The sequence below is a fragment of the Nannobrachium achirus genome (assembly GCF_963921795.1).
Source record: "Nannobrachium achirus genome assembly, chromosome: 19".
NCBI classification, from domain to species: Eukaryota; Metazoa; Chordata; class Actinopteri; order Myctophiformes; family Myctophidae; genus Nannobrachium; species Nannobrachium achirus.
The window spans coordinates 44,961,277-45,083,680 of record NC_137826.1 but is presented as its reverse complement, the minus strand read 5'-3'; the positions used below and the strand labels follow the sequence as shown (position 1 = coordinate 45,083,680).

Here is a 122,404-nt window from a genome sequence, read left to right as displayed (position 1 = left end):
AAACTAATAGATAAGTAATTACCTGTAAATTAAAACTACATATAGGCCTAACAGATAAACAATGGCCCTACCATCCGTTTAAATAACATGCTTCACTGGAACTATGTTGGAACAAACTCCCAGAGAACTGCAGGTCTGCAGACTAATAAAGTATTCAATAAAACAATCAGACATACAGAGAATCATAGTTGACACATTGGTTTTATTTATAGGCTACATGTGCATGGGGGTTAAAAACAGTGCACCCATGTATAAGAAAAAACAAACATGATGTCAAAATACTGTAAATATTTAGTATGGGACAAAAAGAAAAAAAGGTAAAATAATAAACCAGACATAAAAAAAAAGTTCCACATTCTATCAACCAGTGTGATACTATGTAACATACAATAGTTCCTATGTTCAAAGACAGTCAGTTAAAAGGTAGGCAAAGTGATTATATATACTTATAGGAATTGTTGCTATAGTGTTTGTTCAGTAACAGAGGTCTTCCCAGCTTTAGTTCTTTAATAAACAGAACATTACAGTGGCCAGTGCGCTCAGTGCTGTATTTCAGAACGTGCCATTCATTTTCAGGTGGGTTGCCCATTTCAGCCAACCAGAATAGAGAACCCATTTTATCAGCTTAAAATGTATATAGTTCTCTAGTTCAAAAATGTTGTTAATTTCTTTTGTGTCATCACTTCCCCATTTCAATTAATCATCCAGTACAAGTTCTCTTTCCTGATTGGACGAGATCGGTATCCTCCACCTGAAAATGCAGTTTGTTTTACCAAAGATCTGGAGAGACAGAGGTAGACTCCCGTTACTGAACAAAATATATTGGCTATTTAACACTTAATAAAATACAAATAAAATCACTTTCCCTACCTTTAACATGGATTTAAAGTAATACATTTATGAACAGACACAAGTCCTCGTATCATAAATATAAATATTAAAACAACATCAAAGCCTCATCCATCATCCAACAAGGTTTGCTAATGTGGTGGTTTATGACGCAAGCAGTGGCGGAAAGTAACTGTTACTTACTGACAGTATACAAATGAAACCAAATGGACCCGTTTCATTTGTATACTGTCAGAGTTAAGGGGAGACTTTGACATTGTAAAGTTTGAGAACTACTGATTTAGACCAAAGTGCATGTTTAAATGCATTCTGCAATGAATCTCTGTATTAACAATTCAACAGGATTTTTTATAAGGGTCCCTCATTGTATCACGATATATACGATATATATATCTGAAAAGGCATATCGTGGCGACAATGTATCGTCTCAATGATATTTATCACCATATCGCCCATCCCTAACTGTGGTTTTTCAACTTTTACTTCACCACTGCTTGCAAGTGTGTCTCAAGAGCTCTGAAGTAGGCTAAAATCTGAAACATTCCACACTTAAAGGTGCGTAAATCAAGCCAGCCACTAGGTGCCACTAAAGTTACATTTTTAAAAGCCTAAAAACTAGGAACATTATGGGACTTTAAACCTGGCATCTTCCCTCCTCTGCTTGTACTGAAATCTAATTATATACCTTAACATTTTGGTTTAATGAAGTCAAATCCAACTAATGTTTGACATTTGTGAAATCTTTTAAGTTTTAAATAAATACGTATGACTGGATCAAGCCTCCAGGCATTAACGAAGGAACTTTGGTAAGATGAGGGAATGATATTGGCAGAAGGAGGGCAAAAATAAAAAGTGATGGTTAATTAGACCAGTATGGACTTTCCGCCGTATAAAAAGATGTGATCATCGATGACCTCATGTCTTATTATTAATGTTCTCTGAAACAAACCTGTTTATTGCTTTGCATTAAAAATAATGTCTTTAACCTTCAGGTAATTGAACCTTAAAGGTTTACATTTTTATAGAAATAATTTGTGTTTGTTTATATAAAAAAGAAACGAAACTATTTTGTTGACGTGTAAAACACAAGACTGTGTGCATTTCTACTTCATGGACAGAGTTCACCTTCAAAGAGGCAATAAAGAGATATTTTAAATCAAGTTTTCTCCTCTGTAGCAATAGGACAGAAGGTATCATACATGGGTCACGGATTTAATCAGGAGCTAAAATGAACAACAGGTTCTTTAGTCCCGATGTTTTAACTCCTAATAATAAAAACACACAAACAGTCTGTCTTTCTGTACTTTTAACCCCTGATGTTGTTTCAACTAAGCAGCACCCACGAACCCTACAGCGTACCTATTCTGGGGCGAACAGACGGAAACAGCAACATCTACAAGTTCACAACGTCGTGTCACAGCCAGAACACTTTGTGAGCTTGTAGATTGGCTTTCCGGCAAAGAGGTCTGGTATAGATGAGAAGAAAAAAGGCGCAGACCTAGTACAGAGGCCTGGGGGACCCCCCGAGGTCAACCAAAGTCTATATAGAGTTAAGACATGGTTCACATTTAACTCTGGCTTCCATCTCACGGGAGTGAAAAGTTGAAAGTATAAAAAGAAGAAAATTAGAAAGGAGTTGGCCTTTTCGGAACATACTGTAACGCCGAGAACAACCACTTGGCTCCATTTTCATCAGCATCTCCTTTTTTTTATGTTTTTCTTGTTGTTTTATGGGAGAGTGGCGGAGGAGCGCGGGGGGAATATTGTGTTAGGGGCTGCAAAAGGTTTACAAAGGTACCGCACATCCAAGCGATAAAACCCCCAGATGCTGGACGCAGAAGAAGAGAAACGTGAAGATTAGAGTCTTGCACACTGGGTCACGCTCACACGGATATGTATTGTATTACCAACCAAAGTGACGTTTTGAGCGCCTAGCTCAAAGAGCAAGGCGCTCAAAATGTCACTTTTGGTTGGTAATAAATATCCGCGGGGAGCCGCGATCCAACGTTTTTAAGGAATACCTCTGGTTAGTTTAGGGTAGAGACGGCAGGCACCCTCCGTCATGCCTATTGTTTAATAAAACGTTCTAACGGTGGGATTAAGATGAGAAATTTACCTCCCTCTGGACGTGATTTGTTCTTAGTGGAGTCGGGCGCTACAATACCATTTCTGTCATGCACAAGTATATCCTTACAAATCAATCACCCAAACGCGAGCGGAAAAAAATATATGTATATAAGATCTTAAATTCCCATATTCTCCCCTTGGATAAAAATACGTAGGGGAGAATACAAACAAAACGATAAAATACAGTCTAGGTCTGTGGAGGGTATAACTATACATACAAGATTCAACACCAGCCATATAAATTACACTTTTTCTTCTTTAAATGGACTTGTAATGTTACCTATAGGATCTTGCAGTACAGCCACTGTGGAGTAAAACTGTCCCTTGTGTACGGTTTGGTTACACACATCACACGACACGCAACAAACAGCAACGGAGACAGGGAGAGACAGGGAGACAGAAAGGGGGTGAGGAGAAATCAGGAGAAATCAGGAGCTGCTGGCGGCGCCCACTCCCGCGTCGTCGTCGAGTTTCTGCTTCTTCTTGGCCCTGATGGCGTTCATGGCTTCCTCTATGGAGCGCTTGTCTCTCTTGTTGGCCACGGGCACTGGGTTAAGGAAGAGGTTCAAGCAGGGGTCATCATCAATTAGGGATGGAACAATAAAGCGATATTCTTTAAGGTGTGCTAACTCACCCATGCCGTATGAAGTGTTGGCCTCTAAGGCAGTGTTTCTCAACCTTTTTTCTGCATGGGCAAACTTTTCATGTCCCAAGAATCCATGGGCACACCAACATAATACGGGTGTGTAAATATCGTCAATGTCGGGAAGAAACCTTGTATCTCCAAGTTTCAAATGTGTACGTTTCTTCGCAAAGTAAAGCCCTGCTTCATCATACAAGACTGTCGCACAACAGTAGTGAAAACAGCAGATCTACAAGCACACAACGCCTCGCGGTGCGAGGCGTTGTGTGTTTCATTTTTAAAATGAAAATACAATACTGGCTTTCAAGCAGTTTCAAGGGGCACATTTGACCCTTCTCAGGGGCACACCAAAGGTCCCCAGGCACAGTGGTTGAGAAACACTGCTCTAAGGTGTGCTAACTCACCCATGCCGTATGAAGTGTTGGCCTCTAAGGTGTGTTAACTCACCCATGCCGTATGAAGTGTTGGCCTCTAGGGCGTGCTAACTCACCCATGCCGTATGAAGTGTTGGCCTCTAGGGTGTGCTAACTCACCCATGCTGTATGAAGTGTTGGCCTCTAGGGTGTGCTAACTCACCCATGCCGTATGAAGTGTTGGCCTCTAGGGTGTGCGCTGCGTCCTTGGCAGCAGACGTGCCGATGAGGTGACTGTACTTGTCTCTGTAGTTGGAGTTGGGGCAGGCTTCCGTCTTCTCTGATTGGCTGTCTGCAGCCTCTTCTAACGCAGCCTGTTCCTGGAAGAGAGACACCGCATGAAAGAGAGGATGTTTAGGGAAGACGCGTTTTTCTCTTCGTTTGCATTTTTTATTTGTATTTTCTAGGGCTGGGATGCGATTAAAATTTTTAATCTAATTAATTACAGGCTCTGTGATTAATTAATCACATTTTAATCGCACATCGATATTTGACCTGAGAATAATCTTTTTTCAAGTAAAACACATTTTGTTGTACGAGTGAATCAACAAGTGAGTTTTTTTAATCTAAATTTCGCATCCACTGGGCCAAGCAAAGCGCTCTGATCGGCTACTTCTCCCTTTGCATTTGTTGTCTCTTCTTGGTTGGTGCATCGCTATGATCGGTATGCCCGAAACTGAAGTTTCTGTGGTGCAAAAACTAAGTGCGATTAAAGTGCGTTAACTTTCTGTAATTAATTAATCGCAATTAATCAGTTAAAGTCCCTGCCTTAGTATTTTCTACTAAGAATATACTTAACCACTTAAACCCTATGTACGGTACTTTGTAGACCGGGATCCCTCAGGGGTCTATACCTGGCCCCCTCCTTTTTTCCCCCTCTACACCAAACCTCTTTGCCAAAAATAGCAGATCCCTGTCGAAATCAAATACCTCCATGTCGATACTGTGACAATATTATATTTTGATAAAATACATTATAGAAGCACACAAAGCGTCACGATGTCACAGACACCCGGTGTGAGCTTGATGATGATGATGATGATAATATGGATGTATTGGCCAGGCCAGTACTTGTGTCCTCAGGTTGGAGGTTCTTACCTTCAGTCTTCTCTTCTGCTCCGCCACCTGAGGGTTCCAGTCCTCTCCTTTACGATAGGCTTCCAGCTCCTCGTCTGACGGCGCAAACTCCTGCCGAAAGACCACAACACAAGAGCCTTGTTACACACAAATAGTCGGATATTTTAGGAAGAGGGAAAACAACCCTGCACAGTCTTCACTTCACAGAAGAGTTCATCGAGGAGATAAGTTGAGAACACAACGTTTGGGTCAGACTGACCATCATCAGGTTATCTCTGAGACGCCTGATGATGAAGGTCAGTGTGACCCATGCGCTGGACGCTCACTCCTACACTGCTGTCCTACCGGGATCACAGTTTGAAATACTTCTGTTTAACAGTATTTATTACACGGCTTGGTTGAATGCTTGATTCTGATTGGTCAATCGCTGAAATCAGCAGTGTGTTATTTCCGGATAACAGACTGCTCCGCTCTATAACAGGCTCAGAACACCTGCTGCACGAAAAACTTTGTTTTGTTTTTAGTTTTTTGGTCAAATTATAAATGAATGTATTAAGTAGCCGCGTAATAAGTGGGATAACGTGTGGCTCAGCGGTCATTATCGAGTGATAAACTCCCGACATGCTGATATGGCACCGACGCAATAGCCTAAAAACTGGAAGCACTGAAGATGAGTAAAAAATAAAGCGTTAACACTCCTCCGGCCCACTTCCGTTTCCAAAATGTATTATATATATATATATCTTCGTGAATGGAATTGACAGCTTCCTGGAGCCATTTCTACAAGTCACACTTACTGGCTCTCTGTAGCATTCAAACATTGTGGAAAGGTTGTCTGACTTCAAAGGCTATACACATGGAATGAACAGTGACAGATGAAGTCCATCTCCGCAGGTGATATAACAGTGAGTCAAAACAAAGCCGTCAGTCTCACCTTCTTGAACAGCATAACGTATCTGCTCTCCTCGTCCTCCCCGAAGGAAAACGATGTCAGCCCAGCGACTTCTGCCACATCATGTCTTTGTGAGGAAGATAAGAAGCAAGGTGATACGTTAACCATTTATGCCTGGTGAAAATAGGAAACCAGTGATATACAATTATACATATGTGTGTGTGAAATGCATATTATTTTGCTACTGTGATTATTCAAAGCAATTATCTTGATATTCTTGATAATGTTGCTGTTTAAGACAATATTCTAAACTGCAAGCACAACATGATAATACAACCCTCACAGGATATTTCCACCGTTGAGCACACTGCATACTTACAATATACTCCTTTCAATTTTTCCCATAGGATTATATTTCTTCTTTTGCTGAGCACTGTCCTGGATGAATGCTGATATCTCTTTCTCCATCTGAGGGGGAGAGAGACAAAGGCAGGGAGAGTTGGTGTTTGTTTGCATGTGAGAGGATCACTTGTTGTTGTTATTACTACTACTACTACTACCGTTTAAGGCAACAAACCAATACTTCTTGGCACTCCTAAGAGAGAGCATTCAGGCAACTTTTCCAACAAAAGAACTTAGAACTGGTTCCATTCTAGATTCTTGGAACCTCGGGTGCTTTCAAGAACCGGTCGCGAACCTTTTCTAATCGTTTATATCACATCACCATCTTCCAACCTGTAGAATAGTGACACGTCCACTTTGGTTCTCAGTTCTGGGCAATAAAAAAATAAAAAAATAAAATAACAAGTATATTTTGGTTCCAGCTACGAACCAACTATTAGCGTTCTGAAGTTACCGATTCAATTTCAGTGGAAACACATTCCAAAACATTAGGCAGGAAAACAGAACGTAACCGGTTCAACCCTGGTGGAAAAGGGGCCTCAGTGAAACAAGAGAAAGCTGAGTGAGAGGCCCGTCTACATTTGATTAAGGCTAGGACAACTTCAGATATTTACATATTATCTAGTCTCTCAAAGACAAGAATGCCAGTTGGTTTCTAATAAAATTATATGTAAATGTCTTGAAATTAGAAACCTTCTCCATAACTGCCTGGGTGGGTATGAAGAATAATAAGATTGTGGAAGAAGCTGGTAGTTTGTACATAATGTATTGACAGTATTTGTTATCATTATTGGTCATTAAATATCCATGTAACCTCTCTATTGAAAAAAGAGTTCCGTGAAATAAAATGCATATAGATGATTTTCTTTGTTTGCATCATTGTAAATGAGGCTCACCCCTCGATTTCTCAAAGGTTCCATGAATGAATGATGTGTCCTCGTTTCTGATTCAAGATTCATGACATCATGTCATTTAAGCCCTACATATCGTTGCTGTCGGGCAGAAACCTCTTACTGTATCTCCATAGCGTCACACAAAATGATCAGATATACAAACTTCAAACGCGGCGCGAATCCTGAAAAGTAATAGTTTTGGACGTATGTGCTTTCCACCCAACATAGACGATACATAGTATAATGTACATAAAAAATAGCTTAAAATGTGTTGCATTGCATTGTGAGAATTTGTGACGCTATGTGTCCAAAACTCAAAACAGGGACATAGTGTTAATGTGGTTTAACTGTGTCAGTGTAAAAGATAACCCATGTTAAATTAACTGTCAGTATATATGCAGTAGGTATTAGGCACATTATAGGTGTTTATTATCAATATCTCACCTTTTTCCTGAACTCTGCTTTCTTTCTCTTTTCATCCTCCTGCATCTTCTTGAACTTTGCTGCTTGCTCTGAAAGAACACAAAGACAATGTAGACATTTAGCAGACGTTCTTTATCCACAGCAACTTACAATAGTCGGAGGCGTTAGGGATATTTCGCGCTAATCTGTCTAAAAGTGCAACATTTTGCACAGATGTAGCTCAGGGCATGCTCTAATGATTTAGCTAGGGCGCCCGAGTCGGCGACCTTCGGGGTCGCCACAGCGGCCAAATCAAGTTGGGCTCCCATTGACTTTCTATACAGGAGGAAAATACCCGGAAAACATTTTTTTTTCTGGGTATTTAAATAGGATCTGAGATGTCTGTCATGATGCTGAATCCATTGCAAGCATTCTTTTTGCACAAAAAACATTCCTTGGGCTAGAAACGGCCTCAGAAAACGATGCATGTATGGGTGAGCATTCATGTTAGTCGGAGGCCTTAGGGTTTTTTTTCTCGTGCTAATCAGTCTAAAAGTGCAAAATTTGGCGCTTTAGACTGATTAGCACGAAATTACCATGTCATCTCCCTACTACAACCCCCGACTACAATGAGCGAGGAAAACAACACATACATCAAATGCAGAGACAGTATAGCTCAGGGGTCGGCAACACTATATTTTATGTATATGTGAAAGAAATATTGTCTTTCACTTCAGTATGATCATTAGACTCAGAGCTATAACCCACCTATCTCCCAGACCCCCTCTCCAGTCAGAGTTTGAAGGAATGCAGAATTATGTGCAGGATGTAATTTGTATACAGATGTGAGGGGACTTGTAGACCTGGAACGCATCTGTCTCACGTTAGATTTGAACCGCTTTAACCTTTATTTTATACTTTAGCTATTCAAAAATAGCAGATATACAAGCTCATAGCACGGCATCGAGTGCTGTGGATATTTCCATATGTGGATATTTCCATATTTGTTATAATAAAAGAGGTAGTGTTATAATAAAAGAGGTAGACTACTAGCTGGTTGAATATGAGACATCATCCTGTTTGCCAAAACAACAGATACGTTTATAATTAGGTTACACACTACACAGCTGCTTTAAACTAAATAAGGTTTACTCTCCATGGTAATAATAATCAGTGGTGGTGTAAAGTAACTAAGTAGGCTACATTTACTTAAGTACTGTAGTTAAGTACACTTTTGAGTTAGTTTTACGTTACTTGAGTATTTCCAATTTTCAGTATTTTTACTTCTACACTATAGCTCGGATCTAAACATTGTACTTTTGCTCCACTACATTAATTTGACAACTTTAGTTACCAGTTACTTGTTTATTACTATTACAAAACATACATTAACCACTTCAACTCAGCCCTATATACATTTCGGCCATTTTAAAATAGCTGATTTACAAGCTCCCAATGTAGACCTGCTATTTTCAAATGATTGTTAAGGATACTTTTGAAAACTTTAGCATAATGAGTATTTTTACTTGTGGTACTTTAACCATATTTTGATGCCAATACTTTTGTACTTTTACTTATTGACTTTTGTAGTTTAGTTTAAGTCAATTTTGAATTCCATACTTTTACTTGTTGTAACAGTTTAACACTGTATTTCTAGATTGCAGTATTGATATTCTTACTTAAAAAAGGAGCTATAGTCAACTTTTTCTTGAAAAACGGATGCTAAAATAAAAATAATGTTTCGAAAATATTTTATAAAAAAATAAGCTTCATATATGTGTTTCTATTCAAAAATTACCACAAAAAGCGCAAAATAATGATAAAATAATCATTTTGGCCATTGTCAGACCGACACTTTGTTTACATTCTAGTCTATAGACTAGGATGTAAACAAAGTGTCGGCCCTACAATGAAAAAGTTGACTATAGCTCTTAAGTAAAACGTTTGAGTACTAGTTTTTCCACCACTGAGTAGTAGTAGGTTTAAAATAAAGTTTCCACTCCATGGTAACAATAATAAATATTACATCTCTTAACATTCTCTGGCAGTGTTTACAGCCTGCTCAAGTTGCACTGTTCCTTTAAATAAAAGCAGGACTTATAACTCCACGGTAAGCCGGTGTCGCTCGCCCGGCCCCCATCAAAAAAGAACAGATCTTCAAGCTATCAACAAGTCGCAAGAGCGACGCGTTGATAGCTTGTAGATCTGTTCTTTTTTTAGGCACCAGGGGCACGGTTCACTTTGAATGACAGTAGAGATGGGATTTATGGCTCTTTGAAGTGAGCCGGATCTCTGGGATCCGTTCCTTTCAAAGAGCTGTTCAAAAGACTGTCTCATTCTAGTTAGGCCTACTAGTTACTTTGTAGATATTGATTGATTATGATTACAAATAACTCAGAGCAAGGACGCCAGCACTCACTTTAGATAGACTTCTTCTTGTTTATTAAATAGTTTCCCCCCAGCAGCCAGGACAAGTGGACGTTTCGGCCACACAGGCCTTCCTCAGCGTGTAAACTCACAAATAACTCTACAAATAACTCAACCCTATCCACAACTTTCCAACATCCCATCGTGACGTGCATTGCGCAGAAGTTGCATGGAGCTTCCGGCGCCGCAGCCGAGTGTGATCTACAAGCTCACAAAGGCTGCATCTGTGACGCGATGTGAGCTTGTATGTCTGCTGTTAACCAGAAGTGTGGTGCAAAAAATTCTCCAGTAAATTTCCGCCGAAAGAGGTGGATATATTTATTTCGGACATATATTAGGTACATACCTGCCGCATTGTGGGCTTGTAGATCGGCTGTTTTCAAATGATTTTTCTACATTTTATTCATTCGAAAACCTGTGAAACAGGACATTCTGCATAATGACTACTTTATACTATTTAAGTACATTTTGATACCAATACTTTTGTATTTTTACTCAAGTATTAAAGGAGCTATAGTCAACTTTTTCATTGTAGGGCCGACACTTTGTTTACATCCTAGTCTATAGACTAGGATGTAAACAAAGTGTCGGTCTGACAATGGCCAAAATTATTATTTTATCATTATTTTACACTTTTTGTGGTAATTTTTTAATAGAAACACATATATGAAGCTTAAAACATTATTTTTATTTTAGCGTCCGTTTTTCAAGAAAAAGTTGACTATAGCTCCTTTAACATTCCAAACTTCTACTTGCGGCAGAGTATTTCCACAATTCCACATTGATTGCAGTATTGATATTTTTAGAAATTGAGTACTTTTCCCACCACTGTTCATTAGAAAGGAACGGCTCCCTACTGCGAACTGGATCCCATCGTTCATTTCAAAGAGCCGTTCAAAAGACTCGATTCGTTCGCAAACGTCCCACCTCTAAATGACAGGTCGGCCGGCCAATGAGAACTGAGATACACACAAGAGGGGGGAAGAAAAGGACCCTCCTCGTTTTGCCCTTTTAAATATCGATATTTATGCTATCGTAAACACCGCGGTGGGTCTCGGGGTGACACGCGGGGACGTGTCGGGCTGCCACGCGGCGTGGAAAAGTTAACGTCTCGTTTACCTCGGGCCTTTCGTCGGCTCTGCGCGTCGCCAACGGTCGGAGGTTTCTCCATGGAGTTTAAGATTGAGCCCAAGAGGTCCGCCATCTTGGAAATAATGAGAGCAGCAGCAAGCAGCGCGCAAGAGCGGTTTGTTTGGCCGGAAGTAGTGCGTCCGTCGTCCTCTTCCTCGTCGCACGTAAACGTGCATAGTTGTTACCCCCTAACTACTGCCACCTACTGTCCAGGGAATGCGTTTGTCGTCGAATTCATCTTCTAAAGCAGTGGTTCTCAACCTTTTCAGGCTGCGAGTCTGCGACCCCCAAAATAATCATATTTTAACTGGGGACCCCCCCACCCTGACGAGCACTAAACTAAAGCCTCTATCTCCACTGCTCGTCATCAAATCATTGGCTTAGGAATGTGACAAAAACAAAAAATTCAAGTAATCATGTGAGCAATCGATAGAAAAAAGGTTATTTTGGGGGATACCTTTTCTAGTTTTGCTAGAAGTACAAGTTTTTTTTAAATGATCGCTCAATTCTGATAGTAGGCTAATCATTGCCACGGACAGATTTTGGGGCCAGGCCAATCAATGGGGACAGAGCTCAGGGGCCCTTATTGACTAACTGGGGCCCTGGGCCACAAGGATGATCAACAATTTACTGAAATCTATAGATAAAATGTATGAAATATGTGGGCCCATCCGACCTATCTTTATTATACAATTTAGCAAAAGCCGCATCCCACTTCCAAGCCCATTCACGCCCACTCTGCATCCACTCCAACTCAACTTCAACTCAACGGTAGGTAGAACGTACGGAAAAATACCGCCCACCTCTATGCCGATTCGCTAACCGGCCCATTCACTGCAGCCGAGAACACAGCCTGCCCTGCAACGCATCCTGCTCCCCCCTCCCCCTTCCCCCCTCCTCAGTCCTCACACACTCAGTCACTCTGAGCAGACAGCAGAGGGGGAGACCTCTCGAGGCTAAACTAAAGCTGCCTGAAAAAAAGTTGTTTAAACAGCTTGGAAACCATTCGCTGCCACTGGATTAATAACTGATCATCAATACATCTCAAATAGGGATCTACTACCTTTGGATGTTCAATTGGAGAGGACAGCAACACATTGAAATCCACGTTTTTAGGCTCCAACCGACCCTCATTTGACATAGGCAATCGGCACAGTCTGGCTTGTGCTGCGTGTGTCAACTGAATGCATTAGCCCAGATATCAAGTAATCATGATCTCCCCCTCATGCTAAAATGACTTTAAGTTCCACTTCTCCCCAAAATGTATTTTCCATCATGAATGACAAGCCTATACTATTGTTGCATTTAGGCTCTTTATTAAACTATAAGCCTGTGTTTTATTGCTACACAATAATGGTAAATAAAGTAGCTTACTCTAAAATAATCCATCCATCCATCCATCCATCTTCAACCGCTTATCCAGCATCGGGTCACTGGGGTAACAGTTCCAACTGAGATAATAATAATTAAAATAAACAATACTAATGATTATAATTGCGACCGTCAGGTCGCAGTTACTATGAAAACCTCCACCGCCTGTCTGTCCGTCAGTCTGTCTGTCTGTCACGTCACATCACACTTTTTTGCCCCTATCCATGTGAAATTTTCCACACACAATCCTTGTCTGCCAATCCACAACCTCCACCCTTCCAGGGACCCCCGCAGCTCCAGGGACCCCCGCCAAATTTTTTAAAACACATTTTTGAATACTGCTCCTACAGTTTTTGCCCTAAAATCACACAAATCGCTACACAGTATGTCTACACTTATCTCATCGACATGGATCTGTCCCATATAGCGCCACCATCAGGTCGATTTTTTTACACATTTCTGGACCTAAAATCACGCTGCGACCTGACGGTCGCTTATCATACATTCATAAATACATACAGTACATACTGTATAAATGTATCCGCCTTATTCCACCTTTATCTATACATTTCCACAACAATATACAGACAGAAATGGCATATTTTGGACATTGGTTCGATTCGTGATTAATCATGATTAATTAATTTTTAAGCTGTGATTAATCTGATTAAAAATTTTAATCATTTGACAGCCCTAAGATGGATACATAGATAAAGATAAAGATTGGAATCTCGGAATCTCCATATCAGTTGCATCACTAACAATAATTAAAAACTAACAATAGTCATAATAATAATAATAATAATATCTGGAATGTACATAATACTTTTACAGTTCACTACAGTAAGGCACAGAACAGTACCATAAAGTACAGTACACTACCATACAGTACAGTACAGAAGATACAGTACACTACAGTACAGTAAGGTACAGCACAATACAGTACAGTAAGGTACAGTACACTACAGCACAGTAAGGTACAGTACAGAACAGTACAGTACAGTAGATACAGTAAGGTACAGTACAATACAGCACAGTAAGATACAGTACACTACAATACAGTAAGGTACAGTACAATACAGTGCAGTAAGGTACAGCACAGTAAGGTACAGTACAGTGCAGTAAGGTACAGCACAGTACAATACAATAAGGTACAGTACAGTAAGGTACAGTACAGCACAGTAAGGTACAGTACAGTACAGTACACTACAGTAAAGAAGCGGGGGTGGACTCTAGATGTGAGCGGCCCAAAGGGCCGCGAACCTCTAGTACAGTACAAGGCCCCTCCTATATGGCTGACTGACAGTACTAATTCAGTACTGATTGAATAATAGATCTGACAAGTATTTTTTTTTCTTTTTCTCCTTAGTCCTTCCTTGATCATTGCAGTGGTTTTCAACCTTTTTCATATCAAGGTCCATTATGTATTGGGCATTTGATGAGATGTAGCTTCCTAGACCAAAAACCTAGTTCATTTTGTTACCAGCTCTCCACCATTTTAGCTGGGGACCACCTGGAACTAGGCATTCTCTTGTTGAGCTGCTGGAGAGACAGGGAGACAACTTAGACAACAATTTATAGCGCTTGTATTTCTTTGTTATTGCTGCTACAATGTTGAGGAACTCAAAACAAAATGATTTAACTTGTGTTCTGATAGACATATGCGTTGTATTCAAATGAAATAACAGATATTCAGAAGTATAGAGCGTCCGTCTTGGGATCCAAAGGTTCCAATTTCGATCCCCGGGTTCCTGGCTATGTGTCGAAGTGTCCTTGAGCAAGACACTGAACCCCTAACTGCTCCTGATGGTTGGTGCCTTGCCTTTCCTCCACGCTCCACCATCTGTGTGTGTGTGTGTGTGTGTGTGTGTGTGTGTGTGTGTGTGTGTGTGTGTGTGTGTGAAATACATTTGTGAAGCACTTTGGAGAAACCTATATGAGAGGGAAGCAGACAAGATTAGGAGCAAAGCCAGGATATCTCAACTGAAATGCACACATGACTATAAAGTGAGCCACCAGGGTGTCAGACCTCCGTACAGTAACCTACAATTATGATAAAATACATCACAAGATAAACACAGACAGATATAAAACACATAACTACAAAAGTTGTGTAACGTGTATATAACATGAATGTAGCACTAGGGGGCACACTGTTCATGTATAAATGTGTCTGTGGTGGACAGTGTTTTTTCTTTGGGGATGGGGGGTTAACAATAGCCCCTTGCACATGATCAGAGCAGTGTTTTGTGTGGGTTTGATTGTAGTTTGACAGCATCAGCACTATAACATGAACTACTATAGCTGTCATGTTCGCATGCAGCGGGTAGAGAGAGAGAGAGAGAGAGCGCGCTGTAACTACCTCATGTTGGTCACTCTAAGCCTCTTTCTGAAGCTCTGCTGTACCATCCTGTAAACTGTACAAGTTCTGTGGTCTGACCCTGAGGACTCTCTGGTTTGAAGGAGTCCTTTGTGTGGTCTAGTGTTCACTCTCCTCCTTTGATATTCCTGTCACTAAACTCCAACTGGCCAGGGATAGGTGCTTGATGTAAGTACTGTACCATCATATCCAACTTTTGTAAGGTGAAGCTTTTTTTTCCCTTCTTCTTTCTTCTCGACTTGGATATCTGTTCGCACTGCAGTCTCTTCAACTTTAATCATCAAAGGGGCGAATTCAACAATAAAGAGTCATCTTTTCAGGCTCTTTACTAAACAGAAAATATACATTTTCAGGTCAAGATACTAATTTCCTTCATTCAGGAGAGAATCCTCGTACAAAAATCAGGACACGTGAAATTGGCAGACGCAATTTGAGCGCTCTAAATTTGAAGATGGGGAAAAAAAATGGGTGCTTTGTTCCTGATTGGATGAAATTTGGTAACCCTGACCTGAAAAAAAGAAGCATTTTCAGTTTTCTTTAAAGAGCTGGAGAGACCAGACCACTGTTTCAGAGCAAACACTACTACAGCAATTATTACCATCACAATATTGAGCTTTAACCTTTGTAACAGTCTTTTTCCCCCCTTTCTTTTAACAAAAGAAATATCACTTACAGCACCTTAATGTATAGCTCCCCGAAAACCAACTTCTTCAAGAGGTGGGAGTGAGTTATCATCATCATCATCATCACAAGTGCAGACAAACTGCACCGGTTCTTTCCTACCAGCCTATAGCCTCAGAGAGGGGCTGAAACATTATGACACTTTGTTGTTGTGGTTTTGGACAGACAGAGAGAGGGAGAGAGCGTGTGGGACGTGCGGCTGCTCCTCCCTCCCTCCCTCCCTCCCTCCCTGCGTGGTGGGACGGTGGTTGAAATGCTGTATAAATGCAGGCTCAGCCCCCTGGCAGCCACACTACTGTCTGATGAGAACCTTAGTGGTACCAAAAACATGAAGGCTTTGAGCTGTTGGCCCGTGGTCCTTGTGGTGCTTCTCCTGATGCTCTCGGCACCACCCGGGGAGGGTAAGCAAGCAGTGTGGAACACACTCACTCTCTTACTGCGCTGTCTGTATGTGTGTGTGTGCTAGAGCAGTGGTTCACACACTTTTTAGCTCGAAACCCAAAAATACCTGGCGTCCTGTTGTGTGTATAGTTCAATGTACAGATTATTGATTTCTATGGTTATTTTACTGTTAGACCTCTGATCCTAGATTATTTCTATGCATTTGATGTAATATATAACCCATAATATAGATTCCTTCCTTACTTAAATCGCTCTGGGTTAAGAGCGTCTGCTAAATGCCTGAATTGTAAATTGTACTGTACACGCTCACCTTCTTATGTGATCTTATCTTATGTGCTATAGAGCAGTGATTTGGAAAACCTTTTTAGCTTGAGAGGCCCAAAAGAAAAAATGTGATGTCTCCCCAGGGGACCCAAACTTGTTAAAATATCAGATCTACAAGCTCACAATGTATTGCTCCGCCACGCAACATATTCAATTAAGTAATTGTGGGCCTCTCGCTGGGGGCTTTGTGACATTCAAAAAAGCAAAATGACAAATTTAAATTGAATTCTTTTGTGTGCTTTATTTAATTATACTGACATGTTCTGTAATTCATAGTGGGAAAGGCATTGCATGTTATACACAATGAAAACATCATCAGCATAATAGGCTTCTAGGTAACTAAATCCTCGTCTAGTTATTAGTTGCGTGCGATAGGCTAAATGTTATGATATTGTCTCCCCAGCCAATGATACGGAGATGCAGTACTGGACATGTGGCTATAGAGGACTCTGCAGGCGGTTTTGCCAGTCCCAAGAATATGCCGTTGGTCACCATGGCTGTCCCCGCAGATACAGGTAGATATCCACGCTTGTTTGTTGTTGTCTTTGGAGGTTTTCTTTGTTGTTTTTGGTTGCCTCAAAGGCAGAGGACATTCATCCAGTGTAGAAAGATTACATTATATATATATATATATATTGGATTGTATATTGGAGTTCAACTATTTTTTTTTACCAGGTAGCAAATCAAGTGACAGAGCAGAACAGAACTTGATTAACATCTTAAGAACTCAAACACTAGTAGGAAAATGTTGTATTTTAGAGATATCTTTTCAGTGGTCGGGACACTCCTTGAAAACATGACAATCCCAGTCAAGCTGTGACATCTGAGGTTGTGTTGTGCTTGTTTCCAGGTGCTGTGCGGTGAGGTTTTAGCACTTCCACGTCATCAGAGGAGGAGGAGGAGGAGGAGGAAGAAGTGACTGATGGAGCTTCTCTGAGCTAGAATTGAGTGGATGATGAGTCCTATTGCTCAACCGTAGCTAGCTGGGACCATAGGAGGACCATGGAGGATGATGATGGATAGACCACCAAGAATTGAATACCATTTTGTTCAATAATCTGAAATGCTGTGAAATATGAATGTCTGGACTTCAGTTAGACCTTATTGGTAGTTTCAGTTACAAATGATAAAGGTTTTTCTTTTTTAGTTTTTTCTACTGATATGTTTTTTTTCCATACTGCCACGGATGTATTCTTTTAAAAAACAAACAAAAAATCTACTTGCTTCACTCCCATTAAATGTGTTTTGTTTGCAAAGATGTCGGCTTTGCACCCCGAAATGAATTGTTAATAAATGCATGCAAATACGTCATGTTTACTCCTAATCTTGTTTGTTTTCTAACTGTTTGAATCTAATGTTGACGCCTGTCTGTTTTAAAGGGGAATTTTACCCATAATATTGAGCAGTGGTTTTCAACCTTTTTCACATCAAGGTCAATTATTTATTCAGACGCTTAGAATATCTTGTTGTCGTTGGATAAGATGTCCACAATTCCATGCTTTATTGATGTGGTACCATAAGATAACAGATCAATCAAAATAACAATGCTTCTGCATTCACTAATTGTGCAGACTTCATAATTAGTAAATTAAATAATCCAGGTGTTTAACAATAAATTAACGTAAAATGAAACCAAATGGACCCGTTACAGAGTATGTTTTCCTCAAGACATGGAATTGCAAGTGATGTAACAAAACGGAACACAACAAAAAATATGAGCACGTAATGGATTTGAAACAATAACATTGAAGCTGATGAATTGGTCCTGTCTTCTGATTGGATGAAATTGGTGTCCCATCCGATTCTGTTTAAAGAGCTGAAGAAACAGGGAAACCCATTAACGAATAAACAAACACGCTCAAAGGAGTGTTTAGCCAACACTTATTAAAGGCTTTTTAATATTTAGAAGAGTGCTTTGGTTTTCTTTTTTTCCTCTTTGTTTTTCACTCTATAGAATTGATTACAGAGAATCAAGCTTTAACCTTTTAACAAAAAAAATGCCTTTTGTTTTAACCAAAGAATATCACTTATACTATAACAGCACCTTTAATATTATTATCATTATTAGTATGATTTATTTGGCTTGGCTATAGGGCGAGAATACTGTTGACAAATTCAGCACTGCAGCTAAATTAACCTGCACATTACAACTTGTAGATTAGAATATGTGTAATAATTGAGCAATTACTTTTTTCCCCGGTGAACTGCCCCTTTAAAGTGCCTTTATTTCATGCCATTTAAGGTCACAGATGCTATGGATTGCGTTTATAGGCTTGATGGTGTAAACGTGCTGGCATGCAATGCTGTCTGGGTTTAGCGTAGCATGCAACACATTGCACCAATAGGACACAATATGCACGGTCAAGTGACTGACCCACATAGCTGGGATGGAATGGAAGCTTTTGTGAATGAAGTGCTGCTATCTGTCTCATCTGGTGTTTATGTTATCTCACTGCTCTTTGTGGCTCCGGACAACAGCAGCCAGAGTTTGGGGACGCTCAGTTTTACGTCACTGACCGCCGGTGAGTGGCACGCACACGCACACACACACACACACACACACACACACACACACACACACACACACACACACACACACACACACACACACACACACACACACACACACACACACACACACACACACACACACACACACACACACACACACACACACACACACACACACCATAACTGCAAAGCAGATACGTTGCACAACAGGCCATAATAATATGGCAAGGTCAATTAAACCGTCACAGATGAAAGGTTTTCGTTGTGACCAGGGACATGCTGGGCCCCTGATTCAGCCCGGGAAAAAGAGTTGTAGAGGCCCTCATTGCGCGCTGCTGCTACTCAAAGATTTGCCATTTCAGATCATGACAAGTGACAAGCCAGTGGGCCAATTACATGAGTTATATTTCGTCGTTGTCGGGTGGAAACCTTGTACGTCCAAAACCATTTGAAAAATTATTTAAACTAGTGAAAACAGCCGATCTACAGCGAGGCGTTGTGTGCTTGTAGATCTGCTGTTTTCACTACTTTTGTGCGACAGCCTTGTATGATGAAGCAGGGCTTTGCGAAAAAATGTACACATTTGAAACTTGGACATACAAGGTTTTCTGCCCGACAGTGACGATTTACTTTGTTGGCCGCCCAGCCCCAAAAATGGAACGAAGGCCGACATTTATTTATTTATTTTTCCTAATGGCTGGCCTGGACCGGCCGGGAATGAACCGGCCGTTCGGGAGTTGTCCCGCTTTTCCCAATGGCCAGCACGTCCCTGGTTGTGACTTCAATATTCATCGATTCAACAAAACAAAAGAAAACATGATGGCTATGCTACAGTGTACTGACACGTAAGGGTCCATTTGGGTAAATGTTTACGCTCTCAGGGGCCTTTTCCACCAGCAAAGAACCGGTTCGGGTTCTTTCTCCCGCATGAACCAGAGGTGAGCTTTTCCACCGAGAACCGGAGTTGGTTTCCGATTCCGAACCGTAAAAGTTGGTTCGCGGCCAGTTCACAAGAACGAACCAAGGTTCCAAGAAAGTTGCCATCCCATAGGCGGGAGAAAGGACCCGAACCGGTTCTTTGCCGGTGGAAAAGCAGCATATTATGTAACTTTTCTCTTCCTGCTGACATTTGTTTTTTTTACCAATGAGCTAATATACCCTACGTGCTTGCTCTGGATAAGTTATATTGTATTATGTTAATACAATATAACTTATACAATTGGAGTGGTTGTAATAAGTCTCCCTGCTCTTCTATTGAGACATTCAGATAATGTCAAAGGTCATGTCTCACCTATACACACAGGATCTGACACAAACTTTGATCTGATTTGATCAAGATTCAATTTATCCACTGAGCAAGGAGGCAGGCTCTACTAGCTCAGTGGTGAAAATGTCAGCACCTACGGAGGAAACCGGGTTAAAATCCGAGGTAGAAGAGGAAAGCTACAGTTTTAAGTGTGAAAGGAATGACATAATTGTCCTTTGGACAGTTGGTTTTCTCAATGTTGAGGTGGTCGTGGATTTAGCTGTTCAGATACAGCTTTACAAAAATGCTAATTGTCAACCCAACTGAAAATATCATTTTCTGTTTACCTAAGAGCTGGAGAGACGGGTAGACTCAGTCGTCAAAGGCAGCCGAGCAATTAAGATAGTCACAGGGCAAGAAAAAGGTTACTGTAGAAGTTTCTAATACGCTGATAATATTTGGAAATGTATCAATATCACTTCATTTTAACTACAGTATTTTCTGGACTATAAGGTGCACCTGACTATAAGGCGCACTGTCAATGAATGGTCTATTTTCAAACTGTTTTCATATATAAGGCGCACCTGACTATAAGGCGCACATAATAGACGCTACCGTTGCGTTATGCATCAAACAGATGGAGCTGTGCTAAAGGGAATGTCAATGTCAATGAATGATCCATATATAAGGCGCACTGGACTATAAGGCGCACTGTAGTTTTTTGAGAAAATTAAAGGCTTTTAAGTGCGCCTTATAGTCCGGAAAATACGGTATTAAGACCCTCAAGGGCCTAGAGACGGTCTATATAGTTAAACTAGCCTAGAGTCTAGGCTTCTAGGCTTAGTAAAGCTCACAATGCGTCATGTTGTTTTTGATGAATGTTCCCTCAGAAAAGGGATGCTGGGGTTCAGTATAGTTATTTTCAATATGTCCTTTAATGGAAACGGATATTGTCATGTCATGAGTTTTCTTAGGGGGAAAAATATTTACATATTTACACACCGTCATGTGAACCGTACTTTAATTCAGGGGTGCCGTGGATGAAAAAGGTTAATTACAGGGATGTCCTGAGAAGGGGGGTCCTTGAAGACCCCTGTTCTAAAAGATTAACAGTGTAGTGCCGTGGATGAAAGATTATTTACAGGGGTGACCCGAGCCCAGAAAGTTTGAAACCCCCTGGTTGTAGGATGGAGGCTAAAAGCCACGGGCCGCGCGCGGGCTGTCAACAGTAAACACGGGCCTGTGCATTGTGCCCTGCATTGTCATCCTGGGAGCATCTTTGTACTATTCAGTGAGCACAGCGCGAGGCTGAGGCCACAATGGAGCAAAACCTCCCACCAATGTGTTTACATCAGGATTCAACCAATCTTCACCGTCAGTGTCTGCTGCTTTATCACAAACACAGCCCCGAAAAACACGTCCAAAAAGAAAACCGTGGACCCTCATCGGCATGCCGGCTTGTGGCGTCATCGGCATGCTGGCTTGTGGCGTGGACATGTTTGTCAAAGTTCTGTTTTTGCCGTGGGACATAGCCTAGCCTATACAGAATAGATATTACCAGAAACAGAGCTATAGCCCCCTCAAGCTCTGGGTTACTTAACTCAGTGGTTCTCATCCTGTGCCCAAATTATTTTGGGGGGTCCCCAGATGATTAACTTAATGTGCAACATTGTTTTTTCACTCAACAGTAAACAAACCAACATAAAGTTTAAGTGTATAGAGGGTATCTGCACATTTCTAAAGTAACAATTTAAGGACTTTTTATCACCTCTAAAATGACAAATTAAACATTGGGCAAATTGTCAAATATTAGAGGCAGAAATTTTGAAATTAGCCGATCTACATGCTATGAGCATGTAGATCTGCTATTTTCACAATAGAACTGTGTTGTACTAAGTGTAATGCCTCAACTCTTAGTGCTCGTCAGGGTGGGGGGTCCCCAGTTAAAATATGATTATTTTGGGGGTCTCGGTCTGAAAAGGTTGAGAACCACTGACTTAACTGACCATACAGGTCCCGTGCCCGAAAGGGCCCTAGGGTCAGCTGAACAGGGCCTGTTAAAGGTTCCCAATACTTTGGAATGCTCTTCCACAAGTAGGCCTATTGAGAGATGCAGCAGCCTCTGTGGACATTCTTAAAAACAACCTCAAAACACTGCAATTTGAACAGGCGTTTGATATACATGATTTACTTCCCATGCTTGCAGTGTTGTCCTGCTTGAGACGAGTTGTACAGCTCTTTTGTGCTTGAATACTGCTGTTTTGCTTTAGTTTTTTGTCTTTTCACTGTATATAAAGCACTTTGTGAGATCTCTCTGTGATAGGTGCTATATAAATAAAATGTACTCCTTAGTAAATGTATGCTACTAGTTACTAAATGTATGCTACTAGTGCTTAGGGCTGTCACGATTATGACATTTTACATGACGATTAATTTTCTCTCAAATAATTGCGATTAACGATTTAATTGTGTTTTTGTCTTTGATCATTACATTTCTGTTTGGCTTTTAGGCTTTGAAGTTACACATGGTAGATATGACACATAAGCTAAATATACAAAGAAATTACTGACAATTTGACAACTTTATACTTAAAAAAAAGAACATTGATAGTGGAAATAGCCGATCTACAAGCTATCTGCTATTCCCACTATTTTTGACATGGAAACGATTATGAAAAATAATCACGATTATGAAAAATAATCACGATTAGACGATTATGTAATAATTGTGACAGCCCTACTAGTGCTGTGGTCCTCAAACTCAAAGTAGGTTCAGGGTTCCTTGAAGGTGGTCCAAATGGACTATTACAGGTCTGTGGGTCCATTTGGTTTCATTTGTACTCTAGAGTTATGGGGGTCCTTGAAAATAAAAAGTTTGGGAACCACTGTACCAGTGGACTCCTAATGTGCCCCCTAAAAATAGCCACTTTGTGAGCTTGTGTAGTAGATCTGCTATGTTCAATAGTATCAAATAGTTTGTAGTTTAATTGTTTGAAAATGTATTTTTCATGAAATGTAATTTTTTCATGAAATATAAATTGTTTGAAACATTTATTCTTCATGAAATATATACATTTTTGTTTAAAAAGAATCTTTCAGTCATTTTTTCAGCTGCATGAAATAGAGGTTAGGGGGCATTGGTTCTCAACGTGGGGTACTTGGGGCTGTGCCAGGGGGTCCCCAGCTAAATTAATAAATAAAGCTTCATAATCATTCAAACCATATTTGACACTTTGGCTATTCAAAAATAGCAGATCTACAAGCTTGTAGATATGCTATTTCTGAAAAAGTTGTGAAACTTTGTGCAAATCTTTGAATATAGTGTAAAAAAAAATATCTTCTGGAGGTTCCTCGCACAAAACCTTTTGAGATGGGGGTCCGCAGCCAAATACATGTCAATTTGGGGGTCCTTGACATGAAAAGGTTTGATAGTGGCTTATTGTCCACATACACTGCACTACACATAAAGCTGCCACCAGGGGGAGTCAGTGAAAGGGTAGCAGTAGTATAGCTCCTCCTCTTTGCTGCTCATTGATGGCAAAATGTCAATGCACACTGCACAGGTCCACTGTGAAATTAGTGTGTTGTGTGTAAAATGAAACAAAACTTTATTAGCAGCATGGAGCACACTTTTGAAATGTGTCTCTGAGCCTGACTGACGAAAAACAACAACACTGTAGTCATCACTGTCGACCCACTAACAAAGATGCATCTACTCCCAATAAATGTGGTCCTCACTTTCTCAAGTTCAACCTTTTCAAAATACTCATAAATGAACTGGGGATCAACCACCCTGACAAGCACTTGGAATGTAGGAGACTGAGTTGAGGCATTACATTTAGTTTTGACTTCCACACAAAGTTTGTTCCACAGATAATTTTTGGCATCTTTCTTTTATTATATGACAATTTGGCCCTTGTTTTACCAGTTATATATAGTAGAGTTTGTTTATTACTTTTGATGCAGCAATTCGGTCTTCAAAGTCATTAAATTGTCACTTTACTGTCATCTAGGCATTCTAGGGAGCCCCTGGGGGCCCTGGCCCACAGGCTGAGAACCACTGCTCTACTCAAACATGTCATAACATGTCTCATAGCTGGAAGCGCCTCGGCAGTGGGTTGGCACACATCTGCCCCCTATGGGTTCCAACCAACATCTGCAGGTTCATCTTCCTGAGTTTTAGAGAACTACTGGCACTGGCACGTACCAGGGTGCTAGCCTCGCAAGCCATCCCGAGCTACGTCATCACCAATGGGCTTCCTTTCTCGGTCTGGTGTCCCTCCTATCGAGCCTCTTTATTAGAACTTGGGTTTCAAATTTCCAATCAAAAGGCTGCATTTCGAGCGAGCCCGCCTCACACCGCTCCTGATTGGTTGGGCGACTGCTACAGCTCTCGCATTTTGTAAACAAACATGGCGGACCCCATGTCCAACGCGAGTTCACAAATCGCAAATAAAAGCTGCATTAAGCGAAGTTTTATCTGAAATCAACGGCATCTCATAACTTAAAAACGGACAACAGTTTGCACCTTTGGAATTTCTGTCTGGAAAAGACGTATTTGATGTTCTCCCGACGATGTTTTGATGCGCTGTTGACTACTGACTGGACCTGTCAGTCAAAGTGAGTAACTACGTCATCGCGTAATGCGTTGTCTATGGAGAACTCCCAGACTCTCCCCTGGGAGAGTCTGGCTGTTGCGAGGCTACCAGGGTGCATCAAACTGAATGTCAGACTGTGGTGGTAAAATTAAAAAAAAAAAAAAATCTCTACTTAAATAAAAGTACTACAACGTAGAATTACTCTGTTACAGCTAAAAGTCCAGAATTCAAAATGTACTTTAGTATGAGTCAAAAAGTATTGGCATCAAAATGTACTTACAAGTACAACAAGTAAAAGTACTCATTATGCAGAATGTCCCATTTCAACAAGTTTCAGATGTATTCAAATCTCCTTGAGGTTCAGTGGTTTCCCGGCGGCCCTCCCCCAGACCCCCACCCAGCAAAACGAGCAACAGTTACAACATTGTAACTATTATTTCATACTTTGAAAATAGTCGATCTACAAGTTCACGATACACTGCATAACGACACGTATATAGTGGGCTTATGATTTAGATTGGCTGCCTATTTTCTAAACATCTTTCATTGAACTTATCTACTGTATCTAATCAACACTTATTGGTGTTAAGCTGTACTTTTACGTTTATTTTATTTCTTGGACTGGCTGTATTATTCTATTGTTATTATGCTGCAATGTACCAGACATACATTCTGTACCATTTTGAAAAATCAATAAACATTTGAAATACAAAAAAAAAAAGAAAAAAACTTTTCTCATTCACATGAAAATATTTGAGAAGCACTGATGATGTAAGGAACAAAGTATAGGAACATTAAGACATGTCTATCTAACAGGGCTGAAAATGACAGAAAATTATGTCTGTGCATTTATAACACCCAGTATCAGATTACACACAATGTTATACAAGGGTGGAGCCAAAACAATGTTGTTGTGCTTGTGTCAAAAGCTGGCTTAACTCAATGTATCTTTTCTTTAATAGTTCAGTGTAAAAGGATCGTGTGAATCGTGTGAAACTGAATATACCGTAGGTGGTTTGTTACTCTAGACTACTGGTTCTCAACCTGTGGGTGGGGTCCCACCCAGATGACAGTGACGTGACAATTTAAGGACTTTTCAGACCTTTTTAAGGGAAAATCCCAGTTGGGCGGTGTCCCAGTTGGGGCGAACAGACTGTAAATATTGTCCACGACATTGCAAGCGGCGCTAAGGCCAGCGGCGCTAAGGCCAGCGGCGCTAAGGCCAGCGGCCGGCGGAGCGCCGCGCGAGTTACGAAGCCGTGGTGAATGCAATTGTTACGGCCTGGGCAAGCGCACGATAAACGCATGAATGGGATGAAGATCGCTTGCTTTACAGTCTGTTCGCCCAACTGGGACACCGCCCAACTGGGACTAGCCCCTTTTTAATACTGTAACTACCTATAATATATCAACAACAGCTAACACACAAACAGTGCTAAAGTATATTGAAGCAGCTAGGTGCATAAAGTCATCACATTATATGTTAGTGATCATTAAGAGCAGTTTGTCTAGACCAGGGTTTTTCAAAGTGGGTGACGGCACGGCAGTCCAGGGGTGCCGTGAGATCATTTGATAATATTTGGAATTTATTTTGGACACTTGAAAAAATATTTAGTATCATTTTAAACTTGAAGTACAAAGTTATTTTCAGTCAGTTCTAACCAAAATGGCTATTATCTCAACGTTTTCCTCGCAACATAATCACTAAAATATCGTCACTGTCGGGCAGAAACCTTGTATCTCCAAGTTTCAAATGTGTACATCTTTTGGTAAAGCAAAGCCCTGCTTCATCATACAAGACTGTCGCACAAAACTAGTGAAAACAGCTGATCTACAAGCACACAACGCCTCGCGATGCGAGGCGTTGTGTGCTTGTAGATCTGCTGTTTTCACTAGTTTAGTACATTTTATAGATGATAAATACAAAACGAACGGTTTTGGACATACAAGGTTTCCACCCGACAACGACGATATGCTATACATATAAGTTGCTGGGAGTGAAAATTATAATGTAGGGGTGCCTCGGATTAAAAAAATATTTATGGGGTGCCCTGAGACAAAAAAATAAAAAAACGTTTGGGAACCCCTGGTCTAGACCAACGCTTCCCTGGTGCATGACAACTGCACGTTATGACTCACTGTAAGAACTGTTGGCACCTTGTTGCCTAGCAACCACTAGTTTTCCAGTTTCAAGTCTCAATGGGATCAGTAATAGATAGGTAAAAATATAAAATCTATACGATTTTTGTCTCCACCAGCCGAAAGGTATGGGGAGACTATATGTTTTCCCCTCCGTCCGTCCGTCCGTCCGTCCGTCCGTCCGTCCGTGCGTGTGTATCCAGTTTGTTACCAGCTAATCTCCAGCACCGTTGGTCCGACCGCGGCCACTCCCTGGATGCCAATTCAGAACCTCTGCCCTATATTTGTCCGTGAAATTTTACTCTCATATTCCCACTAGGTCAGGGAACAAATGCCACCCTTTTCACATTGGTCTGTTATAGGGCCACCAGCAGGTCAACTTTAGCAAAACTAATTTTTGGAACAAAATGCCTCAAATCATGCATGCAGCGAAAGGCCGAAGAAGCACCCTTTTCACATTTCCAATTATAGCGCCACCACCAGGCCACAATAACATACCTGACCTGGTGGAGACCTGTGCTCGGAAGAGCACTGCTTCTAGTTTAATTTTTTTTTTTTACATTTTTGACAAAATGGAATGGAGGTGCCCAGATGTAGGGCTTTTAAGCCGTGACATCATTTTGTAGGCAGAGGAGAACTCTGCCCCCAGAGCATTTTCTGTCCCTCGCTATTTCAACAGATCCGAGACAAAAATAACGACTAAAGTATAATTCTAACACTTTCCTTTCAACAACAAAGAGAAGAAAAATGTGTAAATGGTAAAAATAGTAAAAAGATTCACGGAAACTGGGGGCAGAAATTCTCCTCTGCCTACAAAATGATGTCATACTTAACAGCCCCTGCCCAACATGCTTCCATAGAAGACTTGATGACTTGGACCAGTGGAATCTAAAGGACTGAAATCAGTCGTCGTGACTGATAACTTGAAGACTTGATCGTCGTGATTATTCCCCCCTACAACATAATCATCAGGTATTATGATTATACTTGGAGGAAGATTTTGGAGGCTTTCAGCTTTCAGGAAGAAACCAAAAATACACAGGGAAGACATATTTGCATATTATAACCACACCTGGGGGTCTACTAGAGTAATGTTAACTCCATAGACACATACAAAACATAGAAAGTACAAAACCATGGCACCACCACCTTTAACCAATGTAGTGTGGAGGACGACAGTAGGACACTGCTGCCCGTGCCAGATAAGACACTGGAAGACGACTATATCTAGGAATAAAAAACCTTTTGTTACGCCCTTTTCAACTGTGCTTGAATCTCCCTCTTTTTCTTACAAGCCGAAGCAGCAGCTGCTGTTAACAAAGGGCACTGAGGGAGGGAGGGATTTTCGGGCAAAGAGCATTTCCGTGGTGAAGCCCATAGTTAATATGTTGCCAAAACCCTTTGATTCCAGAAAGAACGCTGTGAGGGAAGAACCAAAAGTTGTTGGCCAGGGAGGGAAGTCCATGAATGGATCAGAGATGTTCAGCCATGTGCCTCTCTCCCTCAGCTCCTAATAAGACCATGAGGGCCCAAGGATGAACAGCGACTGTAGAAAAAGGCCAGTTGGACTATTCCATCCTCCTTCTCTTAAAAGTGGTATGTTCCGCCAGCAGGCACGACTTTCTGGGTGGGGGCAGATTCACAGCCAAATATATATCAATTTAGGGGCCCTTGGCATGAAAAAGGTTGAGAACAACTGATTTAGAGGGCATTTGTATGATCGTCTTAACGGGTTAACTCACTTACTGCCAATTAAAAATGCCCTCGAGTGGCATTAGTGCCAGCCCTCTCCATAGACTTCCATGTAATTTGTAGTGCACAGATCATGCACACCCATGCACAGATCATGCACCATGTTTGTGCAGGCTGTTCACAGCTTTCAAACAAAAAAAAAAGATTGGAATTCCGTTCAGGCATTCTTGAGATAATAGCCATTATGTTTTCCTAAAATGTAAACAAAGATGGCTGCCATGTTTGATAGATGGGGTTGCTATGGGGGTTAAACATGCAATTTCGCGATTTCTATCATGCCTACTACATTTTTTGGGGTCCAAAAATTTTTTTTGAAAAAAAAATGAAAAAAAAATTTTTTTTTTGTTTTTTTTCTAAGTAAAAGTCGCCCAAAGTCGCTTGGCAGGGAAGCCCATAGTGAGAAAGTTGCTCTAAAAGTCGCCTGGCACTGTATGAGTTAATAAGCCAGGCAACATCACCATGCGTGAGGTTGGAGACAATGGCAGATCCATTTATTAAACTAGACTAGACTGATTCTGGTGCAGTCGCTAGAGAACTGGAGCGATGAGAAGATCATTTTTATTTTATTTGTATTGAGCTTAGGGTAATTGATTTCATAAGACCCTTCGAGGAGGGTTTTCATACACCACAACATTAAGTGGGGCGACATGACATCATGCATCAGGTTGGAGACTACGGCACATCACTGGGTTTGGTATACTTTTCTTGGGTCTATTTGGGCAATCTGCCGGAGCGCACACAAAAAAAAAACTTTTCAAGTTTGCCCAAAATGGTTTGTGTTTCAACCAAATACAAAACTAGAATCAAATGTTTTTTGATAGAAAGTTTTGGGTGCTTGTTGTTTTCTTAAAGTGTTAAGCCGCAGGGGGGTCCGGGGGGGGGGGGGGGGGGGGGTAATCTGCATAATACCTTGTTAAAGTGTCCATTTTGTTAAACTTTGCATTTGTAGTTATTTTACTGTAATTTACCAACATAGTAACCAGCACAGATAGACAAAGAGACATTCATGGATTCATATTTATTCAGAACTAACTTTTATCTTCCCCCCTGGACCCAGGGTATGGCAGCTGCATACCCCTGCCATACCCAATTGACGCCCCTGAGTCAAAACATGCATTGCGTTCTACCTTTTCTTTGCTGACATCAACCCGTTACACACAGTGCTGCAAAGTGCATGATGATACTCGTCAATTCTGCGCTTCTTTATTAACTAATTTACCTTGCTCCATTGTTGGCTAAATGACGTTTCGTTTCGGCGTCTTTTGGGCAAATCTGCAAGTACTCTCGCCGTGGTTTCATCCACAAGCGTGGGAGGACGGAGGAGTGACGGCGGAGCGTTCAGTGTGAGCGATCTGCTCTATAAATGAAATGCACACACGTGTGTGTCTGTGAGCTTGTGTATCTGCTATTTTTCTATACCAATGAAACGGGAGATTTGCAGAGATATGTAAATGTAACCATTAAAGCAATAACACCACTCTGAATGGAGAGAAAAACAGATCTCCGATCTCATTTCATGCTTGTGTAACTCGACAGATCTCCATCTCAGCCAGTGCTTGTGTAATTTGCGGGGAATATATTAATCTGACTCTGATTACAAACCACTTGAACTCCGACTTCTATATCCTATCATGCCAGGGGGAACAAACCCAATTGCGAGCTTGTTGATTTGTGGCACTGCATAGATTGGCAAAAATAGATTTGGTGTAGTGTAGACTGAATATGTGGTCAAAGTAAAGAGCAAAATTGGGTCCCGTTTTATTCCAGAGGTTTTGAGGCAGGAGTAGGCTTAGATGAGGCGAGGTAGGCTACTGAAGCTCCGTATACTGTGTATATCACAGCGGTGCTTAATAATAAGTGAACTTTCCGACGGCGAAGTCCTTCTGATGGATTTTTCTTGGCTGTCAATGTCTCTATAGTCCAAAAAATCGCTCTGAACGTGAGTAAAACGATAGTGTACTGTGTACGCTGTATCGACTTGTCATCTAAAGCATTGCCAAATGGGAAATGTTAACTTGAGCATGTTTAAACCACTCACCGTTTTTTCCTCCTCTGCTGCAATGAATCGCTCGCCTCTGCTCGCACGAGCCGAGCACAAACGAGGAAGGGCGAAACTTGACGAGGCACAAATGAGGGAAGGCTGGTGGGCTGTGGCGCTCGATTCCACATCTAACGAGGAGAAAGCCTCGTTAAAATACGTGCAGACAGCCTGGCTCCGCCCGGCCAAATACCTTCCGACACGTATATCGCCCTTCCCAAACCAAAGAAGGGGGGCGAAAAAGCAACTAGCAAAGCCCACGGATAGAGGAGCAGTTGATTCCACATGATCTGCACGCTGAGCGGGGGCGGCGCCCACTGACTTCAATAGAATACGTGGAGCCAGCCGAGAGAACCGCCCGCGTTTATCATCAAGTGACATTTATCCACTTCCCATGCCCACGTCACTTCCAAAGTGACTTCCAAACCCTAGGTAAGAAGTTTTGGTCATAGATTCCCAAAACTAAAAACAATATATTGCAGCGACAGATGGCTACTGACGTTGCTCAAAGAGTGTTTGTTCCATGTTATGAGGTCGTGTTAGTCCTACTGCTGAAAAGAGAGATCAAATCAACCATTTCGAGTGATCCTCTATATCTCCTACTGGCTGGGGATATCCAGCCAAACCCAGGAACTCAAGATGAGGAGAGGAGCTGCCGGATAAGACACGGGAAGCCTGGTTCTTATCTAGGAACATTGTTTAATTTATTTAAACAAACCGTCTTTTGATGATGTTTGTTTTGTTTGTGTTGACTCGAAACAAATTGTCTTTATTGGGCATTTATGGGAGCGGTTTTCTTATTGCTCCAGAGTTGGAGTGGGAAACCTGAATGAACAGACTGTATATAGAGGTGAGTATGGCCACTATCATTATGAATGTGTTATTATAAGCATACTTTTAGCTTTTTGGAATCACTACAAACCTAACTGACTGCCCCTACTTATTGGAATGGCTGTGACTGTGTAAAAGTATGTGGAGCCTAGCGATATACACAGTATATACGTTACGTAGCACATTGGTTGGCTAGTAAAAAATAGCAGATTTACAAGCTCATATTACGTCACTGCGTGCAGTGCTATCATTTTGTGAATCTGCTATTTTTTTTAAAGAAAAGAAAAATGCAAATCTTAAAATAGCCTATATATCCTTTTCAGCATTTTAACTAAAATCTTTGCTTCTGGGGAGGTCCCTGGCACAAAATATTTTGTGATTCACTGTGCCAAATACACGTAATTTTGGGGGGTCCTTGACATGAAAAATGTTGAGAACCACAGTAAGTGCCGTACCCGAATAAAGTCGGGTTTTCAAATCCAACTGTTGATTGCAAAACCGACTTAAGTTAAGGGATATAACATTTCCTATTGTAAACTGTAGTGTGCTGTCTGCGGCACCCGGCAAAAACTCAAATTCCCATAATCCTTCGGGAGATGTAGTCACCTGCACCTGATTACATTTGGACGGTGGTGTGTTCAGGGAGCCCAAAAAATACAGATCAATCTAAAAAAGAAATAGAATATTGTGTCAAAGTAAATTCTCTTGAAACTTTCATATATTTTTTTTATGTTCTAGATTGCACATTCAGTGAATTCTTCCAAACCTTTTTTGTTAAGATTTTGAATTTTTATGGCATACAGCTCATGAATATCAAAAGTCCACATTTCAAAATATTACTATATTACACAAGACCACTCAAAACAAGTATTTATAAAATGTCAACCTTCTGAAGTTATAGTGGGAAGTCCAGTGGGAAGTTTCCGCAGTCAGTTATGATTTGGGGTGCTAGGGCATCTGCAATGCTTTTTTTACACAATATTCATTTTTTTAGATTGATCTGTAGGTAAAAACACTGGAAAAACTGCAGCTTTACCAGACGTAAAGTACAAACGTGCTGTCAGTTTTTCCACATTTAGATCATTTCTATTCCCAGTGAATTAAAGAAATCCACTGGAGGAACCCAATGTGTCAGCATTAAACACATTGAACTGTCTGTGTGTAACGTGGGAAACCTGATAACGTACATATAAAATAAAAAAGCAAAGTTTACTTCGTCCACTAGGAACCCCTCGTTACAAAAGGTGGCTAGTCGTTTTTAATGGTTAATTGAATGCTCAACTCATTTACTGCCTAATTCCAATCACGTCTTTTAATGTGCATTTCCTCCACGTTCGCTTTCTCTTTATTCCATTTGGGGAAAGGCCTGTCATTTTGGACAGACATGCTCTATCGCTGTCAGAATCTGCTTTTTTGTATGTATTCGAGTTAAGAATAAACAAGCATTAAGAAGGCCAAGAGTCAAATACACTATAACAATAAGACCCACCACTCCCCCCCATCAGTTTAACACCGTTAGCTAGAGAGGTTCCTTTTGGATCGAGGGATTAATTTAATAATCTGTACGCTTGCCATCAGTAAACAAAGCAAACTGTCTTTTATTTGAAATGTTATATATTGATTTGTTGCCATAAGAGACGGTTGGATTTACAATCCAATATAGGACAAAACTCCGACCCGTGACTCTTCGACAAAATTGACACGTCTGAAAAAAAGAAAAATCTCCACTGAAAAGTGACAAAAGCCAAGTTATGAAGTCAGTCAACATTGACAACGAAAAACAAAAACAACCTAAAATAAAATAAAAAAACGTGCAGAATTTCTTACATCAATCGGTTGCTGTAAAACGAGACACTCCTCCTCATAATCACTTCATGACACATTTTCTCAGTGAACCAACAACCACCCACAAACAGCCCACGGTTAAAACTAACACTCTGTTCCCCACAGCAGCCCGTGGATGAAGACAAAGGTGCAGCAGAACGCCTCAGGACACAGTGCTGTACGCCGACGACACGCCGCCTTTCCTCAGCGATTCATTCAAGGTGGCTTGATTTCATCAAATAGAAAAAGATTTATGCTACCTTTTTTTTCTTCTTTTTTTGGCAGAGTTTCATTACAAAGGGGCATATCAATAATTATTGGGCCATTTTCTACTTTGCTTAGAAAAAGGGAAGGAGAACAAAAAAAATCTTATATTTTATATTTATAGGAACATCCCGTTTCCCATTAATTCTTTTTTATAAAGCATTAGTTGACCCCCACTTTTAAGGGTCCGAAGAGCCTTGGAGCACTATGTTAAGTTAGGGCATTGCCCACTCGTAGTGCTGATGATGGTATCAAACTAATACATCTTTTAACCACAAAAATAAAAAAATACAAAATAAATCATCAACTAACTTGGTCAAAGTAGGACCCAACTCCTTTCATCAATACTGCGTGAACTCTGACTATGGAAGGGATGGGACGATACTGCTTATCGTTTATCGTGATGAAAAAACTTTTTTATCACATTTTAATTTAGGTTTTAATTTAGATTTTTAATTTAGATTTTAATTTAGATTTTTAATTTAATTTTAATTTAGATTTTTAATTTATCGTAAAATTGTTCTACACAAGGACGAATTCGCTTTTCATCTACAAGCTTGTAGATTGGCTATTTTTGCCCAATGTTCCCCACAGCATTTTGAGTTTTAAGCATCATTTTGATTATCGCGATACCATCTTTAATCGCAAAACATTTTTACCACAACATTCGTGACGTGTAATTTTCATATCGTCCTATCCCTAACAACACTTAACCACTTAAACCCTACGTACAGCTGACCGGGGTCCCGCACGGCTCTATACTTGGTCCCCTGCTTTTTTCCTCCCACCCATCTACACCAAAAACAGACGATCTACAAGCTCACACTTGCTAGCATCTTGATTCTTAATCGTAGCTGTGCATTTCTTCTCGCTTGAGAGCGCATTTACAGAATCTTGTCTAACCTATCAAAACCACAGGAATGGCATCATAACCATTTGCGTGTTGATTCTGACTTCTAGGGTTCCACAATTTAGGGAGTTCATAACCGGTGCCGTATCAGTGAGTCTATATGAGGCATAATAGCTGAATTGAGAATCGCAGGTGATGTAAAAGTACATCTTAATCGTGATGAGCTTGTAGATCTGCTATTTTCACCAATTAGCCTTTTATAGAGACGCTAGGGTTCATGTGGTTAAGATAAAGCTCCAGATTTTCATTCAGTCATTGAAAAAAATAAAATAAAAATAAAAATTGATGAGATAGTCGACACTGCAAAATATAAGTTGCAGAAATAAGTCTACGCACGATCAAATCATATTCATCTGAAACATCACCTCAGGTGTCATCACATCTCAACGTGTGTCCAGTCAGTGAGGAGAATAAACAGGATTTCCTGTTTTGCCTTTTTTGAAATCATCAACGCAAATGTGTGATTCACACACGACACCGGCAGGGCTTTATATCTATATACATATTTCCTAGGAATCAGAGCGCTCTGTGTTGTACTGTATGTTTATTGTTTACAGCCATGGTTTTTGTACATTTATGGTAGGAACATTAATGTCTCAATAGCTCACCCAAAAGACGACTTATTTTTTATCAATTGCACATTTTTAGTCGCAATACTGAGACAATAATTAGATGACCAGCAGTGGTTCTGGTAGGAGAGACAAAGTGTTTCCTTTATGTCGCAAACTGGAACCGCTGGTGACCGGTATGCGACAAAAACAAAAGAATCTCCATGGGGTGTGTAATCGATAGGAGAAAAAAAAAGTCATTTTGGGGGTGAACAATTCCTTCAAGTGTGATGGCACCTAAGCGAATATTCCGATTATTCGGCCGTGTCATCATGCCCATTAATTAACCACATTAACCCTGGTGTACCCACTATTTTGGGCACATTTTCTAAATATATAATTTTTAAATAGCAAAAATTGCACCTCTACAAGCTTGTAGATCTTTTTAGATGTTTTCTTTTTGCTATTTGTTATACAATAAAATATATAGGGCTAAAAGGTTTATTTTGCAACTTGTATTGGTAGTGTTGATTAAAACATCTGATTGCATGGTGGCACAAATGAAACGTATTCACATCAAAATACATTAAAGGAAAATAAATGCATTTCATGGCTTTGTGTTTCAAATTTGGGGCTTGGGTCACGACAAACATTTTACAAATGTGGGGGGAGATTTCCACCTCTACTCCACGTACCAAAACCTACTACTACAACACGGCCAAAGTTCCTTAGGTTTACTGGCTCATGGAAGTTAAACTGTGGAGCCGGCCTGCACAAGCGGTTCTTTTGATTTATTCGTGCCATTAATGGTTTCTTGACAGGCATCTCTTCTTGATAGGTAAGATGTAAATCTTTATGAAATTAATTAAATCCTTTTCTTTTCTTTTTTGTTTTGGTCCCCTTTCGTCTCCCAACAATTTCTTCGTGGGTTGTGCCTTAAAGAAAAAAAGCTCTTTAGGAAGAGTTTCTCTTTGAGATGATTACTTGCAGTCTGGGGCAGGTGGTGGCCTGCGCTCGCTCATGGAAGGGTGATTCAGCTCACTGACACATTCAGCATCAATCTTCAAGGCAGCGTGGTGATTTGTGAAACAAGTAGATTGGCCTCTGGAAACCTGTTGAGAGTGAAAGGACGAGAGGAGAAGGTGGAGGACAGGTGAGATGGAGATAAAAAAACAATGTTTAGTTTAAAGGTAGCTCTCCACCAAACAGACCACTACAGATTACTGCAGACTGGCAGCCGAATGAATTGGGGAGATCAGTTGGTTGGAAAGTGTAATAAAAACCTGACAGCCGACACCGACAGACTACGGTGCTAAAAACCACAAGCCTGCTGCTATCCGACGGTCGAAAGCCGACGAGCAAGCTTTCGCCGCTTCCCTACAACTTGCGACCCCACGGGACAGTACCCACTGCCCATTCAACGGCAGATTTAACAGTGACCCACCACCCATGCCCCATTCAACAGCAGATTTAACAGTTTACCCAACGTCCATTCAACATCAGATTTAACAGTGTACCCGACAGCCATTCAACATCAGATTTAACAGTGTACCCGACAGCCATTCAACATCAGATTTAACAGTGTACCCGACACCCATTCAACAGCAGATTTAACAGTGTACCCACCACCCATTCAACAGCAGATTTAACAGTGTACCCAACACCCATTCAACATCAGATTTAACAGTGTACGCTACCCAACACTTACCGCCGTTGGTGCGGTGGAGAGCTACATTTACTTGGAACTGTCTTTCATAAGATGTTAAGTTTAACTACTACAATAAATCTCTTCGCCAAAAACAGATGATCTACAAGCTCACAGTGGATCACAAAGTGACGCATTGTTAGTTTAGTTTATTTTGTATTGTGAGCTTGTAGATTAGCTAGTTTTGGCTAATGTTCCACCCAGAATATGGACACTCAAGGCGTTCAAGTGGCAAAGCCCTACAGTGTACTGAACAGTGATTTCGGACAGTTTTTAAGTGATTAAGGGACAAAATAAAACAAGTCCAACTTGACAGTTAACACCTTCTAAGCCTGGCCGTACTCCCTCGGACTTCCTACTGGGTCCCATCAGCCACGCCGTCTATTCCCGGACTTTTGATATAAATTATAATAAAAAAAAAAAAAACATCGGAAATTCTTCTCTGTGTCTTTTTGGAGCGATCTGAAAGGGTTAATATGCTCTGACAGTCATTTTCTGGTGCTGGGTGTGATACTCCTAATATCCAGCAGGCCACGCCGTTGACTCACATTCTGAATGGATGGCTGGCCAGGAGGAGCCTCATCCTCTCCCCAGTGTTGAAACTCAGCAAGAAGCTCAAACAAGATGGCTGGTCTTTGTCTCTGTTCGTGGATCGCGGTTTCAATCACGTTCGGGCGCCGCTTCTCTATCGCTCCTTTCCCTGCTTCGCCGCACGTAAACGAATGGAATTGATCTCCCCTCCGCCTCGCCAAAGTAAGATCGCCGACCTCTGCAGGATGAATATGTACGCTGTGTCGAGCACTCCAGTACGTGTTGTTATCATGTGGGCTTTGTTTTTTTAAAACATGTTTGTAAATAAATGGCTTATTTCTTCGGCGCTACCTCTGTTCAGAGGGTTCTGCCGCGGCTTGCAACGTGTTAACAGCTACTCTTCTTTTAATGTGGTAATTAGGTGTTGGCATCTTTATTTTTACAGGACGTTCACAAAATTCCATTGAGACTGGATTTACATAATACGTTGATTCGGGGGCAGCACACAGTCACAAAACCCAAAAATATATTTTCAAGGTATTAAAGGGATATTACACTTTCGTCTAATCAGGCTTGTATGAACACCCTGAACAGTTTTTAATTTGCTTCATTCAGTATTTAGATATTTGATGTAAATGTTACCACCTCCAACACGCCCAGGCCCTCTCCACATACACACCCATTGTAACTTCAAACTCCATTTTAACCATGATAGATTCATTAAAAACACCCATTATTTTTTCTGGTGACTCATACTACCCTCCTAATACGTGAGCAGACCGTGTTTTTTCAATAACTTTTTTCATTTATTTTCAATAAAATATTATTGTATTTAATGTTTTCCATTTTCCCAAAGAATTATTAAAAATAAAAGAAAAAGGTTATTGAAAAAAACACGGTCTGCTCACGTATTAGGAGGGTATTATGAGTCACCAGAAAAAATAATGGGTGTTTTTAATGAATCTATCATGGTTAAAATGGAGTTTGAAGTTACAATGGGTGTGTATGTGGAGAGGGCCTGGGCGTGTTGGAGGTGGTAACATTTACATCAAATATCTAAATACTGAATGAAGCAAATTAAAAACTGTTCAGGGTGTTCATACAAGCCTGATTAGACGAAAAAAAAGTTTTGAAAGTGTAATATCCCTTTAAGTTATAAAAGGTGAGAATGCATTATCAGTAAGAAAAAAAGGTCAGTCCCTTGAATTAAAAACCCATGAAGACAAGCATGTGCCTGGGATGGAAGGTCATTGTTTGGTCATTGACCACCGAGTTTACAACGAAATGCTCATTAACAGCATCAATCCAATGGAAAAAGAGCGATAGAATGCACAGATGTTTATAGCAGCATAGGTATTATTCTGTAAATAAACAAAGGTTGGGGGGTAGGTATCACTTAGATTTAGAGTTTATTAGAATAATAACTGGGGGCGGCTGTTTCAGAATCCGGTGATTTCGAACTATGGTCTTGAGGCAACTGTAGCCTTTTGGCCTCTGTGAGCGGAGGGAGCGGACTGGTCCTATTGTTGGGGTGAGAAGCGTACCTGAGGATACTAAGGGTCTTATGCACGGTCTGCATGAGCTATCAGTGCACGAGTGGTGACTAGGGAAGGTTAGACGATCGCCGATTTTCGGATCAAAAGCTTTTATTCCGGTTTTAAAGACACAGTCCGGGAATGTACGACGTGGCTGAGAGTCCCTGGGGGGATGTGCGATATAGTACGGTTTTAACATTAAGGGGCTCCCCGTGGCTTAGAAGGTGTTAAAATCCCACGTTGATTCGGAGCATTCGAAAAATTCAAAGCATTCGCACTTCGGAGCTTCTGAGCTTTTTTTTACACGTTATATTCACACCAATACAGCCATTGTTGCCGTTGTCTTGGGTCGCGTGCCCCCGACGACCCATAGGCCTATCTTTTCTGATCTTTCTTGCACCCCCCCCCCCCCCCCCAAGTCCACACCTCGACAACTGTTTTAACAAAGAAGTTGAAGTTACAATGGGTGTGTATGTGGAGAGGGCCTGGGCGTGTTGGAGGTGGTAACATTTACATCAAATATCTAAATACTGAATGAAGCAAATTAAAAACTGTTCAGGGTGTTCATACAAGCCTGATTAGACGAAAAAAAAAGTTTTGAAAGTGTAATATCCCTTTAAGTTATAAAAGGTGAGAATGCATTATCAGTAAGAAAAAAAGGTCAGTCCCTTGAATTAAAAACCCATGAAGACAAGCATGTGCCTGATTTCGGACAGTTTTTAAGTGATTAAGGGACAAAATAAAACAAGTCCAACTTGACAGTTAACAGCTACTCTTCTTTTAATGTGGTAATTAGGTGTTGGCATCTTTATTTTTACAGGACGTTCACAAAATTCCATTGAGACTGGATTTACATAATACGTTGATTCGGGGGCAGCACACAGTCACAAAACCCAAAAATATATTTTCAAGGTATTAAAGGGATATTACACTTTCGTCTAATCAGGCTTGTATGAACACCCTGAACAGTTTTTAATTTGCTTCATTCAGTATTTAGATATTTGATGTAAATGTTACCACCTCCAACACGCCCAGGCCCTCTCCACATACACACCCATTGTAACTTCAAACTCCATTTTAACCATGATAGATTCATTAAAAACACCCATTATTTTTTCTGGTGACTCATACTACCCTCCTAATACGTGAGCAGACCGTGTTTTTTCAATAACTTTTTTCATTTATTTTCAATAAAATATTATTGTATTTAATGTTTTCCATTTTCCCAAAGAATTATTAAAAATAAAAGAAAAAGGTTATTGAAAAAAACACGGTCTGCTCACGTATTAGGAGGGTATTATGAGTCACCAGAAAAAATAATGGGTGTTTTTAATGAATCTATCATGGTTAAAATGGAGTTTGAAGTTACAATGGGTGTGTATGTGGAGAGGGCCTGGGCGTGTTGGAGGTGGTAACATTTACATCAAATATCTAAATACTGAATGAAGCAAATTAAAAACTGTTCAGGGTGTTCATACAAGCCTGATTAGACGAAAAAAAAGTTTTGAAAGTGTAATATCCCTTTAAGTTATAAAAGGTGAGAATGCATTATCAGTAAGAAAAAAAGGTCAGTCCCTTGAATTAAAAACCCATGAAGACAAGCATGTGCCTGGGATGGAAGGTCATTGTTTGGTCATTGACCACCGAGTTTACAACGAAATGCTCATTAACAGCATCAATCCAATGGAAAAAGAGCGATAGAATGCACAGATGTTTATAGCAGCATAGGTATTATTCTGTAAATAAACAAAGGTTGGGGGGTAGGTATCACTTAGATTTAGAGTTTATTAGAATAATAACTGGGGGCGGCTGTTTCAGAATCCGGTGATTTCGAACTATGGTCTTGAGGCAACTGTAGCCTTTTGGCCTCTGTGAGCGGAGGGAGCGGACTGGTCCTATTGTTGGGGTGAGAAGCGTACCTGAGGATACTAAGGGTCTTATGCACGGTCTGCATGAGCTATCAGTGCACGAGTGGTGACTAGGGAAGGTTAGACGATCGCCGATTTTCGGATCAAAAGCTTTTATTCCGGTTTTAAAGACACAGTCCGGGAATGTACGACGTGGCTGAGAGTCCCTGGGGGGATGTGCGATATAGTACGGTTTTAACATTAAGGGGCTCCCCGTGGCTTAGAAGGTGTTAAAATCCCACGTTGATTCGGAGCATTCGAAAAATTCAAAGCATTCGCACTTCGGAGCTTCTGAGCTTTTTTTTACACGTTATATTCACACCAATACAGCCATTGTTGCCGTTGTCTTGGGTCGCGTGCCCCCGACGACCCATAGGCCTATCTTTTCTGATCTTTCTTGCACCCCCCCCCCCCCCCCAAGTCCACACCTCGACAACTGTTTTAACAAAGAAGTTGAAGTTACAATGGGTGTGTATGTGGAGAGGGCCTGGGCGTGTTGGAGGTGGTAACATTTACATCAAATATCTAAATACTGAATGAAGCAAATTAAAAACTGTTCAGGGTGTTCATACAAGCCTGATTAGACGAAAAAAAAAGTTTTGAAAGTGTAATATCCCTTTAAGTTATAAAAGGTGAGAATGCATTATCAGTAAGAAAAAAAGGTCAGTCCCTTGAATTAAAAACCCATGAAGACAAGCATGTGCCTGGGATGGAAGGTCATTGTTTGGTCATTGACCACCGAGTTTACAACGAAATGCTCATTAACAGCATCAATCCAATGCAAAAAGAGCGATAGAATGCACAGATGTTTATAGCAGCATAGGTATTATTCTGTAAATAAACAAAGGTTGGGGGGTAGGTATCACTTAGATTTAGAGTTTATTAGAATAATAACTGGGGGCGGCTGTTTCAGAATCCGGTGATTTCGAACTATGGTCTTGAGGCAACTGTAGCCCTTTGGCCTCTGTGAGCGGAGGGAGCGGACTGGTCCTATTGTTGGGGTGAGAAGCGTACCTGAGGATACTAAGGGTCTTATAGACTGAGAGCGTTTCCCGTTGATAAGACTTGATTGACGGTAGTGAAGAGCCTACTTTTCACCAGCCTCTGCAGTGATTTCCGCTCCAAAAGCAGAACAGTTTCCATACCAAGCTGTGATGCAGCAGTAGGTGGGGGTACTTTTCAATGGTACAGCGGTAAAGGTTTTCCAGACGTTCCTATACAGTAATACTGTTTGAACATGTTACTAGGATAGAATCTACAATGGAGCACAGCCTTCATCATTTGGCACCAGCTTAAGTCTCTGGAGACAGCAGGCTCACTCAAATGCTTCCGCAGTCGGAAGCGCCATAAATCTGCAGAAAATAAAGCCTCACTTTCCGTCTTGCCCTTTCAGTGGCGCATAAGCTTGCCCGCTAAGCAGAAATGAATTACTTGAATGAATGCTGCGACTGGGAAGCAGTCATTTGGTTGTTATTAGGGATGTGCATGACTGCCCCAAAATCTAAGTTGATTATTCTACTGCTATAAATAACGATTATTTGATTATTCGACCACGCCCCAAGGTGTCGTGTCGTGTGTTTCCAGTTCAAATCCTCTGCCGAGAGAGAAACGGCACTAAAACGGGGGCAAAGCAAAAAGGGCATTTTGCCTAAACTGATGTTGTCTTTACATATCGAAGTGAATCGGTACAGGGCGCTCGGGTGGCACAGTGGTAAAAGTGCAGAGTCTATACAACAAAGAAATTGTCCCTTTACCGGGGGAGAGCAGCTAGGAAGGGGAGGAGGGGGATGTTTGTCACTGCAAGTAATTCCTACGGGCTGGGGGGGCACCTGTCAGCAGGGACTGTGAGGTGGGAGGAGTAAGACGGAGGCTCTACGTCCTCCCAGTGGGCGCTCCGTTCTCAGTCAGTAGGATTTATGGAAAAATGGGTAAAAAGAAACAAGTGTATCAGTACTGTGTGTGTGTGTGTGTGTGCGTGCGTGCGTGCGTGTGAGTGTGTGCATTAGGGCTGCCAAAAATGACCTTCGAATATTCTATTTAAAATCCCACGTTGATTCGGAGCATTCGAAGAATTTGAAGAATTCGAAAAATTCAAAGCATTCGCACTTCGGAGCTTCTGAGCTTTTTTTTACACGTTATATTCACACCAATACAGCCATTGTTGCCGTTGTCTTGGGTCGCGTGCCCCCGACGACCCATAGGCCTATCTTTTCTGATCTTTCTTGCACCCCCCCCCCCCCCCCCCCCAAGTCCACACCTCGACAACTGTTTTAACAAAGAAACGAGCCTACAGTATGCACATCAGTAGACCTGGCGACGTTCGCGACCCCCCAAACACTGAATCACCATTGCACCACTGAATACAGCAGGAGACATAACCAACTGTGTACTATATTATTTATTCAGCACAAACTTAGTCAAAACAGTAAGCTATTTATTCTATTTTAGTCGCTTCTATCGCTTTTACTCGACGCGTCACAGCAGCTGTGATGGAAGTTGGAATAACCACGACATGACACGAGCAATTATAATCAAATCAATTGATTATGTTTTGGGTTGAATCAAATTAGGTAGTCTACAAGAGTAGTGTCACGGAGGGACTATTACCGTGACCGTGGCTGCGTGCGGGGAAACCGTGAGACTCGATCGGTGAGAGAACAAAATCCATGCTTTTTACATTGTGTTTTCAGTGGAGAAGTCTCGTTGTAGACAGTCTGCCTTCCCTTCACTACCAAAATAATCGCCCGTTTCAGCTTGACTCGTTATCATTCTGAATCAATTAAAGTTACATTGTGTGATTAAACGTGAGCAAGTCTAACTCCGAGGCAAAGCACAGTGTGTGCACAGCGAGGCGGACGGTCGGTCAGTGTGTGAAGCAAAAGTTAAACAGCAGCTGGAGGTTTATTCTTCGCTGTATGACGGTGTCGCTAAACATGCACCCTTAATCTACAAGCCCACAACGTATTGGATCGGCGACGCATTGTGGACTTGTAGATCAGCTCACTTTTGCAGCGGCGAATGGAGACTTCTGCCTCGCGAGACCAGCCGCCTTTTAACGTTACATACATGCGCCCAGAATCTCGCGAGAAGTGCGGCAGATTTGTTTTAATTAAATATAAATGAATTCGAAGCTTAATTTTTTACAATCGAATCTTCTTTTATTGTTAACATTCGAACGAATATTCAAATATAGAATATTCTTTCACAGCTATAGCGTGCATGTGTGTGCATTACCTCGTAGTCTACACTCTGGCGTCCCGATCAGTTCGTAGCTCGAGAAGCCTACTTCAGACGACATGAGGTACACGGAGAACTGCTCAGGTTTGAGGCGGATGCTGTGGTAATTCCGGAAGGTGGTCTCCTGCAGAGTGAATGAGGAAACACAAGTATTATTAATACTTAAAAGTATACAATGTTAGTTCCATAACCCATTTAGACCTGGAAAGCCTGTAAGTTGTTATACCTTTCAATCCGGATAATTTTAGTTGTTAATATATAGCATCACTGTCGGGCAGAAACCTTGTATCTTCAAGTTTCAAATGTGTATTTTTTTCCCCGTAACTTAAAGCCCCACTTAGTTCAGAAGCTGTGTTCACATTCACTCTCCCATTGGAATGAATTAGACTCCAACTTGCTTCCATGCAGTCTCCTAAAAAGGATGGCCACCTACTCCACACAGATACGGGAAGTTAACCAGAGATGCCGGCATGTCTTTCTTTTCTTTTTTCGTCTTGGGTATTATTTCCATTTCAGAACCCTTCCAGTGTGCTGGAATGAAACAGGAGTTGAGTTGTTTGTTTTGGTTTGAGGTTCTCCTCATCGGAGGAGGAGGGAGGAGAGGACAGGCTGTGTTCTGTGCCGTCTCGCTCTCTCTCAACCTGTGGGTCGGGACCCCCAAGGGGGCGAGGCTCTGTGTGCTTGTAGATCGGCTATTTTCACTAGTTTTGTGTGTCTTGTATGATGAAGCGGGGCTTTACTTTACATGTTGGCTGCTATGGAATCCAAAAGGCTCAAATCAGTCGTGGCGACTGAGAACTTTAATCCATGTAAACCTCTTCTTACTTAGAGACATCAAACTAATCAAACTATAAGACTATGGGATCAACACACATGGCTGCGTTGCTACCATGGCATGCTGAAATGTACAGTAGATCCAGAGGCACTCAAACTGTCCCTCAAGTTGTTTATTAGGACCCTGGGGAATAAGAATAGCAACCATCTGGGATGGGACTGTCTGGTAAGAACACTCTTTGTAGTCATGACAGTGCACACTTGTTTGTGTGTACATCTCTATCTGTCGATGTGACCCAACTTTAATAATTGCTATCTATACTTCCAGCTACTATCTTTTGTACAGGGGGGTAGACTCACGTAGCCAGACACCTATTCTACAATCTCCAGATGCTATAATGTCTCGAACTACACCTCCTGAAATCCGAACACGGAAGCTGGCATCCGTTCTGCATTTCCGTTCACGAAAATATATTTTAAAATATCTTTACATTTATTTATTTTTTCATTTTCATTTCTGTCTAAGCAGCTAGCTATATATGGTTAGATGATTTTGATTTATATATATTAGGAGATCTGTGCGACTGTAATGACAAAACAGAAGTGGAGGAGGCTTCACATCTGCTTTTCATGATCAGAGCTTCCGTTGCTCCAGACTGTATGACCGGAAGCATTCGAACATTGTGTGAGGCAACAGTCACACAAGACTATATAGGGCTGATTTATTGTCACTCAAATAATTGCGATAAACGATTTAATTGTGTTTTTGTTGTTGACAATTACATTTGTTTGGCTTTGAGGCTTTGAAGGTGCACATGGCAGATTTGACACATAACCTAAATATACGAATAAATTACTGACATATTAGACAACTTTATACTTAAAAGCTAAGAACTTTTCCACTATTTTTGAAAATGTTTGAAAACATATGAACATTTTTCATGAAACGTCAAATAATGTACTAATTGCCATTAGACGATTATGTAATAATTGTGACAGGCCTAAGGGGCAGCACTTTGCAATAGAAATACTTGCTAGCAACCTCTCTAGAATCTGTGCTGCACATTACATTATACCCAACTGAACAATGGCCAGTGTGTTGATGTGAGAGGAAAGGCAATGTAATGTGGTCAGAAATCAGCAAGGGTTCATCCTGGAATCTAGATGAGGAGATATCTGGAGTGGAATCGTTGCCCGATGGTAGCGCTAAGAGCTAAGAGTACAGGTCATGGGGGTCAATCAAATCCAGGGAGAATGAATGCGTCCTCAGCCAGCCAATACACACGCGAGGAGGGCTTTCCGTGCGGCTTTTGACCAAGGATACACACTGGTGTGTTTGACAGACATCACCAAAGACCAATCGGAAGCCATGGCTGTGTGGATCCCGCTTCTATGTCCCACCTCCGCTTGGAGATAGGAGACTTTCCAGACTGTGATGCGGAGAGACATTAAAAAATCGGGGAACGGAGCGAACAGGCTGGCTCAAGGCTATTGTATATCCACTTTTTTGGAATAGCCGACTCAACAACAACCTAAACACAGATGCTTTGCCGGTTTTAATGGGTTTGACTTATAACAGAAAAAAAGCTGTTCTACACGCTCCGCTATTTTCAGTGTGTGACATGCTTTTTCCATAGAAGACAATGAACTTTAATCCATGCGTTTGGCACCAAAGTATAGCGAACAGGAGAGACAGAAGGACTGACAGACTGACCTAGCGACCGACATAGCCATCCAGAGAGACCCTGCTCGCTGCCAGAGGGGCTATAAATACTGTGATAGTGAGGTGGGAAGCTGTGTGCTGGATTCCCTACACCCTCAAGCCAGGCCAACGAGCTCCATGTGAATCTCACCTAGGGATGGGACGATAAGCGATATTATCGTATATCGTGATGGAAAAAAAAACTCACGATAATCGTATCGTGGAGATTTAATTTATCGTGATATCGTCCTCCGTCATGCACTGGGTTCAATTCACCTTTTATTTGCTGAGCTGCATATCCGGTACCACTTAAACCCTCTATAATTGGTAAAAGGTACTTATATATACGTACTCTACAGTCTTTTTTTCACTCTCTATCAAATGACTTAGCCAAAAAATAGCCGATCTACAAGCTCACAACGCGTCGCAAAAAGAAAGTGCAGATCTACAAGCTCGCGACGCGAGCTTGTAGATCTGCTATTTTTTGTCAAATGTTCCATCCCAGGATAATGGATTTTGATTATCGTGATATCGTAAATCGCGATTTCTTTTGTCACAATCATCGTGATTAGGGTTGGGTATCGTCGGCGATACTTTTAATGGTATCGATTCACTGACGTCGATACTATCGAGTATCGGTTCACGTAAAAACAAACGATACCTTGTTTCGATACTTTTGAAAACAGTTGGGCTACTGAAAGTTTAATGACGGCTTTAGTAGGCTACACTCGTTACTGTGAAAATAGCCAAGAATAGCCTATAATGTTTATTGGAGCTGTGTGAAACACAGGCTCCCTATACGTGGCTGTGTGGGTCTGTGTGTCTGTGTGTGTGTGTGTGTGTGTGTATGTAGCCTGACTCAGCCTGACTTCGGCGCGTAACTAGTGCCGCACCATTTACGCCACTCGCGCAATATATACATCAAAATGTGCGGCTCGGCCGGGAATGGTGTTCTATTACCTTTCGTTCCGATCCGCCTTACCATGCCGACGTAATCGGCAAAAAACAACGCTTAATTGTCCCCATTGACTTATAATGGGACAATGCAAGAAATCACTTTCAAGTATTTTTCTCTCGTAAACCATAGGAGCTACAGTTTCAAACCTCGGAGAGGAGATTCATAATGATTTTAAGAATGAATCGAAAAATAATTACATCACTCGGCCTCATGGTGGCGCTATAACGGCCCACTTTACGTTTTGCCCCGTAACTCTTGAACCGTAGATCGGAAAATTAAATTTCTTTTTTCCCTGGATTCCTTGGGTCAAGACGCATCTCCCCATATAGGCCACGCCCATTTGCGCCAGGATAGATTTTCCGCCATCTTGAATTTTCTCCAAAACACACTTTTTGCTCCTTTTCCTACATATTTTCTTCAAATGTCACAAAAATCGGTACACATGATCTACACACACACACACACACACACACACACACACACACACACACACACACACACACACACACACACACAGCTCCACTTCACACGGGTGTGATTTTATTATGATAATGATCCAACATCTATAAAATAGCCCATAGAAAAAGGCAAATAATAATAATAATAATAAATAAAAAGTATCGAAAATGGTATTGAAAAAGTTATCGTATCGATTCCCAGGTATCAAAAAAGGTATTACATCGATTAAAAGGTGAAAGATACCCATCCCTAATCGTGATATGACATTTTCATATCGTCCCATCCTTCATCTCACCCCCATGACTCCAGCTGTGCTGCGCTTACATAAATAGCACCTTCCTCCTTAAAAGCACCTTCAGCAAGCTCCCACATTCTGACAAGAAAAACCTGACTGTGGAAAAAATGCATTCCTGTTTGACATTATTCATGGATTAACATCTCTCACGACTGAAAATGTCTGTACAGTATCAATGCCAAGTCCTAATGTGCGAATGTCGCAGCCTCATTGAGAGCTTGTAGATCGGCTATTTTTCGGTGCACAACATGCTTCCATAGAAGACATGCTGGATTCTGTGGAATCCAAATTAAATCAGTCTGAGAAATTTAATCCATGTAGGGCTTTGCACACAGACGCGTTTCTTTTTTTTCTCGCACGGAAAACACAGACTATTTCATCTTTTTAAAGAAAACAATGATTCTCTAGGACCTCATGCACACCGGCTCCGAATTTGCCATGCGGCAGGTGGCTGCGGCTGTGCGTTTTTTCCCCCGATCGAACCCAGTTCGATTTGTGCGTCTTGTCGCATGCGGTCCACAGTGTGGATTCCGCACAGCCTTGCACACCAAATCCAAAGCGTTTTAATCATGCAGCAAACGGAAAAAAACGCAACGGTCCTGTGCGCAAAGCCCTTAAAATAGCATCTTCATCCTTACAAGCACGTTCATCATCAAGCTCCCATATTCTGAAAAGAAAGATCTGTTTGACATTATTACATTGGTAGAGTTGCCAGATTTCTAACTAAATGTTCTCATTAAACGTGGAGTGGAAAAGCAGCTACCGTTATTCCTACTTAAACCTGTCATCTACAGTTAGCTTACACCAGTAAGACTCCCTAATCAGGAGATGTTGTCTGCAAAAAGCAACCTCATGGTGGCGCTAGAAGAGGGGCATACGGCAGTCCATTCGGGACGAAACACTGTGGAGACTTATGAAACATTATTGCCCTTAAAACCAGGCATTGCCCACCTGCCCCGGCAGGTAAATAAACCTTTCGGGCAGGTGAAGTATGCTTTCAGGTTGCCCGACCGGGCAAGTGCTCATTTGAGAGGGGACACAACTGTCTATAAGCTCAACACAAGATATCTGTCTAAACACCTGAACAGAGTTTTTTTTTTTTTTTTTTTTTTCAGCAGTTTTTTTTTATAAAAAATAGGAATTAAATTCCAAAAAGGTAGCACATCCCTAATGTTTAAATCAGGAGGACAAAGTACTCACATTTCCACTTATTTATTGGCACACACCAAAAAGGAACGCTTACGCGTTTCGGCTAAGAGCCTTCGTCAGAGCATTCACATCACATAAAGTCAACTCACTTTATAGGGAAGGTCAGTGTTCACATACAGCTGAATTCACAGATTAATCACCAGTGTCCAATCACAGACAGTGGTTGATTAAATAAATTAAATCATCATTATACAGCCAATAAACAATGATTCAAAGTCAGTCTTAACCCAAAAAGCACTTTAGGCTGTAATCATCATTAAGTCCATTGGGTGTCATTGTGTTAAGGTTGACACGTACAAATTCATGAGACAACTCCATTTGAAACATTTCTTTTCCCCCCACCATAAGAGTGCACCATATTCTACTGAACAAATATCACCAATTGAGGAGACTGAAACTGGTGCACAAAATCCTTCTCCTTTTTGCCCAAAGTCATCATTTTGCCCCTCAACAAACTTAAGTCCAGTTATTGTGACATCTATACTATAATTTTGGAGATGTCTGAGTGAGTGTCTGTCTGTCTGAAACCGCGTTTCTCCTCAGTGGCTGGAGCAATTGATCTGAAATCGCATCACCATTACCATATGAACACACCTGACATAACTGTGAAGCCCGTTTGTCACTTTCACAAATCGGATGCTGTATATTAGCATTTTTATGGTGTATCTATATCTATTTAGCCTACAGTACCTTTTGTGACCACACATGTTAAGGGAGGGGCGCTGTTGTTCAGGCCATGCACAATCACACACAAACCCACACACACACACACACACACACACACACAGGGGGGGGGGGGGGGGTGTGCGGGCGGGCGGGCGGGCGGGGGGGGGGGGGGGGGGGGTGCTGGCCCTGTTACAGATGTTGTCCAAAAATCATGCAGATCGGTACACAGTATCTCTGTAGCCGTTAAATGGAACGGGTATTTCTTACATTGATGCTCCTACATATTAGCATGCAAGCATGCACATCCCATAACCCACACACTGCACATCATTTCGGAGCTCATATCTTTGAACGGGTAAGGGCTAGTTTAACAAACTTGTTGAACATGATCTTGAAGATATGTTAAAGAAGGACAAAGGCCCCAAGTATGCAAACCTAACCTATGAGGAGCGTTGTGCATTAAAAGAGTTGGAGAAGAATCCAGAGATCACTATTCGTTCTGCTGACAAAGGAGGTGCAGTGGTTGTCTTAGATACTGAATATTATCACAAGAAAATGCTTGAAAACCTGAACAGCCCCACCAACAGGCAGCTTGTGAGAAACCCTCTGAATGAATACAAGTCTGAAATTGACAATCTATTGAAAGTGGCTTTTGAATCAAACTGGATCACAAAAAAAGAACATGCCTATCTGACTAATCAGTGTCCTGTCACTCCCATCATCTATAGCCTTCCAAAGATCCACAAACACCCCACAGAACCTCCTCTCAGACCAATTGTCTCAGGACGAGGCTCTCTTACGGAACCATTATCAAAATATGTTGATTTCTTTTTGAAAGACTTTGTGAAGGATCTGCCTGCCTATCTTGGAGACACAAAAGATGTGCTTAATTGTCTAAGTAATTGCACTGTGAATCAGAACACAATGTTGGTCTCTCTTGATGTGGAAAACTTATATGGTTGTATTCCCCATGAAGATGCTTTGAATGCGGCTGCCTATTACTTGTCCAAGAGAGAAACAACACAAAACCCCCCAAATTCATTTTTATTAGAACTGTTGCACCTTGTTCTGAGTCGCAATTACATGCTCTATGGATCCAACTGGTACCTCCAACAGGCTGGCACCGCAATGGGGACAGCAACAGCACCCTCTGTGGCTGGATTGGTTGTGGGAAAATGGGAAGAAGAAGTTGTCCATAACCCCAACAACAACTCCCATTATTCAAAGATAAAATTATACAAACGGTACATAGATGACATCTTGTTATTTTGGGAGGGGACAGAAACTGAATTAACTGACTTTGTATCATATCTTAATAACTCAAGTTTTCTGAAATTCACATGTAAACGAAGTATGGACAAAATCAACTATTTGGATCTAACCATTTACAAGGACAAAGGAATGATTAACACTTCTATTTATAGAAAAGAAATGGAACGCAATTCGATTCTACATGCTACCAGTAACCATCCTAAGTATCTAAAGGACAACATTCCAGCAGGTCAATTTTTGAGGCTCAAACGCAACTGTTCAGATCCTGATGACTTTCTCTCCAAACAAGCCACGATGAGTGCTCGGTTTGAAGACAGGCGCTATTCCTCCAGTTCTATTCAGAAAGCCATACAGTGTGCCTATAACACCTCCCGCTCTGATCTTTTATTGAATTCACCCAAAACTAAAAAACCAAGTCGGGCCTGTTTCTGTACTGAATATAACCACTGTGCTTCACAAATTAAAATCAAAACTCGGTTCGAAGTGGAGCGGTGAATCTGTGTGTGTGTGTGTGTGTGTGTGTGTGTGTGTGTGTGTGTGTGTGTGTGTGTGTGTGTGTGTGTGTGTGTGTGTGTGTGTTTGTGCCAGCACAACAGCGCCCCTCCTTTAACTTGTGTGGCCACTCAAGGTATTGCCAGGCTACAGACATACCCAGCCAGCCAGCCACATAGCCAGCCAGCCACGGACATACCTGTCTATTGGGAGCGCTTTCACCGCTCCAAAAATGTACTCAACAAACACTGGCATGTGCTCCAAGCAGAGCCATCTGTGAAGGACCTCTGCAAATCTCCACCACTTGTTGCATTCAGGAGAGCACCCACAATCAAAGGTACAGTCATGTACAAGAATATGGTCCCAAAAAAGACCACATGGCTGTCAACAACTGGAATGTTTAAATGTGGCAATTGTGCTTGTTGCAACAATACATCGGACAAGAAATGTTTTAATCATCCCCACAGTGGAAGAAAGATCCCTATACGTGAATTCATAAACTGCAAATCAACACATGTGATCTACATGCTGCTATGTCCCTGTGGTCTAGCGTACGTTGGACAAACTAAACGACCACTCAAACAAAGAATATCTGAGCACAAAACTGCAATCCGTACAGGAAATATGGATTATGCGATTGCAAAACATTATGCTGAAGCGAATCATGGTTCACCCTCCTCATTAAGATTCACTGGGATAGAGAGAATCGTGATGCCCACCAGAGGGGGTGATATCTTAAAGAGACTAGCCCAAAGAGAGATGCTGTGGATATACACACTTAACACAATGACACCCAATGGACTTAATGATGATTACAGCCTAAAGTGCTTTTTGGGTTAAGACTGACTTTGAATCATTGTTTATTGGCTGTATAATGATGATTTAATTTATTTAATCAACCACTGTCTGTGATTGGACACTGGTGATTAATCTGTGAATTCAGCTGTATGTGAACACTGACCTTCCCTATAAAGTGAGTTGACTTTATGTGATGTGAATGCTCTGACGAAGGCTCTTAGCCGAAACGCGTAAGCGTTCCTTTTTGGTGTGTGCCAATAAATAAGTGGAAATGTGAGTACTTTGTCCTCCTGATTTAAACATTAGGGATGTGCTACCTTTTTGGAATTTAATTCCTATTTTTATGTAAATTTGACTTTGGGTCTAGCACTCCACTGAGAAAACCATTGCTGATGCGCACCTTCTTTTTCTTATATAGTTTTTTTTTATGTTGCTGCACTTGAAAATATAAAATAATTAGTGTGAAACCATAGACATATTCAATCATAGCTATGTAGGTATTTGGATATTGGTATTTAGGTATGACATTTTTTATTTCACAGCCCCAGAAAGTAAAGAAATAAGTGTAAATTTGAGCGGTAATTAAAATCTTACCTGTCAGGTATACAAGCTCATAGCGCGGCACAGAGTCCCGCTCTATGAGCTATGTTGAGCCATGTTATGTGATTGTGAGCTATGTTAACCCAGGTCTTAATGGGTTAACATTATCCTGGTCCGTAACATTGGCAACAAATAAAAGGGTCATTCCTCCATGTCCATTTGTATCACCTAAGTATCCAAACTTTTTGGCAACTGGCAAAGATGGAAGTTACATTCCAAGTGTTTGATCCCAAGGTGGGCGAAGATTACATTTTTGATGTCAGGTGTATTTTAATACCCTTTGGTCTCCTCTTATCGTTAGGATTGTCAAGATGTCAAGGACACCCAAATGTACGTTCCTTTGTGTCAACTTGGAGACAGAAAAGGAGTTGAGGAGCACCACTTTAAGCCTTGTGCAGTACCCGCCCATGAGCCTGGTCCAGTACCCGCCCATAGGCGGAGAAGCAATTGAGTGAGTCACCAAACCTTTCCAAATTGGCCAACTATGGCGCTATAACGCGTGGTTGAGACAGTGGGAAAGACGACCAAACATGCAGGGGTAATATCGGTTCCAGTTGGCAGCGAATGACAGCGAACTGCTGTTGTGTTGTGTCTCTGTGTGTGTGTCTGTGTGAGCGAGGGTGTGCGTGTGGGAGGATTCTTCCTAGGAAAGATTATATTGAAATAGGAGCGATAGGGCTTGAACCAGACACTCCCCTTTCATCCAAAATAAACAAAGGAAACAATTAAAATGTTGCATCTACAAGATTCATGGGGATGTGTTGCTTTGAAAGAAAGCAACACTTCCAAAAGAAATAACCTTAGGAAAAAAGTTCTACTTTCGCTCGTGTGAAAGAGCAAAAAAACTTGTTCGGCCCCCCAATAACAACCTATTCAAAGAAAAATTAATTAATTGATGGTCGTAATAGGCTACCATACAGCAAAAAAAATGGAAGAAAAAAGGTGAAGGTTTGACGAAAATAGCAGATCTACAAGCTCAAAGCGCTTCCCGTTGCAAGATCCGCTATTTTCGCTGATTAAGTGGTTTGGTGAAGAGAGGGGGAAAGGAGGGGACAGTTTGTCATGTATACAAACTACACATAAAAATAGGACTAGTGAAAAACATTGTTGGAGGGTGCTCTTTGGTTCAAAAGGGGAATGCTTTAAAAAGTCAAAAGGAAAATGATACCAAGGGACTCTACACACTGGTGATATGGATCTCCCTTGCGTCTGAATAGAGATTGAATTGAATACACAACAGCTTAATAATGGGCTAGTTCATCATAGGAAAAAGGTTTCAGCCCCAGATGACCTTCTTCAGGGCAAACACAAGGAGGCCATCAGAAACATGTCTAGGCATGTTTTTAGTTCTGGTTTAATGATGAACTAGCCTTTTTATTAAAGCTATTTTACATTTTGAAGACTATCCTTTTTTTCTTGATTCTTGTGATTTTATTACTATATGAAATATTATTATCAGGGGTCTTCAACAGGGTGTCCTCAGAGTTACTACAGGGGGACCACCAAATCTTTTTGTGTGATAGGATATTACTATTACTAACCCTAACACAGTTACATTAACCACTTGAACCCTAGCGTTCCTATTCTGCGGAGGAATTTAGCCAAAAATAGCAGATCTACAAGCTTGTAAATCGGTTATTTTCAAATCACAATTTGCTGTCAAAATTAACACAGGACTTTATATATATATTTTTTTTTATCTCAAGTCCTGCAGCTCAGACCACGAGAGGTTGGCTTTTACACTAAAATTTGTATCGCTCGACAATTCATTTTCTTTTGTTTACATCTGACTTTCATAATGGCGGAAATGTCTCGAAAGAGTTTAGTCTCTGTGGAGCTGCTGTAACAAGGCGCTGTCCCCCCCCCCCCCCCCCGGCTCAGAGCTGCGGTGCGCTAGAAATTAGGCCTGCCACAATTATTACATAGTCGCCTAATCGCAATTATTTGACATGATCGCCATTATTTTGTCATAATCGTCATAATCATTTCCATTTTGAAAAATGTTCATATATTTTTATTCCAACATTTTCAAAAATAGTGTAAAAAGCAGATCTCCAAGCTCAGAAGCGCCGAGATCGGCTATTTTCCACTATCAATGTTATTTTTAAAGTATAAAGTTGTCAAATATGTCAGTCATTTCTTTGTATATTTAGGTTTGTGTCATATCTGCCATGTGCAAATTCAAAGCCTACAAGCAGAGGCATGCAGATAACGAAATACACCAACATAGCCAGTGCAAAATGGATGCTTATCAACAACAGATAAATATCGGCTAGTGCCATCGGTTAATGTCAGCTATATTTGCTGATGCCGATATTGAAGGGCAAATATCGGTATGCGGCCAATACATGGGTGCCATCCCTGGTTTATATGTTCAGCGAGTACTTACAGTGAGTCTCTTCCTCCGGGCGTAGCTGTCCCAGGGCTGTGGCTCCATGATGAAGAGGCCTCCGGGACGCAGGTGTCTGTAGACGCGCCGGAAGAGGCGCTTGAGGCCGTCATCGCCCCAGTTCAGGTGGATCCACTTGGTGACGCTCATGCACATGATCACGTCGTACTCTGGCCTCTGCGTCAGCAGCAGATTGTCGTTCTCCAGCACGTAGTTGGCCTTGAATAGAAAAGGACCAGGAGACAAAGAGATATGTTTTTTTGTTGTTGTCTTTTTCTGCCTGAATTGAAGTTTTTAAGTGAAGACTGAAAGGAAAGAGGGAGTGAGAGACGGGGAGAGACACGCAGCAGATCGTCGAGAACAGGACTCGAACCAGCGATGTACGGTCAGAAGTGCCCAGGCCGACAAAGAGATGTTTGAGGGATGGATGGATAGGTGGCATCATGCATTGTAGACTATTAGAGAGGGAGCTGTGCCACAACTTACAAATGGAACTAATCCATTTCATCGATTATAAAACAAATGATCGATTTGTAATCAAAAAAACACTTCTTGATTATTCAATTAATCAAAAAAGTAATCGACTGACTAGTCGCAAAGGAAATAACGGCTAGATGCAGCTCTATTGTAGATGATTTGTCCCTTTGTCTTTAATCCATTTAGGCCTAGAATTATTGAATGCTTTAACCAGTGAAAAAGGTGCCGCGCTGCGAGCTTGTAGATCTGCTATTTTTGAAAAAGTCGTGAAAATGTGTGCAAATCTTTGAATATAATGTATTTTCAAAGAGAACGTTTGTAACTAAAATTTTGCTTCTGGGTGGTCCCTGGAACTAAATATTTTGAGATGGGGGTTTGTGGGCAAAATACACATAATTTTGGGGGTCCTTCACATGAGAACCACTGACATAGTAGTCTCTCAAGAACAGGCTAACTGAGCTCCATTTAAGTGAAAAGGACCTTTTCTTTGACGATGGCTAGCCAGATTGCTGACATAGAAATGGGAAGCTCTCTCCATTCCGACATGTCGCCACTCCGAAATTGACTTCTTATTGTCTGAGTGGCGACACTCCCATAGGGGTTAGGTTTAGGGTTAGGGTTAGAGATAGGGTTAGTGTCGGAATGGTGACATGTCGGAAAGGAGACATGTCGGAGTGGAGAGATGCACTCCATAGAAATATAGGTTTTTCAAAAAACCTTAGGTTTCAAAAGACACTTATAGAATCGGGTCAAAATTCTAATTTTCACGATTTTTCAAAAATAGCAGATCTACAAGCTCGCAGCGCGGCATAGTTAAAACATAAAATAATGATACACAATAATGTGTACCCGTTCTGAATGGGTATTATTAACACACATCTTGTCTCAAGAACTTCAGCTCTGACTTTGTTTTTGACCGTTCAGCAAGTTCACAAAGTTTCCTAACACTTTATCTTTTTTGCAGGATTGCAGAGAGCAGCAGTAACTAGCCTAGGAATTGTGTTTCATTGAATATCATACATTTCATCATCAGGTCAGTAGCAGATACTGTGTGTACATCAGAGTTTTTTTGTTGACCGAGTGAAGACATTCCTTGGTGCTGAAGGACACTTCCAGCGAGGGGACACACTGACTGACTGTTACAAATGACAGTTAAACCTATGATGATGATTTATGGAGGCGGCCTCTGTAGGTCAACAAGACTGGACAGAAAAAAGGTGAATGGCGATTGGCGAATGAGGACAACGTACCAAGCACAAGGAATGGAATGACACGTGATGCATGCTAAAAACCCAAAATTGATTAGCTAGTCTGATATACTTTCACTCAAATCTTAGGCCGTTTCTGGAACACCTATATGTTGTTATACATGTACCTTTCAAGCGGGGAACACCTCTGTAGTTGTTGCTATATGCAGTACAGTATTATAGCAAACAACAATGTTTTCTTTTTTTTCTGAAAGCTTAGGTCAGACATTTAGAGGGTGTTTTTTATAATAGGCCTCAGGTTTAAATGGCTACAATACAATATGAATTAAATGTTCTATCACATAAAATGTTTTGGTTAGTTTCTTAAATCAGGGCAACAATAGCTACATTCAAATGCACACAATATCTGCAATACTATTAAAAATCACACCCGTGTGAAGTGGAGCTGTGTGTGTGTGTGTGTGTGTGTGTGTGTGTGTGTGTGTGTGTGTGTGTAGATCATGTGTACCGATTTTTGTGACATTTGAAGAAAATATGTAGGAAAAGGAGCAAAAAGTGTGTTTTGGAGAAAATTCAAGATGGCGGAAAATCTATCCTGGCGCAAATGGGCGTGGCCTATATGGGGAGATGCGTCTTGACCCAAGGAATCCAGGGAAAAAAGAATTTTAATTTTCCGATCCACGGTTCAAGAGTTACGGGGCAAAACGTAAAGTGGGCCGTTATAGCGCCACCATGAGGCCGAGTGATGTAATTATTTTTCGATTCATTCTTAAAATCATTATGAATCTCCTCTCCGAGGTTTGAAACTGTAGCTCCTATGGTTTACGAGAGAAAAATACTTGAAAGTGATTTCTTGCATTGTCCCATTATAAGTCAATGGGGACAATTAAGCGTCGTTTTTTGCCGATTACGTCGGCATGGTAAGGCGGATCGGAACGAAAGGTAATAGAACACCATTCCCGGCCGAGCCGCACATTTTGATGTATATATTGCGCGAGTGGCGTAAATGGTGCGGCACTAGTTACGTGCCGAAGTCAGGCTACATACACACAGACACACACACAGACAGACAGACAGACAGACAGACACACACACACACACAGACCCACACAGCCACGTATAGGGAGCCTGTGTTTCACACAGCTCCAAAAATCACACTCGTGTGAACTGAGCGGTGGAGGCTGTGTGTGTGTGTGTGTGTGTGTGTGTGTGTGTGTGTGTGTGTGTGTGTGTGTGTGTGTGTGTGTGTGTGTGTGTGCGCGTGCGTGAATGTGAGTCTGAACAACAGCGCCCCTCCCTTAACATGTGTGGTCAGAAAAGGTTACTGCAGGCTACAGACACGCATACCCACACACACGGCCACGTATAGGAGCGTTGTGACCACCGCTCAAAAGGTGCATAAAAATACACCCCGCCCACCATCCCCGTTTCTACCTAGATATAAAGCTGTGATCTGCCCAACTTTGCTCACGCTGTGCTCGTACTTTAAAAGGTCTTTTCACACAGGAAGCAAATCGTTTTCACGCAGGAAGCGGCTAACTAGTAATTCATTTTTCAAGAGACAAGCAGGTAGGCAGGTAGGGAGGTGCGGGCAATCTGACACACCCCGCCGCCAGGGTTGGAATGTGTTGAACATAAGAAGCAGGGTGCGAGCCCGCAGACGTATTGTCGCTCCCCGTGTGAAAGACCTTTAAGATGGAAAAGGTGCAACCACTTTCAACCTGCCGCCTCCATTTTCGGCATGTCAAAGAATTAAAGAAAATAGCATAAACAGCCGATCTACAAGTCCACGTAGTAGTTGGGACTATTTTCACCCCGCGACACCATTGTACGATGGGAGTATTATAAATAGGGCTCAAGTGGTCATAAAGAAAGGAATCTTGTATAAAAAAAAGCTCTGTCTCGAAGGTACAACATTCAATATTTCAACTATCTTGCTTTTTTTTTGTCAGTGTAGTTGTCAGGGTTCCCACACATTTTACCAATTAATTTCCAAAACTTTTCCAGAATATTTAACCCAATTTCCAGGACTATACAACAATAATTCAGCTCAATAACAAGTCGCTTACTCCAATGCGCAATGCCCAAAGACAGGTAGTGTATGCCAGTGGTTCTCAACCTTTTCAGGCTGTGACCCCTGAAATAATCATATTTTAACTGGGGACCCGGCACCCTGACGAGCACTAAGAGTTGAGGAATTTTGTATAACACGTTTCTATTGTGAAAATAGCAGATCTACATGCTCACAACGCCTCGTTGCGAGGCGTTGTGAGCATGTAGATCTGCTATTTTCACAATTTCTGCCTCTAATATTTGACAATTTGGCCAATGTTTAATTTGTAATTTCAGAGGTATTAACAAAATCAATAACCAAAGACAATGCATAGCTATTTTTTCCAGGACCTTCCAGGACCCTTGAACAATTCCAAAACGTTTCCAGTGCTGGAAAACAATTTTTCTAATTTCAAAATATTTAAAGGAATTTCATGACCGTGGGAACCCTGGGTAGTGGTGGTGGTGCAGGCAGCCTTACCTTGACGAAGGTCACGTTGGAGGGGAACTCCCCCGGGCGTGCGGTGGGTTTCTCCGTCAGCGGAGGGGCCGCTATGGGCCCCCTGGAGATCTGTAGGGACACAGGAAACGGGAGGCTGGGGGCCGTGGCGGCCACGTCGGTGGCGGGGGCTTTATCACAGTCCTCCTCCTGCTGCTCCATGCGCTCCTCCGTCTGGATCCCACCCTCCGTCTCCGGAGTAGGACCTCTCCCGTCCGTGGGACCACCGGAGTTGTCCTCGACGGCGACGGGGGTCTTTCCTCTCTCTGGCCCGACGCCGTTCCCATTTTCAGCTGTGCTGCCACTCTCCGTGCTGCTGCTGAAGCGCTGCTTGTCCTGTTTTTCTTCGCTGCCTGAGAGAGGAGCAGTAGGCATTACACAATCACTATTATGGGTCATTGTCAGTCGTTTCTTTGTATATTTAAGTTATTTGTGATGTTGATATTTGCAATTATTTCTAAGACAATTATTAGTACTATTATTTCATGCTTTTGAAAGCACTTACCTGCGAGAGTCTCCTTCCCATTTTCCTCCTCTTTCTTTGTGCTCTTGCTCTCCTGCGTTGTTGTGGGGCGTCTGACCTTCTCCATCTGCAGCTCAGACAGATAGTGTCTGATGTTCTTTCGGGCCATGTATATCAGGTTACTGTCAATATCCAGGCCCAAAATGTGGGCCGGTTTTAGTGCTTTGGCAATATATAGAGTCAGATGGCCCGAGTTGCAACCCAAGTCCAGCACATGTTTACCCTCGAACCATTCCCGGCGAAGCGCGCGTACCCGGGAGTCTTCATTAGCGCCCGAGTTGCGGTAGCCATAATACTGGTTGTAATTCCCGTACTGGAACACCTTCTGCGGCTTCTGCTCCTTCGGCGGCCGACCGCCCGGCCTGCTTCGCTGCCCGGTCCTAGGCGTAGGCGTGTGGAAGGTAGACTGAGCACTCTTCGAGGACCCTCCGCCAGAAGCCCAGTGGTTTCCAGACCCTCTTCCCGGCTTCCCTGCCGGAGCAGCAGAATAAGCTCGGTGGTTTCCGGACCCTCCCGGCTTCCCCGCCGGAACAGCGGAAGAAGATGATGCGACGCGACTCGGAGGCTCCATCTTGCCGGAGTTGCGTCTGCGTTTGCGCCTGTTGCTCGAGTGCTGCTGGTTCGTCGCAGACGAGGAGTCGTCGTCTGTGCTTTGCGCCCGGATGGGCGGAGTGGACAACACAGATGCTACCACCTCTTCCCTGCTGCTGCCGGTCCGTTCAGCCTCCTTACTGCTGTGGGAATCGCCCGGGACCCTGGGAAGGGCGCTGGATTCTTTGGGCTCCTCCGGCGCTGCCGGGCAAGAGGCTGCCGTACTTGGAGGCACCGAGGCGGCGTTCACTTTCACCTCGCTGTTCCTCCGGGATTCAGAGCATTCAATGTGCATGGCCGCGATGCCGCCACCACCACCCCCGCCGCCGCCCCCTCCTCCTCCATGATGCCGGTTGCGATGGCGCCTCCTTCCTGCGCTCCTGAAGAAGCCTGTGCCCGCGATGCCGCTGTTGAGGTTGAGCGGGTCGGTGATGTCCCTGGGGATGAGGATCTCCACGGGGTCTCGGCCCTTGTTGGGCAGTGGGGAGGACTTGGGCGTCTCTGCGTTGATGGTCCGGCTCACCTCCTCGTCCAGCAGACTGTTGAGGTTCAGCGGGTCGAAGATGTTCCCGCCCAGCAGGAAGTTGCTGGGCAGCACGGAGCCCTCGCTCTCGGAGTTGGCCCTCCGCCGCCTCTTTCCGCCGGAGGCCGGATGTTTGAATCCTCCGAAGTTCATTGTGTTGCGCCGCTTGTTCACTTTCTGCTGCTGCTGCTGCTGTTGTTGTTGTTTGGGATGAGTGAAGCTGTTCCTTCGGTAGATGTGATGATTCTCGTTCCCTCTGGCGTTCTTCTGCCCGAAATACTCAGAGTTGGTACGGGCGTTGCCACTGGTGGGGCGAGTGTGGTTTTGTTCCGTCAGCGACGATAACACGGGACAGGAAGCTGCCGGATCTGCACCGTCGGGGGTGACCAAGGCGGTGGCCATGGGGGTGACCAAGGGGGCTTCCGTCATCATGGACATATTGCTATTGCGTTCAGGTTCAGCACATGGCGGGGGTGGCAGAGATGGAGTGGGATTGGTCTCTGAACCAGCCGTCTTCACGGCTTCTTCACCAACAGACATCTCCATCACTTTTGGACGCCGCCAATACAGACATGGAAGCCACTATGGATCTGAAATGAAACAACAACATAATGAAACAACAACAGATGAAGAGGCATTAGATTGTAAAGTCTGTGCGGGGCTGCAGCACACAATTCATCAAAACATTATTGACAATCGTGATTTTTGAAGTACTGGTACATAAAGTTTAATACAATCATTGTCCACATGCATTTGGGCTCACAGAAACACAGTAAAATCTCAGAGGCCATTACATATTTGGCCAAAGAGTATGGTTATGGTACCAAACTCCCATTATTAGAAGCACAAAAGAAGAGCAAAAATAATAATGTTTTCCCACCAAAAAACATAATTAATCCAGGTTTCTGTGTTACAGATAACTCCTGAATAATAACCCTGACAAAGGATAAACTGAGAATAATCCGGACAGGATTATCATAAAAAAGTCAACCATTTTACACCTGGCCATGACTGTCATTCACACATTCTCATACTAAGAAAAATAAATGAGCTCAACAACATGTTATGAGCTTGCAGATCTGGGATATTTTGGGAGGGAAAATATATATATAAATAAATACAAGTATAAATTACTATCAGGGGGGCATTATAATAAGTGAGCTTTTCTGAGTAGTTCTTTCATTTTCTCCGCCCCCTTCACAACAGGCACGCGCGCGCACGCACGCACGCACGCACACACACACACACACACACACACACACACACACACACACACACACACACACACACACACACACACGGCTAAAGCTAACACAACCGTGCACCACCATGCTAGTTAGCATTGAAGCTAGCCACTTTAGCTAACCCCTAGCTCTGGTCCACAGCGTTAGAATGAGTTCTCCATAACGCTATGTCACCAATAAGCCATTGCGCTCACAGCAGCGGTGGCCCAGGCTGCTCAGCCTCTCGTGTGTAGTCAAAATAAAAAATACACTTTCGCTACTCACCAAAACAAAGACTGTTCTAAGATGTTGAAAGCCTACTTCCCTTAGTGGGGACACACTAAGCCCCTCACCTCACGTCTAAAATACACTTTTTAGCCAGAAAAGAAAACGTTTCACCGGAGGTTTTAGCTACTCCACAGCGCCCTCTACAGGTCTCGTCAATAGAAAATTCCATTGACCGGATTTTGCCTTCCGGTGAAATATTTTCCTTTCTGTCCAAAAAGTGTATTTTAGACGTGAGGTGGGGGGCTCAGGGTGCTGCCACTAAGGAAAGTAGGCTTTCAACTCCCTAAACCCGTCTTTGTTTTGGTGAGTAGCGAAACTGTATCTTTTATTTTTACTACAGACGACAGGGTGCGCAGACTTTCTTGCGGCGCAAGGGCTCATTTGTGACATAGCGTTAAGGAGAACTCCTTCTAAAGCTATAGACCAGAGCTAAGCTAAGTAGCTAACCCCCAGCAGCACATACACACACACGCACACACACACACATACACAGTCACACACAGCGGGTGAAGCAGCAGCTTGCAGCGGGCCAGAAGGAGCACAACGTCGGCTCAACGTTCAGCCTCCATGTCGGTGTCGTTGCGGTTCCTACACTAAACTACAACGCTATTTAACACCGCGAATTAAACCGAACCAAACTAAGGAACACATAAACAAACCGACATGCCGCTACACCCACCAACCAACAACAACACACCACCTCATCCAACCCAAATAAAATGGACTCGACTTATTTACATGTGTACACACACACACACTATCACATTCATGAATAAGGCTTCATTTTACATACTTCCACAAGTGTCCTCTCTCTTTCCTTCTCCTGTTATGTTTTTCTTCTCTTTACCTTTTTTAAGACAAGATTCCTACGAAATTAAATAAATAAAAATAATAATCATGACGTAATTTCAACTGGGTTAAAAAGTTGGAACTACGTCATTTTTGTCGAGCTGTTAGAAAAAAGTAAATAATAAATGTGAAAAAAGATAAAAGTCTCACCTCACACACACACAGTTTGATGTCCTCTCCTTGCTTCCTCAACCAGCCATGTAGCTGTGTCTGTCTGTCTGTCTGTCTGTCTGTCTGTCTGTGTGTGTGTGTGCGTGTGTCTATCTGTCTGTCCTACTCCAGTCTGCGTGTGCGTGTGCGTGACACTGCCACACAGTGTGTGAGTGTGTGTGCAGTGCACAGTGTTTGAGTGTGCGTGTGACAGGGTGCTAACACTAATGTTAGCACATCAATGATCAATGTACGTCAATACACGGAGATGAATAACTATGGTGTGTGTGTGGTGTGGTGGTGTAAATGTGTAACGATATGGAGGGAGGCTTCCTTTCCTTCCTTCCTAGCTTCCTTTCCTTCCTTCCTTCCTCTCTCTCTCTCTCTCTCTCTCTCTCTCTCTCTCTCTCTCTCGTCCACTTGAAATGAATCTATCGACTCCCAACAGTGAGCAGAGGGAGAGAGAGATAGATTAGAGAGACATATAGCTTGAGAGAGAGAGAGAGAGAGAGAGAGAGAGAGAGAGAGAGAGAGACTAGAGCTGATGTCTCTCACTCATCAGCAGGTAGACCTACTACTTTCATATGAGAGAAACAGAATCCCGAAAAAAGGAGATCTACAAGCTCACAACTCGTATCGTCCTTGACGCGTTGTGGGCTTGCCGATCTGCTATTTTCAGGCTTTTAAGTGAGGGCATGGCGACGCGATGCATCCGCCTCCCGTTTTGGTTTTTAGTCCGGGGGTACAATTTGCTCTGCGGTTTGTAGATCCGGTTTGGAGAGGATACGGAAACGGTCTGTGTATGTTACCTTATTGTGTACGTGGACCTTACCGGATACAGTAGGCAGGCTTTAGACCGGATCTGAGCACTAAGCAGTACATAGGAACCAGGCTTTTCCACTGTGGAAAAGCCTCACATGAGATGATGAGAGGAGAACAAGGAAGGAAGACATTAAAAACATCCGACCGCAGTAGCATCACTGTTACGTTTTATGAGAAGAAAAACCAAAAAAATAATAATTTATTGTTCATCTCTTGATTCACATTACCGCAGGCAGTGTGGTAGAAGCCTATTACATTTATCCAGTAGTAACAAGTAGCCTACTTTGAGTACATACTTGAGTATTCTGTTCTATTGTAGCCAACTTGTTTACTCCATTTCAGTAATAATCAAATCTATATCTCATAATGTTCACATACCCTGGCCAGTGGTTTTTATTGATTGGTTGAATACTTTATTGGAAGTTTGCATAGGAACAAGGTAGGCCTACAGCAGGACAGTAGGCCCTACAGCAGAAACAGTGTTCATACCAGTAAGACTCCCTAATCGGGAGATAAGCGACCGTAGGTGGCTTATCTCCACAAATAGGGCAAAAATGTGTTTTTCCAAAATCTTCCTGATCCATGTTGATGACATGAGTGTAGACATGCTGTGTAGTGATATTCGTGATTTTAGGGCAAAAACTGTAGGAGCAGTGTCCAAAAATGTGTTTTAAAAATCGGCCTGAAGGTGGCGCTAGAATAGGGCCATGTGAGAAATGAGGGGTGGGGTCTCCGCGTTGCCTTTTGGCGGACGAATAGGTACCGGCCCCGGCTCTCCCGGACGCTCCTAGCCCGAGTTACGGCATTTTATGTGCGCTGCAGTGGCAGGGGGTCCTCCACTGGGGGCGCCACCACTTTTGCATCCGTTCTGGAGCACCAGGAGTCGGTGGTCCCCGGGAATTCCCCGTGAGCAGCCCCGTTGGGGTGGTCATTTGGTCATTTTTGCACATTTGGTCATTTTTTACATCTGGGGGTCCCCCAGGGACCTGGGGGTCCCTGGGGCTCCGGGGGTCCTTGGAGGTTGTAGTTTGGCAGGCAAGGAGTGTGTGTGTAAAATCTGGCATGGATCGGGTCAACGGGTGCGGAGATATAAGCAGAGAAAAAGTGTGACGTGTGACGTGTGAGCACATTTGGTCATTTTTTACATCTGGGGGTCCCCCAGGGACCTGGGGGTCCCTGGGGCTCCGGGGGTCCTTGGAGGTTGTAGTTTGGCAGTCAAGGAGTGTGTGTGCAAAATTTGGCATGGATGGGGGCAACGGTTGTGGAGATATGAGCAGGGCAAAAGTGTGACGGACGGACGGACTGACTGACCCACAGACAGCCGGTGGAGGTTTTGGTAGTAAATCATTGTGTATGTCCCATGGCAATTTTTTTTTTTTTTTTTTTTTTTTTTAAGATTTGTTTTGGGGCTTTTTTTTATGCCTTTATTCGATAGGACAGTAGACTGACAGGAAATGGGGAGAGAGATGGGGAATGATATGTGGCAAAGGTCGTCCGGATCGGGAATCGAACCGGCAACGCCAGCAGGCATCATAGCCTAGTATATGGTACGCGCCTTGACCACCAGGCCAGCGGGCGCCCCCGCAAAAATAGAATTTTGACAAAAATGTCCACCACAAGCTGGCATGGCGATATTATGCTCTCTTAGTCATAATGTCGTTCTACCTCGGGCAGTGCATGGTGGAAGGTCAAGTCGTCACTCAAGTGCAATGTATTGTGAGTATTTCCATTCAATGCCATGCAATTCAGATTCTCCTGCTCTCAGCTACTGAATCCGGAGGGAAACATTGTCTCTTTACCCAACTATTTATCTATGATTTAAGACATCTATAAATATTTAATGTTCATATTAGCCTATTTAATGTTCATATTAGTTCGCATATGATAGAAGCACCCGGGAGGAAGTGGACTAAGAAAGGGGAGGAGCCAAACCGAGTTCCTGTTTCTACACAAGGAAGGTTAGGCAGGAACTAGTCTCGCGTAGCCAGACAACTATTCCACAATCTCTGAATGCTATATAGAGTCTGGAACAGCAGCTCCCGAACGGCGAGTATCGAAAACGGGCATTAACGTTCAAAAAAATACATTTTAAAATGTCATTTCTGCTAAGCAGCACGCTAAACATGCTTATATGATTTTTATTTATATAATGATAAATGTGTGTGATGTGAGACGGAAACGGAAGTGACGAGGGGGCTTCACTTCCGCTCTCATCTCGCACTCATCATTTCTTCCCCGGTCTGCCAGACTGTATGCTGGGAGCATTTGACCAAATCGCGGAGGCAACAGTCTGGCCACGCGAGACTAGGCAGGAACAGACAACACCCGGAAGTTGGCACACCATGGGACGCCGCCATGACACTTTTGGGTGGCGGAAGTGACGAAGTGCTCATAGACGCTAATGTTATTTTGGGTGGCACTTCCGCCACCCAAAGTGTCATGGCGGATGGCCATGGAGCCAAAATGACGTTGGTGACTGTTCTTGCTGAGACCTTCTTTGTTTCTACACAAAAAAGGAGGTGGTGCCCCAGAAGCAAAGAAAAAAATCACACCCAATGTGAAGTGAGCGGTGGTCGTGCTTGCATAACGTCTTCAATTGGTAATTGGTGATGTGATACAGGCTACACACACACGCACATTGCTATGGCAAAACGCTGAGGAAAACACATTGCTATGGCAAAGCGCTGAGGAAAAGTGGCTACAGATAGTGGCTACAGATAATTGGTGATGTAATATGATGTAATATGGCTACACACACACACACACACACACACATATTGCTATGGCAAAACGCTGAGGAAAACACATTGCTATGGCAAAACGCTGAGGAAAAGTGGCTACAGATTTATTAGTGGCTACAGATAATTGGTGATGTAATATGATGTAATATGGCTACACACACACATATTGCTATGGCAAAACGCTGAGGAAAACACATTACTATGGCAAAACGCTGAGGAAAAGTGGCTACAGACACACGCACAGCCACTCAAGCGGTTTACCACGCACCTGTGCTCACTTCACATGGTATCAAACACACGTGCATATCTCCTTGTATGGGCCATTCTGTCCGTGACATTAGTTATCTCCAATCCATATATGGAGTTCCGTGCTCATGCAGACTCTATACGGATACTCATACATAGGTACATACAAATAGCTTTCCCCCCCACTCATTGCCCCCCCCCCCCCCCCAATGGATCTCGAAAGACATGTTGATTACATCATATTGATGTATTTATGTCATATCGATGTGACATCATATTGACTTCAAAACAATGAGTTTTTTGTTCTCTTTTGACTTAAGTGAAACATTTTAGGAAAAGTCCTGTCTTGTGTTCTGGATTGTGTCGTTGTTGCAGCATGGAGAGTTGGCCAGAAATACAGAGAGCAGCGAAAGAGAAGAGGCGTGAGGTTGTTTTACATGGTGCGGGTGTTGATGAGAGAATCTCCACCAGTGGGGGTCTCAGTCCCGCCATCTTCTCTCTCAAACTCCTGAACCACCTGGAGATTAGTCAGTGTCCAAGCCTGACAGAGATCCAGGACGACATCCAACATCTGACCAACCTCCAGAGCCTCATCCTCTGTCGCAACAAGCTGGCGTCCATTCCGAATGTCATCGGAAGTCTGAAGTCACTGAAGGTCCTCGACGTGTCCATGAACAACCTGAGGTCTTTGCCAGTGGAGATCACCCAGCTGAAGGAGCTCAGTAATCTCAACGTGAGCTGCAACCGCCTCCCCTGCCTCCCAGAGGGACTGAGCCAGTGTACCAAGCTGTCCACCATCAACATCTCCAAGAACGAGATCACCCGCTTCCCTGCTGACTTCTGCTCAGACCACCTGGATCTCCTCAGCACCGTCGTTGCCTCGGATAATTCCATCGAAGAGCTGAGTGGCGATGTTTACAAGCTCTCTGCTCTAAAGGTCCTGGACCTCTGCAACAACAAGCTGACTGAGCTGCCCTCAGGACTGAGCGACTGCTCGAAACTGAAGGAGATCAACTTCAAAGGGAACAAGCTTAGGGACAAACGTCTGGAGAAGATGGTCAACGGCTGCCAGGCCAAGTCCATCTTGGATTACCTCCGAGCCGGCACCGGCGGTGGGAAGGGGAAAGGAAAGCACGGCGGAGACAATGGAGACGATGCAGGACAAGGGGGAGGAGGACAGAATTCCGGCAACAAGAAACAACAGAAGAACAAGACGGCGGATGATGAAGAGTCAGAGGTGAACAAGATGGTGGTGAAGGTTCTTCACCTCTCCTCCAGCCCTGCCGTGCTTACCATCAAAGTGACTGAAGAAGTCAAAGACGTGCGGCCCTATCTGGTGTGCTGCGTCGTCAGGGGCATGATCCTGAGGCCTGGGAACGCCCTCAAGAGGTTCCTGGTGGCTCAGACCAAGCTTCACGAGGACTTGTGTGGCAAACGGACCACCGCGACCATCGCAGCTCATGACGTGCAGCTTCTGAAGTGCCCCCTGGTGTACGAAGCCAGACCACCTGCACAGCTGAAGATGCTGCCGCTTGGCCGCAAAGAGACGACGGCAGTGGAACTGATGAGACAGCTGCAGCTCGAGGCCGACGAGCAACGGAAACAGAAGAAGAGACAGAACGTCTCGGGCCTCCACAGATACCTACAGCTTCTGGACGGAAAACGGCTCTACCCGTGTCTGGTGGACGCAGAGGGTCACGTGATCTCGTTTCCACCAATCACCAACTGCGAGAAAACCAAGGTCACGAAGACGACCAAAGAGTTGTTCTTGGAGGTGACGAGCTCGACCAACCTGCAGACCTGTAAGGAAGTGATGGACGCTCTCATCGTGAAAATGGCGGAGTTGAACAAACAGACGGTGGAGAGCAAGGAGGACGCCGGGTCTGACGGAGAAAAGGAGGGTGCTGCTGCCGACGATGGCGGTGCCACCTCCGGGGAACTGATTGTTCAACAGGTTAAAACCGTGGACCAGGATGGCAACCTCAAGGTCGTCTACCCCTCTAAGACTGACCTCTCGGCCGGGATCGGTAACCTGGCTGTTGTCTGGTAGCTGTACCGCCACCAACAATTGTTTATTCTCACTCGTATATGTGAACGTCATACTACACACGGCTCTGTACTGAGATTTATGAAAAAAAAGTCTACCTATCCACTTGAGAGGAGCTTGACCCGGGATAGTTTAACATTCATTTAGGAAGAATACGTTAGGAGTATGGCATAACAAACATTTATTAATCTATACAAAATGTTGATTCTTTGTTTATATTTCCACATTCCACAATTTTCGGTAACTAAAATGGTTAAGTCATTAATCTGCATTAGAACTATACAATCTGGGAACCCATTGGCAAAAGAAGGTTAAAACAGCACCCTCTGCTGTTTTATTTCCTGCGAAGCTCTTAATATGTCTTGAGAGATTAGAATTGGTATGACCAATGTGTGGTTCATAATAAACAAACAATTATCATGTAGATTACCCTTATAAAGCAGGGAATAGCAAGTGATAGGGCTTATCTACAGGTTCTAATATAATGGCGTGGACTCGTGTTAACGTTCGATTTCATGCGGCGTCATCTATAACAGTGGTTCTCAACCTTTTCAGGCTGTGACCCCCCAAAATAATCGTATCTGATCTGGGAACCCCTCCAAAATAATCATATTTGACCGGGGGACCCACCAAAAATAATCATATTTGAACTGGGGACCAGCCCCCACTCTGATAACATGAACAAAGGAATTGTAGGAGTTGGGGTGTTACATTTGACTCTCTTCCACAGATAAATATGATTTCTGACTGCATGTTATATGATGTTTTGCATATATTTGTCTGTCATTTAATGTCTCAATGAAATGAGTAATGGACCCCAATGTAAACAAGCCCTATAATGCTTTCTTGGGTTTAAATCCTATTTGTAGACCTTGTACTGTCTTGCTTTTCCTATATGAACTGCTAATAAAGTATAATATATCAATCAATCAATCAAACAATCAATCGATCGATCAATCAATGAATGATGATGATTGATGTCAGCATGCTCATCTCCGAATTTGGGAATTGTTTCAGCAAGCAGCTGTTACCATGGAGGATGTCAGCATGATGATCTCCAAATTTGGGCATTGTCATGTCAGCATACAGACGGTCAGACGGCGGACGCCGGACAGACAGACATTCGCTAAATCAGTTAGATAGTTTGTTGATTACGTTTGATGCAGTGATGGTCTTTTTCTTTTCTTTCTTTTTTCCTTTTTTTTCTCACAAGGTATTGAAAAGGTCTTAAATGTCCTTAAATTGTCGCTTCACTGTCATCTGGGAACCCTGTTACTTACGAGGCGTGGTGAGCTTGTAGAGCTGCTACTTTCAAATCGTTTGCCTCTTTCTCATATTATTTGACAATTTGGCCCAATGTTGACCAGTTTTTACTTGCGCCAGCAGAGCGCACAATTACTGCGTTCGGCTCTGTATGTATGTCGGTGTCCTTCTTTGTTTAAGCCCGTACAGCACAATCAGGGACCAGCATTTCTGGCAACTTCATCATTAACAGCCAATGAGGGACCAGCATTCCTGGTGATGCCAGTGGTCAACTGTTGCTGGGTACCCGCTCGAACCGCCCTAAGGACCGCTGGGGGTCCCCACTTTGAGAACCACTGGCCTACAGTACGACTGCAAACACAGTGTATGATTGGTCTAGTGATTTGCAAAATTAGCTGCGGACAGACAGACAGACAGACAGACAGACAGACATACACTGACATGTAAGTGCCACACTGTAAACAAGATGTTTATTGTCACGTCACAAAGTTTACAGAAGAGGTGGTTGAAATTCTCTGTTCTAGGCTACAACAAGCTCCATCATTGCAGTTTCGAGAAAATTGGAAGTGGAAAGAAATAGGGAAAGAGGTAAACAGAAAAAACTGATCAAAATGGCATCGTGAACATAAAGTGCATAATATATTCTTAAAGTGCTTTGGTTTGGAAACCAAATCCAAGGCACACTTCGATGAATTTAGTACAAAGGACCCCATTGGAAACAAGCCACATAGGCTTTCATGGGTTTTAAATCATCTTAGCAAACCGTGTATTGAACTGTACTTTCCTGTACTTTTTTTCTCTTCTTCTTCTTCTTCTTCTTCTTCTTCTTCTTTCTATTAAATTTCTTATTTCTATTAAAGCTTTCTAATAAAGCATTCAATCAATCAAACTGGTGTGTCATGAGTCCAGTCTCTACCTGACACATCATTGCTGTCGAGCAGAAACGTCTTACGTCTTATGTGGGGCGGCATAGCCCAGGGGTAGAGAAACAGTTATTAGAGCACGAAGGGTTCCCAGTTTGAATCCGGGCTCCCCCTGAGTTAATGTCGAAGGGTCCTTGGGCAAGACTCTGAACCCCACATTGCTCCCGGTGAGCAGGTTGGTGTCTTGCATGGTTTCCTCCGCCACCGGTGTATGAATGTGTGCGTGAATGGGTGAATGTAATGCACAAGCTCTGTAAAGCGCTTTGGATAAAAGCGCTATATAGATGCACCATTTACCATTTATCTCCTTTACAACATTCTTTTTTTTTCTCCTTCATAAATTAACATACAGTGTCACACAAAAGCAGTAGTCAAAAGTAGCAGATCCACAAGCTTGTAGATCTGCTACCTTTGCTACTTTTTTATTTGAATCCTTAAAAGTAACAGTTTTGGACATACTATGAGGTTTCCACCCGACAGAGACGATTTTATGAATTATTGTTTAATTTTATAGGCTATCACTCTTTTTTGAGCACTCAATTCTCAATACTGTTCTATCGCCACTCTCAACCTGGCATCTTCAATCTTTCATTTTATTTTCTAAATGTTTTCAAAAATTAAAAGAAAATGTGCAAAAAAAGTGGATGGAATGGATTTGCAGTGCAACTTGCTTGTAGATTGATTATTTTTTGCTATTTGTGAAAATCTGTGAAAGAGTGCAATATGGCATATAGTGGTTAACCTTATTATGGCTTTAATACAGTAAATACAAATAAACACACATGATTTAAGAGTAAAACCAGGTATGCCTTGAGATTTTTATCTGAAGTATGCGTTTGATTTGCAGTCAAGAGTACTTAACCCCAGTACTTGAGTCAATCTATAGATTCTCCTGTCAAATATTACTCAACAACAGGTGAAAGTCGCTCTGTCAATATTGTACTTGACTTAAAGTAGCCCACTGGAGTAGCCTACATGCTTTAAAAAAACAAATTTAGTATTCATGCTTTTGAAAACGGCACAGTGTGACCTTTTGTTGAATAAAATGTATTTTTGTCCAATATATATGGTACTAGAGTATGTTAATAAAATCTGGGTGGTTGTATTTTTGTCTTCCTGCTCTTCTAATGAGACATTTAGATTGTGTCAAAGGTTATGTCTCACCTATAGACACATGATCTGCCATGAAATGAAGATTCAATTTATCCCCCCGGAGCAAGCATGCAGGCTCTATTAGCTCAGTGGTGAAAATGTCAGCACAGGAATGTTACATTTTAAGTATTCAAAAGTACAAAATTGGTATAAGCCTACTTTTTAATTGATACGTACATAGGCCTATATATCAATGCATTGCTGTATTACAATTCAAATATTTCCCCAAAATATTCAAAAATGTTCCAGACAGGTAAATTCTAACAACTGTAAAACTGCCTTTTTAAAAAGCATGAACCTTTCAATACTAAAGTATTTTTTAAAAGCAAGTAGGCTATTAATAACTCCAGTAGGCTAAAGTCTGGCAAGAAGATTGTTGTTGTGTGAGTCAATGTATATGCTTGCAATCGTCCTAACAACCACTAGGGGGAGACAAGACGTAATGTTCTTGGACTCGTTCACTACACTTGCTGCATGCTGTGTCTTCAAAGAGTTAGCAAGCATACCCTTTGTTTACTTCTAGTTCTAGGCCTAGGGTAACTCAACGATGCCTGGACTATTAACTATGATAAGAACTTGTGCTAGCACGGGTTGCCTACAGGTTAGCTGTGATGGACCAGAGCTAATAGGCTTCAGGTATGCAGCGAGCCTGTCAGACAAGACATTTTGAGATGTTTTGACCTTTATGTAATGTGTGACTGACCCGTGACCACCACATCATGATAGGCCTACTACATGGAAGAGTGTTGGACGCTGAGGAGATAAGTTAGGTCAACACACCTGAGATGAGTGAAGCAGTGACCTTTAAACAAACCTTGCAGTTAATGAAAGCTCCAATAGAACTTCCACCAACCACAACTTTGGACCAAAACACAACCTGTAAACATTTGCCACTGAAGCCTCGTTAGGTAAGATGTTTCACACTATTCGAGATAACTGTTTGTTAAAACATCCTTTATTGCAGACTGGCCTAATTTTTGACTCTTATTCAAATGGGAACTTGATTGATTCTATCTCAATTGTCACCTATAGGCTATATTTAAATTTTACATAAGAGAATGCATCCCTATTCTGGGGGGAACATTCACCAAAAATAGCACATCTACAAGCTCACAATACAACATGACATGTTGAGAGCTTGTAGATCTGCTATTTGTGGTGAAGAGACTTGGTGTAGCCTACTGTAGGCTGAAAAAGATGCTCTGTTATGTACGCTATATTGAATCAATATTGTTATATAGATAGCAGCATGTTTCTCCAAATAGCTGCCTGTTGATGATACACCTGCACCTGCTGGCTGCTCCATCCTTCCAGCTTCATCTGGCTGCATTTCTCTCTAACAAATGCTACAAAATAGTGTTGTAGTATATCTGTATTTTAAGCTAGTAGTAGTGGAACAAAGTCACAGTTAGGTCACCTATTTTACAATAATTTAGCAGACACTGTCCTGAGCAACAGCCTACAGTGCAATTCAGGTCAAATATGAGTGGTTAAACTGAAGTGATGTTGATAAAATCCAAATATTCCAAGTCTGCTGCAACCCTGGACTTGCATCACTGCACCCTAGGGTGCCACCCACGGCACCCACTTAGAGAAGCCCTGGTGTATTTGCTCAGTAACATCTGGTCTCCCTATGTCTCTCCAGCTCTTTTGTAAACAGAAAATTACATTCTCAGTTCGGGATACTAATTAGATTTTGGGGAGAGAACTCATGTCCAAAGTCTGGCCTGGGGGTGCCAATCATGGCACGAGAGCAGTTTATTTGATATATGGCCCCCCTACGGCTGCCTTCCTAACATGAATACACTGAAGTTAAGTGTTTTGAAATGAACCTGGGAAGATGCTTTTCTCTTCGGAGATGAGTAAGCCTGGCTACGCGAGGCTAGGGAAGATGGGCCTTTTCTCAGTACGTAGCCTATGCTTTCTTGGGTTTAAATCCCAAGAAAGACAGTGCATCTGAACTGTACTGTCTTGTGCTTTTCCTATACAAGCTGCTGATGAAGTATTCAATCAATCAATCAATCAATCAATACAATGTATCTGCAACTCAGTGGTTCTCAGGTTTTTAATCAATGACCAAAATGATGTTTTTTGTTTTTGTTTTTTTTTTGTATTTCCTTTACATTATTTAGTATTTGATAGTGCTATTGTAGTTACTTGTTTACCGTATTTATTTTCCAGGAAGGGAAAAAAAAAAAAAAAAAAAAAAATATATATATATATATATATATATATATATATATATATATATATATATATATATATATATAAATACTGTATATATATATGTATATATATATATATATGTATTATATATATTATTATTATTATTTTTTACTTGTTGAAAATTAAGGGGAGACAAAATGTATTTATTTACTTGAGACCCATGAAAATGTTTCCACTCTGCGGCCCACAAACGGGTCCGCGACCCACAGGTTGAGAAGCAGTGCGTCTAAACACAGCAGCGTGTCTCCTAATTGGATCCCAGTTCATTGACACAGATTCCTCCTCCCTCTCTGCTCTCTGTAATCTTGTCCAGCGGCGGGCAAGGCACACACACACACACACACACACACACACACACACACACACACACACACACACACGCACACACACACACACACGCACAGAGAGGGTACCTGACTGTCTGTCCCCTCCTCCCCTCTCTGTGTCTTTTCTCATGCTAATGACAGCTAGATCCCTCATCCCCGGGCACCATCTGCCTTTATACCCAGGGTTGGGCCCCACAAGCACTTCCAGACGCGTCCCCCCCATTGTTGGTGTGTGTCCAAGCAGAATGTTGTGGTGAGTGAGTGCTGCTGCGCACACACACACACACACACACACACACACACACACACACACACACACACACACACACACACACAGGGGTCATTATCGCCCATGTGACAGAGGGAGGGCGGGGTTGGTCGCGTGCCCTGTGCGTGTGCGGTGACACGAGGCGACGACGTACGTCTGTCTGTTTGTTGTCATAATGTTTTTATGTGTTGTGATGTCATAGTCTATTTACCTGAGTTCACAGAGTACAAGCCCGTGTGTTCTAGTGTAACTCTGAGAGGTATACAATACAGATGTTAACCAAATGGGCCCGTATTAATAAGGGCCCATTTGGTGACAATTTGTAGCCAGTTACATCCACAGTACATAATGCTCAGAGTTAGTGTTAATTTTGATTGCAAATTTTGTGGCTCAGCTACTTTCACTACTTCTTAAACTTTTTGTTTAAGTAGTTAGATCTTTTATTTATGAAATACTTTCGAAAAATGTTGGAATTGTTTTTAATTGATGAAATTCTTTTTTTGTTTAGAAACGAGTATATACAACTAATGTAATCTTACAAAAAGGAGATATTCACACATGAAAATAATGTGTCCCTCCGACCCCCTGTTTGGGAAGTAGTGCTATGTAAGGCAAGGCAGTTTTATTTTTGTATAGCACATTTCAACAACAAGGCAATTCAACGTGCTTCACTGCTTTACTGTACCCCCACTGACCTTGGTAACAACATTAAGACTAGAAATATTCACAGTGGTGAGTGAGTGATCCTTTAAAACCTCAGTGTGTCGACCACACGTTAACTACATCCCACACACTGTCTGTCTGTTTGTTTGATTGATTGATTGATTGATTGAAGACTTTATTAGAAGTTTGCATAGGAAAAGGTACAGTTTCATGACGGTACAGTTCACTGGTACAAGGTCTACTAAAAGGAGATCCATGAAAAGACTAAGCTTATTTCCACTGGAAACCATTGAAGTATCTCATATAACATTGAATGACAGACAAATAGAACACAGTACTATGCAGTAGATATGTAAAGAAAAACAAAAAAGAAAACAGTAAGTCTAAACAAGCAGTATATACAAAGAAGGGGCAGGGGAGGGTAGGGTTGGGCTAGGTTCATTTTTTTTTACCAGTTGCGAACGGCTGCTGCCTGTAAGTGGTTTTTCAGGGCAATTTTAAAGGATGCTAGTGATCCACACTTGACGTATTCTGAGAGACCAATACAGTGCACATAAATCCACATAAAAATAATCGTAATTGTGACTAATGCTCATTTCTTCTATGAGGTCTTCAACAGCCCCTTAGCTGAGAGAGAGTTGAAGCAGCCCCCCAAATCATACAGTATATAACCAGTAAGACTCCCTAATCGGGAGATAAGCGACCGTAGGTCGCTTATCTCCACAAATAGGGCAAAAAATTGTTTTTCCTAAGTCTTCCTGGTCCATGTTGATGACATGAGTGTAGACATGCTGTGTAGTGAGTTTTGTGATTTTAGGGCAAAATCTGTAGGAGTTACGGCATTTTATGTGAGCTGCAGTGGAGGGGGTCCTCCACTGGGGGCGCCACCACTTTTGCATCCGTTCTGGAGCAGCAGGAGTGGGTGGTCCCCAGGAATTCCCCGTGAGCAGCCCCGTTGGGGTGGTCATTTGGTCATTTTTGCACATGTGGTCATTTTTTACACCTGGGGGTCCCCCAGGGACCTGGGGGTCCCTGGAGCTCCGGGGGTCCTTGGAGGTTGTAGTTTGGCAGGTAAGGAGTGTGTGTGCAAATGAGCAGCCCTGTCGGGGTGGTCATTTGGTCATTTTTGCACATTTGGTCATTTTTTACATCTGGGGGTCCCCCAGGGACCTGGGGGTCCCTGGAGCTCCGGGGGTCCTTGGAGGTTGTAGTTTGGCAGGCAAGGAACGTGTGTGCAAAATTTGGCATAGATCGGGGCAACGGTTGCGGAGATATGAGCAGGGCAAGAGTGTGACGTGTGAGGTGTGACAGACAGACGGAGGGACGGACGGACGGACGGACGAACGAACGGAGTTACACTTTGTGGTGGTTTTGATAGTAAATGCGACCTACGGTCGCAACTATTAAACAACAAAATGTCTGTCTGTCTGTCTGTCTGTCTGTCTGTCCGTCACCCTCAGCCAATCAGGGATCAGCATTCTTGGTGACGTCACTATCAACAGCCGAGCAGGGCAAAGAGGGGCAAAGGGTGACGTCATAACATCAAGGCATATAAGGGCCACGAGAGGGGACGTCTATGCCAGTAGCCAATCAGAACGGGCAAAAAAGGACATATGTCTGAAGATCTTGGGGATTGGTGTGCCTTGATGACATTTCAGCCAACCAGACTATAAAAGGCCCAATTTCCATTATTGGTCAAGTTTCACGTGACACTATAATATAGTACTATAAAACGGGTGAAGTGGGCCTCCTAGTATTGTATAAAATGATCTTGCAGATTAAACTTAACATAGATTTCATAGCTTATAGACTTGTTTGATTGCAATATCATTGGCTGTTGTGTGGAGTTGCTGTGGATTCACGTTAATGTGTATGTTGACATTTAACCACTTAAACCCTCAATAATACTTTGGTGACCTTTGGTTCTGTACTTGGTCTGCTCTTTTCTTTTCCCTGTTACACCAAATCTCTTTGCTGAAAATAGCTGGTCTGTAGTGAGTAACCTGAAAATAGCTGATCTGTAGGCTACTTAACTCTGAGGACCCCCTGTAGGGGTCCCGGACCCCCTGTTGAAGATCCATGTTCTACTACTCCATTGGTTCTCAAAGTGGGGTCCGGGGTCCCCCAGGGGTACTTGAGGGAGTTCCAGGGGGTCCCCAGCTAAATGATAGTTAGGAACCAAATGAACTCTTATGGGTCTGTAACTCAGAGAGTGTACACAAGGAACCATTTGTACCAGTAAGGCTCCCTAATCGGGAGAGAAGCGACCGTAGGTCACTTATCTCCACAAATAGGGCAAAAATGTGTTTTGCCAAAATCTTCCTGATCCATGTTGATGACATGAGTGTAGACATACTGTGTAGTGATTTTCGTGATTTTAGGGCAAAATCTGTAGGAGCAGTGTCCAAAAATGTGTTTTTACAAATCGGCCTGGAGGTGGCGCTATATGGGACAGATTCATGGTGATGGGATGAGTGTAGACATACTGTGTAGCGATTTGCGTGATTTTAGGGCAAAAACTGTAGGAGCAGTGTCCAAAAATGTGTTTTAAAAATCGGCCTCATGGTGGCGCTAGAAGAGGGCCATGTGAGAAATGAGGGGTGGGGTGTCCGCGTTGCCTTGGCGGACGAATAGGTACCGGGCCCGGCTCTCCCGGACCCTCCTAGCCCGAGTTACGTCATTTTATGTGAGCTGCAGTGGAGGGGGTCCTCCACTGGGGGCGCCACCACTTTTGCATCCGTTCTGGAGCACCAGGAGTCGGTGGTCCCCGGGAATTCCCCGTGAGCAGCCCCGTTGGGGTGGTCATTTGGTCATTTTTGCACATTTGGTCATTTTTTACATCTGGGGGTCTCCCAGGGACCTCGGGGTCCCTGGAGCTACGGGGGTCCTTGGAGGTTGTAGTTTGGCAGCCAAGGAGCGTGTGTGCAAAATTTGGCATGGATCGGGGCAACGGTTGCGGAGATATGAGCAGGGCAATAGTGTGACGTGTGAGGTGTGACAGACAGACGGACAGACTGACTGACTGACTGACGGACTCGCTCACAGTTTGTGCAGGTTTTGATAGTAAGTGCGACCTACGGTCGCAATAAATTGAGGTCTCAGAGATAGAAATGCCATGGGGGTCCGTCATGTTGAGAATCACTGCTAGAGCCGTAAGAATCTTCTCTTACGGTGGTCCCTGGCATTATCTCTTCAAATCCTCGGTCCTCGGGCTAATAAGTGTCAATTTGGGAACATGAAAAGTTTGAAAACCACTGTTCTATAGAACAGTAAAAATAATAACAATAATTTTGTACTTTTTCTGTTTTTGTATGTGTATTCGGTTTGTGTAAAACGCTCCTGTGTGAACTAGGGTGTGTGTATCAGGCACGCGCACACATAGACATCAAAGGGGGCTTGAGCCCCTGCACTTTTATCCATCTGCATTCATGGTCTCCAGATGATGAATTCAGTTTTTGGAGCTGTGTGAAGCACAGGCTCCCTATACGTGGCCGTGTGGGTCTGTCTGTCTGTCTGTGTGTCTGTGTGTGTGTATGTAGCCTGAACTTCCTAAACTTCGGCACGCCACTAGTCCCACAGTTTTGCCACCACACACTCGCGCCATATGTCAAATCGACCGGCTTACTCGGGAATCGTGGGCTATTACTCTTCTAAGAGAAAGGTTCTATAGTTTAATTGATATTCATTTATTAGTGAATTAATTTTCCCCATTGACTTATAATGGGAATCGCAAAAACTCACATTCAATTATTTGTCTCTCGCAAACCATAGGGGCTACAGTTTCAAGACTTGGAGAGGAGGTTCATAATGATTTCAAGGATTAAATAAAAAATAATTGTGTCATTTGGCCGCATGGTGGCGCCATAACACCCCACTTTACGTTTTGGCCTGTAACTCTTGAACCGTAGGTCGGAAAATTAAAAATATTTTTTCCCTGGATTCCTTGGGTCATGACGCATCTCCCCATATAGGCCACGCCCATTTGCGCCATGATAGATTTTCCGCCATCTTGAATTTTCTCCAAAACACACTTTTTGCTCCTTTTCCTACATATTTTCTTCAAATGTCACAAAAATCGGTACACATGATCCACACACACACACACACACACACACACACACACACACACACACAGCTCCACTTCACACGGGTGTGATTTTACTATGGTGAAAGGAATGCAAATAATGCCCTCTTTCCATGCCATACCTAAAGCCAGCATTCAAGAGAACTGCCTTGTCCTTGTGGAGTAAAAGTACCTCAAAATTCTAACTTAAGTAGAGTAATGTACTTAGGTACTTTAGACCAGTGGTTCCCAAACCTTTTAGCTTGTGACCCAAAAGAGAACCCAAACTAGTGAAAACAGCAGATCTACAATATCTGTGAGCTTGTAGATCGGTTATTTTCACTACTTCTTAAACATTTGTGTTCTAATTTATGGAATTTCTTAGATTTTTCTTTGACTTCTCCATGAATCTATTGAAAAAAAACCAGTTAATTTGTTTTTAATTCATGAGGAAAAAAAAGCAAATGTTTTTTGAAAATATTGTTTGAATAATAATTCAAAACAATATGTAGGAAATTAAAAACAAAGGGACCCACAAAAATCTGTCCTCGACCCACAAATGGGTCCCCGACCCAGTGCTTGGGAAACACGTGCTTTAGGCTTTACACCACAGAGCTCTTTCATTTTCAATGCTGCCGTTTAGGGGAGAATAAAGTACCGCTGCCTGCCTGTTCTGCATTGAGATGAGATATATTGAACCGGGCCAAAGAAACACACACACACACACACACACACACACACACACACACACACACACACACACACACACACACACACACAGAGCACACAATGGACCAGCTGTCGAGGGGTGGGACGTGCACAGAGGCCTTTGCACTGTTATTATGGACAAAAACCCAGTGGTGGAAGTTCAGTCCGATAACTCACGAATAGATCCGAACCATTAATAGCTTGTGAACGTGTTATTTTTATAAAATACATGTAAATACAATTTATTTTTGATCTTGTCATTCGTTCAGGCTCTGCTTATACATTTATACTCCCTGCTCAGCACATTAGCAGACACCCATTTAAGAGGAGGGTGATATACATCTATAACAACCTCCCAGGGGAGAACAGAACCCCTAGGGAAAGTAGAGCCTATAATGGTGGTGCTGTGGTTTTGGTCCTGGAAGCAAACAAAGCACATCCAACATTCTGTGGCATCACTGACAGCAAGAGGAAGTGCGATGAATCCCGTAAAGTTAATTTAGGAACATTTTGGGGGTGGAGGAAACTACGGTGTTAGCATGTAGTTGTATTGATCAGGGATTTGTTATTCTGAGAATTATTAAACCACACTTTGGATGTGTGGAGTGCATCTTTAAGAAGACTGTCAGTTGGGTCAGCTGCTTGACACATGGGGTTTGTGCATGCGTGTAAACCTCTGGAGCGTATCTACCTGAACTATAGAAGCTTGCAAGCTACGCATCATTAAAAGTATAGCGATCGATAACACAATGTAGACAATTGTCAAAACGTGAAGTAAAAATACTGTATTAAAAGTACAAGTGCTTTAATAAAAGTACAAAACCAGGCACCTACGCACATAAGCAGCCTGGCCAATGTGCTTGACCAGTGTGACCCTGGCCATATGTACAGACAGACACCAACTGACAAATGATAGTCCGGACAGACAGGTTTGCACCACTCAAAGAAGACCCCAAAAATATCTTTCAGAAAAACATAGTACAAAAGTATAGGTGACAAAATGTAAAAGAGTAGAGGTGTAATGTATCAAAAAAACATAGAAATGCTCATCTAAAGTAAAAGTACCTCAACACTGTACCCAAGTACAATACTGATTAATTGTACTTAACTTTCACTGGCTAAGTCTATGCGACGTGTTGTGAGCTTGTAGATCTGGCTATTTGCAAACAAATCTTGAAATAAAAGGGTGAATTATCTTTTATCTGATACGGCACTTGAACCCGTAACATGCTGTTAGGCTACATAATACCAATGGTTTTAATTTCAAGGACGAACTCCATTTGTATACACAGAGTTACAGACCTGTAAGGGTCCATTTGGAACCCTATATGACTTGTTAAAGTGAACCATTTAGAGGGAAATCGCTAAGGAACCAGAATTCTTTGATACTAACGGTTTACGGTTCCCAACCTTATTAATATATTGACACAAGGCTAGAGGACATACGTTTTCAGTAGTGTTGCGGGTCGCAGGGTATTTATTGCTCAACGTATAAATCAAGTCGTAAAAGTGCCAGTGAGAGAGAGAGCATACCACTCTTGTTTTTTGCAGGTCCACATTTTTTTATTTTGGTACCACCATTTGCATTATTCATTATTTTGAAGTAACTGTGCACAAACACAGACAGATGTATTTCTTTGCTACTTTACTTTGCCTGCTGTGTTGAGAAATCCTTAAAGTCCACACTCCAGATCTCAATAATTTATTGATACATTCGATGAAACATTGATTGGAATGTGTCTTTGTGTGTGGGCAGGCGGGACTGCTGACTCTGCTGGAGGTAGACAAAACAATACTATACAAATTCACATTAGTATAAAAAAAGACAATAAATAGATAGATAGATAGACACTGTGGAGCCTAGGGCCCGGGCACTGTTACCCAAACAGTGGGTTGGTGATCCATTTTCATTGGTCACGAGTGAATACATACATTCTGTAACCCTGTAGGCATACATATTTCTTTACAGCAAGTTAAATGTGTCCCAAATAAGAATCCATTGTATGTTGGGATAATAAGGGTTTAAGTAATTCCTCTGCCAACATAGTGCTGTTTGTATGTGTATGTTTTTGTCTGTCTGTGTGTTAGCAGGAAAAATAGTGGACAGATTCGAAAGGGAAGCCAGAAATCCTTGACTGACAAATATCTCAGCATATACCGTATATCGAACGACACAAGTAAAAAAAACAAAGAAAAACGCACACAGATGAAAATAATAATGACTAATGCTCGTTCCGTCTACACCAGGGGTCTTCAACAGGGGGTCTGGGACCCCTAGGGGGTCCTCAGAGTTACTACAGGGGGTCCTCCAAATCCTTGTGTGATAGAAACCTATTTTTGGAAAAGAGGAAAAAGGAAAAAGAGCAGAATAAATACAGTGAAAGGTCAAGTTTATTAAGTATTGACAGTTCAAATGGTTAAATATCTGAAAACACAAATTGACATGAATCCAACATACACTGAAGATTGTGCGGTCAAACAATGAAACTATATGGAATCTATTAACAGGTTGTGGGGGTCCCTGCTTCATCTCTCTCTCAACTAAGGGGTCCTTGGCCTGAAAAGACCCCTGGTCTACACAGTAAAAATCCTCAGTATTCATTTAATAATGTGTAACTCTGACTCCTTCACAACATCCCCCGCTGTTTGTGCAGTCTGCTAAACAGCGCTTTCTGTCTTGATGTTGATGCCAGCTAATCAGATAATGCACCTGTCACTCACTTTCAGGTCTCCCTGCCACTAAAGTTGTTTTTAAAGCAATCTCTTCCTGAATCTCTTCCTTGTTCGGCTACAAGTACCAAAATCGTACATGCTCCTGGTATGCAGCAAACGGTCACATTCATCCTTTTCCACCAAGTACAAAGACATAGGATTTGTTATTCTCCATTCGGGACAACAGAATAAGGGCCACCTCTGTGACAGTCACTCACTAAACAATATGGTAACCGGAACGCTTACCCCAAAACACACTCCCCCCGGGACCGCTTATACGTATTCTTGAATTTGCTTTATACCGAGGTTAGGGATACGTTTAGGGTCAGGCATAGTTTTACTCAGGTTACATTTAGGAATGAGGTTAGGTTGGGTTATATTTCATCTGAAAAACCGAATAAAAAGATTTGAAAAGAAAGGAATGAGGTTAGGTTTAGGGTCAATGCATACTCCACTTTTAGAGCCGAATGTATTTCGGTTCAAAGAGTCACAACATCGCGGTGGCACAGATCAGCTGAATTAATTAATGATGACAGTACGTACCCACCCCCCTGAACCTCTGAATGACGTCATATTGTAGTTTGGACAGAGCCGAACAGAAATAAATTTGACGCTAAAAGTGGAGTATGAATCGGCCCTTACTGAGGTTACGTATAGGGATACCTGGTGGCGACCTTTCGGAGGTGGCCAGATCTGACCCAGGGTTAGGGCCCAACTAACCTTGCGGCTCGCGTCACCTGACTTTCCACCTCAGAGGAAAGCCTGGTATTTGTTCTAAAACTAGCCGCGTGAACCGGTTTAGAAAAAATCACACCCGTGTGAACTGAGCGGTGGTCGTGGAGGCTGCGCAACAGCAAAACAAATAAATATATATATATACACACTATATATATATTGTGTTTGTGTGTGTGTGTGTGTCTGGCCTGGCCTGAACAACAGCGCCCCTCCCTTAACATGTGTGGTCACAAAAGGTACTGTAGGCTACATACAGACACGGATACAGACATACCCACACACACGGCCACGTATAGGAGCGTTGTGACCACCGCTCAAAAATAATGGACTGCATTGTTCTTGTTCCCCACATAATGCGAATCAATGTATTCTCGCTATAGTCGTGCTACGGGTTACAAAAAAAGATGAACATATAAAAGGATTATAATACCAAAAGAAACAAAACGATTATACCAATTTAAACCAATTTTAATCTAGGGGAATCATTTTGGAGGCGCAAGCCACGGCACCGGTGGTTCCGGCATGAGGTTCCAGCCGCCCTGATGACTGCAACAAACTACAACATGACTTGAAGTTATTTCCGCTCCTGACCGGATCAGAAAACCTTAAATGGTATTGATCCCAGGCTAGGGCTCAACACTACAGACTGTCCATAATGTATGAAGCCAGGCTGCAGCTCAGGCCGGTGCCGTCAGGCTCCACGTTGATCTCCTGGACCACGCCGTCCTCCACCACCATGGAGTACCTCTTGGAGCGCACGTTCCCCAACGCCTGCACGATGTGGTCACTGTCCAGCACCAGGTCCACGGCCCGGGCGAACGCCCCCGTGGGGTCGGCCAGCATCCGCACCCCTCCCTCCTGGGCGCCGTGCGCCTTCCCCCATGCCGCCACCACGAAGGCGTCGTTGACCGACACGCAAACAATCTCGTCCACGCCCTTGGTGCCGCGCAGCTCCGGCGCCCTCTCCACGTAGCCCGGCAGGTGCGTCTCGGAGCAGCCGGGCGTGAAGGCTCCCGGCACGGCGAACAGGATTCCCCTCTTCCCCTCGAACAGCTTGTCCATGGACACCTTGTTGTCAGGCTCTCCCTCGTGGACCTCCACGGCCGGCAGGCTCTCGCCGACCTCGATGGGCATGTCTGTTCGACTGCAGTCGTATGCAACAAGTCTTGGTTAAGACTCGAGTGGTAGTGTGTTTCGTAAACGTCGAGCTACACAGAGCACATATGCCTGTTGGCTGAGTTGATATGCCGCCCGCTGCTGACAGTGGCGGTATAAATATAGATCTAAATATGAATTGTGGTGTATCATGATGTCATCAACCATGCCCTATACTAATGGTGTCAGCCACTGGGCTGTGATGGCTTTGTCAGCGTGGCCATGTATGGAGATGAATGACATCACAATAGTGGTACATGATTGGCCTCCATGTATGTTCGGTTAGTGTGTGTGTGTGTGTGTGTGTGTGTGTGTGTGTGTGTGTGTGTGTGTGTGTGTGTGTGTGTGTGTGTGTGTGTGTGTGTGTGTGTGTGTGTGTGTGTGTGTGTGTGTGTGTGTGTGTGTGTGTGTGTGTGTGTGTGTGTGTGTGTGTTCACGTCGCCTTTGGGCAGAAACCTCGCGATGCCATGACCTTTCAGGGGATGGTAAACAACAAGAACCATGTGTTCCAATGTAGGGGTAGAGTTGCCGTCTTAGAACACAGAGGGTTCCCAGTTTGATCCCGGGCTCCCCCAGAGTTAGTGTCGAAGAGTCCTTGAGCAAGACTCTGAACCCATAGTTGCTCCTGGTGAGCAGGTTGGTGCCTTGCATGGTTTCCTACGCCATCGGTGTATGAATGTGTGTGTGAATGGGTCACAATCTTTGTGAAGCGCCTTGGATAAAGGCACCATTTACCATTAACTTTCACTTTAAAACAAAATCAAACTCACAACAACTTGTCTCTTATTGACAACTGAAGCAGCTCCATTTATAAACAGCCACTGGCTGACACAGCCAGTGTCAGCCAGTGATTCTCAAATAGGGTCCTTGACCCAGGGATCCTTGTTTACAGGACTGTACAAGTGAACACTCACAGAGTTTGAGTTTTATTAAATGGATTGCAATCACTTGATGAGATAAACAATGTTATCAAATGGGGGTTTGTCCGTGGTCTAATGCAGTGTTTCTCAATCTTTTTTGGCTTGAGTAACCCCTTTCCCAGATGTATGAATCCAAGTACCCCCTTTACCCAACAAAAAGGTGTTCCTTATAAAACTGCAATTAAACCATAAAACCATCACAAATAAGAAAGGGAGTGAGAGTTTCAAACGGCGCCTCCTGAACAGATTTATTTTCAACACTGGCCTTAACATTTCATTCCAGTTTTCATGTCAATAACTTACATTACATCATTCAAACACATCCCAGTTGCCTGGTACCATAATTTGGGTTTGCAACTATCACGCTCACAACACGTTTCTCCAAGTGTCATCATTAAACATGACAGTGATTTATAGGCCTACTTCTATTTTTCTTTTTTGGGGGCATTTTCTCGAGTACCCCCTGCAGTACCTCCACATACCCCTAGGAGTACACGTACCCCCATTTGAGAAACACTGGTCTAGTGCATATCAAACTGGGCATCCTTGAAATGAAAGCTTTTGAGAACCACTGGTGTAAAGCTCTGTTCCATGAGGCAGATAGATATGCCCACCCTCTTTCATTCTCTTTTCCCGTTGTGACCTTTGTTGATGGTGATTGAGAAAGCCTGCATGAGTGAGTCCTCCCCCCCCTCCTCTCATCATCATAAATACCAGCGTCAACAACAACAGCACTCCCTCTCGTGTATTATTGTAACCAACTTCAACTCAAGTTTGTTGTCACATCACGAGTGTACAGGTGTGACAGTGGGTGAAATGATTTCCATGAGGGACAATGTCAAACAACAAAACATCGATATCAAATGTGAGTTGTCTGTGTGTGTAAAGTAAGTAAGACAGAGTACCTCAGTCTCTTGTGCAAGACCACTTATTGCGTCACAATAATTTTAACCACTTTAATCATATTATATATGATTTTATACTGGCTATATAATATATTCAAAAATAGAAGATACACAAGCTCATTAGGGCTGCGAATCTTTGGGTATCCCACGATTCGATTCAGAATCGATTCTTGGGGTCACGATTCACATTTTTTTTTGATTCTTTCAAATCCAAACGATTTGAATTCAGAAACAATTATTTTCCGATTTAAAAACAATTCTCGGTTCAAAACGATTCTCTATTCAATTCATATATCAGAATCTACTCCAGTCTGCTGGCATGAAAGCAGAGTACATTTACGTAGCATTTATAATTGTAAAGGTTTTATCAACTTATTGTAATAATGTAAACACACAAAGGTAAATCCAAGGCAACATGTCTGATTTATTCATGCTTGCACACATTCCTTTAACTTGTACAAACACAACATAATATCTAATAAATTATCGTAATAAAAAACAAAAATCATAACATCTTTTTTTGTTTTTTATCATGAAAATGTGTGCACATTTTTCAACGTGATATATATAGTTTTTCTTATTATTTTTCATTCAAATATGTTCTTCTGGGCATCCACAATAAGGTGATAATTCTAGCCTAGGGTGTTGCCAAGGCTGACAGACAGGGCGACAGCCAGCCAGTTCAGCCAGCTCATCAGCTCCTGTTCAGTTCACTAGCCTGACTCTAGACAGCCTGGCTGAGGAAACGCTTCCTTACTCTTCCCTCTCTCTCTCCAGGCTTTTCCGTTTGACATGCCTATATTAGGAGATCTCACTACCTTCACCTAGCCTGTACAGTGTTATACTGTACCTCTTTTGGTATGGCTGAGATGACCTGCTACTTTCCATGACAGGCTCTACAGTGTGTAAATCACTGTGTGCAGCATGGATGAGCCTGAGCTCTAGTGCTCTTTACTCTAGTTCAGGGGTCTTCAACAGGGGGTCCGGGACCCCTAGGGGGTCCCCAGAGTTACTACAGGGGGTCCTCCAAATCTTCGAGTGATAGAAACATTTTTTTCTCCTTTTTTATATTAACCACTTGAACCCTAGCGTCCATATTCAGAGAACTTTAGCCAAAAATGGCAGATCTACAAGGCGTTGTGAGCTTGTAGATTGGCTATTTTTGGCAAAGAGCTTTGGTGTAGAGGGCAAAAAGAGCAGACTGAGTACAGAGTGAAAGGTCAAGTTTATTAAGTATTGACGGTTCAAGTGGTTAAATATCTGAAAACACAAATTGACATGAATCCAAAACACAGTGATGATTGCGCTGTCAAACAATGAAACTATGAAAAGGTTGTGGGGGTCCCTGCTTCATCTCTCTCTCAACTAAGAGGTCCTCGGCCTGAAAACGTTGAAGACCCCTGCTCTAGTTAAACCACAGAAAGCAGCAGCATATAGGGTTGGTTTGAGGCAGTGATGTTAATCTGATATAGGGTGAGCTTTTAAAGCACTGTCTATCCATACTGTCGATGCTTATTGTCTGGGTGATAATCCACTGTATGTGCTTTGTGCTCTATGTACGAGACCTCGGATTTAATTGTTAGACATGAAAATGTTGACCTGAGATTTTCTTCTAATCTACATCTTTTGAATCGTCAGGGCAAACACCAAAAAAAATCGAGAATGTTTTGTGTTCTGATGCTTTGTAAGAGCTTGTAGATTGAAGCAATAAGCCACAAGAGGCATGTGGTTACCTGGTATTTTATAACGGCTGAGAGGCGTGGTGAGACACAAGGCGAAGCCGAGGGTCTCCAACCCTCCCACCCGTTATAAAATACAGGTAACCACATGCCTCACGTGGCTTATTGCTTTTATAAAACGGTTACAATATGGCAACATGAAAACTCATAGACATGTACCAATTAAATCTGTTCTATTTCACAAATAATTCACTACAAGGTCTGCAAGAAAGTAGTTCCCAGCTACAAGAAAGTTGTTCCCAGCTTTTTTGCCAACAACACAGGTGCAGATAATTGGTTCACTGTGGAACACTTGTGGAAAGAAATAACTTACCTGGGTTTGATATAATCTGATTCAAGGTGTGGATTATAGTCTCATACCACAGCAATTAAAGGGAAACCAGCCAATCAGAATCAAGGAATGGACCTATTTTATGTGGAGTGAAAACAGGAAGGGGCCAAGTATAGAGCCCTGGGGGTCTCCGGTCAACTCAAATATATGGTTTAAGTGGTTAATAGTTAATACTGAATCACCCATTGTAGGAGCACCGATTTATTGGATTCATTACATAAACCTGGTCACAGACAGGCAGCCACATGGACACTATTAAATCATGCTACTCCTGGACGCAGCTGCAGCTTCTCCTGTCATCTCCCGCTCCACAGCGCAGGGTGGGGGCGCGTTACCCTTAGCTAGCTGACAGACATATTTGATCCATTGTAACAGTTTTGTGGGTGCAGGACAAGCCTAACAAAAAAGTCAGTTTGGGGTGCTCAGGCCAGGTTGAAGTGCCTGTCCAGCATCCGACTTTGGCCCAGTGTTTATATGAACACACGTGGCCGTGTTTGCGGAGAGGAAGATGTTTGTCGCTGAACTGTTGCTAGTGGGGAAGGTTGAACGGTTGGGTGGAGTAGGACGGAGGCGTTCTGTCCTCCCGGTGGGGTCTCCTCACTGGTGGGTGAGCCAGTGTTCTTACTGTACAACAGCAGTGCCAATACGAGGTTATTATAGTAAACTAAAACTAACGAAAAAACACAAACTAGAATGGAAAAACATTGTCGTTAACTGAAATAAAAATAACTAAAGCTTTAAAAAAAAAAATAAAACTAACTGAAACAGTATTGTGCGTTTACAAAACTAACTAAAATAAACTAAAATGATAGAGAAAATCTCCTTAGTTTTCGTCTTTTCTGTCAATTTATTTTGGATGGATGTCCAATCTATTTTCATATATGTATCTTCCTCCTTCTCCCTCTAATCCTATGCTCTAACCTCGCGTCGCCAGGCTCTTCTCCCTATCTCCCTCTGTGCCAGTTTACCACGCCCCTCGGACACGCCAAAATACAGAACCTGGTTTCATGGTGGTTTCGAATGTTGGAAGAAAGCGGCAGAGTCCCATTTGGGATTACTTTGAATATGACTGTGTTTCAGATAAGAGTAAATGCCTTGTAGAAAATGATAATACGGCATGCTGTGCATTACTCAAGGGGAAAAACCCACAAATCTAAAAGTCCATTTGAACAGCACGCATATTAAGAAGGCTTACCTAGCGTACCTGACATGGTAAAGGACACCGCTCCAGGGGAGCCAAAATACAGAACCTGGTATCATGGTGGTTTTGAAAGTTGGAAGAAAGGGCAGAGTCCCATTTGAATATGACTGTGTTTGAATATGACTGTGTTTGAATATGACTGTTTCAGATAAGAGTAAATGCCTTGTAGAAAATGATAATATGGCGGATAAGGGGAAAAACCCCACAAATCTAAAAGTCCATTTGAACAGCACGCATAAGAAGGCTAACCTAGCGTACCTTGACAAGGTAAAGGACACCGCCCCAGGGGAGCCTCCCTCCCCCGAGACAGATGCCAATTCTCGGCCAGGCAGCAGAAGAAGAAACCCATGAGCAAAACAGTCATATATTCTGTCATTTTGTTCCTTAGGCATGGAATGATAGTGAAAATAAATTATCGCCCTTTTTGCTGGGGACCCCCTGCAACCCCCTCAAGGACCCCTGGGGGTCCTCGGAGCTAACTTTGAGAATCACTGGCTTGGTTATTAGAGTATATAAAAACCACCAGTTGTTGAGGTCAAAGAGAGAAGTTGTATGTCTCAACATTTCTGCCACTCTCAACAATATGATGTTTTGTTGATTTTTTGATGATAGTTTTTCCGGATATGTTTTAATCTCACCCCTGACAAATACCCCATATTACGTAAATGACTAAAACTAACACTAAAACTAATCAAAACTAAACTAAAACTAAGCATTTCAAAAAATAAAAACGAAACGAAACTAGCAACCCCACTTTAAAAACTAATTCAAACTAAACTGTAATTGAAAACAAAACCTCAAAACTAATAAAAATAAAAACTAATGAAAAAATCCAAAACTATTATAACCTAAAGGTGTTCATTGACAAAATTGGGAGGAAAAACTGGTAAAAAAGAATTGGCAGAAAACTAATGTGCCAAATAAAAGGCCCGCAATGCTGGCCTATAGCAGTCCGGGTGCCTATAGGCTCCATTGTAGCCTGACAGTACATTGTTGGTTCGAGTCCCGTTCCCGACGATCTTTACTGCATGTCTCTCTCCATCTCTCTCTCTCTCTCCCGTTTCCCTGTCCATCTCCAATATACCTATAAATAGGGCTGTCACAATTATTACATAATCGTCTAATCGTGATTATTTGACATAATCGCGATTATTTTTCATAATCGTCATAATCGTTTCCATGTTTAAAAATGTTCTTATATAAATGTTCAACTCAAATAGTGGAAATAGCAGATCTACAAGCTTGTGAGCTTGTAGATCGGCTATTTCCACTATCAATGTTCTTTTTTAAGTATAATGTTGTTAAATGTCAGTAATTTCTTTGTATATTTAGGTTATGTGTCATATCTACCATATGCAACTTCAAAGCCTAAAAGCCAAACAGAAATGTAATTGTCAACGACAAAAACACAATTAAATCGTTAATCGTAATTATTTGAGTGACAATTAATCGTCATGTAAAATGTCATAATCGTGACAGTCCTATCTATAAATAAAAGCAGAAAAGCCCTAAAAATTATTTATATATAAAACAAGAAAACGAATAAAAACCAAAACCTTTGGCCAACCGCTATAGCCAATTGTTCAAGGGAATAATGCCTCTTAAATCATAGATGCTCCATAGATAATGCTGCAGACAGGGGCGTCACACCAAATTCTGGGCCCTGGGTACAAGGATTCACTGCGGGCCCCCCCATGAATGTTAACTATTGACAAATAGCAGATATACAAGCTCACAGCGCGGCACCGAGTGCCGCGCTGCGAGCTTGTAGATCTGCTATTTTTGAAAAATCGTGAAAATGTGTGCAAGAATCCTATGTCAAGGACCCCCAAGATGATATGTATTTGGCCACGGACCCCGATCTCAAAATATTTAGTTCCAGGGACCCCCCCCCCCCCCCCCCCCCCCCCCCCCAGAAGAAAATTTTGAGTTAGAAATGTTCGCTTAAAAAATACATATATTCAAAAGATTTTCACACATTTTCACAACTTTTCAAAAATAGCAGATCTACAAGCTCGCAGCGGATATACAAGATATACAAGCTGTGAGCTTGTATATCTGCTATTTTTCAATAGATAAAGTTATTAGGGGCCCCTCCACCTTGGGCCCTGGTAACTCAGTCCCACTTTCCTACCCCTTGTGACGCCCCTGGCTGCAGACAGTTAATCTGGTGTCTAGTTTCTTTTCACAATGTCATGGATTCATTGTTTGAGGGTGGATGCTTGGGTTCACACAGGTTGCCCCTCTTACTGACTGCCACCACAGGGGAATATAATGTAACAGACGACTAACGGGGTTCAGGTGGTGATCATTGTCCCCGTTGTCCCTCCCTGCATCGTCTAACCAAGCGTGACCCCGCCCCCTCCCTCTCCGACCTGACCGGCCACACCCACACAGCAGCAGCACGTTGGGGGAGGGGCCTGAATTCTCTTGGGGGGTGGCGGACGTGCTTGATTTGTACTTTGTTGTACGACGGTGTCGCGCGCTTACATTAGCCAATCTACAAGCTCTGTGGCGCGTTGCGACGCTGTCATACGACTAGTGCCGTCACAATTATGAAATTTTACCTGACGATTGATCAAATCACACTGTGATTAACGATTTAATTGTATTTCCGTCGTTGAACACTGGAACGTTATGAAAGGAAATTACGATTCTGTTTGGCTTTTAGGTTTGGCTTCTACGAGCTCAAACCGTGTCACGTGTTTTGAACTTGTAGATCTGCTATTTCAACCAATTTTCTTTTCAACATGTCCAATTTAGCAATTAACTCAAATAATTGCGATTCTAGGCGATTATGTAATAATGGTGACAGGCCTACATTCAACAACGTATAAATTAAGGATCCGTAATTTAATTGTGTGTGTATGTGGGGAGAGAGGGAGGGGGGGGGGCTCAGTGTCAGTCACACTGAAGGTGGAAGGTCAGGCCGCTGTGACCCTTGTGGTGTCTTGCCTGGCTGATGGAGCGGCTGCCACAGACACCACATCACACCAAGTCAGGGCATATTATCAGAATACCTTAGTCGGGGACCCACAAGCCCAGAAGCTCAAGGAATAGGGTTGAACCTGTGATGTTCTGCCGTACTTTTTATTTCTGTTTTTAACTAACAAAAAAGTTATGGCCATTTGTATATTCACTGTACCATTGACTCCACTAGAAATATAAAAAAAAGAAAAAGAAAATCTGCTTTAAGTAGCATGTGAGGGGTCAAACTAGGGGTTCTTCATGATTCTGAATCCATTGCAAGCATTTGTTTTGCATGAAAAACATTCCTTGGGCAAAATCTTGGCCCCCAAAAACTGTGAAAAGTGATGAGTTATCACTTTTTTCCACTTCTCACAGTTTTGGGTGGCTGAAATTTTGCCCAAGGAATGTTTTTCATGCAAAACAAATGCTTGCAATGGATTCAGAATCATGAAGAACCCCTAGTTTGACCCCTCACATGCTACTTAAAGCAGATTTTCTTTTTCTTTTTTTAATAATAATAATTAACTCATTGAGTGCCTATCCCGAATTAGTTCGGGATATATGATCGTATCACAGGGTGCCTATCCCGAACAAGTTCGGGATATAAAAAAAAAAAAAAAAAATTGAATTTTTTTTTTTTTTTTTTGGACCCCATCAAATCTGGTGAACATGATTTCAATCGCGATTTTGCATGTTCCACCCCCATACAACCCCATCTAACATACAGGGCAGCCATTTTTGTTTACATTACATGTAAAACATAAGGGCGATTATCTCAAGAATGCCTGAACGGATTTCCAATCGGATTTTTTAGTTTGAAAGCTGTGAACAAACTGCACAAATCCACTCCAATGCAATCCAGGATTGCATTGGATTTTTCAGAGCTCATTCTTCTCTGTTTTTTTCCCATGCATGAGGTGTGCAAGGTTTAATCATGGCTAAGTTGACGAAAATAAGGCTTCTAAAATGCTTGGTAGCCAATAGCTAACTTCAAGCTAACTTCATCCTCTTCCTGTACATGCAGTCATGCACAAAGGAAAGTGTTCAGGCAAGTCATGGCTGCAGGGCTTCTGCATATACCAGCATATCTCTATGGGATTTTCTCTGGCCACTGGGCGCCCTCTAGTGGTGAAAGGGGTGGCACTAAATGAGTTAAGACCTTAACTCTTATTCTACCACTTTTTCGAGTCACGTGTTCAAATACTGGATTCTGATTGGCTAAATTCCGGAGGTTATCAGAGGACAACTGCCGCAAAGTTGTGTGTCCGAGATCAATGCGCCTCAGTGTACATCCGGGGACTTCCCCCAACCAACAAATGACGGTGGCAACGGTCCTATGTTTACTAACGTGCATGCTATAGTCGCCGATTTATTTGGATCCAATGCAATCCGCCAACTTTAAAGCCCCTTTTCTCTGAACCTATGCCTTTCTGGAAGCGAACAGCCTCTATTTACGGCCGGAACGGTACTTCTAACTGACGTTAGCTTAGCTGTAAGCTAGACGCATGGATTAGTATGGAGTTGGCGCCATCTGTTGGTGAGTAGAAGATGTTGTTTGTGGAACTATCTGCTGTCTCGCGGAAGTTTTATAGGCAATAATGATTGTAACTTAAGATCCTTGCAAGTTACAACTATGTGTTTTCTTTCATGTATACGGGAAAAAGTGGTAGAAAAGCTATTTACCACTCGGGGTCGGACATTATGCTCTCATAATGTCCTGAGTGAGGTTGTTATCGGACTCGGCTGCGCCTCGTCCGATAACAACCTCACTGCGGACATTATGAGAGCATAATGTCCTCTCACTCGGGGTAAATTGCTTACTTCTGCTTTGAACGTTCCTGTTCGCCCCAATTTTTCAGGTTGCGGCGCGCCAATACGGCTCTCGTTCGTTTACCTCGTCTGATGACTGTAAGCTAATGATGGGGTCGCGCCGCCGTGTACTGTAAACACATTTTCCGCGGTGATGGTGTAAAAAATCCATTATGCGTTAACATCAACGGAGACCAATTCACTTCCTTGTTGATTTCCTCTGGCCGTGAGGCTCTGTGGCCCGTGACTGCACTGAATGTACGGCAACACATAACAGGCAAATTCACATTCATTCTTGCATGTCGCCGCCCTCTGCTGCCTGGCAGACCAAAGTGCACTAAAATAAAAAAATGTCTATCTATCTACTATAACGTCGCAAAGGTAAGCCGCTTTTTGATGGCACCAGACCCAATAAATAAATAAATAATCTGGCAGTAGTAGAGTTAATGACCAAACTAATAGATAAAACAGAAATAAAAAGTATGGCAGAACATCACAGGTCCTCTCCCATTTTGGTGACTGGGTCCCCGGCTACCTGTCAAAGCTGGGAATAAATTCATTACCAAACATTTTCTTCACCAATGTGTTCGTAAAGGTGTCTAGTAACATATCTAACAAAGATTAAAATTCAAAATCCCTTGGAGAATCTTTGACAGCTAGGGTAATTCTGGGTCTCATTCTCAGGGCACAGTTTAACTGGGGACCCCCCCCCCCCCCCACCACCACCCTGACGAGCACTAACTGGAGTTGAGGCATTACATTTTTTATAACACGGTTCTATTGTGAAAATGGGCCTGAAAAGGTTGAGAACCACTGTTGTAGAGGATGGTTGATTCTAACCACTCACCTGCTGTCTGGTTTGTTCCTCCCATGTTGACACTTTGGGAGGATGATTCATTTGCACACTTTGATGGTAAAAACCTAAAGGTTACCGAGAGGGTGATTTAAATTATTCATCAATGCCTCGCTTGTTTGATTAAGTGGTTTCCATAGCAATGGTAGACAAGAAACTCTTCGTGAAAAATAGCCGATCTACAGTACAAGTCCTGGAGTCCTGTAAATAGCTGTCACATCACTTTCACATGGTCATATAGCCAACCAGGACTTTGGATGCAAATGATTTAGTCGCAATTTATGGGATTCATTATTGTAACTTTCCTCTTCTCCTCCGGACTGTGGAGAGTTCAGAAATTGATACAACGCTGATGAAGGCGTAACGCCGAAACGCGTTCGTTGTTTGCTGGCTGCTTTGCAGCATTACCTGCCGACCTTAATGTAAAATAAAAAAGAGCCTTTGATAGGACGGGGGCCAATTCTGAAATTGGCCCAAATTGGTACCACCCAAGGTGACTGTAAGTTTTTTACATTTTCGTCTTCGTACATGTCTCTAGTTTACATTTTGGTATGATAACTCTTCCAATCGCCTAGCTTATTGACAGTTATCACTCCCTAAACAAACCAATATCCATATGAAACAGTGATGAGTATATGTAGTGTGGTACGATGTGTAGGCCTACTTCCGTAGGATTTTTGTGCTAAAATTGTTTTTTTTTACAGATCCTGGTTCTATAGAGTCCAAACTATGAGAAAATGATGGGTGCCAACTTTTCCGGACCCTCACCCCCTATCTGGGGGTCATCTAGTTTGGGGCCTCCCAGAACAGTATGCCAGCCAGTTAATGTCCAATTTTCTTAATATTAGGGTTGTTTTGTAGGTTTTAAAACATTCTGAGTTCATTTATTACAATTTTGAAGCAGCCAGAATAACCTTTCTGACATTTGGTTGGGGTCTTTCCTCACCTGGGACCCCCCAGATGCCGGACCCCTGTGCCTATCTCAGTACTCGCTCTGCTCCTGCTCCAGAACAATGTCATATTAGATCATAATTGAATAAATGTTTTTGTTGCTGGACTCTGAAAACAAAAATGAGTAGTAGCAAATACCAGGGGTCTTCCACAGGGGCTTCGGGACCCCTAGGGGGTCCTAAGAATTACTACATAGTGTACTTCTAATGATTTTTTTGCGTAAACTTTTTTTTACTGCTTTGGCTTTTATAGGGACAGCTGGGAGGGAATCCGTCAAAAAACATCAACTTTGGGCACTTGGTGACAAGTTTTTGATTTTTAGTATGGTGTTAGGTATGGTTATAAGGTTTACAAAAACCATCGCAAACAAGTTGGGCTCGCCCCCTAGTGGTCTGTTTGCGATTAATCAAATATTCGATACATCAGTATATGGTTGAAATCCCAAATAATTGATAAAAGAGATTTTTCAATGGATTCTGTTGCTATTGGGTATGATAAACAACATACTAAAGAATCTTGAAAAAATAACTACCGGAAAGGCACCATTTTCAAGATGGCGTCCACGATGGCTGCCGGGAGCTGAAAATGCCTATAAACTGGGTTTTAATGTCTAAAAATTCATAATAAATCTGCACTTGGTGAAGAGTTTTTGATTTTTGGTATGGTGTTAGGTATGGGTATAAGGTTTTCAAAAACCATCGCAAACAAGTTGGGCTCACCCCCTAGTGGTCTGTTTGCAATGAATACAATAGTAGATCTGTCAGTACATGGTTGAAACCCCAAATAATTGATAAAAGAGATTTTTCAATGGATTCTGTTACTATTGGGTATGATAAACAACATACTAAAGAATCTTGAAAAAATAACTACCGGAAAGGCACCATTTTCAAGATGGCGTCCACGATGGCTGCCGGGAGCTGAAAATGCCTATAAACTGGGTTTTAATGTCTAAAAATTCATAATAAATCTGCACTTGGTGAAGAGTTTTTGATTTTTGGTATGGTGTTAGGTATGGGTATAAGGTTTTCAAAAACCATCGCAAACAAGTTGGGCTCGCCCCCTAGTGGTCTGTTTGCAATGAATACAATAGTAGATCTGTCAGTACATGGTTGAAACCCCAAATAATTGATAAAAGAGATTTATCAATGGATTCTGTTACTATTGGGTATGATAAACAACATACTAAAAATCTAGGAAAAAATAACTACTGGAAAGCCATCATTTTCAAGATGGCGTTCAAAATGGCTGCCGGGAGCTAAAAATGCCTATTTAATGTGTAGAAATTCATATAAAATATGCACTTGGTAACTAGCTTTTACATTTTGACATGGTGTTAGGTGTGGGTATATGGTTTTCAAAAACCAAAAATCGCAAACAAGTTGGGCTCACCCCCTAGTGGTCTACAATATACTGACCTATCTAATATTTGATTCATTGCAAACAGACCACTAGGGGGCGAGCCCAACTTGTTTGCGATGGTTTTTGAAAACCTTATACTCATACCTAACACCATGCCAAAATTCAAAAACTCTTCACCAAGTGCATATTTTATATGAATTTTTACACATTAAATAGGCATTTTTAGCTCCCGGAAGCCATCGTGGACGCCATCTTGAAAATGATGGCTTTCCGGTAGTTGTTTTTTCCAAAACTTTTAGTATGTTGTTTATCATACCAAATAGTAACAGAATCCATTGAAAAATCTCTTTTATCAATTATTTGGGGTTTCAACCATATACTGACAAATCTACTATTGTATTCATTGCAAACAGACCACTAGGGGGCAAGCCCAACTTGTTTGCAATGGTTTTTGAAAACCTTATACCCATACCTAACACCATACCAAAAATCAAAAACTCTTCACCAAGTGCAGATTTATTATGAATTTTTAGACATTAACACCCAGTTTATAGGCATTTTCAGCTCCCGGCAGCCATCATGGACGCCATCTTGAAAATGGTGCCTTTCCGATAGATATTTTTTCCTGAATTTGGAGTATGTTGTTCATCATACCCAATAGTAACAGAATCAATTGAAAAATCTCTTTCATCAATTATTTGGGGTTTGAACCATATACTGATGTATCGAATATTTGATTCATTGCAAACAGACCACTAGGGGGCAAGCCCAATTTGTTTGCGATGGTTTTTGAAAACCTTATACCCATACCTAACACCATACCAAAAATCAAAAACTTGTCACCAAGTGCCCAATATTTACAAATTCCCTCCCAGCTAGGACCAAACTGTCAGAAAATGATGGGTGTCAGATTTTCATTTTCCCAACCCCTGCCCCTTTTCTGGGGGGGTCATCTATTTTAGGACATTGCAGAAGAGTATGCCAGCCAGTTAATGTCCAATTCTCAAAATATTAGAGTTGTTTTGAAGGTTTTAAAACATTCTAAGTTCATATATTGCATTTTTGAAGCAGCCAGGATAACCGTTCTGACTTTTGGTGGGGGTCTTTCCTCACCTGGGACCCCCGGAATGACTCCTGAGCCTATCTCAGTACTCATTACAGTCCTTGCTCTGCTCCTGCTCCAGAACAGTGTCAAATTAGATCATAATTGAAGCATAAAAGCTTTTGTAGCTGGGCTCTGACAACAAAAATGAGTAGCTAATACCAGGGGTCTTCCACAGGGGGTCTGGGAGTTATTACAGGGGGGGGGGGGGGGGGGGCAGCCAAATGGCTATTCCAGTTTTGGCCCTATTCTTGCAACCAGTTCTGCAATTTGCTAACTATTTTTGAATAATTGCGACCGTCAGGGAGCAGTTTACTATGAAAACCTCCACCGGCCGTCCGTCGGTCGGTCGGTCGGTCGGTCGGTCACACGTCACACGTCACACGTCACACCTTTGCCCTGCTCATATCTCCGCATCAGTATATAGGGCTTGTTTGTTTATTGTATGACATCACGCCACATCATCAGCTGTGGACTCTGTGATGTCATCGTATCTCCATATATGGCCATCTCCGTATATGGAGATATAAGTCGTCCATGCCCAAGTATGGGCTGGTGAGGTCAGACTTTGTGTGATGCGTAGGTTATCTCCATATATGGAGATTCAACATTCCAGGCAATGCTCTCTTCCCTGGTGTACGTTGCTGTGGCAACAGTCAGTTGTTGCTGGTATATATGTATACGTGTAACGCCTGATACTGTGGTGATGTGTCACTGTGACATCACAGGTGACATCGCAGTGATGTCAGATACTCAGAGCAGGGATCTTCATATATGGGCATAAAAGGGATTCTGTTAGGGATCTCCATATATGGGCATAAAGGGATTAGTGATGTCAGTTACTCAGAGCAGGGATCTCCATATATGGGCATAAAAGGGATTCAGTCAGATACTCAGAGCAGGGATCTCCATATATGGGCATAAAAGGGATTCTGTTAGGGATCTCCATATATGGGCATAAAAGGGATTAGTGATGTCAGATACTCAGAGCAGGGATCTCCATATATGGGCATAAAAGGGATTCAGTCAGATACTCAGAGCAGGGATCTCCATATATGGGCATAAAAGGGATTCTGTTAGGGATCTCCATCCATATATGGGCATAAAAGGGATTGTATCCCAGGACTGTGTGATGTCATCATATCTCCATATATGGAGACATAAGTTGCTCATGCCCAAATATGGGCTGGTGAGGTCAGACTTAGTGTGATGCGTAGGTTATCTCCATATATGGAGATTTAACTTCAATGAGTATATAAGACCGGCATTATCTACCGACAGCTGCTATAAGCCAACCCTGGCGATAAGGTCTGAGTCGAAGAAATGCTTCTTTCCTGGCAAGAATTGCCCCTTTATACTGTAGGGCTCGTTTGGGTATTGTATGACATCACGCCACATCACCACATCATCACATCATCGGCTCCATATATGGAGATTCAACTTCAATGAGTAACCATGGCAAACTGTCAACTGCCCGTATGTCTTGATAATTGGGTAAACAGTTGGTTAGTAGGGTAAACCTTCAATGATTTTGACATCTTGTTACTAATCTGTCGGTAGATAATGCCGGTCTTATATAATGGTCATTTGTGTACGGTGTGATGTCATACTGATGTCAGCAGTGTGACAGGAGATAAGCGACCAACGGTCGCTTATCTCCCGATTAGGGAGTCTTACTGGTATTAGAAACTGTTAGTTTTATGCATCCTGGGTTTGTGTAGTGTACTTGATGGTTTATTAGTATTCTCTGTATTATTTACTAGTAAGATGCCTCAGCGCCAATTCTTTGCCATCTGACCAGTGATTGCGACCGTCAGGTCGCAGTTTAGTATCAAAACCTCCACCGGCCGTCCGTCCGTCCGTCCGTCGGTCACACGTCACACGTCACACCTTTGCCCTGCTCATATCTCCGCATCAGTATGACATCACACTGCTTGGTGTGTGCCGTCAGGGTCATTTGTGTACGGTGTGATGTCATACTGATGTCAGCAGTGTGATGTCATACTGATGTCAGCAGCTATGTCTCTATATATGGAGTTATATGTTGTTCGTGTCCAAATATGGGGCTTGTGAGGTCAGACTTAGTGAGATTCGTCGGTTATCTCCATATATGGAGGGAGAACCAGCTTATGAGCCGATGAGTTGTGTCAGAGTCGAGATCCTGCTTGCATCTAATCTGTCGGTAGATAATGCCGGTCTTATATAAGGGTCATTTGTGTACGGTGTGATGTCATACTGATGTCAGCAGTGTGATGTCATACTGATGTCAGCAGCTATGTCTCTATATATGGAGTTATATGTTGTTCGTGTCCAAATATGGGGCTTGTGAGGTCAGACTTAAGTGAGATTCGTCGGTTATCTCCATATATGGAGGGATGTGTTGGTTATCTCCATATCTGGAGATTCAACCTTCAACGATTTTGACATCTTGTTACTAATCTGTCGGTAGATAATGCCGGTCTTATATAAGGGTCATTTGTGTACGGTGTGATGTCATACTGATGTCAGCAGTGTGACAGGAGATAAGCGACCAACGGTCGCTTATCTCCCGATTAGGGAGTCTTACTGGTGTATATCTGTGTACAAATGTACAGATTCACGTACTGTATATTGAGATGTGCTGTGAGCCCAAACATGCTTACTCAGTTATTTGTTATGACAACTGACATCATACCCTTCATGGAGATCCATGTCTGTAGAACCAGCCATAGATATGGGCTGTCTTGGCCAAATATGGATTCTGTTAGCGTGGCATGTGGCCGAGGTGGCCTCCATATATGGGCATTCCCATATGAAGTCCTGTTAGATATGGGCTTAATATTGAAGACATCAAGGAACTCCATATATATGGTCATAAAAGAGATTCTGTTAGTGTGCCATCACAGTGAAGCCAGAGTGGGCACGCAAAACAACATGTCCATTTACCACACACACACACACACACACACACACACACACACACACACACACACACACACACACACACACACACACACACACACACACACACAGTCATCTTGTCATACATCTTGAATGTATGACCTCAGCATCAAAGGCTGGATTAGTATGTCCCTGTGACAAACTATTATTATGTCCACTGTCCAGGGGTACTTGTACATCAAGCTGCCTCACTGAAACAGGACATAGACTCCTGCCCTATGAGCCTCAGGGCTGGGCAAGGCTTATTTATTGGAGCACTTTGGTCCAACATCTGTGATAATGCAGGGTAATGGGATGGGATTTCAGTCAAAGAACTTGGAGCTGCACTGCTACCACATATCATCCATGCCAGCTACATCACAATGCAGTATAAATGATACTTGACAAGTTGCCCTGAGCTTCCACCAATTGAAGAAAATGGATGGAATTCGGAGAGTGGAGGGTATTTTCCAGTCAGATGTCTTGACTGACTGGGAGGTGGGGGTGACCAGAGATTTGGCTGGCCCCCTGTAGTAACTCTGAGGACACCTGGGGGTCCCAGACCCCAGAGTGGAAGACCCCTGGTATTAGCTACTCATTTTTGTTGTCAGAGCCCAGCTACAAAAGCTTTTATGCTTCAATTATGATCTAATTTGACACTGTTCTGGAGCAAGAGCAGAGCAAGGACTGTAATGAGTACTGAGATAGGCTCAAGAGTCATTCCGGGGGTCCCAGGTGAGGAAAGACCCCCACCAAAAGTCAGAAAGGTTATTCTGGCTGCTTCAAAAGTGCAATATATGAACTTAAAATGTTTTAAAACCTTCAAAACAACTCTAATATTATGAAAATTGGACATTAACTGGCTGCCTTACTGTTCTGCAATGTCCTAAAATAGATGACCCCCAGAAAAGGGGCAGGGGTTGGGAAAATCTGACACCCATCATGTTCTGACAGTTTGGTCCCTATAAAAGCCAAAGCAGTAAAAAAATAAAGTTACGCAAAAGAATCATTAGAAGTACACTATGTAGTAACTCTGAGGACCCCCTAGGGGCCCGAAGCCCCTGTGGAAGACCCCTGGTATTTGCTACTACTCATTTTCTGTTTTCAGAGTCCAGCAACAAAAACATGTATTCAATTATGATCTAATATGACATTGTTCTGGAGCAGGAGCAGAGCGAGTACTGAGATAGGCACAGGGGTCCGGCGTCTGGGGGGTCCCAGGTGAGGAAAGACCCCAACCAAATGTCAGAAAGGTTATTCTGGCTGCTTCAAAATTGTAATAAATGAACTCAGAATGTTTTAAAACCTACAAAACAACCCTAATATTAAGAAAATTGGACATTAACTGGCTGGCATACTGTTCTGGGAGGCCCCAAACTAGATGACCCCCAGATAGGGGGTGGGGGTCCGGAAAAGTTGGCACCCATCATGTTCTCATAGTTTGGACTCTATAGAACCAGGATCTGCAAAAAAAAACAATTTTTGCACAAAAATCCTACGGAAGTAGGCCTACACATACATACTCATCACTGTTTCATATGGACATTGGTTTGTTTAGGGAGTGATAACTGTCAATAAGCTGGGCGATTGGAAGAGTTATCATACCAAAATGTAAACTAGAGACATGTACGAAGACGAAAATGTAAAAAACTTACGGTCACCTTGGGTGGTACCAATTTGGGCCAATTTCAGAATTGGCCCCCGTCCTATGAGGACTATTCCGGAGTGCTGGTGTTCTCTTTTGAGACTTTTCTTGTAAAGAGTTCAGAAATCCGCCTACCAGTTACATCATTGATTGGGAATCAAAACTAATTCTTCTATACCCGGAAAGTTGGCATGCTATAAAATAAGTGATTGTTCTCGTGTTAATAAAATTAAAATACAAAAATGTGAAATCTTGTTTGAAAAAACAAGTTCATCCTGTCGTGATGCAACGTGTTGTCAGCTTGTAAATCTGCTGATTTCACCTTTTTTTTGGTAGCCTACTTTTTGTCTATAATGACATGCTGCAAAAATAGGGATTGATTACTAATCGCTTATTTTATGAAATAATAGATTATGGATTATTTCTTATAATCTTTTAATTCGATTTTTCGTTTATTAGATTACTATTATTATTAGATTATGCTTTTTAAACCAAAAAAATCCTATTCAAATCAGTAAGACAGCCAGCCATCAAACCACGAGCGAGGACTGCAAAAATATAATTATGAACGATAGTCAACTTGAAAAGAAAACAAATTTTGATTTGCATGCATGCCCCCAGGTTGGTGGCTAAATATGTATTTTTAGATACAATAAGCCCATTCCCAGGATGCACCTCATTCTTTCTTGGGCAGATGTGACTTATGGGGACTGGTGTAAATAGTAACAAAGAAATCGCCGGCTTATTGTGTCTAAAAAGACATATTTAGCCACTTGTACACATGCCCCCACCCACTGAAATCAAAATATTAAAATTGCTAAAACAATAGAAAGCAGTAAAATAAAAACATTTTAACACTCATATTTTCTTTTCTCTAATTACAATCTAAAATATGAACCCTTGTTGTAAAAAAACAAAGTTGTCCTTATTTACTTAAAAATAAGTGTTACATTTCTCTCCCATCCGAGTGAACAGTGTCACATCACAGAAAACACTTTTTTTTTTATTTCTCCCCAGCCGGAGGAATCGACATCGGAGTGGTTGTCAGGACAACGGAGTCATGATTCAGAGTGCTTGGGATGGGTCTCCACCTATAAAAGCCTGATTTACAACCTCGTCGTACGGAGGTGCCGGGTCAGAACTCCCCACACAAAAAATGGCAGATCTACAAGCTCACGACGCATGTGAGCTTGTAGATCTGCCATTTTTTGGGGCGCTCGTCCGGCACCGCAGTACGACCGAAGTGTACATATAAAAATCGAGCTTTTGAGGCGAGAAGCGCTATAGCCATGAGCCGGAGCAGATGCTGCAGCAGCCAGCCAATGACAGGTGAGAGAGAGGAAAAAGATGACATCATAGGCAAATTAGGGCAAGCGGAGAGGATTTTTTGGTTTGCCGTCCCACGCTTGCATGCGCGCACAAATATAGAAACTCACACAAACGCCTGGGATGAGATGGCATGCACAGCTGTTGCTGCTGCTGCTGCTATTACACCAGGTGGAAAGAATGTATTATCAGTTGGTTTAGTTCTGTCAGTTACAGTATCTCACAAAAGTGAGTAGGCTACACTCTTCATGGGACAACACTGAATAAATGACACTTTGATACAATGTAAAGGAGTCAGTGTACAGCTTGGATAACAGTGTAATTATATTGTCCCCTCAAAATAACTCGACATACAGCCAAATTGGGCCCAAGTGTCAATATGTTGTGTCGCCACCAGATTGACACTTGGGCCCAATTCGGACATTTTCACTTAGGGGTTAGGTCAGGTGTACTCACTTTTGTTGCCAGCAGTTTAGACATTAATGGCTGTATGTCACTTTATTTTGAGGGGACAATCAAATGTATCCATGCTGTACACTGACTACTTTACATTGTATCAAAGTGTCATTTCTTCAGTGTTGTCCCATGAAGAGATATCATTCAATATTTGCAGAAATGTGAGGGGTGTACTCACTTTTGTGAGATACTGTATATAGCTGTTGAAAGGAAAACAAACCCATAAACCGTCGTCTTATTGATCTTATTAATAAACTAGTCTGGTCAATGTACAGATGATAGATTGTTTGGATATTTTACTGTTACACTGATGATAGGTTTTTGGTTTACTTACGATCTTAGAATACTATTCCTATGCATTTGATGTATTACTTTGTGCTGTCCTTACTTATTGTAAATCACACTGGATTAAGGGCGTCTGCTAAATGCCTGAATTGTTAATTGTCAGTATACAGTAAATAATACACTCGGCAATCATTTCTCAACGACATGATTTATAGCACATAACAATCCAACTAAGATAAGAAAGAAATCCCTTTTAGACTTTACAGCACACAATCCAGTTAAGAAGATAAGAGACACCTTTTAAACGCAACAAACAGAAACATATCTGGCAACTTAAAGGACAACTTTGTTTTTTTACAACAAGGGTTCACACATTGTAATTGGAGAAAAGAAAAGACGATTGTTTTCATTTACTTCTTTCTATCGTTTTAGCAATTTTAATTACCTTGATTTTCAGTGGTTGGGGCATGCATGCAAGTGGCTAAATATGTCTTTTTTTGACACAATAAGCCGGCGATTTCTTTACAGTAACACTAATAAGTCACATCTGCCCATGAAAGATTGTGGTGCATCTTGGAAATGGCCGTATCGTGTCTAAAAAAGACACATTTAGCCACCTGCACGAATGCCCCTAACCACTGAAATCAAAGTCATTGAAATGGCTAAAACGATAGAAAGGAGTAAATGAAAACATTTTAACACTCGTCTTTTCTTTTCTCAAATTACAATCTAAAATATGAACCCTTGTTGTAAAAAAACAAAGTTGTCCTTTAACTTCAAGAACCAAGAGGGGTTTGTTTGTCCCTCTTACACAGGTACAGTTAATTTAGTACAAAAACAATAACAAGAAAAACAGGAGGTTTGTGTGAAATTAAATAAATCAAAAAACATAACAAAAAGAAAAAACATACACCAGTAACACTTTCTATGATGTCCATCCATGTCTATAATGCATCATAACATAATACTTAATAATGCTTCCTAGTGTTTATGATTCTATAAATAGTTATAAGCACTATAGTACTCAACACACACATATATACTTTGATTTATTGCAATAATCACAACATTTAAAGCATTTTATAATGACTCATAATTATCATAATACTTCATAATTGCTAGACAATCACAGACATTTCTCTTGCAAGGATCATACAGTGTATTCTAATTTTCCCAATTCTAATACATTATAATAATTGTTACAATGCTGCGTTATAATTTGGAGCGTTTATAATGTATAGGAGGGTGTATACTAGGCAGAAACGTTTGTTGTTCTCACAAAGATGTAACATTACATATTTTTCGCTTGACTGCGAGCACCAAACAACAATCAACTCAAAAAGTTTTGCACTCACAGACACTCCCTCCCTCCCTCCCGCATGGCCTTCTCCCCCGGCAGGTTTGGCCGGTGAAACAGAAAACCAACCATCGGGGTCGGTAGCTGCTTTGCTTTGCTTGCCGGCTGGCTGGCCGCCTCCCTCCCTCCCTCCCTCCCCCCTCCCCCCGCCCAGACCCAGGCTTGCCTTCATTAATATTCAGCACTCCTCAGCCAATGGGGCGGGCGGGGTGGGATGACATCATGGGCTAGGGAACAGTAGAGCAGCAGCCACAGTGAAGCATCCAGGCAGCCCAGGCAGGCTAGGCAAGGCAGCCCTGAAACTCAACTGAACCAGAGACAGAGAGAGAGAGCCTGGCTGTTTTATTTTATTCCTTCTTCTCTCCTTTTTTTCCTAGAGGGGTCAGGAACTGGTCTGACGAGGGAGAGAGAGAGAGAAGAGAGAAGAGAGAATGGCAGCAGTCCTGCCTGTGAACAACTGTCACTGAAGGAGAGAAGGGAGGAGGAACTGCTTAGAAAACGTTTGGGTTGGACGGACGATATGAATCGGCCACAAGCGGAGAGCTCCCTGCCAGAGAATGTCAAGACATTTTTCAGGTAATTCTTCCCTTCCTTCCCTCCAACCACCATGATGTTAATAATATATATATATATATTGGGGGGATGTTGTTAGGGGGAGGAGGAGGTGGGTGGCGACCAGAGAGGAGGAGGGGAGGAGGAGAGGAGAAGAGAGAGGAGAGAGAGGGGGTATGTATGTATTATGTTAGGGCTGCTGCTTGCTTGCTTTGTAGTTGTGTTTTTCAGCCTCCTTCTGCTGTGTGTTCCACTGCCCTGCTGCTGTACTTACAGACCGGCCGAGCGAAACAGAACGGGCAGCTGTTTCTGTCCTGTGTGTGTGTGTGCCGCCTCATACAGCCAGAGAGAGAGAGAGAGAGAGAGAGGAGGAGAGGGGGTGGGGGGAGAGGACGGGGGGACGGATGCCTGCATCAGATAGATGAGGCTGGACATGTTTTGTATTATCATATCACCCCCTGCTCCAACCCTCCCCAGACCTCCCTGCCTCCATGCATGCCTCACATCCTGTGTCTTGTATTTTTACACACGCACGCACGCACGCACACACACACACACTCCCTTCCAGCTGCAACAGAAAAAAGTAAAATGCATCTCTATTGATGGGAGGTGCTGTTATGTTATATAGGATCAATGGTGCTGTTTGTAATAAGCCGGGCTCGCTCGCTCGCTCGCTCGCTCTCTCTCTCTCTCTGTGTGTGTGTGTGTGTGTGTGTGTGTGTGTGTGTGTGTGTGTGTGTGTGTGTGTGTGTGTGTGTGTGTGTGTGTGTGTGTGTGTGTGTGTGTGTGTGTGTGTGTGTGTGTGTGTGTGTGTGTGTGTGTGTGTGTGTGTGTGTGTGTGTGTGAGTCCTGTTCAAATGCAGCTGCAGTGGAAGGCAGGCAGACAGGCAGCGCCTGAGCAGAAAGGCAGCCGTGCTATATTTGGGTCCTACGGTAAGAGAGGTACCCTGGACCCAGAGGATGATGGCTGGATGGATGAGTGGGTGGATGGATGGATGGGTGGGTGGTTGGGTCTCAGAGCCGTGCATGCCTGGATGGATGGATGGATGGATGGTGGAGTGATGGATGGCTTATTATTATGCTGACGGATGCTCCTTTGTTATCTCTGCACTTCCCCCCCTATCTTAGGGAGGGATTTTATCAGACGATATAGCGTTCTGACTCTCTCTCTCTCTTTCTCTCTCTCTCTATATATCTCTCTCTATCCCTCTGTGTGTGTGTGTGTGTCTCTCGCTCTCTTTCTGTATGCTTTTCCGTGTAGTCGTATATACACACACACACACGGAGCAGGGATGAGCTTCTCGTCCGTTGGTGGCTTTAACGCGGTCGGTGGGTCGCATCGGTCGGTGTAGCTGCAGGCTTTCATGGCGGATGCTCTGGTGACAACACAGAGATATACAACATCTGGTCACCTGACCCCCCCAACCAACCACCCCCCCTCCCCCCCCAGTTGGGGGATGATCAGAGTAGGGGTGGGAGGTGGTGGGTGGTGGCGAGGAGCAGGGGGGGGGGGGGGGGGGGTGGAGCGGGGAGCTCTCACCGGCAAGATGGAAGGTGGGGTGGGGATAGGATGGAATGGGGGTTGTTTCTCCATCACCGGCCTGGCTGGCTGGCTGGCGCTCATTCAGATTGCGGCGCTGTGGGGCAGGGCCGGCTTTAAAAAAATAAGGTGGGGGGGAGGGGTCCTCTCCTCCAGGAAGCGCTGGCGTCCTCCTCCTGTTTGTGAGAAGCAAGGCCTGATGGGAAACCTGTTGTCTGCGTGGCGGTGAGCGAGCGAGAGAGCGAACAAGGGGAGGATGGAGAGGGACAGACAGATAGAGAGACAGTGGAAGATGCAGAGGGACAGACAGATAGAGAGACAGTGGAAGATGCAGAGGGACAGACAGATAGAGAGACAGTGGAAGATGCAGAGGGACAGACAGATAGAGAGACAGTGGAAGATGCAGAGGGACAGACAGATAGAGACAGTGGAAGATGCAGAGGGACAGACAGAGAGACAGTGGAAGATGCAGAGGGACAGACAGACAGAGAGACAGTGGAAGATGCAGAGGGACAGACAGACAGAGAGACAGTGGAAGATGCAGAGGGACAGACAGAGAGACAGTGGAAGATGCAGAGGGACAGACAGACAGAGAGACAGTGGAAGATGCAGAGGTACAGACAGAGAGACAGTGGAAGATGCAGAGGGACAGACAGACAGAGAGACAGTGGAAGATGCAGAGGGACAGACAGACAGAGAGACAGTGGAAGATGCAGAGGGACAGACAGACAGAGAGACAGTGGAAGATGCAGAGGGACAGACAGAGAGACAGTGGAAGATGCAGAGGGACAGACAGAGAGACAGTGGAAGATGCAGAGGGACAGACAGATAGAGAGACAGTGGAAGATGCAGAGGGACAGACAGATAGAGAGACAGTGGAAGATGCAGAGGGACAGACAGATAGAGAGACAGTGGAAGATGCAGAGGGACAGACAGACAGAGAGACAGTGGAAGATGCAGAGGGACAGACAGAGACAGTGGAAGATGCAGAGGGACAGACAGAGAGACAGTGGAAGATGCAGAGGGACAGACAGATAGAGAGACAGTGGAAGATGCAGAGGGACAGACAGACAGAGAGACAGTGGAAGATGCAGAGGGACAGACAGATAGACAGTGGAAGATGCAGAGGGACAGACAGATAGAGAGACAGTGGAAGATGCAGAGGGACAGACAGATAGAGAGACAGTGGAAGATGCAGAGGGACAGACAGATAGAGAGACAGTGGAAGATGCAGAGGGACAGACAGATAGAGACAGTGGAAGATGCAGAGGGACAGACAGATAGAGAGACAGTGGAAGATGCAGAGGGACAGACAGACAGAGAGACAGTGGAAGATGCAGAGGGACAGACAGATAGAGACAGTGGAAGATGCAGAGGGACAGACAGATAGAGAGACAGTGGAAGATGCAGAGGGACAGACAGATAGAGAGACAGTGGAAGATGCAGAGGGACAGACAGATAGAGAGACAGTGGAAGATGCAGAGGGACAGACAGATAGAGAGACAGTGGAAGATGCAGAGGGACAGACAGATAGAGACAGTGGAAGATGCAGAGGGACAGACAGATAGAGAGACAGTGGAAGATGCAGAGGGACAGACAGATAGAGACAGTGGAAGATGCAGAGGGACAGACAGATAGAGAGACAGTGTAAGATGCGGAGGGACAGAGAGACAGTGGAAGATGCAGAGGGACAGACAGATAGAGACAGTGGAAGATGCAGAGGGACAGACAGATAGAGACAGTGGAAGATGCAGAGGGACAGACAGATAGAGAGACAGTGGAAGATGCAGAGGGACAGACAGACAGAGAGACAGTGGAAGATGCAGAGGGACAGACAGACAGAGAGACAGTGGAAGATGCAGAGGGACAGACAGATAGAGAGACAGTGTAAGATGCGGAGGGACAGAGAGACAGTGGAAGATGCAGAGGGACAGACAGATAGAGACAGTGGAAGATGCAGAGGGACAGACAGATAGAGACAGTGGAAGATGCAGAGGGACAGACAGATAGACAGTGGAAGATGCAGAGGGACAGACAGATAGAGAGACAGTGGAAGATGCAGAAGGACAGACAGACAGAGAGACAGTGGAAGATGCAGAGGGACAGACAGATAGAGACAGTGGAAGATGCAGAGGGACAGACAGATAGAGACAGTGGAAGATGCAGAGGGACAGACAGATAGAGACAGTGGAAGATGCAGAGGGACAGACAGATAGAGAGACAGTGGAAGATGCGGAGGGACAGACAGATAGAGAGACAGTGTAAGATGCAGAGGGACAGACAGACAGAGACAGTGTAAGATGCAGAGGGACAGACAGATAGAGAGACAGTGGAAGATGCGGAGGGACAGACAGACAGAGAGACAGTGGAAGATGCAGAGGGACAGACAGATAGAGAGACAGTGGAAGATGCGGAGGGACAGACAGACAGAGAGACAGTGGAAGATGCGGAGGGACAGACAGACAGAGAGACAGTGGAAGATGCAGAGGGACAGACAGATAGAGACAGTGGAAGATGCAGAGGGACAGACAGATAGAGAGACAGTGGAAGATGCAGAGGGACAGACAGATAGAGAGACAGTGTAAGATGCAGAGGGACAGACAGATAGAGACAGTGGAAGATGCAGAGGGACAGACAGATAGAGACAGTGGAAGATGCAGAGGGACAGACAGATAGAGACAGTGGAAGATGCAGAGGGACAGACAGACAGAGAGACAGTGGAAGATGCAGAGGGACAGACAGATAGAGAGACAGTGGAAGATGCAGAGGGACAGACAGATAGAGACAGTGGAAGATGCAGAGGGACAGACAGATAGAGACAGTGGAAGATGCAGAGGGACAGACAGATAGAGAGACAGTGGAAGATGCAGAGGGACAGACAGATAGAGAGACAGTGGAAGATGCGGAGGGACAGACAGATAGAGACAGTGGAAGATGCAGAGGGACAGACAGATAGAGAGACAGTGGAAGATGCAGAGGGACAGACAGATAGAGAGACAGTGGAAGATGCAGAGGGACAGACAGATAGAGACAGTGGAAGATGCAGAGGGACAGACAGATAGAGAGACAGTGGAAGATGCAGAGGGACAGACAGATAGAGACAGTGGAAGATGCAGAGGGACAGACAGATAGAGACAGTGGAAGATGCAGAGGGACAGACAGATAGAGACAGTGGAAGATGCAGAGGGACAGACAGATAGAGAGACAGTGGAAGATGCAGAGGGACAGACAGATAGAGAGACAGTGTAAGATGCAGAGGGACAGACAGATAGAGACAGTGGAAGATGCGGAGGGACAGACAGATAGAGACAGTGGAAGATGCGGAGGGACAGACAGATAGAGACAGTGGAAGATGCAGAGGGACAGACAGATAGAGACAGTGGAAGATGCAGAGGGACAGACAGACAGAGAGACAGTGGAAGATGCGGAGGGACAGACAGATAGAGAGACAGGTGGTGTTAGGGGAGTCATCACCTCTCAGACATCTCTGAGGGAGGGCTATAGTGTTGATGGAACGGTTTGGGGGAGGGGAGAACTGGCGGTGCTACTCCCTGTGTGCAAATCAGCCGCGTACGTGCGTGAGTGTGCGTGCGTGCGTGTGTTCATACACACACCCATGACTTCAGGGACGGCTCCATCCAGACGTTCAAAACACCAAGGTCCAATATTTCACATTTCTCTGAGCTTGTATTTGTTGAACTACTTCAGCCCTTCCTACTGTAGCCCTTTTTACACTTGGTTGTGTGCAGTTCAGAGTATCTTTGAAATCTCTCCGCGAAACTTAAGAGAAGGATATAAAAAAAGAACATGGAGGAAAGTAAGCCGACCTCACAATGCGGGGACGAGCTTGTAGATCCGTCTTTTTCCCCGCTATTGGCGAAAGTTAAAATATGGAGATGAGAGGCGAAGAGAAACCATATGAGCTCTTAGACTGTATGACTGGTCTTATGTGGGCTCCAAAACAAGTGACTGCTCAGTGTGACTCAGTTTGACTCAATAACATGGGAGTGACTGAGTAGTGCCTTAGCCCAGTGATTCTCAAAGTGGATTCCATGGACTTTGTGGGTCTGTAACTCTAACAGTGTGCAACTGGACCCCTAACGGGTCCATTTGGTTCCATTTGTACACTGTCAGAGTAGAGGGGAGACCTTGAAATGTGAAAGTTTGAGAAACGCTGCCTTAGCGTATACCATACCATAAGCATAGTAAGGCTGATCGACAGCGCCTATTGAAGGTTGGTCACCCGGCGGTGTTGCAGCTGTTGAGGCCGTACTCATATATATATGGACAGACAGACATAATAGGACATACAGACATACACACTCAGTCAGTTGTTGGAGCGGTTGGCGTCTGAAATATTTGCTAAGCAAATGGACTAGAAGGACTTTTTGTGTGTGTTTTTTTCCTTGTATTTCTTTCTCTTCAAAAGATGGACAAACGATTGCATGTTTAAAACGAGTAGTAGCTGAGGCAGTAGCTGTGGAACTATTCCTATTGGACGAGGCAGTAGCTGTGGAACTATTCTTATTGGCTAAGGCAGTAGACGTGGAACTATTCCTATTGGCTAAGGCAGTAGACGTGGAACTATTCCTATTGGCTGAGACAGTAGACTTGAAACTATTCCCATTGGCTGAGTAGGTGTGGAACTATTCATATTGGCCGAGACATTACATGTGGCTGAGACAGAAGATGAACTATTCCAATTTACTGAGGCAGTAGATGGGGAACTATTCCAATTGGCAGAGACAGTAGGTGTGGAACTATTCCTATTGGCCGAGACAGTAGGTGTGGAACTATTCCTATTGGCCGAGACAGTAGGTGTGGAACTATTCCTATTGGCTGAGGCAGTATATTTGGGGACTATTCCTATTGGCTGTGGTAGTAACTATTCCCATTAGAGATGGTAGATGTAGAACTATTCCAATTGTCCGAGGCAGTAGCTGTGGAACTATTCCTAATGGCCAAGGCATGTAGGTGTGGAACTATTCATATTGGTCGTGGCATTCCACGTGGAACAGTTCCTATTGGCAGGCAGGTAGCGTTGTGAACGTGACCGTGTGGCTGCCGTCCATAAATCCTGATGGCATCACAGGCCAATCAGGCCTGACTAATTGATCAGTGTGATCGGGGGAGGGGGGAGGTGGAACGCTGCGGTCCACAGGCCACAAGGCATTACATATTCATTACAGATTGATCACACCTCGTCCACACTGACAGCAGGGCTCCCACACCCAGCCAACGGACACTTCACCATGCTGTCGCGGTCCCGTGGAAACCTTCCAGTACTGGAAAAGTTTTGGAATTGATCAAGGGTCCTTGAAGGTCCTGGAAGAAATAGCCATTTATTGTCTTTTGGTTTATTGTATTTCGTTATTATTTTGTTAATACCTCTGAGATGACAAATTGTCAAATTATATTAGAGGCAGAAATTGTGAAAATAGCAGACCTACATGCTCACAACGCCTCGCGTTTTGCGAGGCGTTGTGAGCATGTAGATCTTCTATTTTCACAATAAAACTGTGTTTTACAAAATTCCTCAACTCTTAGTGCTCGTCAGGGTGCCGGGGTCCCCAGTTCAAATATGATTATTCCGGGGGTCATGGCCTGAAAAGGTTGAGAACCACTGGCATACACTACCTGTCTTTGGGCAGTGCGCATAGGAGTAAGCGACTCGTTATTGAGCTGAATTATTGTTATATAGTCCTGGAAATCGGGTTAAATATTCTGGAAAAGTTTTGGAAATTAATTGTTAAGAATGTGTGGGAACCCTGTGTGTTCCATTGGATCCTATGTAAGCTCCTGTTAAGCCCAAATCTACAGTATAGTATTTATTTATACAAATCCACAGACTAACCTAACTACTTTCACGTTCTCTATGAAGATGTTATGTTATAGGGAAAAAATAAAGTGATAGCCAATCTACAAGTTCACAACGCGGCACACACCATGTTGCGAGCTTGTAAATTGGACATTTTTGCAACATTTGCATCCTAAATCAGACACACTTCAAATATTGAGATACAAGGTTTCTGCTCTGCAGCAATGATATGCTGCTGCATTTTGCATGGCTGTGTATGGGTGGGACTGTGCATGTTAGGGTTATGAGGTTACACACACGCTCCAGGAAAGGTTAACCACTTGAAGGAGAGCATGCTGGTTTATGTAGTTTGTTGGTAGGTTAACCACTTGAAGGAGAGCATGCTGGTTTATGTAGTTTGTTGAAAGGCTCCTGGTGTCACAGTGAGTGGTGAAGTGGCTGCCCAGTGCCCACCACTCACTGTGAAGGCTGAGGGTTTGAACCGGTTGCATGTCTCCATTCCGACATGTCTCCATTACGACATGTCTCCTTTCCGACACTAACCCTATACCTAACCCTAAACCTAACCACTATGGAAGTGTTGCCACTCCGACAATAAGAAGTCAATGTCGGAGTGGCGACATGTTAGTTAGTTAGTTAGTTAGTTAGTTCATTTATTGTCCACAGTGTGGAAATTTGTCTTTTGTCTCATATACATTTAGACAATATTGTCTAAATGAGAACAAATGTCTGAACCTGCGGTTCCTCTCGTACTGAGCGGGATTACTACTGCAACAACACATCTTCAGTAGGGTAAAACTAACCTCTCTCATGACGGTCTACATGTCGGAATGGAGAGCGCCCCCCGTTTGAACCCACCGCAAACGGCTTTGTCCAGCGGCTATCTATACCAACACAGCCAGTAGGATACAACGACAGACGGGAGGAATTGGGATAATGACTCAATTGGGGAGAAAAAGTGGTAAAAATCAATAATAATAATAATGATAATAACGCTAGAAAAATGACTAACAGATGTGTTGGATCTACAGTAGGTGTGCCCAGAACAGTGGGTGCGCCACTGGTCAATGCTTTGCACATCGACGCGCCTACAGTACGTCTAACACGCACACATTATTAACTTGATTAGTTGCAGCTGTGTTGCTTGAATCAGGGTGTGTACTATAAGGTCAGCCTTATGCAGCCTTCCATGTCTTCACCCTGCTATAGTATGTATGTCCTATAAGGTCAGCCTTATGCCGTAATGGAAAACAAATACAATATTCCAGCCTAGGGTTTCATCACCCCTTAAATGTACAGATAACCTTTCATTTGAACATTTAAGAGCCTGCATGCCGGGCACGAGTAGTCGCTTATCAAGAGAAGACAATCTGATTGGTTGGCTCGACGACATGAATTATACATTAACTAAACCAAAGAAAAAGGTGGAACATAAACAAAGCCTTGTGTTGTTTACGACAGAGAGAAACCAGTGGATTGTACACAGCACGCACAGGTAAACAAAAGCTCAACGTGGTGGAGCCAGTCTCACTGATAAGAGTTCAAGGTCACATTTCAGGGAACGTGAGAGAAATTATAGCCCTGAACACCCAATGTCTATTAAACAGTGGATTCATACAATTACATGTTGGCTCAGGTGACGTTAATCAGCCATGCAGCCATACAGGCCTGTTAAAGGTATGGGACACCCCAGGAGCCATCCTGGTGGTCCGGGAAACCTAGGCTGCAATGCCCGTCTGACAGCGTGTCGCGGGTTCGAGTCCTGTTCCCGACGACCTTTGCCACGTGTCACTCCCCATATCTCTCTCTCTCTCTCTCTCTCTCTCTCCCCATTTCCTGTCAGTCTACTGTCCTATCAGTAAAGGCATAAAAGCCAAAATATAAATCTTAAAAGTATAGGACCTCCCACCTTTTTTTTAATTATTACAATATTTTCAACCACTTAAAAAACGAAGAAAAAAAATAGATGTACAAGCTCGCAGATTGTATATATACTGCATATAGCTCAAATCTGACACCAATGTTTTCCTGACTGAATGGGTTAAAGTTAAAGGAACCAAATAAGGATCAACTTCTGATATTTACCTACTTACTAGTCTACATCTAAACAAAAATAACATTTCTTTTCTCCATATAAATATATGAAAATGACTTAAAATGAAAAGTTGACCCTACACAGTGATGACATCACAAGCTGGCGGAGGTATCTTGTTGTATTTACTTTATTTCGAGTGTATAAATGGACGTCGTAAATGTCTGGCATTCCTGACCAGATGCTTTGGAAGCCTACTATAAATAGATGATATAAGAGTCCTTGTATTTGTTTATTATTTGAATATCCAGTATTTAAACATATCTGTTGGCTCTGCCTTGAAGCAAAATGTTTTCATGACCAAGTCTAGTGATGTGCTTGTGTGACCAAACATCTATACTACATTGTACTACTAATGTGGCGGCCGTGTAGCTGAGTGGGTACTGTGTCGCCGGTAGGATTCCTGGCTCGCCCCGTATACATTATGTGTGTCGATTTGTCCCAGAGAGACACTTAACCTGAAAGAGGACAATCATTATGATCTATTTTCTCTGCACGTTGACTGTACATTGCTTAAAGTGAAGACATGACATGAAATATGTCACCCCCTCTTTTGTCCTCCTCTAATTCTTCTGCATAACACCAGGACAATACATAACAACATATTTCAGGCTCTATAGCAAAAGAGGAGATGTCATGTCATGGGAATGGTCACCTTTATTCCCTATAGACCAGTGTTCGCTTATCTTTGTTCAATGTTCTTTGCTTTATATCAGTCACCACATTCATCCTGGCATCCCTATTTTTGGGCTATGTACTGTACATAGGCGAAGATCTTCAAATGCATTTCTAAAATCATTTGAACATTTTATAAGCTTGTGAGCTTCAAGATCGGCATATTAACGTTATATCTGTGCGATGAAGTATAAAACAGCTGCTTGAATTGTTAAATACAGTGTGATCGTGGTGCAGTGCCTCTCCCACAGTTCATTTTGCAAATTAAAAAAAATATTTTAGTCAAGAAACAATCAGCGCGTCACAGCAGTCGTATGGCGTCGGGCTTCCCCCATCATCATACATGGTCCCATGCTGGTGGGTCGGGTCGCTGTGCGTTAGTGTAACCCAACCTGCCAGGCTTCTCTTACTTCAGCCCAGCCATCAGATAACAAAAGGCAACACAAGCTGGAGGCACACGGCCTGCTCTCTCTCTCTCTCTCTCTCTCTCTCTGGACAGGACAACCATGCCTGTCTGTAAGCTGATAGCTGGAGGATGTACAGTATACAAACAAACAGGCCTCCATCTGCCTTATAGGTCTTTACACCATGGATTTACTAGATCTATATGGCCTATTGGCACTACTGGACTGTACTTACTGTGCGTGCCACGCTTTTGACTGCTCTGCTTGATGCACTGTTGGTTTGCGTGACACTAAGTATAAATCATCACCCCTCTAGTCTGGAGTCAGTTTGGGTACAGGGAAATGATATTATAGCGATTGTGTAAGAGTAATAAGAGTAATACTCTCTCAAAGTTTGTACAGTAAATGTTTCTTAGCCTAGCTTGCATGCGTGTGTCCGTGCGAGTGTGTCTGTAGTAGGGTGGTATTCTGTAGGTATGTCAAGGCTAACAGACTGTCTCTGTGGTGGATTAGCGTGGAGGAAGGATAGGATAGGAAGCCATCTGGATGATCTGGGGTTCCATGGATAGACAGTCAGACACGCAGAGAGAGACTGACTCACACACTGACACATTGACACAACTCCCTTGATAATCTCCCTACTTGATGTCTGTCGCTCTGCTTAAGAATGGGGTTACATGTGGCGTGTGCATGCGCGTGTGTGTGTGTGTGTGTGTGTGTGTGCGTGCTTGTCTCTATAGAGGGTATGCGCATGCATAAAGTGAATGGCAAATGGACTGGCAAAGTGAGTTGAACGTCGTTTAACGTTGTTTAATGCAATCAGATAGGACTTTTCTGTTTGGATGTATGGGCTGTCAAAGCCAGAAAGTCGTTTTTTGCCACTCAGTAGGCGTTCCTGCATAAATTCCGGGTATGTGGAAGATAATGTCATGTGCATACCCGCTATTACTTTTCCTGGTCGTCCTGACAGGAGAAATGTTGGAAAAAGATTTTTAGAAACATATTCTGTTTGGGTTTAGGATTAGACATGTAGAAGTTATCTTTTGGGATTAGAGATAGTTATTATGCCTGATTTACGCTTAGTTGCTGATCTACAAGCTCACAGCATGTTTCCACGTGCCATGGCCTTGTAGATCTTTTCCGGCTTTAGGTTTAGTGTAAAAAAATATATATATATCAATAAAAGAAAATGGCATTCCTAAAATTACTTGTCTTAAAATGTTTGTGTCGGAGCACCCTCTGGCCTGGTGGTCGAGGTGCATACCACGTGGGCTCTAGTGCCTTAGCCTGGTTAATAAACCAGACTGCACAACACCACCCCCTGTTGGTAGTGGTGGTGTTGTAAAACGAAGTGTGTGATAGAGTCTGACGCTTGCAGTCAGGCTACTAGTGCCTGGCAGTGTGTCGCGGGTTAGAGCTCCGTTCCTGGCGACCTTTGCTGCGTGTCTCTCCCCATCTCTCTCTCTCTGCCTGTTTCCTGTCAATCTTCACTTGAACTAACAATGAAGGCAGAAAAGCCAAAAACAAATCTTAAAATGTTCTCACAAAAATAGTAATTCAAACCTGTGCGTGAGCGTGAGTAAAAGCTACAAAGCTACCCCTGTTCTGTGATCCTACCTGTTTTCAGATGCTTCGAGAACAGAATTGCAAATGTAGCCGTGAGCAGCAGCAGAGAGATTGATTCTCTGAGGGGTTTGAATTAAAGGATGCACAGGGCGTTCTGGAGGGGTTTAAGTTGGTGCAGAGTGTGCCAGGGTGGGGGGGGGGGGGGGGGGGGGGGAAACATGTTGTAAAGGAATATGATTATTGAGAGTCTCTGTGTTCTCGGGTGCAAGAGTTTACAGAAGGCTTAAAGGGGGCTCCTGAGTTTGAAGATTCATTAAAACACTTTTCAGACGGGGGAAGAGGTTTCCAAAGTTCAGCAGGTTTGCAGGAGAAGACTGTCCTTGATGTTCATTAGTAAGAGAATTAGAGCCAGCCCGATGTTAGAGTTTGACTTTTTACGACGTTGTTAACACCAATTATGTGGCGTTGCCTTTTAACCACTTTCCCCCTGGCGTATCTGTTTCGAGCAGGTCATTTTAGGATAACATTTTCTAAAGTTTTCAAAAAAAATTCAAAGATAAGCAGATAAAAAATTATTGTCTTCAAAGAATAGATACAGATGGTAAACTAAACGTATGGTGATATTATGCTGAACAGATTCCACCCCGAATCCCGAGGACAGACGTAATTTTGTCATAAAGTAGACTTGAGAACCATATGATTGTGCATTAGTAATGGGACGATAATCGTTATTATCGCTTATCGTGATAAAAAAACACTCACAATAATCGTATAGTGGAGATTTAAATGTATCTCGAAATTATCCTCTGTCATGCTCTGGGATCAATTCACCTTTTATTTGCCGAGCTGCTATCTTAAACTCTCTATAATTGGTAAAACGGACCTTGCTCTACTTGATACAGTCTTTTTTTTTTTCAATCTCTAACGAAACTCTTGCGACGCATTGTGAGCTTCGGCTAATTTTGGCAAAGGTTCCGCCCCAGGATAATGGATGTTGGGAATATTTTTGATTATCGCGATAATATCGTAAAGCACAATTATTTTTTGTCACAATATCGTCCCACATTTGTGTGCACCAAATGATATTTCTACATACTGTACAGAATGTTGGAACAGCAGTAGAGTACCTCCCTAATAATGTCATACCTACAGAATACAGATGCCTCCTGCATTGAGGGCATTCTGGATACCCAGCCTGAGCTGTTTCTCTGCTCCCAGCGGAGCAAAGTAGACGTACAATCCTGTTCTTTCTGTTTGCCTGGAGAAACACTAGGACTGTACTGTGGTTAAATGCAAAACTGTGTCACAAACTCTCACATACATACAGAGCTGTTTAATGAAAACTGTGTTACAACTCTCACATACATACTGTACCAGTGTTGCTTAATGAAAACTGTGATACAACTCTCACAATCCCTGCTCTCACCCACAGCGTGCTTATTTAACATCTTTGTAAACACACGGCTACTATAAATACTAAATGTGTGTACAACGTAGCTGGGGGTGAGGTTATCAACATGCATGGCGTGTGTTTGCGAGTTTCTTAGAGTAGGGTTACACTTATTTTCAAGATCGGCTGCTTTGACTATTTT

General features: G+C 42.7%; 5 protein-coding genes across 6 annotated transcripts; 2 read left to right on the top strand and 3 right to left on the bottom strand.

The window, feature by feature from the left end:
• Positions 1 to 2,814: 2,814 nt before the first annotated feature.
• On the bottom strand, positions 2,815 to 11,329 carry spag7 (sperm associated antigen 7; the record flags this gene model as incomplete). Its single annotated transcript, XM_080749667.1, has 7 exons — positions 2,815 to 3,523; positions 4,196 to 4,352; positions 5,131 to 5,220; positions 6,044 to 6,128; positions 6,381 to 6,469; positions 7,741 to 7,808; positions 11,245 to 11,329. The coding sequence occupies 7 exons, from the start codon at positions 11,327 to 11,329 to the stop codon at positions 3,405 to 3,407; spliced, it is 693 nt and encodes a 230-aa protein (XP_080605793.1). The 3' UTR covers positions 2,815 to 3,404.
• Positions 11,330 to 16,831: 5,502 nt separating this feature from the next.
• Positions 16,832 to 17,286, top strand: defbl2 (defensin, beta-like 2; the record flags this gene model as incomplete). The annotated part of the gene is made up of 2 exons (XM_080749085.1): positions 16,832 to 16,929; positions 17,265 to 17,286. The coding sequence occupies 2 exons, from the start codon at positions 16,832 to 16,834 to the stop codon at positions 17,284 to 17,286; spliced, it is 120 nt and encodes a 39-aa protein (XP_080605211.1).
• Positions 17,287 to 33,107: 15,821 nt separating this feature from the next.
• mepcea (methylphosphate capping enzyme a) lies at positions 33,108 to 64,111 on the bottom strand. 2 transcript variants are annotated; one of them, XM_080748970.1, is made up of 6 exons: positions 63,988 to 64,111; positions 60,346 to 62,067; positions 59,823 to 60,193; positions 55,605 to 55,823; positions 43,988 to 44,114; positions 33,108 to 36,187 (listed from the first exon to the last, which is right to left on the bottom strand). In XM_080748970.1, exons 2-6 carry the CDS (start codon positions 62,021 to 62,023, stop codon positions 36,132 to 36,134), a joined length of 2,451 nt encoding a protein of 816 aa, XP_080605096.1. In that variant the 5' UTR covers positions 62,024 to 62,067; positions 63,988 to 64,111; the 3' UTR covers positions 33,108 to 36,131. The 2 variants fall into 2 exon arrangements, with proteins under 2 accessions (XP_080605096.1, XP_080605097.1); XM_080748971.1 differs by lacking the exon at positions 63,988 to 64,111 and adding an exon at positions 63,782 to 63,856.
• A 4,061-nt stretch (positions 64,112 to 68,172) lies between these two features.
• LOC308303901 (leucine-rich repeat-containing protein 47-like) lies at positions 68,173 to 69,846 on the top strand (the record flags this gene model as incomplete). The annotated part of the gene is made up of 1 exon (XM_080748420.1): positions 68,173 to 69,846. The coding sequence occupies one exon, from the start codon at positions 68,173 to 68,175 to the stop codon at positions 69,844 to 69,846; it is 1,674 nt and encodes a 557-aa protein (XP_080604546.1).
• Positions 69,847 to 85,521: 15,675 nt separating this feature from the next.
• LOC308304859 (peroxiredoxin-5, mitochondrial-like) lies at positions 85,522 to 86,039 on the bottom strand (the record flags this gene model as incomplete). The annotated part of the gene is made up of 1 exon (XM_080749487.1): positions 85,522 to 86,039. The coding sequence occupies exon 1, from the start codon at positions 86,014 to 86,016 to the stop codon at positions 85,522 to 85,524; it is 495 nt and encodes a 164-aa protein (XP_080605613.1). The 5' UTR covers positions 86,017 to 86,039.
• Positions 86,040 to 122,404: the final 36,365 nt, after the last annotated feature.

Coding starts and splice junctions, on each gene's coding strand:
- mepcea (XM_080748970.1), bottom strand. CDS start 62,023: ATGGAGATGTCTGTTGGTGAAGAAGCCGTGAAGACGGCTGGTTCAGAG. Junction 60,194..60,345: donor TGGGAAGGAGACTCTCGCAG/GTAAGTGCTTTC, acceptor CTCCTCTCTCAG/GCAGCGAAGAAAAACAGGAC. Junction 55,824..59,822: donor CCAACGTGACCTTCGTCAAG/GTAAGGCTGCCT, acceptor TTTCTATTCAAG/GCCAACTACGTGCTGGAGAA.